The sequence below is a fragment of the Pristis pectinata genome, chromosome 12 (genome assembly GCF_009764475.1).
Source record: "Pristis pectinata isolate sPriPec2 chromosome 12, sPriPec2.1.pri, whole genome shotgun sequence".
Classification (NCBI taxonomy): Eukaryota; Metazoa; Chordata; class Chondrichthyes; order Rhinopristiformes; family Pristidae; genus Pristis; species Pristis pectinata.
Genome location: NC_067416.1, coordinates 44,480,910 through 44,625,088, shown reverse-complemented (window position 1 = coordinate 44,625,088; position 144,179 = coordinate 44,480,910). Strand labels below are relative to the sequence as shown.

The window sequence follows — 144,179 nt, the reverse complement described above, 5'->3', positions numbered from 1 at the left end:
AATGTCGCTACGAGGTCCCCTCTCATCCTTCTGTACTCCAGCGAGTACAGTCCAAGAGCCGACAAACGCTCATCATACTTAAGCCCTTTCATTCCTGGAATCATTCTCGTAAATCTCCTCTGAACCCTCTCCAACGTCAGCACATCCTTCCTAAGATGCGGGGCCCAAAACTGCGCACAGTATTCCAAATGAGGCCTCACTAGCGCCCCGTAGAGCCTCATCAACACTTCCTTACTTTTATACACTATACCTCTCGAGATGAATGCCAACATAGCATTCGCTTTCTTAACCACCGATCCAACCTGGTGGTTAACTTTTAAGGTATCTTGTATGAGTACCCCCAAGTCCCTTTGTACTACCGCACTATCAATCTTCTCTCCTTCTAGATAATAATCTACCCGCTTATTTCTACTTCCAAAGTGTACAACTGCACATTTCTCAACATTGAATCTCATCTGCCATTTCCTTGCCCATTCTCCTAAACTGTCTAGGTCCCTCTGCATTCTTTCTATTTCCTCTATGCTCCCTACTCCTCCACTTATCTTGGTGTCATCCGCAAACTTAGCCACACAACCATTTATTCCATCATCCAAATCATTGATGTACAAGGTAAAAAGGAGAGGCCCCAACACCGACCCTTGCGGCACACCACTAGTAACCGGTAACCAACCAGAACGAGATCCTTTTATTTCCACCCTTTGCTTCCTGCCAACCAGCCAATTCTCCACCCATTTTGCTACCCTGCCCATAATTCCATGACCTCTCATCTTATTAATCAGTCTCTTGTGAGGCACCTTATCGAAGGCCTTTTGAAAGTCTAAATACACAACATCTACCGCCTCTCCCTTATCCACCCTACCTGTGATTTCTTCAAAAAACTCCAATAGGTTGGTCAGACAGGACCTCCCCTTCACAAAACCATGTTGACTAGGTCCTATCTTGCCTTGCGCCTCTAGGTATTCGGTAACCTCCTCCTTGAGGATAGACTCCAATAATTTTCCCACCACTGACGTCAGACTAATAGGTCTGTAATTGCCTTTGTGCTGCCTCCCACCTTTCTTATACAACGGAACTACATTCGCTACCCTCCAGTCCTCCGGAACCATGCCAGAATCTATCGATTCCTGAAAAATAATCGCCAACGCCTCCGCTATCTCCACAGCCACCTCCTTCAGAACCCGGGGATGCACCTCATCCGGTCCGGGAGACTTATCAGCCTTAAGCCCCTTTAGTTTTCCAAGCACCTTCTCCCTATTAATCTCAATTGAACTCAGCTCAATTCGTGAGACTCCTGACTAATGGGCACATTGCTTATGTCCTCCACGGTGAAGACCGATGCAAATATTCATTCAATTCCCTTGCCATCTCACTATCATCCATTATAATACCTCCTGCACCGTTTATCAATTGGTCCTATGTCAACCCGTGTCTCTCTTTTATTCCTTATGTATTTAAAAAAACTCTTAGAATCCTTCCGAATGTTGTCCGCCAGCTTCCTTTCGTAACTCATCTTTGCTTTCCTAATGACCTTCTTAGTTTCTCTCTGCAGATTTTTAAAATCGTTCCAATCTTCTGTTTTCCCACTAATTTTTGCTACTTTGTACGCCGCCCCCTTTTGCTTTTATTTATCCTTCACCTCCCTCGTTATCCACATCTGTGCCTTTTTTCCATTCAAAACCTTCTTTTTTCTTGGAATATATCGTCCTGCATTGTCCTTATTTCCTGTAGAAATTTCTTCCATTTTTCCTCTGCCGTCCCTCCAGCTAACTTACTCCTCCAATCAATTTGGGCCAACTCATCTCTCATACCTTTGTAATTTCCCTTATTCCACTGAAATATCGATACACCAGTTATCAGCTTCTCCTTCTCAAACTTGAAACTAAACTCAATCATATTGTGATCACTTGTTCCCAGTGGTTCCTTTACCTTTAGTTCCCTAATCACCTCGGGTTCACTACACAGCACCCAATCCAAAACAGCCGATCCCCTGGTGGGCTCCTCAATAAGTTGCTCCAGAAAAACATCCCTTAGACATTCCACAAACTCACTCTCCTGAGTACTACCGCCTTGCTGCATTTCCAGTCCACCTTCATGTTAAAATCCCCATAATTATCTTCACATTGTCACTCTGACATGCTTTTTCTATCTCAATCTGCAACTTATGGTCCACTTCCTGACTGCTGTTCGGGGGGCCTATATATGACTGCTATTATTGTTCTTTTACCCTTGCTATTTCTCAGCTCCACCCATAAGGATTCCACCTCCTCTGACCCAATGTCCTTCCTTTCTATTGATTTTATATCGCTACTAACCATCATGGCCCCACCTCCCCCTCTGCCTACTCTCCTATCCTTCCTATATACTGTATACCCCTTGACATTCAGTTCCCAATCACATCCATCATGAAGCCACGACTCAGTGATTGCAACGATGTCATATTTATTAACCTGTAGTTGTGCCACTAGGTCATCTACTTTATTCCTGATGCTACGTGCATTTAAATATAGTATGTTTAGACTGGTATCTGCTATTGATTTTATTGTACCTCTATTGATCAGCAGATTATCCTGACTTTCTACCTGTCCATCCTTCTTACTATCTTCGCTACCTACTATCTTAGACATGTTCGTGTAGACCTCATCCCCTATCCTAACATTCGGTATCCGAACATCCTCATCCCGGATCCTAACATTCTGTATCCTAACATCCGGATTTGTTGTACTTCTATTATTCAGTAAATTATCCTGACTTATCACCTGCCTGTCATTCTTGCCATCCTCAATGGATTCGTTTCTATACACTTTCTCCCTCACCTTAGCATCTTGTAACCTAGCATCCTGGTTACCATACCCTGCCAGATCAGTTTAAACCCTCCCCTACAACTAAATTAAACATTCCCGCCAGGATATTGGACCCTTTGGAGTTTAGATGCAACCCATCCTTAGCAAATAGGTCTTGCCTCCCCCAAAAAAGGTCCCAGGTATCCAAGAATCTGAAGCCCTGCCCCTTGCACCAGTCACTCAGCCACGCATTTAACTGCCAGAGCTTTCTATTCTTCCTGTCATTGATACGCGACACGGGTAGTAGTCCTGAGATTACTACCCTTGAGGTCCTACTTTTCAACCTTCTCCCTAATGCCTTGTATTCCTCCTTCAGGACCTCTTCTCTTTTCCTACCTACATCATTGGTACCTACATGTACCAAGATTTCTGGCTGCTCACCCTCCCCCCTCAGAATATTCTCGACACGGTCTGTGATATCCCGTACCCTGGCACCAGGGAGGCAACACACCATCCGAGACTCATTATCGCTATCGCAGAATCTCCTATCCGTACCCCTTACTATCGAATCCCCAATAACCACTGCATGTCTCTTCCTCTGCTGGACCACAGTATCAGACACGGTGCCAAGGTCCTGGCTGCTGAGGTCTTCCTCTATGAAGTCATCCTCTCCAACCGAATCTAAAATGAGATATCGGTTTTTGAGGGGGACTGCCACTGAGGTGCTGTCTACATAATCTTTATAACTCCTGTCTATCTCCTGCTCGCTCTCCCTAACCAACCGAAGGTCATCCAGCTGCTGCTCCAGACTCTCAATCCGTTCCTTGAGGAGCCGCATCTCGGTGCACTTTGCGCAGATGTAGTTATCAGGGAGTCTGGTCGTCTCCCAGGGGCCCCACATCTGACACTCCAAACACAACACTAATCCCAGATGCATACTGCTGAATATCACTGAGCTCAACACTAAACTAAACTAATAACTCACCCCTCTCTATAATGTCGCCTCTTTCCCGCTCTCGCCGAAGCCCGTTGAGCCAAAGCCGAACCCACTCTGCTCCCTCTCACTCCGCTGCCCGCTCCGACGCTGCCCGCTAGATATGCTAGTCTGCTTGAAGGCGAACCTTCGACTTTTAAATCGCCCGCGCGCTTCCGGGTGACGTCACGCGCCTGCGCAGTCACTCGCCGCTGTCCCGAACGCTAGAAAGAGAAAAAAAAACCTCGTTATTTTCCGGCAATCTCCGCTCTCTCGTCGCTGGAAAGCCTTCGCTGGAAAGCCTTCACATCTTGCCTGTAATGGTGCGAACATAATTGAATGCAATACTCCATATGTGGCCTAAAAAGAGTTTTATTAAGGTGCAACATAACTTCCGGTCACTTGAATTCAATGCTTCGTCTGATAAAGATAAGCATGCCTAAACTTTCTTTAACACTCGGTCAACTTGTGCAGCCATTTTCAGGGATCTATGGCCTTGGACCCCAAGATCCCTTTGCACATCAACCCTGTTAAGTGTCTTGTCATTAACAGCGTATGTCCCTTCGATTTGATCTCCCAAAATGCAACACCTCGCTCTTGTTTCGATTAAACTCCATTTGTCGTTTCTCCGCCCAGATCTGCTCTGTAATTTATTAATTGATTAGTTCTTTCTAGCTGCTTTACAGCTAATTTGTCAATGAATTGTGATCCTGTGCAGAAGAAGGTGCGGCCTTTCCAAGAGCACCGCCTACTATCTGGTGGCCATGGCTGTGACCGACATCTTGGTCATTATCACGGCTGTGATATTAATACCAAATTGTAGTATTTATTTCCCATTCAGTTTTCTTTTCCATTTACTCCAGTCTGCAGCGCCAGTTTTGTTCTAATTTATGGAATCAAAGACTGTTCTGTCTGGGTTACTGTGGTGTTCACCTTTGATAGCTATGTCGCCATTCGTTGCCAGAAGTTGAAAACAAAACGCTGTACCGAGGAAATGGCGGCGGATAGTTATAGGAACTAGTTATGTGCAGTTCTGGTCACCTAACTATAGGAAGGATATTTGTAAGATTGAAAGAGTGCAGAGGATATTACTAGAATGTTGCCGGGTCTTCAGGAGTTGAGTTACAGGGAAAGACTGAACAGGTTAGGACTTTATTCCTTGGAGCGCAGAGGAATGAGGGGATATTTGATAGAGGTTTACAAAATTATGAGGGGTATAGACAGAGTTAATGCGAGTAGGCTCTTTCCACCTAGATTAGGAGAGATAAGTACGAGAGGACATGGCTTTAGGGTGAAAGGGGAAAGTTCAGGGGGGAACATTAGGGGAACTTCTTCACTCAAAGGAGTGATGGGAGTATGGAACGGGATGCCATCTGATCTAGTGAAGGCGGGCTCACTCTTGAGTTTTAAGAATAAATTGGATAGATACATGGACGGGAGAGTTCTGGAGGGTTATGGACTGGGTGCAGGTAAACAGGACTAGCAGAATACCGTTTCGGCACAGACTAGAAGGGCCAAATGGCCTGTTTTCTGTGCTGCAGTGTTCTATGGTTCTTTGGAATAGTTTGCACTGTAAATTGTGTCAGAAAAATTCCATTGTACTTTATATACAAGCCTTCATTTGTAACTAACGATGTACCTTGGCTTTGTGAAGGAAAATTAACATTCACTACCTCACCTGCGTGGGCTGCATTTGATTGGATTCGTCATATTTTAACCCCATGTCTTTCATTCGTCCTGATAGTCCTTTTCAATGTATTGACCGTCACCCATATTTTGACGGCGATTAGAATTCGAAGAAGACTTTTGTTCAACAGAAACGAAGGTAATGTACCGATAATATACCGCTACAGGTTTCCTGGGCGGGGGAGGGCGATGGAACAAATACACCGGAGACCCTGGCCTTCATCCTTTGGGAAGGGGTGGAGGTCTTCCACCCCGTGGGTGAGGGTTCCTTATGGCGGTGATGGGACATTTCCTATCTCAGCAGGTCCCGGAGCTCGGCCCTGAGGGCAGGGGAGACTGCTTCGGGTGGGGGAGGGGCGAGGCAGTATCAGTGCCGGCGGCGGCAGACCACGTGGTCCGGAGATTGTCGGGCTTGTCGGGCTTGGTCTCGGTGTGACTTGGGTCTTCCCCTGACCGAACGTCCCCCCAGCAGAGCTCTTTCCACCGGACATGGACTGCGGAGGTCGGGACACCATCTATGTTGTGGTTGTCCACACCTGCACACAACAGGTACAGGTATACCGTTTGCCGCGTGAGGACGAGGGGTTGTGTCTCAAGGCTTCGTCTCTGCTCTCCGGACCTAGCTGGGCGCCCTCCGCTGCATGTACTCTAGCCCTTCGAGGAGGGTAATGGCGTCCTGTACGGTGTTCCCACTCACCGGTCCCATGAGGGGGTCCAGCTGAGGTAGTTCAAAAGGGCCAATGCCCCGGTGCCAATAAGCACTAATCGATCACCGGAGACCAATGGCCCGAGGCCAGGTACATATGGTGCCTTAAAAGAGGCCAATGGTCAGGTGTGCACTGATGGTTGGGGTGAAGCAAGGTCTTGATTGACGGTGGTGTGTCTTTCCACCAGGTACTGGGCAGTTCGGTCACGTGACATCCCCGGCCCGCCACAATACAACATGGGAGTCAACTCCAAAGTCAAAGTCAGTTTATTGCCCTACGCACAAGTACATGTGTGCAGAGGTAAAATGAAAAACTTACTTGCAGAGGCATCACAGGCACATGATCCATATTTCCTGTAAATTCATGTGCCCGTCCAAAAGTCTCTTAAACACCAGTACCGTATTTCTTTCTTCCACTACACTTAGCCGTGCGAATCAAGCACCTACCACTCTATGTAAAAAAAACTGCCCTGTTCAATGTTTTTGAACTTTGCCCCTCTCAACTTAAATATATGCCCCTCTAACCTTACATGCATGTCTTTCTAATGTTTCTCCGCTGGAAAAAAGTACTGTGATTGCCTCCCCTATCAATGCCTCTCGTAATTTCAAAAACTCCATCAGGTTTCCTCTTAGGTTTCCTCCGATGCCCTGGAGAAAACAATCCATGTTTGTCCAACCACTCTTTACATCTCGTACCCTCTAATCCAGGCAGCATCCTTTTAAACAACTCTATTACAGCGCCAGCGATTGGGGCTGAATTCCCGTCGCTGTCTGTAAGGAGTTTTGTACATTCTCCCTGTTACTGCGTGGGTTGGCACTGGGTGTTCCGGTTTCCTCTCACAGCCCAAAGACGTACGGGTAGGTTAACACGAGTTCAAATGGGTAGCGCCGACTCGTTGGGCCGGAATGGCCTGTTACGTGCTGTATAAAAGTTTTTCAAAAGTTTTATTATCCTTTCCAACGCATCCGCATACCCCTGTAATGGGGCGACCAGAAATACACACAGTACTCCAAGTGCGGCCTAACCAAACTTTCAAATAGCTGCAACATGACATCCTTAATATAATTGTTACGTACCAGCAACAATAAAAAACACACCCAGTCATGTATAAGTGTTAGAAACTATTTTATCAATAACTCCTTGTAATGATAATAAAAGTAAAAATGTTAGATACAAAATATTAACACCAAAACGAAACTCAATGTGTGTTTTGTGTGGCAAATACCCAAACTCCAAGTCCAGGAATAGTTCTCAAAGTTCACTTCAGCAAGTCATAAGGTGAAACGTGAGCAAAGCCTTTCGCAAAACCACCGTTGACTGAAGAGAAAATGTAGAGAGAATATAGACAGAAATTACGAATTCAAATGTTCCACGATGGAACCCATACGTCACCTCAGTCACTGACGATCTCCATTTACTTTGTTCCGAAGCATCTGCCACCCCGAAGGCATTCGATACCTGGCCGTCCACACAAATACCTGTTTCCCTCTACAGGTTAACGACAAAGTGGACTCCACTTGTTTGCTCCAAAATTCCACACATGGATTGCAGTGACAGACACAGTTATTGTTCTTCATCCATTGTTACGGAGACCAGCAGTCAGTGTCTCTCTTTCTCCTCGACTCGCTGACTCACTGAGCAAAAACGTCAGCACGTTGTAAACTTCTTGCTGTTGTGATTATACCACACACACACTACTGTACTGTAGTATTTCTTAAAGGGAAATTCACCAAATGGCAACCTGATTCGTAACACCCCGACCCTAAAAAAAAATTTTGATCTCCCAAGAACAAAATTTTTAACGCGCGCATACTGTTAGTAAAGCAATGCGTTATAATTAACATTCTACACAATTCCAGAAAATCATGTTAGTAAAGATACATTTTTTTCATTGAACATCGGGGAAAAGCAATCAGCAATTATGTTATCTTTGCATTTAATGTGAGTTATCATGAGATCAAACTCTTGAAAAATTAAACTCCAGTTTAACAACCTTCTGTTTTTGTTTTTCACTCGGCCCAGAAATACCAACGGGTTATGTGGTTCCTGATCGGTCCAAAACGTACACATAAAAAATGCTGCAAAGCTAAAACGAAGTGAGAGTAATTCTTTCTCTATGGTGGAATAATTCTTTTGATGCTCATTAAATTTCTTTAAAAAGTAAGCTACAGGCTGGTCAGTATCATTACAGTCACCCTTCTGCAACAACACAGCTCCTGCAGCTTCATCACTGGCATCTACTGCTAATGAAAAATGGCTTTTCAAATTCAGGTGATTTGAGCACAGGATAGTAACATAAAATGGCTTTCAGTTCCTGAAATGCTTTTGGCAAGGATCTGGCCAAACAAAACTTCACTACCTTCTTCAGAAGATTAGTTAAGGGAAGACCAATATCAGCAAAATTTTACATAATTTGCGATAATATCCAAACCATTCCCAGAAACCTTCTAAACAGTTCTCGTACCCGTGGGAATGGGGATCTCAGACATTGCTTGAACTTTTTCCTGAACAGGTGCTAACTTGCCTTGACCTACAACATAACCAAGATACGTCACAATGGCATCGCCATATTCACTGTTAGCCAAGTTATCTGTAAGGTGGGCTTTCGAAAGTCTTTCAAACAACCTTTCTAACGCAGAGATATGATCTTCCCATGTATGATCTTTCCTGTCGCGAAGTCGTCAATGTTGGCATCGGTATGTCTTAACCCATGAATTACAGAATTAATCATTCTTTGAAATGTTGCTGGAGCATTTTTCATTCCAAATGGCAAAACATTGTATTCATACAATCCAGAAGGGGTGAAAAAGGCAGAAATCTCTCTTCCTCTATCTGTCAATGGGACACACCAGTACTCTTTTAATAGGTCAATCTTAGTAAGAACTTTCGTCTTTCCCACTCTGTCTATGCAATCATCTACCCTAGAGAAAGGGTAAGCATCTGACCTTAGTTACAGCGTTCATCTTTCTATGATCAGTGCAAAACCTAACACTCCCATCTGGCTGAGGCACAATAACACAGGGTGAACTCCAATTTGAAGTGGAACGTCTAATAATATCATTCTCTAATATATATTCAACGTCTTTGTCAACAAGTTTACTCTTTTCTACATTCATTCGATATGGGTGTTTGTTTAGATTGGCTTTGCATCCCCAACGTCAACGTCATGATCATTTATAGATGTTCTCTTTGGAACATCCGGTAACAAATTTTGAAATTTTAAAAATAACTGCCAGAACCATAGAACACTACAGCAACATAAAACACGCTATTTGGCCTTCTAGTCTGTGCCGAAACTTTATTCCGCTAGTCTCATTTATCTGCACCCAGTCCATAACCCTCCAGACCTATCCCGTCCATGTATCTGTCCAATTTATTCTTAAAATCAAGAGTGAGCCCACATTTAGTACATCAGATGACAACCCGTTCCACACTTCCATCACTCTCTCAGTGAAGAAGTTCCCCAAATGTTCCCCTAAACCTTTCACCTTAAAACCATGTCCTCTCGTACTTATCTCTCCTAATCTAGGTGGAAAGAGCCTACTCGCATTAACTCCTGTCTATACCCCTCCCAATTTTGTAAACCTCTATCAAATCTTCCCTCATTCTTCTGCGCACCAAGGAATAAAATCCTAACCTGTTCACTCTTTCCTGTAGCTCAGCTCCTGAAGACCCCGGCAACATTCTAGTAAATGTCCTCTGCACTTTTTCAGTCTCACCGATATCTTTCCTATAGTTAGGTGACCATAACTGCACACATTACTCCAAATTTGGCCTCACCAATGTCTTATACAACCTTGCCATAACATCCCAACTCCTATACACAATATTTCGATTTATGAATAACAGGATGCCAAAAGCCTTTTTACAACCCTGTCTACCTGTGATGCCATTTTCAGGGAGTTATGTCTCTGAACTTCCAGATCCCTTTGTTTCCTCGGTCTCCTCAGTTCCCTACCATTTACTGTCTATGTCCTACCTTGATTTGTCCTTCCAAAATGCACACCTCACACTTGTCTGCATTAAATTCCATCTGCCATCTTCTGGCCCATTTTTCCGAGTTGGTTCAAATCCCTCTAGCAAGCTTTGAAAGCCTTCCTCGCTGTCCACTACGCTTCCAAACTTAGTGTCAACAGCAAACTTGCTGATCCAATTTACCACATTATCATCAAGATCATTGATATAGACAACAAACAACAATGGCTCCAGCACAGATCCCTGAGGCACACCACTAGTCACAGGCCTCCAGACTGAGAAACAACCATCCACTACCACTCTCTGTCTTCTCCCACACAGCCAATTTCGAATCCAGTTTAAAACCTTATTATGGACACCTAGTGTCTGAACCTTCTGAACTAACCTGCCACATGGGACCTTGTCAAAGGCCTTACTAAAGTCCATGTATACAACATCCACAGCTACTTTCTTGGTAACCTCCTCGAAAAACTCTATAAGATTCGTTAACCACGATCTACAACGCACAAAATCATGCTACTATCCTTAATCAACCCTTGGTTGTCCAAATACTTGTATATCCGATCTCTCAGGACACCTTCCAATAATTTACCTACTACTGATGTCAGGCTCACTGGTTTACTTTCAGATCCTTTTTTTAAAAAAACGGAACAATATGAGCTACCCTCCAGTCTCCGGGACTGCATCCGTGGCTAAGGACAATTTTAAATATATCTGCCAGGGCCGCTGCAATTTCTACGCTAATCTCTCTCAATGTCCGAAGAAATATTTTATCAGGCCGGGGGGATTTATGAACATTTAGTTGTTGTTTTTGCGAAACATGTAAATGTTCTAACTTTGTATCAATGTTTTCTAGAATATTTTGGTTTCCCAGCTTCGGTGACACAATGTTTGGTCTAAATTGATCTTCACCAGTCTGAACTTCAGATATCCTCGGAACAAGGCGCACATTGTCAACCATGGCCACAGCTGTACTCCTCTCGTAATAACGTTTAAGCATGTTTACATGACAGAGTTGTCTTTCCTTGCGTTGATCAGGTGTCTCGATTAAAAATTTAAATCATTAATCTTAGACTCAATTTTATAGGGCCCATGAAATAGGTCTTAGAGAGGGTGGTTTTCACTAGGGAATATCATTAATACTTTATCTCCCAACGTGAACGTCCTTGAGTGAGCATGTTTATCAAAATATGTTTTCATTTTCGTCTGGCTTGTTTTCAAATTCTCTCTCGCTAACTGGCAAACTCTCTCCAGCCGTTTTTTTTAAATTTTTGAACATAGTTCAATAAATTCAAATGCATCTCCTCGTTAACCCGTGGTTCTATTATCAATTCCAAAGGTCCCCTAAGCTGATATCCAAAAACAAGTTCAAAGGGACTGAACACGAAGGGTTCTTGCACTGACTCTCTTAATGCAAACAAAGGCAAATAGAAACATAGAAAAACTACAGCACAATTCAGGTCCTTCCGCCCACAAAGCTGTGCCAAACATGTCCCTACCCTAGTAATTACTAGGCTTATCCAAAGCCCTCTATTTCTTTCAAGATACTGTTGGATAGGTACATTAACCATGTACCTATCCAACAGTCTCTTAAAAGACCCTATCGTATCCGCCTCCACCACCGATGCCGGCAGCCCATTCCACACACTCACCACTCTCGGAGTAAACAAACTTACCCATTACATCTCCCCTATACCTACTCCCCAGCACCTTAAACCTATGTCCTCTTGTGGCCAACATTTCAGCCCTGGGCAAAAGCATCTGACAATCTACCTGATCAATACCTCTCATCATCTTATATACCTTATCAGGTCCCCCTCATCCTGCGTCTCTCCAAGGAGAAAAGACCGAGTTCTCTCAACCTTCTTTCATAAGGCATGCTCCACATACCAAGCAGCTACCTTGTAAATCTCCTCTGCACCCTTTCTATGGCTTCCACGCCCTTCCTGTAGTGCGGCGACCACAACTAAGCACAGTACTCCAAGTGGGATATGACCAGGGACCTATATAGCTGCAACAATACCTCTAGGCTCCTAAATTCAATTCCCTGATTAATGAGGGACAATGCACCATATGCTTTCTTAACCACAGAGTCAACCTGCGCAGCAGCTTTGAGCGTCCTATGGACTCGGACCCCAAGATACCTCTGATCCTTAACACTGTCAAGAGTCCTACCATTAAGACTATATTCTTCCATCATATTTGACCTACCAAAATGAACCACTTCACACTTATATGGGTTGAACTGCATCTGACACTTCTCAGTCCAACTTTGCATTCTATCTGTGTCCCTCTGTAACATCTGACAGTCCTCCATACTATCTAAACCCCCCCCCCCCAACCTTTATGTTATCTGCAAACTTACTAACCCACCCCTCTACTTCCTCATCCAGGTCGTTTATAAAAATCACAAAGAGCAAGGGTCTCGGTACAGATCCCTGAGGTACACCACAGGTCACATACCTCCACTCAGAATACGACCTTTCAACAACCACTCTTTGCCTTCTGTGGGCCAGCCAATTCTGAATCCACACTGCAATGGCCCCTTGGATCCCATGCCTCCTTACTTTTTCTATAAGCCTTGCATGGGGTACCTTATCAAACGCTTTGATAAAATCTATATACACTACATCTACTACTCTCCCTTCATCGACGTGTTTAGTCACATCCTCAAAAAATTCAATCAGGCTCGTAAGCCAGGACCTGACCTTGACAAAGCCATGCTGACTATTCCTAATCATATTATATCTTTCCAAATAGTCATAAATCCAGCCTTACAAGATCTTTTCCATTAGCTTACCAACCACTGAGGTGAGACTCATTGGTCTATAATTCCCTGGGCCAGCCCTACTCCCTTTCTTGAATATGGGAACAACATCCACAATCTTCCAGAACCTCTACCGTCTCCATCGACGATACAAAAATCATCATCAGAGGCTCCGAAATCGCTTCCCTCGCCTTCCACAGCAGCCTGGGGTACATCTCATCTGGTCCCGGTGACTTATCCAACTTGATGCTTTCCAAAATTTTCAGCACCTCCTCTTTCCTAATATCTACATGCTCAAACTTTTCAGCCTGCTGTAGGTCCTCACTACAATCCCCCAGATCTTTTCCCGTAGTGAATAATGACGTAAAGTATTCATTAAGTATATGAATATGCCATTTCTTCTGGATCCATACACACTTTCTCACTACTGCACTTGATAGGCCCTATTCTTTCGCATCTTGTCCTCATGCTCTTCACATACCTGTAGAATGCCCCGGGTTTTCCTTAATCCTGCCCGCCAAGGCCTTCTCATGCACCCTTCTGGATTTCCTAATCTCCTTCTTAAGTTCCTTCCTATTAGCCTTATACTCTTCCATATCTCTAACAGTACCTAGCTCTCTGTACGTTTTGTAAACTTTTATTTTTCTTTTGACTAGATTTATTATGGCCTTTGCACACCACGGTTCTTGTATCCTCTCGTGACTCCACCGTCTCATTGGAACATGCCTATGCAGAACGCCACACAAATATCCCATGAATATTTACGACATTTCTTCCATACTTTTCCCTGAGAACATCTGTTCCCAATCTAATCTTACAATTTCCTGCCTGAGAGCCTCATAATTTCCTTTACTCCAAGTAAGCGCCTTTCTAGTCTGTCTGTTCCTGTCTCTCTCGAATGCTAATGTAAAGGAGATAGAATTATGATCACTATCACCAAAATATTCATCCACTGAGAGATCTGACACCTGACCAGATTCATTTCCCAATACCAAATCAAGCACAGCCTCTCCTCTTGTAGGCCTATCTACATATTGTGTCAAGAATCGTTCCTGAACACACTTAACAAACTCCTCCCCATCTAAACCCTTCACTGTCTGGAGATGCCAATCGATGTTTGGGAAATACCCCATCACAACAACTCTGGGATCTGCTTATCTTACTGCTCCTCAATATCTGTTATTATTGGGAGGCCTATAAATAACACCCAGTTAAGTAATTGATCCTTTCATACTCCTAACCGACACTCACAGAGACTCCGTAGACAGTCCCTCCACGACGTCTACCTTTTCTGCAGCAGTGCCACTATCCCTGATTAACAGTGCCATTCCCCACCTCTTTTACCTCCCTCGCTGTCCTTCCTGAAACATCTAAAACCGGGCACTTGAAGCAACCATTCCAGTCCCTGAGCTATCCAAGTCTCCGTAATGGCCACCACATCATAGCTGCAAGTATTGATCCAAGCTTTAAGCTCATATGCCTTGTTCACAATACTCCTTGCGTTAAAATAGACACATCTCAAACCTGTCTGAGCACGTCCCTTCTCTATCACCTACCTATCATACCTACTATTAGCTTTCCCTATTTGAGAGCCAAACACCTCTTCTCTTGTCTCTCCAGTTCGGATCCCACAAATGAACTCCTTCATCCCAATCTTTTGTGTTTTCAAATCAAAAAAGTCTTCAGCATGTTTTTGAGAGTCGACTGAAATCTCTCCAAAGCTCCCTGAGATTCTGGATGATACGCAGATGATACGATCTGCTTGACTCCCAGCTGATAGACTAATTATGGAAATAAACCTGACACAAAATTACTCCCCTGGTCAGACTGGATTTCTTTTGGCAAACCAACCAAAGTTAAAAATTTTAAAAGAGCTTTTGACACTGTCTTGGCCTGAATATTTCTAAGTGGTATTGTCTCTGGTAATCTAGAAGTTGCGCACATGATGGTTAACAAATACTAATTCCCAGTTTTAGACTTCGGAAAGGGTTCACGAAAAGCAGGAATAGGCTGCAAAGGAGTTACAGGGGGACTTTGATTCGGTTTACCTACCATCTGACATGTGTTACAAATTCTACAAAACATCACAACATGCTTCCTCAAACCAGGCCAAAAGAGTTGTTTCAAAATCTTTCTTACAGTTTGATTCACAGCAAAATGACCACCTAAAGGCATACTATCTGCCAGGTTTAAAATTTCATTCCTGTAAACTTTAGGAACCACAACCTGGTGAATAACTTCCCATTCCTCACTAGCAGGGACATTAGGAGGTCTCCATTTCCTCATTAACACTCCATTTTTGACATAATATCCAGTTGGCACCTTCTCAATCTTATCACTTGAGAGTGTTTTTTCATTCAGTTCAGTAATCTCGGGATCTTTAGTCTGCTCCACTATAATTATTTTCCTGGATCTTTATATTCAGGCCCAATACAAGGATTTTGATCCTCCAGTGAAGACAGAAGTCTCTGCCAAATCATCATAAATTACATCCTGTTTAGGGCTGTCGCATGGAGCAACATCAGGCTGCACAGGATTATCGGCCTTGGATAATTCTTTGGCCCTACCTCGAGTCACTGCACAGGATGGGTAAACATCTGAATCGTTCTTGGACTCATCAATAATTGGTTTGGTCGTTAACTGTACCACAGGGACAATTTTTCCACCTGCAAGGTCATTCCCTAATAACAAAGAAAGACCTTCCACTGGTAAACTAGGTTGTATCCCTATCTTAACAGGTCCTTCTACGAACTTTTACTTTAAAATTACCTGGTGTAAAGGTACAAACACAGTGTTACCTGTAATGCCTCGCACTAGATTTACCTCACCAGTATCAGTTTCTTCACAAAAATTTAAAACACTGTCCAAGAAAATGGATTGGGAAGCCCCATTGTCTCTAAGGATTTTCACTGGTACTTGGGATGACCCAACATTCAGTGAGACAAAACCCTCTGATAATTAAGAACGGAATTCTTCCCTAACCTAATCCAACACTTCAGTATTTACCTCTGAGAAGGACTGATCTTTAACAACATGTCTTTAAACCCTTCTGATTTTTGGTTTCAATTACTTGCAAACAAGCATTGGGCACGGCCTCCTTTTCTTTCTTTTTCTTCAAGAGGGTAAAGTTAGCTATCACATGACCAAGTTTCTTACAATAATAACAAGTAGGCTCAGCAGTTTTCTCCAGCACTGGCTTCCGATCATCCTTTCCCTTTTGATGACTCCCTTACGTAGTCTCCGGTTTACCTGGATTGTCCTTATAACTCTTTTGAAAGGTCTTAGTTTGTCCCCATTTGGATTTCTGGGTTAAAGCATACTCAACTGCAAACCCAGCAGTTTCTTGAAAAATTTCCATCTCCTATTCATTTAGATATGTTGTTATTTCAACTGGAACACACTTTTTAAAGTCTTCCACTAAAACAAATTCTCTCAATCTATCATAATCCCCATCTATATTTTTAGACGTGAACCATCGTTCAAAATGTATTCTCTCTCCATTGGCAAATTCCTACGGACTTCTTCAGATCTCTAAATTTCTGTCTGTAAGCTTCATGTACTTATTCATAAGCTTTAAGCACAGCTTGTTTTACCTTTGTTTAATCAGCTGCATCCGCAACAGAATAAGCTTGTTGAGATTTACCTTTAGTCACACTCTGTAACATAAGACCCCACCTATCCCGTGGCCACTTTGAACTCTCAGCAACTTTTTCAAAATGTTGAAAATAACAATCAACCTGATCTTCCCCAAAAGGAGGGACTGATCGAACCTCCCTACTGGCTAAAATCAGATTCAGATTCTAAACTCCTTCGCTTCATTGCTAACTCATGTTGTCTCTGTCTCTCCTTTTCTTCAAACTCCAACCTCTTTTGTTCCAACTCTAATTTCCTTTGTCCCACCTCAAACTTCATTCGCGTTTGTTCTATCTCTATCTTTGCTAACTGCACCTGGGCATCAGAAATCTCTGATTCACTCCCAAGAATCTCTTCTAACCCTTCCTCCTCAAACACGGATAAACTCCACTGGTTTAGAAGTCATATCACAAATCATTGGTTTAATCTCAGGCAACTCTGCTAACTCACTCACCTCAAACACCTCCAAATCCAAATAATAGTCAACTATCATTTTATGAATAATTTCTCTTTTCATAGACAGCTTTACTGCTGTAAGCTTTAGCTTTGTACCAATGCTCAACAACTCTTCCTTTTTCGCCACCTCAAGGTTTGGTGAATCCAAAAATGCATCAATATCCATTGCTGCTGGTTTTCACACACACACAAGACAATCAAACAGAAATTTATCAGACCGACCAACAATCATTCGTCCAATAATCCCTAATTTGTTCAAACCCAGACCTCTAGTATCAGTGCTGAGTTCTATTTCGGAAACACTCTCGTCAATATCCCGGACAAGCCCCCAATTTTGTTACGTACCAGCAACAATAGAAACACACCGAGTCAAGTAAGAGTGTTAGAAATTATTTTATTAATACCTACTTATGATAATAAAAAAGTAAAAATGTTAGATATTGAAAATTAACTCCAAAACTAAACTTGAAGTGCGTCTGTGGCAAATTCCCAAACTCCAAGTCCAGGAATAGTTCTCAAAGATCAGTTCAGCGAGCCATAAGGTGAAACGTGAGCAAAGGCTTTGCAAAACCACCGTTGACTGAAGAGAAAATGTAGAGAGAATATAGACAGAAATTACGAAATTCAAATGTTCCACGATGGAACCCATACGATACCTCAGTCACTAATAATCTCCATTTACTTTGTTCCGAAGTATCTGCCACCACGAAGGCATTCGATACGTGGCCGTCCACACAAATACCTGTTTCCCTCTGCAGGTTAAAGACAAAGTGGACTCCACTTGTTTGCTCCAAAATTCCACACATAGATTGCAGTGAAAGACACAGTTATTGTTCTTCATCCATTGTTACGGAGACCAGCAATCAGTCAGTCAGTCTCTCTCTCTCTCTCTCTCTCTCTCTTTCTCCTCGACTCACTGACTCACTGAGCAAAAACGTCAGCACGTTGTAATGTTCTTTCCTACGGTGATTCACGAGGGTTTAAACTAGATTGCGAGCGGGAAGGGTACCGGAGGAGTAGGTCAGAGGAAGAAGGGGATGGGCAAAAGTCAGATCTTTCAGGTAGAGAGGCTTTGTTTAAGGAGAAGCAGAGTACAGGCCATACGAGTAGTAAGGTGGATGGGCTAAAATGCATTTACTTGAATGCAAGAAGCATCAGGAATAAGGGAGATGAACTGTGAGCTTGGATAAGTACATGGGACTACGATATTGTGGCTATTACAGAGACATTGGAGACATCAGGGCAGGAATTAATATTGCATATTACTGGTTTTCAATGGTGATACTGGTCGGGGGACACTGTTACAGCTGCAAAAAGGGTAGATAATGTAGAAGGATCCTCTCTAGAGTCAATATAGGTGGAAGTTAGGAACGCGAAAGGAGCAGTTACCATCCTGGGAGTATTCTATAGGCCCCCTAGTAGCAGTTGGGATACTGAGGAGAAGATTGGGAGGCAGTTTTTGGAAAGATGCGAAAATAACAGGGTTATTATAATGGGAGAATTCAACTTTACAAATATTGATTGGCACCTACTTAGTGTCAAAGGTTTAGACAGGGAGGAGTTTGTTAAGTGTGTCCAGGACGGATTCCTGACACATTGTTGACAGGCCGACTAGAGGGAATGCCATATTAGATCTAGTTTTAGGTAATGAACTGGGACAGGTGACAGATCTATCGGTGGATGAGCATTTGGGGAGAGTGACCATTGCTCCCATAACCTTCAGAATGGCCATGGACAGGGATAGGAGCAAAGAGGACGGGAAGATATTTAATTGGGGAAAGGCAAATTATGGGGCTATAAGGCGAGAACTTGGGAGTGTAAATTAGGATGACATATTTGAAGGGAAATGTACTAGGTATATATGGTTGATGTTCAGGGATCTTTTGCAGGATGTTAGGGATAAATTTAACCCGGTGAGGCAGAGAAGGAATGACAGGGTCAAGGAACCGTGGGTGACGAGAGAGGTGGAACAACTAGTTAGGAAGAAGAAGGAGCATACATAAGGTGTAGGCAGCAAGGATCAGACAGGGCTCGTGAGGAATATATAGTAGCAAGAAAGGAACTTAAGTAAGGTCTGAGGAGAGCCAGAAGTGGACATGAAAAGGCTTTGGTGAGTAGGGTTAAGGAGAATCCCAAGGCTCTTTGCTCGTACGTGAAGAGCAGAAGGATGGCTAGAGTAAAAGTAGGTCCGATTAAAGACAAAGGTGGGAGGATGTGCCTGGAAGCTGTGGAAGTTGGTGAGGTTCTCAATGAATACTTCTCTTCAGGATTTACCAAGGAGAAGGGTCTTGATGATGCTGAGGACAGTGTTGGTAAGGGTAATGTTCGAGAGTATGTAGATATCAAGAGAGAGTATGTGTTGGAGTTGTTAGAAAATATTAGGACAGATAACACTCCGCGGCATGACGGAATATTCTCCAGGCTGCTTCATGAGGCGAGGGAGGAAATTTCTGAACCGTTGGTTAGGATCTTTGAGTCCTCGTTGTTTCACAGGAATTGTACCGGAGGATTGGAGGGTGCTCGAATGTTGTTCCCTTATTCAAAAAAGGGTAGTAGGGATAGTCCAGGGATTTACAGACCAGTGAGCCTTACGTCTGTGGTGGATAAGCTGTTAGAAAGGATTCTAAGAGAAAGGATCTGTGAGCATTTAGAGAATCGTGGACTGATTAGGGACAGCTAGCATGGCTTTGTGGAGGGAAGATCATGCCTCACAAGCCTGATAGGGTTCTTTCAGGAGATGACCAGGAAGATTGATCAGGGTGGTGAAGTGGATGTGGTCTACATGGATTTTAGTAAGGCATTTGATAAGGTTCCGCATGGCAGAAGAAGAAGGGTGTAGGAAGATAGGGTGATGATGGCCAGTGGATCAGGAGGAGAGAGAAAAGACAACGAGGGAAAGAAAAAAAAGAGAGACATATGTGAGCAATTACCGGATGTTTTGAGACTTCGATTTTCGTTCCGCCAGATTGGAGGACTGCCTGGGCGGAATATGAGACATCGTTCCTTTAATTTCGTTTAGCCGTCATCTCGCAGTGGAGGAGCCAATGGGCAGATATGTCGGTGTGGGAATGGTCGTGGAATTGAAATGGCTGCCCAGCAGGAGATCCCGGCTGGCCATGTCGCAGGAGTGAAGGTGATCGACGAAGAGGTCCCCCAATCTGCTTCCGGTCTCATCGATGTGGAGAAGCCCGCAACGAGAACATCGGATGCAATAAATAACACCTCTGGACTCGCATCTGAAAGACTGTCTCACCTGGAAGGGCTGTTTAGGACCCTGGATGGTGGTGAGGGAAGAGGTGTAGGGGTAGGTGCAACACTTTGCGTGGTTTCAGGGGCGAGTGCCTGCGGAGGGGAGGGGGTCTGTTGGGAGGAATGGGTGGACAAGTGAGTCTCGGAGACAGTGGTCCCTGCGGAAAAAATTGGGGAGCGGTGTCAGGGTAGGTTTGGAATCTGGATTGCTCAACGTTTTAAACGTTTGGTTTGCAGAAAGTGGGAGGAGCCCAATGAGAAGTTATTGAGGGTAAGTTGTTGGGTAAGACATGCTCCCGCTCTATAAAACTTTTGTCCAGGCCAGATGCTGTGTGCAGTTATGCACGCTACTCTATAGGATGGATGTGGAGACCTTAGGGAGTGTGCAGAAGAGCTTCACAAAGATGTTGCCCGGCTTGGAGAGTATCAGATAAAAGGAGATTTTGGACAAACTTATGATCGTTTCCTCTGGAATGTTGAAGTTGATATAATTATTTCCAATTATGAGAGACATAGATAGGGTAGAAGTCAGTGTCATTTTTCCACAGTGGAAACACCAAACGCTGAAGGGTAGAGGTTTAAGGTGAAAAGCGGAAGTGTAAGTGAGATGTCCAAGGCGTTCCTTTTATAAAAAGAGTGGCAGGTATCTGGAACACATTGCCGGAGGAGGAAGTAGAACTAGATATGATAGCACCGTTTAAGAGGCATTCAGACGTGAATTAACAGGGATATAGACCAAGTGCAGGCAGATGGGATCTATTTAGACTCGAATCATTGTCACCGCAGACATAGTGGGCAGAGCAGTCTGTTCCTGTGCTGCACTGTTCAATATTCTATGTAACCGCCCTACCCTTACCGACGAAGTTCACACCCCCTAACTATTGCATTCGGTAAGAACTGACGAAGTGTTACTCCTTTGTGTTGGAGGGAAAACCATGGTATTACCATGCGGCAATAACCAACTCACAGAAGCTGACTTCCACCAAAGTCTCTGAAATTGTTACCTCTTTACAACCTTGGTCCAAAAATGAACAGATTTAAAATCAGAGTAACTGTCCTTGACATCAACGCAACATTTGATCGAGTATGGCTAAACTGGAGTAAATGGTAATCCAGGGGAAACCCTCCGCTGGTTGGCTTCATACCTTTCTCAGATGAAGGTGGTCGTGGCGATTTGAGGTCATTCATCTTACCCACAAGACATCTTTACAGTTGTTCATCGTGGTAGTGTCCTTGGTCCATCCATCTTCGTCTGCTTCATCAGTGATTTTCCTTTGATCATAAGGTCAGAAGTAGATATGTTGGCTGATGATTACACAATGTATAGCGCCATATGTAACTCATCAGGTAATGAACCAGTCCACAACAGAATGCAGAAAGACTGGAGAATGTCCAGGCTTTGACTGAAACTTGGCAAGCAATATCCACACTTCAAGAGTGCTACGAAAGGAAATTACCAACGAGAGAGAATCTAGCTGTCATCCTCTGACATTCAGTGACATTACCTTCACTGAATCACCCACTGTCAATATCCTGAGGATTACCATTGACCAGAAACTGAACCGGAGTAGCACGTGGAGACGAATCTTAGGGACAACATTTACTCGGTTTGGAAATGCATGGTTTAGGAAAGTCAGCCGAGCTTTGTGTCGGGCAGGGGTGCTGTCTTACAATTTTATTGATTTTTTAAAGGAAGTGATGAACGTGATTAACTTGGATCGGGCAGTGGATGATGTCTACTTTGAATTCAGTAAAGCATTTGATGAGGTCCCTTATAGTATGCTGGTTCAGGAAAATAAATCATATCGTAAGTTGGTAATTTGGATTTTCAATTGTTTTGACCGTGGTAGGGAAGAGAAGTGGTTGGTAGTGTTTTTATGACTGGGTGTCTGTGGCCAGTGGTGTTCCAGAAGGATAAGTGTTGGAACTTTTGCTATTTGTAATAATATATAAACACTCTGTAATAATAAATAATATATTAATTATATATATATTATAATTATATATTAGATAGATAGATAGATAGATAGATAGATAGATAGATAGATAGATAGATAGATAGATAGATAGATAGATAGATAGATAGATAGATAGATAGATAGATAGATAGATAGATAGATAGATAGATAGATAGATAGATAGATAGATAGATAGATATAGCTGGTCTGATTACTAAGTTTGTAGCCGACAAGAAAATTGGCGGAATTTTGGATAGCAAGGGAAGTTGTCAAAACATACAGCAGAATATAGATCAGTTGGAAATGTGGTCGGAGAAATAGCAGATTGGGTTTAATTCTGACAGGTGTGCGATTATGCATTTTAGAAGGTCAAATTCAAGAGAAAATATACAGTGGATGGCTGAACCCTGAGGAACATAGGTGTAGAGCGGGATCTTTGGATGGAAGACCATAAGTCCATGAAAGTAGCAACGCTGCTGGATAGGGTAGTAAAGAAGGCGGACAACAATCTTGCCTTCATGTCGTGGCATTCAGTATAAAAGTTGATAGGTGATGTTGCCGCTGTTTAAAACTTTGGCTTAGCCACATATGGAGTATTCTGTGCAGTTCTGAACGCTACATCACAGGAAGGTTGCGGAGGTCTTGGACACTGTACAAAATGGGTTCACGAACATGTTCCCAGGATAGAGAGTTTTCGTATAAAGTAGAGTTTGGACAAATTTTGATTATTTACTCTGCAATGTCGGAGGTTGAGGGGCAACCCGATAGAAGTATATAAAATTATGAGAGGCATGGGTAAGGTAGATAGTCAAAGTCATTTTCCCAAGGCTGAAATGCCAAATGCTAGAGGGCAGAGATTTAGAGTGAAAGTGGTAAAGATTAAAGGAGATGTGGGAGGCATTTCCTTTACACGGATAGTACCAGGTGCCTGGAACACGCTGACAGTGGAAGTGGTAGAAGCAGATATGAGACCACCGCTTAAGAGGAATTCAGACAGGAACATTAACGGCAGTGAATTGAGGGATACGAATCATGTGCAGGCAGGTGGGAGCAATTCAGACTGGCATCATGGTCAGTGAGTATATGGTGGGCCCGCTCCGGTGCGGTACTCTTATAAGTTCTATGTAAACACCCCGTCCCTTACCTACTAGGGTTCTCACCCTGTAACTACAATATTCGGTCGAACTACAAAAGCGTTACCTCTTTGTTCAGGTCAATGTTTTTCCTCAAGCAGCACCACAAAATTGATCAGAGAGCATAGGCTTAAGGTGAGTGAGGGAAAGTTTAAAGATTTGCGAAAGATGTTTTTAACACAATGAGTGGTAGATTCCTGGAACGAACTTCCAGCGGTAGTGGGAGAAGCAGAGGAGACAGTAACGTTTAAGAGTCAACTAGGCAGATACATGAAAAGTAGGTAATAGCAGAATACCGGCCATATGCAGGCAGATGGAATTAGTTTAATTTAGCATCATGGTCGATCCAGCGTGGTGCGCCGAACTGCTTGTTCCTGTGCTGTACTCTGCTCTGTGTGTGCATACACTGGCATACAGAGCAGGTCAGAGGCTAGGAATCTTCAGACGAGTAACTCACCTCCAAACTCCTCAAAGCCTGTTCACCATCAACAAGTCTTCCAATCGTGAGTGTAATGGAATATTCTTCACTTGCTTGGATGAGTGCATCTTCAACTACACTGAAGAAGCTAAACACCATATATGACATAGCAGTCGTCTGATAGGCATTCTATCCACAAACATGCACTCACTCCACCATCGCTGTACAATTGCAACAATTGTACCTTGTACAGGATGCACCTAGACGCCATCAACTGGAAGTGCTCTCTGAGCAACGCAACATCCTGACTTGGAAATGTTGGAAGTATATCACTGTTCCTTCACTGTCGTTGGGTCAAAATCCTGGAACATCCACCCGAGCCGTGTTGTAGTCTTTCCCACACCTCAGGAACTTCAATAGTTCAAGAGGGCAGCTCATTACCATCTATTCAAGGGTAGTTATGGATGAGAAATGAAATGCTGGCTCAGGTTACGAAACCTCATCCCGCTAATGAATGAAAACAAAATGAGTCATCTAGTCACAGAAATGGGTTATTCGGCGCACCACGTCCATGCCGAGCTTCTTGCCCGCCTACATTAATCCCATTTTCCTGCATTGGGACCGTACCCATCTTAGTCTTGCCTATTAAGAGTCTGCCTAGATGACTTTTAAATATAATCTGTATCTGATTCCACCAATTTCTCTTCCACTCCATATTTACTTCTGAGAGAAAAAAACGGTTATCTCTCAGACGGCCCAATAACCTCCTTCTCAGCTTAAACCTATGCCCTCTGGATTTTGATGTGCCTACCATGGAACAAAGATTTTGACCACCTATGCTATGTATATCAATTATATGTATTTTGTTTCCAATTGGCTCGTACACACTGGGTCCCATGTAAATCTTAACTTCTGGAGCAGTATACCATGCGGTTCCATGTCAAAGCCTTGCTAAAGTCCACGTAGACAACGGCCACACCACCACCACACCACCACCACCACCACACCCCACCCCCCCCCCCCCCCCCCCCCCCCCCCCCCCGCCATCGTCAATCTGCTTGGTAACCTCTTCAAGTAACTCAGTCAAATTCGAGAGAATTGACTTCCGACACGGCATGCCATGCTGACTATCCCCAATTATTCTTTACATTTTCAAATTCAGATTGTCTCTCAGTAATTTCCCTACTACCGATGTGAGGGTCGCCGACCTGTTGTTCCTTGGCTTGTCCTTGAAGCCCTTCTTAAATATAGGTACGTCATTATTCACCTTCCAGTCCTCCGTTACCTCATCTGTGAATAAAGAAGATTTAAAATCTCTTCCAGAACACCGGGAAATCGGGAAATTTCTTCCCTTGCTACCCCAACGTCCTAAATTATACTTACTCACACCCTAGGAATTTATCTACCTCTATGCAACTCAAGGCCTCCAGCACCTCCTCGTTCATTATATCAATATGTGTTAGGACGTCACCGTTCCCTTCCTTGAACTCTCTAGACTCCGTAACCTTCCCCTTTGTAAAAGGAGACTGGAAGTATTCATTTAATATCTCGCCCAGCTCCTGTGGCTCCATAGCTAGACGACCTCACTGAGCCTTAAGGGACCTATTATATCCTTTTGCTGTTAATATGGAATCTCTTAAGATTCTTCTTCATCTTATCTGCCAAGAATAGCTCAAGTCTCTTTTTACCCGCATGATTTCCTCCTACGTGTCCTCCTTTATCACTTATACTTCTCAAGGGATTCGCTGATCATCACAGCCACCATTTGAGGAAAAAGAAATAAATCTAAACTTTCAGATGACGTTGGATCGGAACTGTTCTGATGCTCCCTGGTTTAGATCTAGCAGTCCCAATCTCAAAGGAATGTATCGGTAATTTAACAGCTGGGAAAAACATATTTCTTCAATTAGAAGGTAGAGAATCTTTGGAATTCTCTTCCCAACCGGGTTGTGTCGATACAGTTTCCGAGTACATTCGAAACAGAGGCTGATAGTGTTTAGATTTTTAAGGGAATCACGGGAGCTGGAGTTAGTACGGTTGAGGGAAAAGATCAACAATGATTTTATCGAATGGGAGAACAAGCGCGTGGAGCCGAATTTGCTGGTCCTGTTTATTAACGTGCGCACATTCAGCTTGAACTTGTAGTACAGATCCTAGTTCCATAGTGTACCTGTCATGAATTGAGTATAAACCAATTGAATTAAACCAGTGTACAATGAAAATAACCGATTTGAAGTTCACACTTACACACCAAAGAAGCAGTGTAGAACTGGACATACAAGAGATTCTACGGATGCTGGAATTAGGAGTAACACACCCAAAATGCTGGAGGTACACAGCAGGTCAAGCAGCATCAATGGAGGGAAATAAACTGTCGACCTTTCGGGCCGAGACCCTTCATCGGTGTGTGTGAGTGTAGTGTGTCCGTTCTTAACTATGTCTGATTACTCTAAAAGATGCCCTTCGTCGTTGGTACACACTGTAACTCGTGTTGATTCTGTCCGTAAACTCCGAATGCAAATGAATTGACTTGGATCCACCCACCTTTGTCATACCTGGATTGAACCAGAACAGCGCAGGCCGAAACTAATTGTGGACAATTAGACAGCTCCATCATATGTAAACTGTACCTTTCTGCATAAACTCAAGCTGTGCTGACCTTTGTGGCCTCAGTTTACCTTTGCTGAACTAGAAATAGAAAAATAAAAATGCATGTGCATTGTTGAGGTCCAGACTTGTGATCAAAGAAATTAATCGTTTTTAAGAGGCCTCAAATAATGAACTCTCTAAATTGTTAGCTCCAGTTTGTGTGCATAATCTAGATGGATCCCTGTGCGTTGTTTGTAGCTAGGCACCGGCATTGTTTTTCCATTTAGAATGCACAGTTAACTGAATTAAACTGATTGTGGGTTTAAAACTGATTTGTGGATAGATAGTAACAACAGGGCTGATTCTCCCTTCAGAGCAAGAATGCCTGGCTGATTACACAATACCCAGGGCTTGCTCAAAATCACTAAACTGTTTTACTGAGTAGTTGTCCTCACTAAAAACCTTTTTCCAACTCTGTGTTAAATTCTCATGGATTCAAACAGCATTGAAAAATTCCATTCTGCCCGCCATGTCCATCCGTATTAATCCATCTTCCATTACTTGATGCATGGTCTTCTATATCAGGGCGATTCAAGTCCTCGTCCAAATGCTTTTTAAATGCAGTCACCGATTCTGCTTCCACCACTCTCAAAGTCTGTGTCTTCCTGGTAGTCAACATTCACTGAGTGAACAAGATCTGAAAGATTACCCTAAATGTCCTCTAGTTTTATCTACCTCTGATATGTGGAAATGTTTCCTTTGGTCTGAATTATGTATTCTCGTTATAATGTTATATATCTCAATCATATACACTTCTAAACGTCCTCTGCTCCAGGGTAAACGGACCTAACCACTGCAACATCTCCTCATCATTGAAACGTTCCATCTCAGGAAATACGCTCGTGAATCGCTTTCAACGTTTTATGGAAAAAATATCGCTGCGACAACAGAGTAGACTGTGGGATTTTTAATTTTGGTGCTACGCCCTTTAAATCACTCAATTCTAAACAGCATCAAGACGATGCCGTGAGCGGTTGCAGTTTACTGGTTCAATTCGTAAATTTAAAGTAAGCATTAAACTGTCTAACTATTCCCTGGAGCTTGATGTGAAGTATAAATATAGCAACATCTGACTGTAGCGCAGGAGGTGGTGAAATATTTTCTCTTGAAATGCACGGATTACCAAAAGGGTTGTTGTTTGCCGTTTACTATCCTGTTGTTGCAGCTATCGGGGTTCCAGGTAAATTACAATTAGTTATAATTTATCCAGTTCGATTGGAAGTTGTGTACTGCAATAAAGGCACGCTTTCTCCACAAACATACTTTTATATTTTCGATTGGTCAAATGCGCAGCCTGATCCCATCCTCGTTCTTTAAGCATCGGCGAATGAAGGACGCTTGATTGATGACAGGTGATTTACCTACTATGGCAAAAATAACATGTAGATTATCTATGGAACGAAACAGTGTACTGAGGAAATGTTGCACTGTAGGAGACCCCTTTAGCAGTTAGAAACGAAAGTTCATGTACAGACGTTCGGTCTGTACTTGCAGATGCTGTCACGCATGATGAGAGTTAGCGGCAATGTCTGTTCTCCCCTTCTTTCTAACATGCACGTATTTACTGATCTCTTCTACAGCCAATTTGGCCGTGATTGCAATCCTGTCCCGAGGAAGGTGCGGACTCTCCAAATGTATCACTTACTATCTCGTTGCTATGGCAGTGACGGATCTCCTGGTCATTATCACGGCTGTGATATTAAACCGCGTTGTAGGAATGTATTTTCCATTCAGTTTCCTTTCAATCACTCCCGTCTGCAGTATTAGTTTTGCGGTAATTTACGGAGTCAGAGACTGTTCCGTGTGGGTAACTGTGGTGTTCACCTTTGATCGGTATGTCGCCATTTGTTGTCAGAAGCTGAGAACCAAGTATTGCACCGAGAAAACGGCAGCTGCTGTTATCGGAACAGTTTGTACTGTGAGCTGTGTCAGAAATATTCCGTGGTATCTCATATACGAACCTTCATTCAAAATCAACGATGTACCTTGGAAATGTAGCATAAAGCTAATGTTTTATACATGGCCTGCATGGGCTGCATTTGACTGGATTCACCGGATTTTAACTCCGTGTCTTCCTTTCATTATAATATTGCTGTTTAATGCATTAACCATCAGACACATTCTTGTGGCCATCAGAATCCGAAGGCGATTGCTGAGCAACAGGAACGAAGAGAATCAGAGTGACCAGGAGATAGAAAGCAGGAGAAAATCCGTCGTTTTACTCTTCTGTATCTCTGGTAGCTTTCTTCTGTCATGGTTGTTATTTCTTACCACTTTCCTAAATGTCAGAATTGCGAATGTAACTTATTACTCAGGTTCCAATTTCAACAAATCGAATTTTATTCTGGAGGAAAGCGGATTTATGCTTCAGCTTTTTAGTTCCTGTATAAATCCTTTCATTTATACAGGCACCCAGAATAAGTTCAGGGAGGAGATAATGAATGGGGTATTATATCCACTAAGACTTATTGTTGGATTATTTAAATGATTATATTTGAGTGAATTTATTCAATACTTCCATTATGTCTCGTTCCACCTGAGTCAGATGCCCCTTTGCAGTATCTCGGAGCATCACCCAACGTGAATACCTGGCGTTTTGAGGAAGATGGGAACATTGACGCACACGTGGAGATGGTAAATGAGCTCGGAATTCTATAGGCCGTCTTTAATTGTCTAATGATGGATTTCAACAAATGCATACCGAATTTTCACAAAAAATATCAGTAAATCTTCTTTCATCAACTGCTATAACGGTCTTTTTCGTGCGTCTGCACAAATTCAGTCAGGGCTGCTGGGCATGACATTGGTGACAAAATATTGCAGATGCTGGAACTTTGAGATAAAGCAAAAAATGCAGGAAATGTGAAAGAGCAACGACCTGAGATGTTAGCTCTGTTTCTCTGTCCACAGATATTGCCTTTGCTGTTGATTATTTTCAACCAGTTTTATATTCATAATACGTGCTGCTTAGTTGATTTTTTAAGTTATTCTCTCACACATTTGGAGATGCCAGTAATTTTTCAAGAACAAATATTTGGGCCACAGGTTTAAAATTCTTTGGTTGCCGTATCTAAGCTTTAGGATACTGCATAATGATTTAAGCAATTTTCTTGTCTGCTTGAACTGTATCTGAAGAGAAACCGCCTTAGAAGTCTATTATTAGACCATCTGTGACGACTCACCGTCTAGTCGGGCGAACCGGCTCGGCAGTCGGATCGCGCGGCGTCGGAGCGACGAGGCCCAAGATGGCGGCGGGCCTCGTCTTTCCGAGCGACGGGGAGAACCCGCGCGCGGGAAAGTCCTGATGACGTAGGACTTACGTCATTGCCGGTTTTTTGGGCGGGAGTTTTTCTCCCTTAAAGGGCCCGCACAAGGCGGGAAAATAAACCAGTTCTGTTTGGCAATCCTCCGAGTAGAGTCTTGTTTTAATCCGCGGTAGCAACCGCTACACATCCAATATTCTTCCACTTACTTTTCTCAATATCTTGTCTGGGATTTATCAATTTACGACGGAATTCACTCTCCAAATATCAGCGACACTGGTTAAAGCAGTTAATGTGAAGAAATTTCATTGAAACATGTAAGATGTTTAAAGGGTTTGTCAGGTTAAATGAAGGAGGTACGTTTCCACTGACGGAGGAGTTCGGGTAAAGGGGTACCATTTGAGAACGTGGAGAAGGCCTATTAGGAGAGGGAGATGGAGCCTGATAAACCTCTGGAATTCGCTATCCCAGAGGGCTGTGGAGGCTCAGTTGTTGCGTTTATTCAGAACAAAAATCCATAGACTTAGGGACTTTAAGGGAATCAATGAATATGGTGACGGTTCTGTAAAATTTTAGAAGTTAGAGTTAAAAGATGAGTCATGATCATGATGAATGGCGGACAGGACTCGAATAGCCGTGTAACCTGCTTCTGTTATTTGTTCCGATTCCTAATGGTCAATGAAAGGGCTGGTAAATCGACTTATTGAATCTATGGAGTCCACTGGTGAACGTACGGGAGAAATGGCTTATACTTGGACCAAATGCTTTCGTATTTTTAGATACTTAGAAAGTTTTGCCAAATCAGTTCATAAGTCACTCATCACTCTGACTGACCAAAGTAACCGAGGTATTTTTAAAACAAGTGCCATTAATTTTTTGCTGACAGCCACTTCTCAGCAATTCTTCCTGACAGCAGAGATGGACACCTATACATGAGACATTGTAATAGAACCCACCACTCTGCAGTCATCAGATAGCATTCAATCTTATCATGATGCAAATATAATTGAAGAAACATTCAAATGTGTTTGGACTTGGAACACTTCTTCGGGAAATCTTCATTCCTCACCTATTTCCAGGTTTGTGTTTGGCATGCTGTTCAGTGTGAAGAGACATCACAGTGTTTGAGTCTGGAAAATTTACATAAAGCTTCCTCAGAAGCTGAGGAATCCTTGCGAAAGCTGACATAACAGTGCCAATTGGGAAATCTTCCCATAATTCTTGCACTTTGCAGGTTTAGCTCATAGAAATTCGTAATCAAATTGATCATTCCGTAAGGTTCAATTTATCCCCATTCAAACATTTCTCTCCAAGGTGGTGTTGTGGATAGTGTGGAGGACTGTCGAAGATTGCAGGGGAACATTAATAGGATGCAGAGCTGGGCTGAAAAGTGGCCGATGGAGTTCAATCCGGAGAAGTGTGAGGTGGCACACTTTGGAAGGACGAACTCCAAGGCAGAATACAAAGTTAATGGCAGGATTCTGGGTAGTGTGGAGGAGAAGAGGGATCCTGGGTTTCATATCCACAGATCCCTCAAAGTTGCCTCACAGATGGATAGGGTAGTTAAGAAAGTTTATGAAGGTTAGCATTCATAAATCCTGGGATTGACTTTAAGAGCCACGAGGTAATAATGCAGCTCTACAAAACTCTGGTTAGACCACACTTAGAGTACTGTGTCCAGTTCTGGTCGCTTCATTATAGGAAGGATGTGGAAGTGTTGGAAAGGGTGCAGATGAGATTTATCAGGATGCTGCCTGGTTTGGAGAGTATGCATTATGAGGAGAGACCAAGGGAGCTAGGGCTTTACTCTTTGGAGAGAAGGAGGATGAGATGAGACATGATAGAGGATTAGAAAATGTTAAGACGAATTGATAGAGTAGTCAGCCAGCGCCTCTCTCCCAGGGCAGCAATGCTCAATACAAGAGGGCATGGCTTTAAAGTAATGGGGGGATAGTTCAAGGGAGATATCAGAGGAAGGAATTTTTTTCCCAGAGAGTGGTTGGGGCATGGAATGCGCTGCCCGGGGCGGTGGTGGAGGCAGGTACATTGGTGAAATTCAAGAGATTGCTAGATAAGCAAATGGAGGAAGTTAAAATGGAGGGATATGTTGGGGGGGGGGAGGGTTTAAATTGTTTTTAGGCGAGGTTTAAAGGTCGGCACGACATTTTGGGCCGAAGGGCCTGTATCGTGCTGTAATTTCTATGAATCCATGATTCTATGAAAAAGAGGTGAGGGGAAAGAAGGCGTGATTCGTCAACCATATTGTCAATGGTGTGACCGTTTTGGATAATAAAAGGGGAACATTCAGGTGAAACTTTTGGAAACTTGCAAAGGAACTGTGGACGGAATTAATAAGTTGTCATGTTATAATCGAAGGGCCTAATGTTGAAAATTTAAAAAGTAGTGTGTAGGTGTATAGTGCCTGAAGTTGAAGAGAAAAGCGCATAAAGTAGATTATGTGGTACTTAATACATAGTAGTCTAGTTAAAGCGTACTTGAATCGTACTACTTACTGAGTTTTGAGCAGTTTTACCAGATCTGAGCAGATTTCGATCGAATTCAAGATTTTTGATATCGAGGTTACCTGCACCTCATCTTCAACAGCTGTGTGAATTTAATCCATTGGACGAGCGAAAACTATTCAACCTTTGACATCTCTATTCAGAATCAATATTAAACCAACCTCGAGCACTAACTTACAGCGAGAAAATGATATGTGGAGGTTTAACTAAAATGGGAATGGATTTATAAATGGAAAAAAACGACTTCTCTATTAGAGTATTTTCAGGATGTAACTCCTTGAATAGATAAGGTGGAATAAGCAGAAGTACTGCATTTGGATTTTTAGAAGTCTTTCAGCAACGTCCCTTACAGGAGGTTATAGAACATAGAATATTACAGCGCAGTACAGGCCCTTCGACCCACAATGTTGTGCCGACATTTTATCCTGCTCTTGTTGGTCATCAAGATTAGGCCTCACAAAATTAAGAGTAATACACTGATGTGGATACGTATTGATTTGTGGGGGAGGGGGCGTGTGAGTAGAAAGGAAAACAAAACCTTACTCGGTATGCAGGGTACTCCAGGCAAAATGGCCCATATCTGCCTGAAAGTGACAACATGTGCATAGGTGGTAAAGAAGGCGTACGGCATCTTTGTCTTCATTGATCAGGGCATTAATTACAAAAGTTTGGAATTTATGTTAGTGCTGCAGAAAGCTTTGGTAGGCTACATATGCATTTTTGTGTGCAGTTATTGTCGCCAAACTACCTTAAGAACGTGGAGACTTTGGAAAGGGTCAGATTTGCCTGGATTGGGGATTATTAGATACGTGAGGTTGGACAAATTTGGATTGTTTTCTCTGGAGCGTCGGAGGCTGAGAAGCGATTTCTATATTTTGATTGATTAATAGTGTATTTTATATTTGAATAGAATTTAGTTTGAGAAGTTTAAATAATTTTGAAGATTTTCCATTTTTCATCGGTGCTTTTTGTTGCTGCTTAATATTAGAGTCAAGCATTCGAGAGGCTCCATAGGTTTGACAGCCAACCTGTAGTTCTTCCTTCTCCTGCAAATGATTTGTCCAACCGTCGCCGTTTTACAACGGGTTGGTTGACGGAGAATAATCTGGTCCTCGGAGATATTTTGCTAACAGCAGAGTCGTTGATCTGCCCAGCAGGTCTGGCTGTACTAATGGAACAATAAACTGAGCCAATATCACAGAAGGATGACTAACAGCAGAAATGGCCCGTTCTAATACAGGCAGAGAAAGCAAGTTGCTCATAATGGAGAATTTGATATTGAATATGGAAAGCCATAACGTGCCCTTGGGGAAGATGAGGAACTGTTCCACAAACTTCCATTTTGCCTCAAAGTGGGAGTGGTACAGAGTACAAAAGTGGCAGGCAGTGGGATGTAACTCCATTTTTGAATATGGGAGTAACATCTACATCTCTTTCCAAATTCAGCGAGTTCTATGTGTTTGCTCTTTCTTTGCTCCTCGTGGGAATGAAGAACAACAGTGTCTGAATCAACTCTTCCTTAAAGTCAGTTCATTGTTCTGCAATTGTTTTAGGAGATATAACAGAGAACAGTACAGCATAACATAAACCCTTCGGCCCGTGAAGACGACGTCCTGGACAAAATAAACTCATGACGAATAATTAAACTAATCCCGTCTGCCTGCACCTGGTACATATCCCTCCATTCTCTGCATATTCATATCCCTATATGAGAACCTCATAAATGCTTCTATCGGACCTGCCTCAACTATGACCCGGACAGCGTATTCCAGCACCCACGACGGTCTGTGCAGAAGACTTACCTCGCACATCCCCCTTAAACTTTACCGCCTCACCTTCAATGCATGCCCTCTAGTAATACACATTTCTACACTGGGAAAAAAGATACTGGCTGCCAACGTGTCATTAGTCCATATTGGTACCAATGACAAAGACAGGAGCAGGAATAAGTTCCTGCAGAGTGATTTTAGTGAGAAAGACGGAAAGTTACAAGGCAGGGCTTCCAGGGTTGTAACCTCAGGATTACTACCCCTGCCATGTACTAGTCAGGTGAGAAATAGATACATAGTACAGTTCAATACGTGGTGCTGTTGCAAGGGGGATGGGTTCACATTTCTGTATCATTGGGCTCTCTTCAAGGGTGGGTGGGACCTATATAAACAAGACAGTTTGGATCTCAACTGTCTTGTTTATCCTCACTGGGAGGTTTGCCGGTGATACTCGTGAGGGTTCAAACTAGAGTGGGCTGGGAGATAGGAATCACAGCAGCAGGGTAACAGGCAGGAGGGTTGAGGGCAAAACGATGGTATTAGAAGTAAGACCGAAAAGAAGGACAACAAGCGTCAGGCAAATAAACATGGTGGCAAATAAACAGCCTGAAATGTGTTTAGTTCAACACACCGATTATTATGAGTAAGGAGGATAAACTTAGAACCTGCTTCAGTACTTGAAATTACAATTCTGTTGCCATTACAGAGATCTGGCTGTGTGAGGGACAGAACGGGCAGCAGTGTCAGATGTCGGAGTCCCCGGAGTCTCCCTGCCTCCGGGAGGGCTACATCTGCACCCGGTGTGTCGAGCTGCAGCTCTTGAAGGACCGTGTTTAGGAACTGGAGATGCAGCTCGATGACCTTCGTCTGGTCAGGGAGAGTGAGGAGGTGATAGAGAGGAGTTATAGGCAGGTGGTCACGCCGGGACCATCGGAATCGGGCAATTGGGTCACAGTCAGGAGAGGGAAGGGAAAGGGGAAGGGAAAGAGTCAGGTACTACAGAGTACCCCTGTGGCTGTACCCCTTGACAATAAGTACTCCTGCTTGAGTACTGTTGGGGGAGACAGCCTACCTGGGGGAAGCAACAGTGGCAGTATCTCTGGCACAGAGCCCGGCCCTGTGGCTCAGATAAGTAGGGAAGGAGTGAGGTGGGCAGTAGGGGTAGGGGACACTATAGTTAGGTGGGCAGACAAGCGATTCTGTGGACGCAGAAAAGAAACTCGGAAGGTAGTTTTCCTCCCAGGTGCCAGGGTCCGGGATGTTTCTGATCGCGTCCAAGATATCCTGAAGAGGGAGGGATAACAGTCAGAGGTCGTGGTACATATTGGTACCAACGACATAGGTAGGGAAAGGAATGATGTCCTGTAAAGAGAATTAAGAAGGAAGTTGAGAAGCAGGATCTCAAATGTAGCAATTTCCGGATCACTGCCTGTGTGAAGCGACAGTGGGTATAGGAACAGAATGAGGAGGGGGTTAAATGCGTGGTTGAGGGATTGGAGTAAGGAGCAGGGATTCAGTTTTCTGGATCATTGGCGCCTCTTTTGGGGCAGGTATGACCTGTTCAAAGAGGACGGGTTGCACATGAATCCCAGGGGGACCAACATACTGGCGGGCAGGTTTGCTAAGGCTACTGGAGACAGGTTAAACTAGAATTGTTGGGGGGTGGGATCCGTACTGGAGAGACTGGGGAGGAGGTGTTTGGCTCTTGAGTGGAGGAGGCTAGGAGTGGGTGCCGTGGGCAGGTGATAGAGAAGGGAAATGTTCAAACAGGCTTGAGATGTGTCTGTTTTAACGCAAGGAGTATTGTGAACAAGGCGGATGAGCTTAGAGCTTGGATCGATACTTGAGTTATGATGTGATGGCCATTACAGAGACTTGGGTGGCTCCGGGGCTGGAATGGTTGATTCAAGTTCCGGGGTTTAGATGTTTCAGGAAGGACAGGGATGGAGGCAAGAGTGGTGGGAGAGTGGCACTGTTGATCACAGATAGTGTCACGGCTGCGGAAAAGGTGGACGTTGTGGAGGGATTGTCTACGTACTCTCTGTGGGTGGAGGTTAGGAACAAGAAGGGGTCGATAACTGTGCTGGGTGTTTTTGGAGGCCGCCCACTAGTTACGAGGTTATTGAGGAGCAGATAGGGAAGCAGATCCTAGAAAGGTGTGAGAATAACAGAGTTGCTGTGATGGGGGATTTTAATTTCCCAAACATCGATTGACATCCTCCAGACAGTGAGGGGTTTAGAAAGGGTGGAGTTTGTTAGGTGTGTTCAGAAAGGGTTCTTGAGAAAGTATGTAGATAGACCTACAAGAGGAGAGGCTGTGCTTGATTTGATATTGGGAAATGAACCTTGTCAGGTGTCAGATCTCTCAGTGGGTGAACATTTTGGTGATAGTGATCATAATTCTATCTCCTTTACGTTAGCACTGGACAGAGATAGGAACAGACAGACTAGAAAGGCGTTTACTTGGAGTAAAGGGAATTATGAGGCTCTCAGGCAGGAAATTGTAAGATTAAATTGGGAACAGATGTTCTCTGGGAAAAGTACGGAAGATATGTCGCAAACATTCAGTGGATATTTGTATGGAGCTCTGAACAATCATGTTCCGATGAGACAGGGGAGCCATGATAGGATACAGGAACTGTGGTGTACGAAGGCTATAATAAATATAGTCAAAAGGAACAGAGAGCTAGAAATGTACAAGAAGTGCACAGAGCTAGGTAATGTTAGAGATCTGGAGGAGTACAAGGCTAAAAGGAAGGAAGTTAAGAAAGAGATTAGGAGAGCCAGAAGAGGACGTGAGAAGGCCTTGGCGGGCAGGATCAAGGAAAACCCCATGGCGTTCTACAAGTATGTGAAGAGTAGGAGGAAGAAATGTGAAAGGATCGGGCCTATCAAGTGCAGCAGTGGGAAAGTGTGTATGGATCCGGAAGAAATAGCAGAGGTACTTAATGAATACTTTATGTCAGTATTCACCACATTAAAGATCTGGGGCATTGTAGTGGGGACTTGCAGTGGCCTGAAAAACGAGCATGTAGATATTATAAAAGAGGTCGTGCTGAAACTTTTGGAAAGCATTAAGTTAGATAAGCCGCCGGGACCGGATGAGATGTACCCCAGGTTGCTGTGGGACACGAGGGAGGAGATTGCGGAACCTCTGACGATGATCTTTGTGTCGTCCATGGAGAAAGGAGAGGTTCTGGAGGATTGGAGGATTGAGGATGTTGTTCCCTTATCCAAGAAGGGAAGTAGCGATAGCCCAGGGAATTATAGACCGGTGAGTCTTACCTCAGTGGTTGGTAAGCTGCTGGAGAAGATCACGAGAGGCAGGATTTTTGAACATTTGGAGAGGTATAATATGATTACGAATGGTCAGCATGGCTTTGTTAAGGGCAGGTCCTGCCTTACGAGCCTGATTGAATTTTTTGAGGATGTGACTAAGCACATCGATGAAGGGAGAGCAGTAGATGTAGTGTATATGGATTTCAACAAGGCGTTTGATAAGGTTCCCATGCGAAGCTTATGGAGAAGCTGAGGAGACATGGGATCCAAGGGGCCATTGCCATGTGGATCCAGAACTGGCTGGCCCACAGAAGGCAAAGAGTGGTTGTTGAAGGGTCGTATTCTGAGTAGAGGTCGTTGATCAGGGGTGCACCTCAGGGATCTGTACTGCGACCCTTACTATTTGTGATTTTTATAAATGACCTGGATGAGGAAATGGAGGGGTGGGTTAGTAAGTTTGCAGATGACACGAAGGTTGGGGGTGTTGTGGATAGTTTGGAGGGCTGTCAGAGGTTAGAGAGAGCTATAGATGGGATGCAGAGTTGGGCTGAGGACTGGCAGATGCAGTTCAACGCAGATAAGTGTGAAGTGGTTCATTTAGGTAGGTCAAATATGTTGGCAGAATATAGTCTTAATGGTAGGACTCTTGGCAGTGTGGAGGATCAGAGGGATCTTGGGGTCCGAGTCCATGGGACGCTCAAAGTGGCTCCGCAGGTTGACTCTGTGGTTAAGAAGGCATATGGTGTATTGTCCTTCATCAATCGTGGAATTGAATTTGGGAGCCGTGTTGCAGCTGTATAGGTCCCTGGTCAGACTCCACTTGGAGTATTGTGCTCATTTCTGGTCGTCTCACTACAGGAAAGATGTGGAAGCCATAGAGAGTGTGTAGAGGAGATTTACAAGGATTCTGTCTGGAATGCAGAGCATGCCTTTTGAAAGCAGGTTGAGGGAACTTGGCCTTTTCTCCTTGGAGAGACGGGGGATGAGGGGGGACCTGATTGAGGTGTATAAGATGATGAGAGGTAATGATAAGGTGGATAGTCAGAGGCTTTTCCCCAGGGCTGAATTGGTGGCCACAAGAGGACATAGGTTTAAGGTGTTGGGGAGTAGATATAGAGAAGATGTCAGGGGTAAGTTTTTTACTCAGAGATTGGTGAGTGCGTGGAATGGGCTGCCGGAAGCGGTGGTGGAGGCGGATACGATAGGGTCTTTCAAAAGACTGTTTGATAGGTAAATGGAGCTGAGTAAAATAGAGGGCTATGGGTAAGCCTAGTAATTTCTAGGGTACGGACATGTTCGGCACAACTCTGTGGGCCGAAGGGCCTGAATTGTGCTGTAATTGTTCTATGTTCTATGTTGTATGTCAAAAGTGTCTGCAAAGGTGTACTCGATTTCTACATCAGCTTCTCATAAACCCGAGAATGCACTTGGTTAGGGCCTGGGGATTTATCCACCTTAATGCGCTTCGAGGCTGCAAATATCTCCTCCCTGGAAATACGAGTGACCTCCATATGATCTCTACTATTTTCCCTTATCTCTTGAATTTCTCCTGAGTACACACCGAGGAGAAGTATTTGTTAAAAACCCCACACATATCCTGCTGCTCAAGACATAGGCGGTCCTGCTGATCTCTAAGTGGACCTACTCTTTCCCTGGTCAACCTTTTTACTCTTATATAGAACTTCTGGAATTTCCTTTAAAATACTTGCCAGATCCACCTCTTTGCCCTTCTTATTTTCGTCTTGAGTATCCTTTTATACTAATCAAGGATTCTCTGATCCCCTAGTCTCGGTTAATTTATTTTTCTTGATGAGAGGCTCAATATCTTTCGTCAGCTAAGGTCCCCTTAAACTGGCCAGGTTTGCCCTTCATCCTAACATGCTGCACTGGACTTTTGACATCACACTCTTAAAAGCCTCCCATTTGCCATACGTTCCTTCCCCTTCAAACAGGCTGATCTAATTGAGACACAGGAGATTCTGCAGAAGCTGCAATCTGGAGCAACGCACACAAAATGCTGGAGAAACTCAGCAAGTCAGGCAGCATCTATGAAGAGAAATAAAGAGTCAACGTTTCGGGTCGAGTCCCTTCATCAGGACTGGGAAGGAAGACGACTGAAGCCGTCATAAGAAGGTGCGGGGAGGGGGAGGAGTACATGCAGGCAGGTGATAGGTGAGTCCAGGTGAGCGGGTGAAGGTAGGAGGGTGAGGTGGGTGAGGAGGGATAAGTAAGAATCTGAGAGCTGATACGTAGAAGAGGCAAAGGGCTGAAGAAGAAGGAATCTGGTAGGAGAGGTGAATGGACCATGGAATAAAGGGAAGGAGGTGAGGAATAGATAGGCAGATCATGAGGGCGGGGGAAGGAATGGTTAGGTAATGGGGAAGGGAAAAGAGAAGGGGAAGAGGGCCACAGGAATGAGGGAAGACAAAGGAGGAATAAAAAGAGGGGGAGATGAGGGGAGGGTTGCCGGAAGTTAGGGAAATCGATGTTGATGCCGTCAGGTTGGAGTCTACCAAGGCGGAATACGAGGTGTTGTTCCTCCAACCTGTGTCTGGCCTCAACGTGGCAGGAGAGGAGGCCGTGGATAGACATGTCGGTATGGCAGTGGGATGTGAAATTGAAGCGGGTGGCCACCGAGGAATCCATGCTTTTGTGGCGGAGGGAATGAAGGTGCACGATGAAGCGGTCACCCAATCTGCGTCGGGTCTCACAGACATAGAGGAGACCGCACCGGGAGGTTTCACTTGTGAATCTGAGGGTGTCATTTATTGCATCTGCAGCTCTTTGCTTATTCTACTTTTCACCTCTCCGCTTCCTACTTCTCCCCCCTCCCTCCCCACCCTACCTCAACATCCAACCTTCCCCTCTCACCTGGACTCACCTATTACATGAACTCAGTTATCACCTGCCTGCATGTACTCCTTCCCCTCCCCTACCGTCTTATTCTGGCTTCTGCCCTCTTCCTTTCCAGTCCTGATGAAGGGTCTCAGCCTGAAACGTCGACTGCTTATTGCTCTCCACAGATGCTGCCTGACCTGCTGAGGTGAGTCACCCAATAGACCTCTATTAGATCCTGCTCAATTCCTCCAAAATTATCCCTTCTCCAGTCCAGAACCCTAACCTGTCGACCTGTCCTGTCCTTTTCCATCACTAAGTTGCCCCTGAGGTGCTTTTTAAATCATGTAACAAACATTTACATGTGACAATAATAAAACGATTTACTAATTTACCAAATCTTTCCCTCTCACCTTAACCCATGCCCTCTAGTTTGAGACACCCCAACCCTGGAAAAAGGACAGAGACCATCCACCTTATCAATTCCCCTCATAATATTATATACCCGCTCACAATTCTGGCACTTCCTACTTACTTGGATTTCGAACATAATTCCACCCACCGCTTATTGAGGTTTAAGAATATGACTCAACAGCACCTTCCAGTAAAATAGAGATTGAAATGACGTGTTGGTTTTGTTTTTGATAGACTAAATAATACCACATCCTTCTTCAGTGTAATGGCCAGAACTGATCATGCGCTGGATCTTGGTATGGTATGTTTTATAGACACGTTTGCGAGTGAGCCACGCTCAGAGCTCACTTCTCTCTTGTGTACGTTTTCCTCGACTCCTTTTCAAAGCTGGCTTGGTTGTGATAGACCAGTGAGTAAAATACCAACTCTTCAAGTTAAAACTTGTGAAATCATCCTCCAGGTAAGGTCTAAAGTATATTTTTGTTTCTCATTTTGAGATTTTGTACCATTTACGCATTTTCCGCTCTTACCTCCTTTGGCGTAAACTCCCCAGTTCGTGAGTCGGTTCGTGAGGCTTACGACCACATGTGTGTTGTCTATGTCGTTCAGAACTCATACGGCTCAGGAAATCGCTCTGTGGATGGCATCCAGAGCGCATTCTATGTATTTTCTCTCTCCGTTGCTACCTATAAATGGATTTACACTGATGCGGAACATTCAAGAGAGGGTGTTTGGTGGCAAACAACAGGAAAATATCTTAGTTCACAATTGTAGATTTTATGAGTTGCCGTGAATCTGAGTCTCAGATCTGGTAGTCCTGAGTCTATAACAGTATATCTGCTCACGGATATGGTGAGGCAGGGCAAACAGAAAAATGGTAATGGTGAAGCGTCAGATCGAGACTAAAAGTGACGACTCGATGTCGTATGTCAGACAATTCATGCATTGACGATGACACGTCTCCATACTTTGGGTCGAGCTCCTGAATTTCCACGGTCGGCGGTTGCCTTGTTTCCAGGTTCACTGTCCAGAATGTAGCCTGGTGTCACATCCTGCACGATCCCATTGTTGCTTTCCGGTTGTTGAATGTAATTAGCTTCGTTACTTGGTTGTTTCAGAGGGCAGTCAAATGGCAAACACAGATGTGAGATTAAAATCACATATCCGCTTCTGGCGCGGTTTGTATACTTTCGTCCTGAAGGGACATAAGTTTTTTTTCGATGTAGTTTACGATATTCATGCTGAACGCAAAAAATTTGAAACGCGTTATATTAATTTGTTTGTTTTAATACGGGAACTAATGTAAATTGTGATGAGCTGTAACTGAAAATAATGATGATGTTTGTGCCTCTGGAGATATAACTGCAGCTATAATAAGCAAATGTTGAACAGACTGCTGGCAGAGTAACAGAAAATGCACTCTCCACCCCGAGGCCTGGTGTATGCAATTTACTACACTGCCCTTGCTGCTGTCGCTGTACCAGGTAAAGTATAGTCGTAAGTTTTCATCGTCTAATTACTTGTTAGCTTTTATCAAAGGTTCTGGTCAGACATCATCTGAAATACTTTATTCACTTCAAATTTAGTCGTCTTTAGGTGGGGCACATATCTTTCGGAATGATGCTGGATTTTAGATTAAATAATGAGGAAGTTGCGGGAAAGTGCTTGGAAGATAAGAGAAGATCAAATTAATTTACTGGTGAAGAATAGGAATAAATGGTGTTACGATAAGTATCAGTCCTCAGCAATTCCAGCACAGGGACGAGATTCTTAAACCCAGTAACTGTTCTTATGATCTTGAACTGTTCGGCGGCAACAGAAAAAGTGCTAAACTCCGTTGTGTGAAATATTGCGTTGGACAACTGTCCACCGGTTTGAAAGAAATCTCAACTTTAAATCGAAGACCATTCCTCTGCGTCCCCAAATAATGTGAGTGGAAAATAGCGATGCAAGCCTGCCTTGTTTGTTGTCTCGGAATCTAATACAGCATGAAAAACAACTTATCTTAAAATTGAAGACAAAAATAAAGTAATTCTGCTAGCCACGAGGGTACCCCACCAGTCTGATCTAACAAAAGGAAATGAGTATTTCTGATAAAAAAAATATTTTGAGGTAAAATATATAGTAAGATCGCAGATATCTGCAATTCCTGGTTGAATTTCTCGCTCCTCGCCTTCTGGCTCCCATCCCAAGATTGTTTTCTCCCAAGATTCTCTGACTCCCAAGATTATTTTTTTGTTCAGATTCTTCCACTGCAAACTTCTGCTTCAACTAATGGTCAAACTGCAAATTCCAATAAACACTTCCGACATTTACTATCTCCGAAGCATTGAACAAGAACATGGAAGATAAAATACAATATGGATAAATCTGAAATTGGTGCAGCAAACGGAAAAACAAAGCGTGTATTTTTTTTAAGTTTGCTGTTCAGGAAAACCTAGTTATCCTAGTACCCAAGCCATAATGCAGATCCAGCAAGCAACTGGGGAGACAACTGGTGTTTTATTATTCATCACCAGAGGGTTTGAGTGCAGGAGTAGCGGTGATTTGCTGAAATTATGTGGAGCCTTGGTGAGACCTTATCTGGACTGTTGTGGATAGTTTTCGATTCCCTGCCTGAAAAAGGAGTACCTGCCATAGAGTTAGCGCCACAAAAGGGTAACAGGTTTACTGGATGCAGTGTGAGGTGAAATTAGATAGGTTAGGTCTGTATTCTCTAGAGTTTAGATGAGCGTAAAATGCTTATTGGATTCGGCGAGGCATGTCCGAGACTGACGAGACTCGAAACAAAGGCCGCAGTATCAAAATAAACAGGAGGCCATTTATGACTAAGGTGAATAGAATGATGCGGAGGCAATTCAGAGGACCTTGGAGGCTAAATCATTGAGTTGTTCGAAACATATCGATGGATTTCTGTATATTAAGAAAATGGAGGGATTCACGAAAATGGCACTAATGGAGAGAATATTGGCATTCAGATTGGAAAAGGTTCTTCCACAAATTATCTCTGAAGACCAGACAGGGTTTATTCAGAGTCGTTACTTACATTTTAATATTAGGAGATTAATGAATAGTATATATACCTCTTCATCCCAAATTCCAGAATGTGTTGTTTCACTAGATGCTGAAAGGGCGTTTGACAGAGTCGAATGGGAATATCTAGTCATTAAACTTCAAATATTTAATTTTAGCCCTAAATTTATATCTGCGATTAAACTGATTTACTATACACCTATGGCTTCAATACTTACAAATAATCAAAGATCTCCTTTGTGTAGGCTTTTCCTGGTACTAGGCAAGGTTGCCGTTAAGCCCTTTATTATTTGCTATTGCTTTAGAACACATGGCTATTGCATTCCGGGTCTCTTCAAATATATGTGGCATTACTCGCAGACAGAAGATTCATTGATATCTCTCTACGTAGATGACCTGTTACTTTATATTTCTCATCTGGAGGAATCTATCCCCGCAGTATTATCACTACTAGATCAGTTTAGTTGTTTTTCTGGCTATAGATTAAATCTTAATAAGAGCGAACTTTGTCATTAAATATGCAAACCGCAATTTATAGGCAATTACCTTTTAGATTGGTAACTGACTATTTTATGTATTTAGGTGTTAAAATTACCAAGAAACATAAGGTCTTATTTAAGGCTAATCTATTGCCTTTAATTGACCATGTTAAACAACTATTTACTAAATGGTCCCCTCTGTCTTAATCATTTGTAGGCCAAATTAATGCGGTTAAGATGCATATTTTACCAAAATTTTTAAATTTATTTCAAGCGATTCCAACTTTCGTCCGGAAATCTTTTTTTTTGACACTATTGATTCTAAAATTCTTTCATATATTTGGCAGAATAAAAAAACCCAAGGTAAAGTAAGAAATATTTACAAAAACTAAAAAAAAGGGTGGTGGCATGGCTTTGCCTGACTTTAGATTATATTATTGGGCAATTAATATCAGATTTTTTTTTGGATACAAGATTTAGATGTAATTCAATGCCCCAAATGGGTAAACCTTGAGCATCAATCAGTTCTTGAATTTTCATTAGTTTCTATTTTAGGAGCTTCACTCCCTTTTGCACTTACCAAATTAAGTAAACATATGATTAACCCAATTGTTAAACATACAATACGAATATGATTTGTTTATATTTTATTCTTTATGATTATCTATGCCATGATTGTTCTCCTGATCTCTTTGTATTGTATGTACAAACATTGATGTTACATATTCATCTGTATTAATTTAAAAACTACTAAAAAGATTAAAAAAGAAAGATTTTGATTGAACGGGCGCGAAGGTTCAGATTGCTTGTACTCCTTACGAGATCATTATTTTATGCACCCGCGACGTCTATCCTATCTTATTTAAACCTGTGCATTTTTTCTAATATTCTTATCTCATCAAGTGTCAGAGTTATAAAATACATGTATTTCTTGTCTGTGTATTGCTGCTGCCGGAAGTCTATTCCATTACCTTTCGTGCCTTCTTTTCTATTTCTTGCAGCTAATTTACTGGCGATTGTGATCCTGTCCCAAGGAAGGTGTGGCCTCTCCGGATGTGTAACTCGCTACCTGGTCTCCATGGCAGTGACGGATCTTCTCCTCATTATTACCGCTGTGATTATAAACCGCATCAGTGGCATTTACTATCCAGGTAGTTTCTTCTCCATCACCCCGGTGTGTAGTGTCATCATCGCGCTAACTTATGCAGCCAGGGTCAGTTCCGTTTGGTTAACGGTCGCTTTCACCTTTGACCGTTTTGTGGTTATTTGTTGCCAAAAGCTGAAGACGAAATATTGCACCGACAAATCGGCAGCTGTGGTCATAGGAACTGTCTGTGGACTTGGTTGTTTCATCAATGTTCCCTGGTACTTCATTCATGAACCCATCTATACAACTAATAATGTACCGTGGTATTGCAAACTGAAGGATATCCGCTTTACTTCTCCCCTGTGGACGGCTTATGATTGGTTTGATCATCTTTTAACCCCTTGCCTCCCTTTCCTTTTGATTATTTTGCTCAATGTTCTCACCGTCAGACACATTTTAAAAGCCAGTAGAGCCCGGAAGCGACTCCAGATCCAGAGCAGTGGAATCAATCAGAGTGACCCAGAGATGGAGAGCCGGAAGAAGTCCATCGTTTTACTCTTCGCCGTCTCGGGTAGTTTCATACTGTTGTGGATGACCTATTTTGTACAGTTCCTATATGAGCGAATTACCACTGACTATCAAGTCAACAGTTACAGCGATCCTAAATTTATTTTCATCGAAATTGCCAACATGCTCCAGCTGTTGAGTTGCTGTACAAACACATTTATTTATGCAGTGACTCAGAGCAAATTCAGGGAGCAGCTAAGAACCGCGGTGAAATATCCGTTAAACCTAATAGGTAAATTAAAATAATGGAAGAACCAAATTGAACCACGAGTGTGCATCACGTCATATCCTACATTTGTTTTAAATTGAATTTGTCTTGTTGGGTTAAATGTGAATCGAAGCCATTCTCTGTCACAAACCCCACTTCTGCAAATATAACGAAAATGCACTAGAATGAAATTGTTGCAGAATCTACCAGTTGATGTACATCTACTGGTTTCCAAAATGTACAGCAGAGCTTCCTGCATCAATTCCAGAAAGCCTAGAAGTGATTAACAACGTGGTCATGACAGAGACTTGACTGAGATAAGGAGAGGACTCAATGCCTAATGTTCCAGGGTTTTGATGCTTTAGATAAGATACAGAGGGAGGTAAAAGGAGGGAGAGTTGCACTGTTAATCAGATACACTATCACAGCAGCACTCAGCGGGGACATAATGGACGTTCCCAGACAATATATTCACCCTGGTTCTGTCTGAAGTAATTCACTGTAATAACCTTTCATTTCTTTCTCTGTTCGTCTTCTCCATCTTCTTCATCATCCAATGTGCTCTGCTTTCTTGGGGATACATGTAGCCTGTATCTGAAGCTTCTGCTTCTGAAGGTTTAATGAATATTCAATGATTTCTATGAATATTTGGTTCCACTTTAGCCTGATCATCTTCTTTCTCGTTCCAGTGAAGTCAGCTCCCCTCCGTATTAGAAGCTGTGTTGTAGATTTCTCCATGCCTTTCTCCGTTCTTGTGACTTTATGGTCCAAAGATCACTGGTCACCGAGTTTACTCCTATTGACATGTAATTTATCGACCGAAATACCACAATCAGATCCTTTCTTTCGCATTGACATGTAATTGATCCACTAAAATGCCAGAACCAGATCCTGTCACTCTAACATTGTCCCATCCATTATTGGGATAAATGGACCCTACTGTTATTGCATATTTCTGCAATTTCTCTTCAGATTTGCTCCTCTGTGTCCCTTTTAATTTGCCTCATCTATAGAAAACCTCCTGTGCATGAGGGCTACGTTCTTGAATCTTAAATCTTTCAAACGGGATTCCGTTTTGAAACTCGCAAATGCATGGTCCCTTTCTCTCTATCTCTCTCGTCCCTCAATTAGAGCCACCACCACACTATTTATTTCTATTCTTATCATTTCTTAACATCTTGTATCCGAGACTATTAAGTGCTCAAGTACTCTTCTTGAACCATGTTCCCGTTATTGCACCTGTGTCATAATTCCATACGGCCATTCGTTCTCGTAGCTCACCAAAGGTATTCAGTTTATTTTGTCCTTTCTAAAATAGATTATATTGCTTACAGTTTATTTATATCTACAACTGTAATATCTCTTCCGACATTACGAACTAACAATCCTTTTCGCATCCGATTCATATTTTCTATTACTATATGCTGTTGCCAACCCACTGCCAATTTAATATGTTACAGTAAAACAGTTTTGGTTGACTTGTACAAGATCACAATGCATTTAGATAGAACAAATTCAGAGAAGCTTGATGTTTCGAGGATCAATGGTCAAAGACTCAAGGAGATGGGCAAATGGCCTAGTGGTCTTCTTCCTACCCTGATTATCCTTCATCTTCTATTCTTTAAAGTGATAATCACTCGTCCATTCCTATCAATTTAATGGGAGTAAGTCTTTCCTTTAATTATTTCATTCATCGGGTTACGACAAAGGTAACGCTGCTCTAAGCTATATGGATGGCCATCTTTCAGCTTCTCTGTCAAAAAAAGATTAAGCAAGAATCTTCCTTATAGTTGGTCCCTGGGAGTAATTGGTGGAATGGTGAGGCAGTGGGGCACGGGGAGGGTGGGGTGGGGGGATGGTATGATTTTGGTGGGGTGGGAGAGAAATCTTATAATGTTAGCCAGTAGGAATGAAGAAAGGAGTTAATATTTCTGGTCAATGATCTTTCATTTGAACTTGTCTCCATAAGCATGCTTATCAACAGTCTCCACAATGTTAAAACGCAGTTTCTTTTTATTTATACTGATTTGTGCTATTAACACAATCCAATGCGCTCTGGCAATTAACAAGACTGTTTCTATATTTCTCTATGATGAGTCTCCACTGATTTTTTCGATATTTGCGGATTAGAATTTTTTAAAAAGCTACTATACCCTCTTTTCCAACACCTCACAAAACTGAAATTACGGAAAAAATAATTCGGTTTTAATCCTCGTCAGAAGGGCTTGATAGCAATAATCTATGATCGAATTATGAAAATTCGTTCTGAACCACTGGACAAAATTAAGAATGAATGGGAAAGTGAACTCCAGACATCTTTACCTACAGAGACTTGGAAGAAAATTCTTCATTTAGTTAATATATATTCAATGTGTGCCAGACATTCTTTGATATAGTTTAAGGTAGTTCACAGGACCCATATGTCAAAAGATAAGCTAGCTCGTTTTTATCAACATATAGATCCTATATGTGACAGATGTAAATCGAATGTGGCTTCTTTGACACATATGTTTTGGTCCTGTCCTCTTTTGGAAAAATATTGGAAAGATATTTTTAACATTATTTCAAATGTATTGAAGATTGATTTACAACCTCATCCTATCGCTGCAGTTTTTGGATTACCAAGGATAGAGTCTGGCCATCTGTCTGCCTCCGCTGACCGTATGATTGTCTTTGTTACCTTAATGGCCAAACGATCCATTTTGCTTAAGTGGAAGGCTCCAATACCCCCTACTACATTTCAATGGTTCTCTCAAACTATATCATGTTTAAACTTGGAAAAAATTAGGAGTGGTACTGTTGATCCTTCGCTTAAATTTGAGGAAGTTTGGAGTTCATTTATTCAATATTTTCACATGATATAGATCCCTTTGTAATAACCTTTCAACTTAGAGGAATGGAGTTGATGACATAATATTGCTCTGTTTCTACTGAGAAATCTTAGTCCAGTTTTTTTTTTCTGTTTGTTTGTGTTCTTTTAATTTTTTTCCTTAGCTTAGTTTGGTTTGATATACTGTTTATAAATTTTCTTATTGTTTTGGGGATTTTTTTTCTATCTTTTATATTTTATAATAAATCTTTTTTCTTTCCTTTCTTTTGTATTATTTTCATTCACTGAGAGATCATTTGATCGACAGCTTTTTTATACTTTATTGTTCTTTATGATTATCCATGCCATGATTTTTCTCCCGATCTCTTTGTATTACAGGTACAAACATTGATGTTATATATTAATCTGTATTAAGTTGAAAACTAATAAAAAGATTGAAAAAGAAAGAGTCTCCACTGATAACACCTAAAACATAAACTCATTCGGAATCGTTCTCTGTAACGTAGCCTTTGATGATTCTTCCGATGTAAAGAAATAAATGCAATTTTCCTGTATCCATTCCTGTACCAGATGCAATTTTTGAGTTTGAAACTGGGTTCACTTGTTGGCGTATTAAGACACGCTCAGGTTTTGACATAATTACGCTTCCTTCTTGCTTTACAAACCGAACGTCACAGTCCAGATCATTAATAAAGATCGTGAAGTGCAGTTGACGGAAGACTGATCACCAGGGAAATTATCAATAACAAAAATATCGTAAACTTTATTATACTTTAATCACTATTTACTCCCATGTATAATTCGGTGTTTCTTCTCGTTCATTTCCCATCACCACGTCTGGAAGTTGTACCTCCTACGTTGGGGCTTCTTACCTCTCGGGTCAGAATGGATTCTTCGGAGTCCAGACTCCATCCATTAATTCATGACCCAATATCTCTGCGACAATTCATGTGAGGGTAGCTGAAAAACTGAACAAAACATACCTTCATTGATTCTCAACTCTGCCATGTGTATTGCCATTCCAAACATTTGGCTAGCCACAGTCCCTCAGACAATATGCATTCTCGTTTCGAATTACCATCTCTATTTCGCATTTTCCTGATGTTCTTCAATCCTTATACATCCAAAGGCAAAATGTTCTTTTTTGCAACACTTTATTAGGTATTTAATTATTTCGTCCTATAAATACTTCTATTCCGTCATTAATTATCGACGTTATTACTCATTACTTATTCCTCATGACTCATATTCCGTCATTACTTATTACTTATAAATATATTTTCTCCTCCAAACTCAACCTCGTCTCTTCTCCATTATTTCAGCCGAACCCGCTTCCTCTGCTGCCCACTTTCGTCCTACAGCCTTCTCTATCGTCTCTGTTAAGACCCTGCCCTCAATGCAGTTCTGGTGCAGCCTAACCCAGAGGAATATGCGTTTTATTAGGATTATTTGGGGTGGGGTCCAGGAAAACATTGATTTTTCTAGTAGATTTTTGTGAAATTGGCATGAAAAAGACGGTTGCTGATGTCACAATAATCGGACATGTGGTTAACAACGAGGAATAAAGTTCGAGTCTGCAGGAAGATATATATGGCGAAGGCAGAGTCAAATGAAATTTGACACAGAAAAGTGTGAGAAAATAAATTTGTAACGGTGAGAATGTGTAGGGATAATAAACGTATGAATATCTAGGAGTGTGCGGCCATAGAATGATCTTGCAATGGATGTTGACAGGTAATCCCATGTGCAGGCAGATGTGATTAGATTAAATTGACATTATGGTCGACACAGATATCGGAGGCCGAAGGGCCTGTTGCGGTGCTGTACTGTTCTACGTTCTAATTAAATTCAATATAGTGGTTTAAAGGGGATTGATGCTGTTTTGTTTCATTATTAGACGCTGCATACTATACAGAAGTGGGGTGGCAATGCCAGAACAATATGCATTAATAGGCCTCAACTCCAGTATCATAGAATCATGGAATCAAGTATCAAGAATCAAGAAGAAAGTACAGCACAATACAGGCCCTTCGGCCCACAATGTTGTTCCAACCTTTAAACCTCGCCTAAGACTATCTAACCCCTTCCTCCCATATATCCTTCTATTCTAAATTCCTCCATTTGCTTATCTAGCAATCTCTTGAATTTGACCAATGTACCTGCCTCCACCACCACCCCAGGCAGTGCATTCCATGCCCCAACCACACTCTGGGTAAAAAACCTCCCTCTGATATCTCCCTTGAAATTCCCACCCATTACTTTAAAGCCATGCCCTCTTGTATTGAGCATTGGTGCCCTGGTAAGAGGCACTGATTCTACCTATTCTTCTTAATATTTTGTGTACCTCTATCATGTATCGTCTCATCCTCCTTCTCTCCAAAGAATAAAGCCCTGGCTCCCTCAGTCTCTCCTAATAATGCATTCTCTCTAAACCAGTCAGCATCCTGGTAAATCTCCTCTACACCCTTTCCAACGCTTCCATATCCTTCCCATAATGAGGCGACCAGAACTAGATACAGTAATCTAAATGTGGTCTAACCAGAGTTTTGTAGAGCTGCATCATTACCTCGCGGCACTTAAACTCGATCCCACGACTTATGAATGCTAACATCCCATAAGCTTTCTTAACTATCCAATCCACATGTGAGACTACTTTCATGGATCTGTGGATATGAACCCTCAAATCCCTCTGCTCCTATACGCTACCCAGAATCCTGCCATTAACTTTGTACTCCGCCTTGGAGTTTGTCCTCCACACTATCCACAACACCACCAACCTTTGTGTCGTCTGCAAATCTGCCAACCCACCCTTCTACACCCTCATACAAGTCATTAACAAAAACACGAAAATTAGAGGTCCCAGAAACGACCCTTGCGGGACACGGCTAGTCACAGCCCTCCAATCTGAATGCACTCTCTCCACCACAACCCTCTGCTTTCTACAGGCAAGCCAATTTTGAATGCACACTGCCAAGCCTCCCTGGATCCCGTGCCCTGTGACCTTCTGAAGAAGCCTACCATGTGTAATCTTGTCAAATGCCTTACTAAAATCCATGCAGACCACATCTACTGCACTACACTCATCAATCTTCCTGGTCAACTCCTCAAAATATACTATCAGGCTTGTGAGACATGATTTGCCCTTCACAAAGCCATGCTAGCTGTCCTTGATCGGACAATGATTCTCTGAATGCCCATAGATCCTACCTCTAAAAATCTTTTCAAACAGCTTGCCCACCACAGACGTAAGGCTCACTGGTCTATAGTTCCCTGGACCATCCGTAATTCCTTTTTAGAATATGGGGACAAAATTTGCCACCCTACGATCCTCTGGGACCATTCCCGTGGACAACAAGGACTCAAAGATCCTAGCCAACGGTTCAGCAATCTCCTCCCTCGCCTCTTGGAGCAGACTGGAGAATATTCCGTCAGACCCCGGGGACTTATCTGTCCCAATATTTTCTTACAGCTCCAACACATCCTCCCTCTTGATGTCTACATGCTCCAGAACATTAACCTTAACAACACTGCCCTAAGCGTCATCAAGGTCCCTTTCCTTGGTAAATACTGAAGAGAAATATTCATTGAGGACCTCACCCACTTCCACAGTTTCCAGACACATCTCCCACCTTTGTCTCTAATCGGTCCTACCTTCACTCTCGTCATCCTTCTGCTCTTCACATAAGTGAAAAAAGCATTGGGATTTTCCTTAACCCTACTCGCCAAGGCCTTTTCATATCCCACTCTTGCTCTCCTTAGCCCCTTCTTAAGTTCCTTCCTTGCTGCCCTATATTCCTCAAGAGCCTATTCTGATCCTTGCTTCCTAAACCTTATGTATGCAGCCTTCTTCTTCCTAACTAGTTGTTCCACCTAACTTATCATCCATGGTTCCTTCACCCTGCCATTCCTTCTCTGCCTTACAGGGATAAATTTATCCCTAACGTCCTGTAAGAGATCCCTCAGCAACAACTACATCTCCAAAGTACATTTCCCTTCAAAAATGTCATCCCAATTCACACTCGCAAGTTCTAGCCTTATAGCCTCATAATTTGCCGTTCTCCAATTAAATACTATCTTCCTGTCCTCTTTGCTCCTATCCTTGTTCATGACAATGCTAAAGGTTATGGAGCGGTTGTCACTGTCTCCCAAATACTTACCCACTGAGACATCTGTCACCTGACCCGGTTCATTACCTAATACTATATCTAATATGGCATTCCCTCTAGTCGGCCTGTCAACGTGCTGTGACAGGAATCCATCCTGAACACACTTTACAAACTCTGCCCCATCTAAACCTTTGGTACTAAGCTGATGCTAATCAATGTTTGGGAAGTTGAAGTCTCCCATGATAACAACCTTGTTATTTTTGCACTTTCCAAAACCTGCCTCCTAATCTGCTCCTCATTATCATTGATGCTACCAGGGAGCCTATAGAATACTCCCAGGAGAGTAACTGCTGTTTTCGTTTTCCTAACTTCCACCCATACTGACTCTAGAGACGATCCTTCTTCATTACCCACCCTTTCTGCAGCTGTAATAGTATGCCTGACCGGTAATGCCACCCCTCCTCCTCTTCTCCCCCCTCCCTATCCCTTTCAAAGCACTGAAATCCAGGAATATTCAGTATCCATTCCTGCCCTGGTGACAGCCAAATCTCTGCAAGAGCTACAACACCGTAGTTCCACGTATTTATCCAAACTCTCAGTTGATCTCCCTTATTCCTGATGCTTCTTGAATTTAAGTAAATCCACTTTAGCCCATCCACCTTTCTACTTTTACACCCTATACTCTGATTCTCCTTCCTCAAATCTTCTCTATATGTTAGATACGACTTTACTTCTTCCACTGACCTACCCCTCCGGTTCCCTTCCCCCTCACAAACTAGATTAAACCCTCCCGCACCACATTAGCAAACCTGCCTGCAAGGATATTTGTCCCCATCGAGTTCAGATGTAACCCATCCATTGCGTACAGGTCCCACCTTCCCCAGAAAAGATCCCAATGATGGAAAAATCTAAAACCTTGCCCCCTGCACCAACTCCTCAGCCATGCATTCATCTGCCCAAAGTACCAGACATCCCATCAAAGGAAAGATGTGGTTGCATTATTGATGGCCTGGATTTACAAGGTGTGGTAGAGATTTAGATCTTACTGCCTGAAACCTGCAGAAGGTGGGGGTTAGCCTGGAGAATTTTGTTTTGTTACAATGGGCTGAATGACTTATTCGATAGTTGTATGAATTCTGTGATTCAGGTTCAGTAATTTAAATTGTTCACTACCTCCAGTTAATTCAAAGAAATTAACAAACAAACATAAGCGAACAACAGAAAGTATTCACGACCGAAATATACCCGGCATACAATGAAAATGGAAGAGGTGCATAAAAGCTAGAGCTTGTAGTCAAATCGTGAAATGAAGAAATGTCACTGCCTAAACTCATATTTGGTTTCATTTTTCATGGTGTCCACTCCACAGTCGCACCTACTTCCAAAGAATCATTAACACACTGAAAGTCCATGTCATTATGCTTTTCTCTGATTAACTTACTCCCTCTGAGCTCTTCTCTCTCCATACATGTCTATCTCCCATCTGGACTATTCCTCTCTGTGTGCATGTGGTCGGAGAACTGGTTGACAAGCAGTTAATAAAGAGTAGGAATAAACAATATTTTTCCAAGTGGCAGGCCGTGACCAGTGGGGTACCAAAGGGATCAGTATTCCAAGCATTCACGATATATAGTAATGATTAAGATCAGATAATTAAATGCAACATCTCCTGTTTTGCTCAGGACACAAAACTGTGCAGTAGTGTGGGCTATGGGGAGGATGTTGATATGCTCCAGTGTGATCTGGACAGGTTGAGTGAATGGCAAATACATGGAAGATACGGTGCAATGTGGATCAATGTGAAGTTATCCCCTTTGGTGGCAATAATACAATGGCAGGTTGTTAAACAGCGAAAGATTCAGAAATGAAAGGTGCAACAGGATCCGGATATTTTTGTGCACTAGGTTCAGGGGGATATGAGTCAATCGCGGGCAAACTGGACTAGCATAGATGGGAATCTTAGTCGGCATGAACCGAAGGACCCATTTCTGTGCTTTATGACTCTATGACCCTAGACAATGAAAATGGGCATACAGCTGCAGAAGTTGATTAGGAAGGAACATGGTAAATAAGCCTAAATAACTAGAGAACATGAGTGCAGATGTAGGGATGAGGGCCTCCATGAGATCACAACTTTAGTATCGTGTGCACTGCAGGTCTCCCTCTCTGAGGAAGATGCTCTTGCTTTAGATAGAGTAGAGTAAAGATTCACCATATTCCCAGGCTGACAAGACTGACGTCTGACGTCTGACCAGAGATTGGTGTGATTAGGCATATATTCGCTAAAGAACGAGAGCGGGATCTCGTTTCATAGAATCATAGAATATTATAGAAGGGCCCTTCCGGTCACCTCGTCCATGCCGAACGTGATGACTATCTACCCTGATCCCATTTGCCTGCATGAGGTCAATATCCCTCGACACTTTTCCTGTCTAAGTACCTGTCCAAATGCCTTTTAAATGCTGTGATTGTTTCCTCTTCCAAGCTCATTCCAGATAACCATTACCCTCTGTGTGAAAAACCTGCCCATCGGATCTCCTCTCGCCCTGAACCTGCACAGTCTAGTCTGGACTTTGCTGCCTGGAATAAGACTCTGACCATCTATCCTAACTATGCCCCTCATAATTTTATGAACGTCTGTCAGGTCAGACCCTCATCCTTCTGCGATCCAGCGAGAATAAAGCCAGCATATCCAATCTCTCACTATAACTACAACCTTCTGTTCCAGGCAACATCCTGGTGGATCTTTTCTACACCCTCTCTAATGCCACCACATCCTTCCGAGAGTGTGGCGAACAGAACTGTGCACAGCACTCCATATGCGGTGCAACAAATGTTTGTACAGCTGTAACATAACGTAGCATCTCTTGTACTCAATGCCTCAGCCTACCAAGGCAAGCATACCAAACGCCTTCTTCGCTACATATACAATTGCAATGGTTAAAGGGTATTTGGACAGTACTTAGACAGGTAAGGCGTAGAGTGATACAGGCCTAATGCGTAGATAGTATCGTGGTTGGCATAAATGAGGTGGGCTGAAAGGGCTTGTTTCTATGTTGTACGTTTCTATGATTCTAATTATTCTACCTGTGCTGCCAGTTTCAGAGAGCTATGGATTTGCACCTCAGGGTCTCTCCGTACATCAACACTTCACACTTGTCTGGATTCCTTCTTTGTCTGACCTTTGCTCTCTTTATTCCGTCAATTTTCACGTCAGCTGCAAACTTACCAATCAGATCACCATCTTTCTCAACCAAGTCATTTGTATGCATTACAAACAACAAAAGTCCCAGCACCAACCTCCTTGTTACAGACTTCCAGTCAGAAAAGCACCCATTCGCCACTATCCTCACCCTCCTCTCACCAAGACAAATTTGGATCGAGTTTGCCAACACGCCTTGTATCCTTTGTGCCTTTACCTTCTGGACCAGCTTACCATCTGGAACCCTGTTTAAAACCTAACTAAAGTCCATGTAAACGACAACAGCACTGCCGTCATTAATTTTCTAAGTTACCTCCTCAAAAAAAGACATTCATATTTGTGAAACATGATCACCACTGCACAAAACCATGCAGATCCTCCTAACCAGACCCCACCTTTCCGAGGGAACATAAATCCTATCCCTCAGTATCTTCTCCAACAACATCCCTGCTACTGATATAAGATTCACTCGCCTGTAGTTTCCAGACTTACCTTACTCACCTTTTTGAACAAGACGGCGCCATTAGCCGTCGTCCAGTCTTATGGTAGATCAGCTGTGGCTATTGAAGATGCAAACATCTACATCAAAGCCCCACCAGTCTCCTCCACTGTTGCCTCATAGCACCAGAGACCTGGGCTCAATCCTGAACTCCTTTGTTGTCTGTGTGGAGTTCGCAGGTTCTACCTGTGCCTGCGTGGGTTTCCACTGGGTGCTCAAGTTTCCTCTTACATCCCAAAGACTTGCGATTTGGTAGTGACTTGGCCGCTGCAAATTTGGGTTGGATCCCGTCCAGCCCTGGGGATTTATCCATCCTAATATGCCCCAGTATTTCTAATACTTCCTCCTTCCTGATACAGACATGCACCAGAATATCAGCATAACTCTCCAGCCTTCATATCCTTCTATCTGGTGAATACCAATGATGTGTATTCATTTAGGACCTCGCATATATCCCCTGGCTCCACACATAGTTTATCCCTTTGGTCCCTGGTGGGTCTACCTTTTCCTCAGCTGTGCGCTTGCTTCTAATATACTTAGAAAAGGTTTCTCCTAGATCCCGTTTCTTATGAAATTCAGCGAAGTCCAACAAGACTGGACAGGGTAGAGACAGGAAAGATATTCCCTGTAGCAGGAGAGTCCAGGATCAGGGATCACAGTTTATCGGTAAAGAGTAATCCATGTACAACTGAGATGAGGATCAATTTCTTCGCCCAGGAAGTGGTAAAACTCAGGACTATCTACCACAGAAGACAATTGAAAATATATCATTAAATACATTCAACAAGGAATTCGATATAACCCTTTGAACTAAAGGAATCGCAACATATGGGGAGAAAACAGGAGCAGGATATTGAATTTGATTAGAGTCAGAGTTATGGAAAGATACAACACAGATGCACGCCCTTCAGCCCACCGAGTCTTCGCTGACCATCAACCATCCATTTATACTAATCCGACATTAATCCCATGCTTGTTCTCCCCACATTCTCATCCAGATTCTACCACTCACCTGAACTCTGGGGGAAATTTGCAGCGGAAAGTCACCTACCAAATCGCAAGTTTTTGGGATGTAAGAGGAAACTTGAGTACCCAGTGGAAACCCACGCAAGCACAGGTAGAACCTGCGAACTCCACACAGACAACAACGGAGTTCAGGATTGAGCCCAGGTCTCTGGCGCTATGAGGCAACAGTTCTACTATCTGCGTCATCGTACTGCCCAACATGGTCAGCCATGATCATATTGAATGGTGGAGCAGACTCGACGTGCCGAATAAACGCCTGCTCCGGTGTTTCAGTATACATGTCCATTATATATGTGTGGAATTATTTGCATTTTAAATTCCAAATTATATCAAGCCCAAAGTTCACACATCGAATGAGTATTTTACACTAATTTTACACTAATACAACGTCCCCATTTTGCAATGCTTTTATTGAATTGTGTCTGTGCAGCAATACACCACAATATTCTAGCGTCACCCCCATCCCTGCATTCCTCGAGCTGCTCAGTCAAATAGCTCGTTGAAATGCAAATACTTTGCCTACCACCAACAATAGTATCACACGAGTCATTTGTCGTTTGAGGCATCATTTCTTCCCTGCTCTCCGATGGACGTTTTTTGTTAAAAGCCAAGGTTACGTTTTGTTCATTTGTAGAAAAGTTTGGTTGAACAGCACGTAATATGCCCATTTTCTCTATTTCAGTTATTATTCGTATCATTTTAAGACGTAGGATACAACCTAAATAGCATGCGATGGTAAGAATTTAATTCATCTGCCATAAGGTTTTTTTTCTCTCAATCTATCTATGCCCTTTAGTAATTCACCTTTTGAATGCTGTTGTGCTCCCCAGTATAGTGTTGCCTTCAAACAGAGTATGCGATTTCTTCACCCAAGTCATCGGCATATGAAGAACGGTAGTAACCCTGCGGAACACCACTTGCCAAGTACATTTCTCCTTGTGCCCTGCCTCCAACCCATGACACAATGTTGCCTCTGATTCTATATTTCTGTTTCTTTTCCGATAGACCTTGAGTTATGAGGTGAAATGGGGCGGCAAGGTGGTGTAGCGGTTAGTGTATCGCTATTACAACGCCAACGACCCGGGTTCAATTCCCGCCGCTTTCTGTAAGGAGTTTGTACGTTTTAACCGTGTCTGCGTGGGTTTCCTCTGGGTGCTCCGGTTTCCTCCCACATTCCAAAAAGACGTACAGGTTAGGAGTTGTGGACATGCTATGTTGGCGCCCGCAGAGTGACGACACTTGTGGGCTGCCCCCAGCACATTCGTAGTAATGCGAAAAGACGCATTTCACTGTGTGATTCGATGTACATGTGGCTAATAAATAAATATCTAATGCTTCCTGGAGGTCTGGTTAGACATCATGCATATACACTCTCCTATTCACCTTGAGTGTGGTTACACCTTTACAAGGCATTATCGTGAGGTAAAGCACGGATACATCACCTTTCTACCCATAGTAGTGATGACGTCAAATGGGCCGCAATTTAAGGGCATCGGATCACGAGCATTGATATTAATCTAAATCGATTTTTTCAACTGCCATGGACACAATATACTGTACCATACCATTTTCTACCATAACTTCTATAATTCTCAAAGCCATGGCAGCATTGTTTCCTCTGCTCTTGCTTTATGAAGTGCTAATTTCCACTGTCCTTAAGGACAGATTGCAGCAGCTTCCAATAATTGATATGAAACGGACAGATCCGTTCTTATATAATAAAATGATGATCGTATTTTACTAATTCAATTGGCCTTGCGAGCAGGGATACAGAGCGCATTTGCAGTGCGCAGTATGTGATAGAGAGAAATGAATGAAATAGAATGTTACAAACACAGAGACTCTGAGGAGCAACAACGAGACTGGTGAAGCGAAAAGATATGGGATAGAAAACATAAAATATTAGCGCCACAACCATCAATTCTAGTTATGCAAGAACTTCCAAATCAATTGGAGCGGATATTTCATCGCCTTCTTTATCTCCTCTCTAAATTTCCTCTGGGTCCCTGCATAGATGCACGTGTTAGTGCAACAGCTCCACAGCTGAAGCATATATCCACTTTCTTGCAGAATGAACCTAGGGTTGCTGAAATCGGATCCTGCAAAATAGCTACTGTTTGTAAATCGCACATACAATAAATTTATAACATATGTCATCCATAATAGTATAAAACTCCCCGATATGGACAAAAGTAAAACGATGGACTTTCTCCGGTTCTCTATTTCCGGGTCATTCTGATTGTCTCCCTTGTTGCGCACTTGGAGTCTTCTCCTAGCTCTATTGGCCACTAGGATATGCCTGACTGTCAGAGCATTGAGCGCCAAGATCAAAACGAAGGGTACGCATGGGGTTAAAATACGATCAAGCCAGTCAAAGGTTGCCCACCCAACTGAAGTGTAAAACACGGATCTTATGCTGCAAAACCACGGCACATTGTTTACTACATACAATGGTTCATACATAAAGTAACAGGGAACGTTTCTAACTGAACTCAAAACACAGACGGTACCTATAACCACAGCCGATGTTTTCTGGTTGCAATATTTTGTTTTCAGTTTTGGGCAACAAATTGCTAAGTATCGATCAAAGGTGAAAGCGACAGTTAACCAGACGGAGCTGTCTCTGGCTGCATATGTTACGACGGCAGTAACACTGCAACCTGGAGTATGGGTCAGAAAACTCAGTGGGAAATAAATACCACGGATTCGATTTAATATCACTGCAGTGATTACAACCAGTAGATCCGTCACCGCCATGGACACCAGGTACTGAGTAATGCATCTGGACAGATTGCACCTTCCTCGTGAGAGGATCAAAATCGTCACTAAATTAGCTGCAAGGCAGAGAAAACACGGTTAGTACAGTAATAATACATGAAGGTGAATCCTTGCTGCTATAACTGATACATCCCGCAGCACTTCACATTTAAAAAATGATTTAAAACCTAAACTGCCTTCCGCAATAAATCATTACTCTACCTGGAACCGCAAAAGCGGCGAAGATGGGATAGTATATTGCAAATACAGGACCGGTGACTGGGTTGTGCATTTCAAGAGATGCAGGGACGAGGAGCCCACTTACGGTTTAGCAGACTTTCAAAGGATCCGAGAAACTTTATATATTACTCCGATAACTCCAGTGAGACAATTAGGTTACATGATCGTCACATGGAGCTGAGTAAACAAATTAAGGCAGTCATTTTCACGGTTATCTAACATTATCATAATATGCTTTACATAATTATAAAGCAGTACTTAAAATCCGAATTGCCACAGTTTGTACGCATTCATTGCAACATAATTTCAGAGTGCAGCCTTCATGCAAATTCAACAAATATATCTGTAAAAATTGTGTTTAGTTCTAAATAAACTGTTCTGTGCCAGCACGGACAAACTGAGGGATGCAACTGAGGATATTTGATGTCGGGTACAGGAATTGTGGTTATTTTCTACGGAGAATATACATGTTTTACATGTTCTGATAATTTCAGTTTTTGGCAGAGGAGTACTCAGGAGGAGACAACGTAATTTCAGAGTCGGGAAGTTATGTTGTAGCTTCAGAAACTCGGGTTAGGCCGCTGCTGGAGTATTGCATTTTAGGAAGGATGTGGAGGCTTTGGAGAAGGTGCAGAAGAGGTTCACCAAGATGCTGACTGGATTGGAAGGCAAATGCAATCGGGAGAGGTTGGACAAACTTGGGTTGTTTTCTCTGGAGCGGCAGAGGCTGAGGAGAGGTTCATAAGATTATGAAAGGCATGGATAGAATAGACAGCCGGTATTGTTTTCCCAGGGTCGAAATGTCTAATACTGGAGGTCATGCGTTTAAGGTGAGTTCAAGGGAGATGTATGGGAGTGGTTTACACAGTGAGTGGTGGGTGCCTGGAATGCGCTGCCAGGGTGGTGGCAAATACAATAGAAGCATTCAAAAGCTCTTAGATAGGCACATAAATGTGTGAACTTTCATTCTCTGGGATGAATTTGCCTGGACTGAAATCCAATCCTGTGTCTGTTACTTCCTGCCTATGTCCAATATTCGGGGATATGTTCCCTAGTCATATCAAAACAATGTAGGCTGATATTACAGAGAATGAAATAACTTTTTTCTCTCTGCTGGCATGCCTATTTTGTCTGATACTCACCTCGTATTCAACTGTGACATCAAATATTTGCACATCTTTCAGTTTTTCACATCTACTTTAAGAATGCTAATATGGTGACTCATCAATGCTCAATTGAATTAATTCGCCATTATCCCATCATGGGATATTCCCAAGTACTGGGAGATGTGATTAGTATGGATTGGTGTCCACTAGTCGACGTGGATGTGGTGGGCCGAATGGCACGTTTCCGTGCTGTATTATTCTATGACTCTATGATGTCAGTTGCACTGGAACCAATGTTACACCGAAGATGAATACTCATCCCATTGAAATGATTCATAACTGACGTCCAGAGGGAAGATGAGAGTGACTGCCCTTGATAACAAGGCAGTATTTGACTGAATATTGCATCAAGGAGCCCGAGTAAAACTGAAGTCTCTGTGCATCAAGGGGGAAATATTCCAACGTTTGGATATGTGCCTCACACAGGAAGATGATTGTGATTATTCGAGGTAATCATCTCAGTCCTGAGACATCACAGTAGGAGTTCTCTATGACAGAATCCAATGCTCAACCATTTTCAGTGTTTCATTAATAGAACTTCAACTTTACCAGCCACATAAATACTGTGGTTACAAGAACCGGGCAGATGATCTGATGACTGACACACCAAAGTCTTTCCATCATCTGAAAAATGCAACATAAGATTGTGGTAGAATTCTCTGCACGCCCCTGTATCAGCTCCAAGGAACTTACCACTCACGAAGGTTGATCCCATGCAGTACGAAGCAGTCCACTTGATTTGTACCCTCTCCACCACCTCAAACTTTCATTCCATCCACTATTGTTGCACAGTTAACCAATTTGCAAAGAATATCCTGTGTTTATTTGCCTAGGTTGCTCTAACAACATCCCACAAACTTGCGACCTCTACCATCAATTAGGACGAGGGTAACAGGTACATTGGAACACCGTCTGCAGCTTTTCTTCCAAGTTGGACACCTTTCTTAACTGGAAATATGCCATTACCCTCTTGTCATTGAAATGCTCCATTCCTATGAACCCTTGAAAATCTATGGCTGTTGGGATGCATTTAGTGTCTTCTATTATGAAATTATTTACTCTCTCTGCCAATCCTCCAACTCAATAACTCCTCTATACTATACACACATCCAGAGCAAGAAAATAAACAGGGAGAGGGTAGAGCCACTCAAAGGTAAAAGTGGGAACATGTGCTTGGATGCAGAGGATGTGGGTGAGCTCCTAAATGAGTACTCTGTGTCAGTATTTTCCAAGAAGAAGGATGTGGAGGACAGTAGGATCAGTGTGGAGTGTGCTAATATGCTAGGGTATATTGAGATAAAGAAAGAGGTAGTGTTAGTTCTCTTGAAAAACATAAAGGTGGATGTCTCCAGGACCTGATGGGATATACCCAGGTTATTGATAGAGGCAAGAGATGGGATTGCTAGTGCATTGACCAAGATCTTTGTGTCCTCTCCAGCTATAGAAGAAGTCCCAGAGGGCTGGTGAGTAGCTAAAGTTGTTCCATTATTCAAAAAGGGAAATAAGGATAATCCTGGAAAGTAAAGACCAGTGAGTCTCACGTCAGTGGGAGGGAAGATATTGTAGAATGTTCTTAGGGATAGGATTGATGTGCATTTGAAAAATAATGGCCTAATTAAGGATACTCAGCATGATGATGTGCAGGGCAAGTCGTTTCTTAATAATTTGATTGAGTCTTTCAAGGAGGTGACAAAGATGATTAATGAAGGTAGAGTCGTGACTGTTGTCCACGTAGATTTTAGTAAGGTGTTTGACAAGGTCACTCGTGGGAGGCTCATTCAGAAGGTTGAGATTCATGGGATCCACAGTGACTTGGCCATTTGGATTCAGAATTGGCTTGCTCATAGAAGACAGAGGATAGTGGTTGATGGGACTTATTCTGGCTGGAGGTCTGTGACTAGTGGTGTTCCGCAGAGATCTGTACTGGGACCTCTGCTGTTTGTGATATATATAAATGACCTGTATGAAAATGTAGATGGGTGGGTTCATGCATTTGCTGATGATAAAAAAATTGGTGATGTCAAAGGATACAGCAGGATGTAGATCAATTGCAGATATGGGTGCAGAAATGGCAGATGGAGTTTAATCTGGCCAAATGTGAGGTGTTGCACTTTGAGAGATCAAATGTAAAGGGACAGTACACTGTACATGGCAAGATCCTTAACAGAGGGATCTTAGGGTCCAAGTCCATAGCTCCCTGAAAGTAGCAGCACAGGTTGACAGAATGGTAAAGAAGGCATATGGTGTGCTTGCCCTTTTTAGTCGCAGCATTAAGTTCAAGAGTCGAGAAGTTATGTTGTTACTTTATAAAACTCTAGTTAGGCCACATCTGGAGTATTGTATTCAGTTCTAGTCACCTCATTATAGGAAGGACATGGAAGCTTTGGATAGAGTGCAGAAGAGCTTTGCCAGGATGTTGCCTGGATCAGAGGGCATGTACTATAAGAAGAAAATGGACAAACTTGGGTTGTTTTCTCTGGAGTGGCAGGGGCTGAGGAGAGACCTGAAAGAGATTTATAAATTATAAGAGTCATAGATAGAAAAGACAGCCGATATCTTTTTCCCAGCGTTGAAATGTGCAACCATGGAGAAGTGCGGGGCAAGATATTCCACACAGAGAGTGGTAGGTGCCTGGAATGCCAGGGGTGGTAGTGGAGGCAAATATGAAAGATGCGTTTAAGAATCTCTTAAATAGGCACACAATTGTGCAGAGAATGAAGGGATATGGATATTGTGTAGGCAGAAGGGATTAGTTTAGTTAGGCATTTAATTATTAGTTTAATTTGTTCGGCTCAACATCGTGGATTCTTAAAATGTTGCAGTCTTCTGACTGCTATTAATTTTTGCTACATTACATGTCATTTCTTTCAATTTGATACTACCCATCACTTCCTCGATTCGCCAAGTTTGGTGCACTCTTCTGATAGATATTTTCTTTCTAAAAGGAATATACCTCTGCTCATATTTATGAAATGTCCACTTAAATTTTGCCATTGCAGATGTGCTGTCTTGCCCTTTAGTATATATTTCCCATTCGACTTTAGCCAACTTTGTCCTCATTCTGTCATAAGTGCTTTATTTAAATTTAGGACACTAATTTCAAACCCAAGTTTCTCATCCTTCAACTGATTTTAAAATTCTACCATACCATGATCCTATGATCACCTATTCCTCTGAGATCCTTTACGATGAGATCATTAATTAATCCTGTCTCATTACACAATAGCAGATCTAAAATACCCTGCTTACTGCTGGGTTTCTCAATGTATTGTTCCAAGAAACTATCCAAATAACACTCTATGAACCCCAAACAATTTGATTTCTTTTATGTGATGATTAAAATCACTGATTATTATACTACCTTTCCTTTAAGCCCTCAGTATTATTTTTCATTCCTACTCTGTTGTATAATATATCTAGTGAAAGATAGTGTCAAAGTGAAAGACAGTGTATACAGTGCTGTAAAAACTAACGGTTGGTCAGAGTCATAAAGTCAGAGTGTCATAGAGTTGTAGAGCACAGAAGCAGGCTCTTCGGCCCAAACTAGAATTGTTGAGGGGTTGGATCCGTACTGGAGAGACTGGGGAAGAGGTGTTTGGCTCTCAAATAGAGGAAGCTAGGAGTAAGTACCATAGGCAGGTGATTGAGAAGGGAAGTGTTCAGACAGGCTTGAGATGTGTCTATTTTAACGCACGGAGTATTGTGAACAAGGTGGATGAGCTTAGAGCTTGAATCAATACTTGAGCTATGATGTGGTGGCCATTATGGAGACTTGGATGGCTCCAGTGCTGGAATGGTTGATTCAAGTGCCGGGTTTTAGATGTTTCAGGAAGGACAGGAAGGGAGGCAAAAGAGGTGGGGGAGCAGCACTGTTGATCAGAGATAGTGTCAAGGCTGCGGAAAAGGTGGACGTTGTGGAGGGATTGTCTACGGAGTCTCTGTGGGTGGAGGTTAGGAACAGGAAGGGGTCGATAACGGTGCTGGGTGTTTTTTATAGGCCGCCCAATAGTGACTGAGTTATTGAGGAGCAGATAGGAAAGCAGATCCTAGAAAGGTGTGAGAATAACAGAGTAGCTGTGATGAAGGATTTTAATTTCCCAAACATCGACTGGCATCTCCAGACAGTGAGGGGTTAGATGGGGTGGAGTTTGTTAGGTGTGTTCAGAAATGGTTCTTGACACAATATGTAGATAGACCTACAAGAGGAGAGGCTGTGCTTGATTTGATATTGGGAAATGAACCTTGTCAGGTGTCAGATCTCTCAGTGGGTGAACATTTTGGTGATAGTGATCATAATTCTATCTCCTTTACGTTAGCACTGGAGAGAGATAGGAACAGACAGACTAGAAAGGCATTTACTTGGAGTAAAGGGAATTATGAGGCTCTCAGGCAGGATATTGTAAGATTAAATTGGGAACAGACGTTCTCTGGGAAAAGTACGGAAGATATGTGGCAAATATTCAGGGGGTATTTGTGTGGAGTTCTGCATGAACATGTTCCGATGAGACAGGGGAGTCACGAGAGGATACAGGAACCATGGTGTATGAAGACTATAATAAATCTAGTCAAAAGGAAAAGAAAAGCATACAAAAGGTACAGAGAGCTAGGTAATGTTAGAGATCTGGAAGAGTACAAGGCTAAAAGGAAGGAACTTAAGAAAGAGATTAGGAGAGCCAGAAGGGGACAAGAGAAGTCTTTGGCGGACAGGATTAAGGAAAACCTCAAGGCGTTCTGCAAGTATGTGAAGAGTAAGAAGATGTGATGCGAAAGGATAGGGCCTATCAAGTCCAGCAGTGGGAAAGTGTGTATGGATCCGGAAGAAATAGCGGAGGTATTTAATCAATACTTTACGTCAGTATTGACTACAGGAAAGGGTCTAGGGTATTGTAGTGGGGACATGCAGTGGCCTGAAAAGCTTGAGCATGTAGATGTTAGAAAAGAAGTAGTGCTGAAACTTTTGGAAAGCATCAAGTTAGATAAGTCGCCGGGACCGGTGGGATGTACCCCAAGTTGCTGTCGGAGGCGAGGGAAGAGATTGCGGAGCCTCTGACGATGATCTTTGAGTCATCGATGGAGACTGGAGAGGTTCTGGAAGATTGGAGTGTTGCAGATATTGTTTCCTTATTCAAGAAGGGGAGTAGGGATAGCCCAGGGAATTATAGACCAGTGAGTCTTACCTCAGTGGTTGGTAAGCTAATGGAGAAGATCCTGAGAGGCAGGATTTATGAACATTTGGAGAGGTATAATATGATTAGGAATAGTCAGCATGGCTTGGTCAAGGGCAGGTCCTGCCTAATGAGACTGATTGAATTTTTTTGAGGTTGTGACTAAACACATCGATGAAGGGAGAGCAGTAGATGCAGTGTATATGGATTTCAGCAAGGCGTTTGATAAGGTATCCCATACAAGGCTTATGGAGAAGGTGAGGAGACATGGTATCCAAGGGGACATTGCAGTGTAGATCCAGAACTGGCTGGCCCACAGAAGGCAAAGTGTGGTTGTTGAAGGGTCGTATTCTGAGTGGAGGTTGGTGACAAGTGGTTTACCTCAGGGGTCTGTACTGGGACCCTTACCCTTTGTGATTTTAATAAATGACCTGGATGAGGAAGTGGAGGAGAGAACTCGGCCTTTTCTCCTTGGAGAGATGGAGGATGAGGTGGACCTGATAGAGGTGTATAAGATGATGAGAGGTATTGATAGGGTAGATAGTCAGTGGCTTCTCCCCAGGGCTGAAATGGTGGCTACAAGAGGACATAGGTTTAAGGTGCTGGGAAGTAGATATAGAGGAGATGTCAGGGGTAAGTTTTTTACTCAGAGAGTGGTGAGTGCATGAAATGGGCTGCCAGAAATGGTGGTGGAGGCGGATACGATAGGGTCTTTCAAGAGACTGTTAGATAGCTACGTGGAGCTGAATAAAATAGAGGGCTTTGGGTAAGCCTAGTAATTTCTAGGGTAGGGACATGTTCGGCACAGCTTTGTGGGCCAAAGGGCCTGAATTGTGCTGTAGTTTTTCTATGTTTCTCTGTCCATGCTGACCTTTTTGCCCATCAACAGAAATCCCATTTGTCTGCTTTCGGATCGTATCCTTCTATGCCTTTTCACCTTAAGTGTATGTCTAAAGGCCTCTTAAGCACAGTAACTGTATCTGATTCCACCAGCATATCTGGCAGCATGTTCCAGATATCCACGACTCTCTGTCTAAAAATCTTAACCCTGAGACCCCCTTTAAAACCCTTCCTCTCATCTTAAACCTATGCCCTCTTGCTTTTGATACCCATACTATGGGGAAAAGATTTAGACCATCTACCCCTTCTATGTCTCTCATAGATATCTAGCCAACATATTTGACCTACCAGAATGAATCACTTCACACTTATCTATGCTACTACAGCGCCAGCAATCGGGGTTCAATTCCCGTCGCTCTCTGTAAGGAGTTTGTACCTTCTCCCGTGTCTGCGTGGGTTTCCTCTGGGTGCTCCCGTTTCCCCCCACATTCCAAAGACGTATGGGTATGTTAATTTGGGTTTAAGATGGGCGGCGCGGACTCGCTGGGCCAGAAGGGCCTGTTACTATGCTGTAAATAAAAATTAAAAAAAAATAATAGTCTTCTGTACTTCTATCAAGTCATCGCTCAGTCTCCTTCACTCCAGGGAAATTAAGCCTACCTAGCTAATTTCTCCCCATGTCTGCACGGGTTTCCTTCAGGTGCTCCAGTTTCCTTCCACATTCCAAAGAAGTACAGGTTAGGAAGTTGTGGTCATGCTATGTTGACGCCAGAAGGGTGCCGACGCTTGTGGGCTTCCCCCAGAACATTCTACGCAAAAGATGCATTTCACTGTGTGTTTCAATGTACGTGTGACTAATAAAAATATCTTATTTTAACTAAAGTCGACCAATTCCAGACAACATACTGGTGAATCTCCTCTGCACTCTCTCCATCACTATCACATCCTCCCAAAGTGTGGTGACCAAAACTGCACACAATACTGCAAGTGTGGCCTAACCAGTGTTCTGTAAAATTGCAACATAACGTTCCAACATTTATATTTCAATGCCTTGACCCTGAAGGCAAGCATGCCACATGCCTTCTTCAACACTTTATTGATCCTTCAGGAAACTACAGACTTGGACCCTTTGGTCACTCTGTTCATCTTCATTACTTAGTGCCCTACCATTTACTGTATTTATCCTACTCCCTACTTGACTTCCCAAGATGCACCATCTCGCACTTGCTGGGATTACGTTCCACCTGCCAATATTCTTCCCACATTTCCATCTGATCCATATCCTACTATAGCCTTAGCCAATCTTCCTCAGTATCTACACCACCACAATTTTTTGTGTCATTCACAGACTTACTAATCATACTTCCTGCATTCACATCCAATTTGATAATATATAACACACACTGCAAATTCACAGCACTGATCCTTGTGGTACACCACTAGTCACAAACTTCCAGTCAAAAGAACATTCATCCACCTCCTGCCTCCACCAAGCAAGTTTTGGATCGAATGTGCAGATTACCTTGAATCCCATGTGCCTTAACATTCTGAACCACCTACATGCAGGACCTTGTCAAGTGCTTTACTGAAGTCCATATGAACAACATCTATGGAGGACTGGGAGTTTTTTAGAAAACAACAAAGGGTGACTTAACCTGTTATAATGCAATTCCACATGTATTGGAGTAAACTAATGACTAATATAAAGACAGATAGTAAGAGCTTCTGCAGTGATGTTAAAAGTAAGAGAGCAAATAAAGTAAACTTTAGTTTCTTAGAGGATGAGACTCGTGAATTAGTAATGAGACATACAGAAATAGCAAAGATTGTAAATTATTAGTTTGGATCAATATTCATAATTAAAAACACTAAAAGCAGAGGACCTGACTTGTGACTTCTTGCCCTTATTATTTCATAACTCCACCAAAACTCTTCATACATCCAGAGCTTCTGTGTCAGTAGCCTGTGGCAGGGCCCTGGGAAGTGTTATTGAACAGCAAGGCCCAGGGGTACAATTGAAAGTGGGGACATGGGTATTCAGAATAGCGAAGGAGACATATGGTATGCATACTGGCTGAGGCATTGAGTACAGGAGTTGGGACATCATGTTACAGCTTAGAAATTGGTGGTTAGGCTGCACTTGGAAAATTGTGTGCAGTTCTGGTTGCCATGCTATAGGAAGGATGTGGTTAAGCTAAAGAGGGTGTGAAAAGCTTTACAGGAATGTATCCTGAACTGGAGAACTTGAGGTATGAGCAGAGGTTAGATAGGCTGGCACTGTTTTCCCTAAAGTGAATGAGGCTAAGGAGTGACCTAATAGAGGTTTATAAAATTCTGAGGGGCATAAACAGGGAGATAGTCACAGTCCTTTTCCCTGGGTGGGGAAGTCTAAAAGTAGAAGGCATAGGATTAAGATGAGAGGGGAAAGGTGTAAAGTGAATCTGAGAGGCAACTTTTTCCACACAGAGGGTGGTGGGTATGTGGAACGAGTTGCCAGAGGAGCTGGTGAAGTGGGTACAGCCGAAGAGATTGTTGCGGCATTAGTAGTGATCTTTCAAGAATCACTGGAGTCAGGGAGGGTCTCAGAGGACAGGAAAATTGCAAATGTGACATCACTGTTTAAGGAAGGAGGGAGGTAAAAGACGGGAAATTATTGGCCGGTTAGCCTGACCTCAGTGGTTAGTAAGATTTTAGAGTTATTAGGAATGAAATTTTGTAGTACTTGGAAGTACATGATAAAATATGGTGAAGTCAGCAGGGTTTCATCAAGGGGAGATCTTGCCTGACTAATCTGTTAGAATTCTTTGAGGAGATAACAAGCAGGTTAGACAAAGGAGAGTCAATCAATTTTACTTGCTTGGATTTTCAGAAGGTCTTTGTCAAGGTGCCACATACGAGGCTGATAAACAAGATAAGAGCCCATGGTGTTAGAGGCAAGGTACAAGCATGGATAGAAGACTGGCTGACTGGCAGAAGGCAGAGAATGGGGATAAAAGGATCCTTTTCAGGATGGCTGATAGTGATGAGTAGAGTTCCACAGGGGTCAGTGTTGGGACCACATCTTTGTACTTCATACATTAATGATCTGGATGAAGGAACTGATGGTGTTGTGGCCAAGTTTGCAGATGATACAAAGACAGGTGGAGGGTAAAGTTGTGCTGCGGAGGCAGGGAGTCTGCAGAAGGAATCAGACAGGTTGGGGGAGTAGTCAAAGTGGCAGATGGAATACAGTGTAGGGAAGTGTGGGTTTATGCACTTTGGTAGGAAGAATAAAGGTGTAGACTATTTTCTAAATAGGGAGAGAAATCAGAAATTGGAGGTGCAAAGGGACTTAGGAGTCCCAGTTTGAGTCTGCAGTAAGGAAGGCAAATAAAAAAAAAGCATGGAAACAGGCCCTTCGGCCCACCGTCCGTGCTGACCACCAAGCACACTAATCCCATTTTATTCTCCCTGCACTCCCATCAGATTCTATCACTAACCGACACACGAGGGGTAATGTACAGCAGCCAAATAACCTATCCACCCGCACATCTTTGGGAGGTGGGAGGAAACTGGAGCACCCGGGGAAACCCATGTGTTCACAGGGGGAACGTGCAAACTCCCTGCAGACAGCACCCGTGGTCAGGATCGAACCCAGGTCTCTGGCACTGAGAGATAGCAGCTCTACCAGGTGAGCTCTACCAGGCTCTACCAAATGCAATGGTAAAGTGGTAAATTGGTTTATGTTGAGAGGACTAGAATATAAAAGAAAGGATATACTGCTAAGGATTTATAAGGCGTTAGTCAGACTGCATTTGGAATATTGTGAGCAATTTTGGGTCCAGTATCTAAGGAAAGATTTGCTGACCCTGGAGAGGGTACAGAGGAGGTTCACAAGAATGATCCCAGGAATGAAAGGCTTCACATATGAAGAGTGTTTGATGGCTCTGGGCCTGTACTTAATGGAGTTCAGAAGGACGCAGGAGATCTCATTGAAACCTACAAAATATTGAAAGGCCAGGATAGAGTGGACATGTAGAGGATGTTTCCATTAGGAAGAGATTCCAAGATCCAAGGGCACGGCCTCAGAATAAAGAGAGGCCCCTTTAAAACTGAGATGAGGAGGAATTTATTCAGCCAAAGGTGGTGGAACTATGGAATTCGTTGCCACAATCATTGGTGGAGGCCAAGTTATTGGGTGTATTTAAAGCAGAGATTAATAGGTTCTTGATTGGTAAAGGGGTTAAGGGTTAAGGCAAGAGAATGGGTTTGAAAGAAGTCAGTCATGATTGAAAAAGAGAGCAGACTCAATGGGCCAAATGGCCGAATTCTGCTCCTATATCTTATGGTTTTATAGTCTACAATTATAACATTTAAATATATATTTAGACATGTATATGGATAAGAAAGGTTTAGAGGGATAGAGTTGTCAAAGGTTACAATGAAGTCTAGGTTAACTGGGTTAGTGAGCAAAGGCATAGCAGATGGAATTTAACTCAGACAAGTGTGAGGTGATGCATTTTGGGAAGTTAAACCAGTGCAGGACTTACACAGTAAACAACAGGGCTATGGGAAATGTTGTGCAACAGTGAGACTTGGGGGTACATGAACATAGTTCCCTGAAAGTGGCAACACAGGTAGACAAAGTGGTGAAGAAGGCATATGACATTCTTGCCTTCATTGAACTGGGCAGTGAGTAGAAGAGTTGGGATGTCATGCAACAGCTATAGAAGACTCGTGAAACCACACAGGGACTATTGCGTGCAGTTCTGGTTGTCATACCATAGAAAAGTCGTGATTAAGCTAGTGATGGTGCAGAAAAGATTCACAAGGATGTTGCCCAGACTAGATAGGCTGGGACTGTTTTCTATGGAGCGAAGGAAGCTGAGGGTTGACCTTATAAAATCATGAGAGGCATAGATAAGTTGGATGGTCACAGGCTTTTTTGCAGAGCAGGAAACTCTATTTTTCGAGGTTTAAGGTGAGAGGGGAAATACTTAAGGGGAGGGGGCAATTCTTTCATATAGAGGGTGGTGGTTTTGTGCAACAAGCTGCCAGAGGAAGTGGTAGAGCTAGGTATAATTACAGTTAAAGACATTTTGACAAAGGAAAAGTTTAGAGGGATATGGGCCAAACACAGGGAAATAGGACTAGCTCAAGAAGGCAATTTGGTCAGCATGAATGAATTTTGTCAAAAGGGCTTGTTTCTGTTTCTGCATTTGTTCCACACCTTGCAGCTCTTGTAAAGAATAAAATGTGTCATTAAACCTAAAATAAAACAAACTAAGCTTGAAGTATTTGATAGGATTACATTGAATAAAAGGCACACAACATGCCATTTGGTCTCTGATACTAAGGACACAAGACATCTGTGGCAGGGCATCCAGGCCATCATGCACCTGCAACAATGACAACCCCCTCCCAGATGTGCTGAACGACTTCTATGCTCGGTTTGATGCACTTAACAATAAGCCTGCGAGCAAGACACCTCCACCACTCAATGACCAGGTACTCTGTCTGTCCTCAGCCAGTGTGAGGAAGATATTATCCAGGGTGAACCCTCGGAAATCAGCGGGACCTGATAACATACCTGGTCGTGTGCTCAGAGACTGCGCAGACCAGATGTACCGACCGATATCTTCAACATCTCTCTGAGCCAAGCAGTTGTTCCCACATCTTTCAAATCCACCACCATCATACCAGTGCCTAAAAAGTTGCCCGTAACCTGTCTAAATGACTACCGCCCCATGGCACTGACACCAATCATCATGAAGTGCTTCGAGAGGCTAGTCCTGCAACACATCAAATCCATTCTCCCCTCCCCACCTCACCAGACTCCTTCTAGTTTTCATATCGCCCCAATTGGTCAACCTCACCAGACTCCTTCCAGTTTGCATATCGCCCCAATTGGTCAACCCTCCACCTGGCCCGGTCTCACCTAGATCAAAAGACACTTACGTCATGATGCTCTTCATTGACTTCAGCTCTGCCTTCAACACTATTGTCCTACAGAACCTCATAAGGAAGGTACATCTGCTGGGCCTTAGCACCTCCACCTACAACTGGATTCTTGACTTCCTCTCTGAAAGGCCACAGTCAGTTCATTGCTGTTCACGCTGCTGACCCATGACTGCTCTGTCAAATCAAGCTCCAACCATATCATCAAGTTTGCTGATGATACAACAGTGGTGGGTCTCATCAGTAGGAACGATGAAACAGCTTACAGAGAGGAGGTGGAGAGGCTGGTGGATTGGTGCTCAGTCAACAATCTCTCCTTGAATGTGGACAAAACAAGGGAGATGATTGTGGATTTTAGAAAGGCCCAAGCTGACCATTCACCCCTGTGCATCAATGGCACCATTGTACAGAGAGTCAGCTGCTATAAGTTCTTGGGAATACAGATAGAAGATGACCTGTCCTGGTCAACCAACACCTTCTCCCTTGCCAAGAAGGCAGAGCAGGATCTCCACTTCTTACAGCGGCTGAAGAGAGCAAACCTGCCCTCCCTCACCCTCACCACATTCTACAGGGGTACCGTTGAGAGAGTCCTGACCAGCTGCATCTCTGCCTGGTATGGTAACTGTAACACCCCAGACCACAAGACCCTGCAGAGAATTGTGAGCACAGCTGGAAAGATCATTGGAGTACCTCTTCCCTCCATCCTGGATATTTACAACACATGATGCATCTACAAGGCCTGCAGAATCATAGATGACCCCTCTCATCCCTCCCATGACCTATTTGTCCCACTGCTGTCTGGAAAGTGGTACTGGAGCATCTGGGCCAGAACTACTAGATTGTTAAACAGTTTTTTCCCTCAGGCTGTCAGGATCCTGAATACCCTGGAGGCAGTCTCAGACAATGCCACGTCAAAGTCCTGGTTTGCACAATGGCGCATAAGAACTTTGGCTGCTGCTGAACATGTCTATACACTTAGTGCAATACACTGAGTTCTGTATTTTCTTTGTCCAATTCGGTTTTGCCCTAACCTTGCACTAATTTTGTATCCTGTATATACAATTTTTTTGCATTATTTGTGTTTGCACAATTTTTCTGTCGGCGTTTATTGAATGTTCTCTGTTCTATGTATGTCCTCTGTTGTGTGAGTCTGGGGGATATGACATTTTGTTCCTCCATGTGTTTTACAGCATGTGGGTGAGTGACAATAAAGTATAACTTGAACTTGAACTTGAAACTAATCATAGAATGTAGAACAGTACAGCACAGGAACAGGCCCTTTGGCCCACCATGTCTGTGCTGACCATGATGCCAATTGAAACTAATCCCATCTGCATATCGCCCATATCCCTCCATTCCCTGCCTGTTCATCTGTCTGTGTAAACGGCTCTGAAACATTGCGATGATATCTTCTTCTATCACCTCCCCTGACAAAATATTTCATGCACCTAACACTCACTGTATAAAATATACTTGCCTCACTAATGTCCTTTTAACTCTTCCTCTCTCACCTTAAATCTGTGCTCTCTCACATTTGACATTTCCACCCTGGGAAAGAGACTCTGACTAGCTACCCTATCTATGTCTCTCATAATTTAATGTACTCTCTCAGGTCACTGCTCAGCCTCTGAGCAGTGACCTGAGAGAGAAAGTAATCCAAGTTTGTTCAGACACTCCTTAGAGTTAATACACTCTAATCCAGGCAACATCCTAGTGAACCCCTTCTGCACCCTCTCAAATGCCTCCACATCCTCCTGTAGTGTGCCAAAAAGAACTGCATACAATATAACAAATGTGGCCTAACCAAAGTTTTATACAGATGTAACATGACTTCACAACTTTTATACTCAATACACTGACCAATGAAAGCAAGCATGTTGGACACCTTCACCTTCAAAGACTTTGTATGTGAACCTCCACATCTCTGTTTCTCTCACTTTGTTATAATATAAACCATTAAGTAGATTGTTTTCCTCATTTTCCTTGCACCATTATCCCTATCCAACCATTGCCACTATGCTGACCCATGGTAAAATCTACTTGCTGTTTTTCTGCTCATTCTATGACCCTGCTGATGTTCCTAATGAAGTCCTTTGCTGGTATACCATTTTCAGTTTCTTCAGCTTTAAAGATGCTATATCAGCATTTTAACTTTGTTTCGAGAGGCTCCCTGGTTCAGTGAGACTCCCAACACTTTCCCTCTGTTGCAGAACTTCTGGGACACTGCTTTATGTCCCTGTTTGAATAGGCCGAGGAAATGACTTTTGTTGCTTCAGATTGAGTCCATTGAATTTATTCTCCACTATACTAAAAGTGCATTTCAGACAAAATAGTCACAATTTTGTACTATGTACAATGAAATCATGTTTTACATTAGAGTCCTGAGCACAATGTTTATTGTTTTACACTGGAAGCCTGGAGAAATTGTTCACTGCTGTAATTCTGAGATCTGACAGATAATGTTCATTGTGTTAAAACTGAGCTATAAGATAGGATGTTTACTGAATTAGAGAAACAAAGGACCGCAGATGCTGGAATCTAGCTGAAAAACACGATGATGCTGGACGAACTCAGCAGGCCAGGCAGCATCCGTGGAGAAAAGCAAGCATTCAACGTTTCAGGTCAGGACACTTCTTCAAGATAGGAAGAGGGGAAGCCCAATATATAGGAGGGAAAAGCAGAGCAGTAATAGATGGACAAAGGAGGGGAGGCGGGTTGGGCACAGGGCTGTGATAGGTAGATGCAGGTAAGAGATAGTGATAGGCCGGTGCGGGAAGGAGGGGAGAGCAGATCCACCGGGGGATGGGTAAAAGTTAAGAGAGAGGGAAAGGCTAGGAAAGGAAAGAAAAGATAAATTACTATAAATTACTGAATTATATTGGGATCTGGGGAAGAACCATTTCTGGTTTATATAGGGTCCATCTACATAATATTCACTGTTTTATACTGGTGTCACGGGATAAAGTTCGTTGCTCTATATTCAGACCTGGGACACAATGCTCATACATTGAAATTGGCGACTCAGAGATTTGATCAACTACTTTACATTACAGTCTGAAGAATGCCGTTATTTAGAGAGAGCGCTTTATGTGTTCTTCCAGATTCCAGTATCTGCAGTCTCTTGTGTCTCAAGATTCAGGTCAGAGATTCAGTTTAGAACAGACTTGTGGTGCCTGCAACTACCCAGAATGCAATACGGGCCAGAAAGCTGCCTATCTGCATCAGAGGAGGGGGTGGGGAGGGTTTTTTTCGTGCGCGGCCCGCCTGCTGCTGCGCAGGTGCAAAGTTGTGTGGCCGCCGCGACAGACCGTGGTGGAGTGAGCAGCGCCAGAGTCGGTAGGAGATTGTTGGCACAGGGGAGGCGCTGGATGTGGGCAGGCGGGGAGGGAGGCTTCATGGGTGCTTCAGGACGAGAACAGGTTCTCTCAGAGCCCGAGTTTCTCGTGCGGGGACGGGTAAAACCGATGATCCCGGGGGTGTGCGGCTGCGCCATCTTTGGTAAATCTTACCCAGTCTTTGCCAAGGAGAGCGGTCCTCGCCTCCCATCTATCCCAGGAACCATTCTCATACCCGGGAACAGGCGCTACGGCCCATGAGGTTTTGCCGAACTAAATTAAACTAATGATGCTTAATTACACTAATCCCTTCTGCCTACACAATGTCCATATCCCTCCGTCCTCTGCATATTCATGTGCTCATCTCAGAGCTTCTTAAACACCTCTATCGTAGCAACACCCCTGACAGTGCAATTTAGACACCCACCACTCTCTGTAAAAAAAAGACTTGCCCCTTTCCTCTCCTTTCAACTTTCCCTCTCACCTTAAATCCATACCCTCTAAGTGTTAGACATTTCGACCCTGGGAAAAAGATGCCAGCTGTCGACTCTTAATATCGACTCATAATCTTATGAACTTCTATCAGGTCTTTGCCTTAGCCTTCGCTACTCCAGAAACAAAACAACCCAAGTTTCTCCAAACTCTCCTTGCAGCATCTGCCTGCTAATCCAGGCAGCATCCTGGTAAACCTCTTCTGCACCCTCAACAAAGCCTCCACATCCTTCCTATAATGGGGCTAGCAGAATTGAATATAATACTCCAGATATGGCTGAACCAGAATTTTATAAAGCTGCAAAATAACTTCCTGACTCTTGAACTCAATGCCTTGACTAATAAAGGCAAGTATGCCATGTGCCTTCTTTACCGCCCTATCAACTTGTGCAGCCACTTTCAGCAAGATATGAACTTGAACCCATGATCCCTCTGTTCCTCAATGCTGTTAAGGCTCCTGCAACACCTTACAAATGTTCTTATAAACATTTTATGAACCTACTCTGAGACACAAGAGATTCTGCAGATAATGGAATCTGGAGCAACACACAAAAATGCTGGAGGAACTCAGCAGGTCAGGCACCATCTATGGAGGGAGATAAACAGTCGATGTTTTGGGTCGAGACTCTTCATCAGGATTATGAAGCGCTTTCCCTTTTTTCAGTGATTATTACATTTATTTCTGCAACAATGTGTTTCGTTGTTCCTTTTGGTTTTGTCATTTTTTTAGTAGAGGTTGGAGGATTTGGAGGTGCAGTTGGCTTAGCTTAGTTGAGAAATTACCAAGTGTCTACTGTGACTACAGGGTGCCATCGAGGAGGAGAGTGAAAGGCAGTGGGTGGTGGATAGATTGCCAATGAAGCAAATTAATTTTGGCCTGGATGGTGCCAACTGCACCAGATGCAGCAAGATCTGGACAATATACAGGCCAGGGCTGATAGGTGGCAAGTAACATTTATGCCACACAAGTGCCAGGCAATGACGATATCCAACAAGAGGAAATACATCTATCTTCTCCTGACATTCAATGGTATTACCATCACTGAATCCCCCACTAGCAATATCCAGGGGGTTAACATTGAGCAGTAACTGTGTTACACTTTGGGAGGTAGAATGTAAGGGAAAAGTGTGCAGTAAATGGCAGGATCCTTAGCATTGATGTACAGAGGGATCTTGCATGCAAGTGTATTGTTCCCTGAGAGTGGCAACACAAGTAGATAGAATGGTAAAGAGGGCATACTTGCATTCATCGGTTGGGTTGTTTAGTATAAAAGTTGAGAAGTCATATTGCAGCTGTGTAAAACTTTGGTCAGGCCAGCGAGGGCCAGCTTAATGTCAGTAGTGGAAAGTTACTGGAGGGGATTCTGAGAGAAAGTATTAAACTGCATTTGGAAAGGTAAGGACTGATTTGGGATAGCTTGGGTTTAGAACATACAACAGTATAACAAAAGAACAGGCCCTTCAGACCACGATGTTGTGCAGATATAATTAAACTAGTAGTTAAGTGCCTAATCCCTTCTACCTACAGAAGGTCCATATCTCTCCATTCTCTGCACATTCATGTGCTTTTTTTAAGAGCTTTTTGAATGCCTCTATCGTTTTTGCCTCCACTGCCACCCTGGCAGCGCATTCCAGGCACCCCCACTCTCTGTGGAAGAAAAGAACTTAGCCTGCACATCTTCTTTGAACTTCCCCTCTCACCTTAAATGCATGCCCTGGTTTGGTTCCTGGGGAAATCATGTCACAGGAATTTGGCTGAATTTTTTGAAGAGGTGACCAAGAGATCTGACAAGGGCAGGACAGTGGATGTTGTCTCCATGGACTTCAGCAAGGCCTTTGACAAGGTTCCACATGGTAGGCTGGTCTAGAAGGTTAGATCACATGGAGATGCAGGGTGAACTATCAATTTGCTACAAATTAGCTTGTTGGTGGGAGTCAGAGGATTGTTTTTTTTAGATTGGAGGCCTGTGACCATGGGCATCATTGTCCACCATTGTTTGTCATCTATATTAATGATTTGGATGAGAATTTAGTTGGCACAGTGAGTTTGCAGGTGGTAGTTTGCAGGACCGAAGGGCTTGAGTAACAAGAAGAGACTGGATAGACTGGGGCTTTTTCCCTGGAGCGTAGGAGGCTGAAGGGTGACCTTATAGCGGTGTAGAAAATCATGAGGGGCATCGATAGAGTGAAAGGCCATAGTCTTTTTCTGAGGGTAGGGAAGTCTAAAACTAGAGGGCATAGATTTAAGGTGAGGGGGGAAAATTTTAAAGGGATGTGAAGGACAGCTTTTTCACACAGTGGGTGGTGGGGATGTGGAATGAGGTCAGAGGAAGTGGTAAAGGTTGGTATAATTACAACATTTGAAAGGGATTTATAGTTAGTATGAAAGGTCATAGTCATAGAGTCATACAGCACGGAAACAGGTCCTCTGGCCCAACTGATCCATGCGAACCAAGATTCTCACCCAAGCTAGTCCCATTTGCCCGTGTTTATCTCATATCTCTCAAAACCTTTTCTATCCAAGTACATTTTAAATGTTGTTAATGTACCTGCAGCATCCACTTCCTCTGACAGCTCATTCCATATACTTACCACCCTCTGGGTGAAAAAGTTGTCCCTTAGGTTCCTATTAAATTTCTCTCCTCTCACCTTAAACCTATGCTCTCTAGAACAGTACAGCACAGGAACTAATTAAATGTCCAACTAAATTAATCCCTTCTGCCTACACAATGTCCACAGCCCTCCATTGTCTGCACATTCATGTGCCTATCTCAGAGCCTCTTAAACGCCTCTATCGTATTTGCCTCAACTACCACCCCTTGCAGCACATTCCAGGCATCTACTGCTTTCTGTGTTAAAAAAACTTGCCCACACATCTCCTTTGAACTTATCCCCTCAATTTAAATGCATGCCCTCTGGTATTAGACATTTTGACCCTGGGAAAAAGATACTGACTGTCTATTCTGTCTATGCCTCTTATAAAGTTGCATCAGCCTCTGACGTTCCAGAGAAAACAGCCCTAGTTTGTCCAACCTCTCCTTATAGAACATGTCCTCTAATCCAGGCAGCATCCTGGTAAACCTCTTCTGCACCCTCTCCAAAGCCTCCACATCCTTCTTATAATGGGGCAACAAGAATTGAATGTAATACTCCAGATGCGGCCTAACCAGAGTTTTATAAAGCTGCAATGTAGCTTCCTCAATGTAGCATGCCATATGCCGCCTTTACCGCCTGATCATCCTGTGTAGCTTCTTTCAGGAACCTATGCATTTGGACCCCAAGATCCCTCTGTACATCAACACTGTTTAGGTTTAGAGGGATATGGGCCAAACTCCGGCAGACAGAGCCACAAGAGACCGCAGATTTGTAATCTGGAGCAACAAACAATCAGCGAGAAGAATTCAGTGGATCGAGTTGCGTCTGTGGTGGGTGGTGGGGGGGAAGGAAACTCCCCCCCCATTGGGTTAAACCACGCTTGAGGTCCTGATTATTTGTTGCTGCAGGCAAATGGGACTAGTTCAGTTAGGCAACTTGGTCGCCATGGACAAGTTGGGCCGAAGGTCCTGTTTTCATGCTGAGTAATTCTATGACTCTAAGTACTTATATGACCGGGTGCAGTTAAATTTCTGGTCAGTAGTAATTCCCAGGTTGTTGATGAGCCGCTGATTGATGCTAATGCCATGAATTTCGCAAGTGACTAGTCAGGCTTTATCTTGGATATGGTCAATGCTTGGCACTTGGCGTGATTATTGCTTGTTGCTGCCTGAATGTTAACTAGCCTTGCTGCCTGCAGGCATCGGCTGCTTCATTATGCAAAGAGGTGCAAAAGGAATAGAATATCGGTGAACATTGTCATTGTTGGCTTTATAACTAGAGCGCCTTGGCTGGAGCTACAGCAGGTCCTCAGGTGCAAGTCTTCAGCACTGAAATTAGGATATTGACTGGCCTTTACTGTATCCATCCGGGCTGGCGGTGTAACAGATAAGAGAGGGTCAAGTGAATGGTTGTTTTATGGGCTTGTCGGCAGGTGAAAAGTGATGAATCCCATGCGGTCGTGGAGAGAATATGCAAACTCAGCAAAACATGTAGGGTTAGGGTCAACGTAAGGTCCCTTGAGCTGAGGCAGCAGCATTAACTGTAAATTAGAAATAAACAAAAATCTAGGTGAAAATATCCAAGCTGAAATCTAGCATCAAGTGAGTCTTCAAAGCAGAATGTGCTTGGGTACATAAGAAAAGACGGCATCCATAGTGGAGTTCTATGGATAACAAAGAGGTTAAGATAAAACAGTATGAGATTTGTATGACAAATTGTATACAAGTTTCTATCCACAGTGACTGGGTAGATTGGATTCATAACTGGCTTAGCCAGAGAAGACGGGTGGAGGGGTGTTTCTCTGACTGGAGGTCTGTGATTAATGGTCATAGATTAATGTGCTGATTAATACAGCACTGAAATGGGCCCTTTAGCCCAACTGGTCTATGCTGACCAAGATTGCCATCTAAGATACTCCCATTTGCCCCTTTTTGGCCCATATCACTCTAAACCTTTCTTATCCATGTACCTTCCTGAGTACCTTTTAAATGTTGTTAATGTACCTGCCTCAACCACTTCCTCTTGCAGCTCATTCCATAACACTTTAAACCTGTGCTCTCCAGTTCTTGTTTCCCCAACTGTGTAAGAAAGATTGTGCACATTCACCCTGTCTATGCCCCTCACAATTTTATATACTCGTGTAGTAATAGTGAGGAAGGTTGTCAAAAGATACGGCAGGATATAGATCAGTTGGAAATATGGGCGGAGAAATAGCAAACAAATGGATTTTAATCTGGTCATGAATGAGGTGTTGTGCTTTGGGAGATCAAATGTAAGGGTAAAGTATATAATTAATGGCAGGATCGGAGGGATCTTGGGATGCAAGCCCATAGCTCCCAGAAAGTGGCAACAAAGGGTGTAAACAGGGCATTTGGCATGTTTGCCTTCATTGGTCAGGGCATTGAGTACAAAAGTTGGAAAGTCATGTTGCAGCTGTTTAAAACCACATTAGGCCACATGTGGAGTGTTGTGTGCAGTTTAGGTCACATGTTTAGGCCACATGTGGAGTGTTGTGTGCAGTTCTCTTCACCACATTACAGGAAAGATGTGGAGGCTTCGGGGAAGGTGCACGGTAGCATAGTGGTTAGCGCGACGCTATTACAGCGCCAGCGATTGGGGTTCGATTCCCGTCACTGTCTGTAAGGAGTTTGTACGTTCTCCTGTGTCTGTGTGGGTTTCCTCTGGGTGCTCCGGTTTCCTCCCACATTCCAAAGACATACGGGTAGGTTAATATGGGTTTAAAATGGGTGGCGTGGACTTGTTGGGCCGGAAGGGCCCGTTACCACGCTGTAAATAAAATTTTAAAAAAATATTCACCAGACATTGCCTAGATTGGAGATTACAAGGACAGGTTGGACAAACTTGTTTTCTCTGGAATGCAGGAGGCTGAGAGGCAACCTGATGGACATATATAAAATTATGAGAGACATAGGATAGATAGTCAGAATCTTTTTCCCAGGCATAGCTTTAAGGTGAGGAGGAAGTTTAAAGGAGATTTACAAGGCAAGTTTCTTTTTATTCAAGAGATTTGGAGATGCCTCGGACTCATTACCAGGGGAAGTGGTGGAAGCAGATACAATAGCAATGCTTAAGTGGTATTTAGATGCGTGAACAGGCAGGGAATGGAGGGATTGTGACCATGTTGAGGCAGATGGGACTAAATTAATTTTCATCATGGTTGGCGCAGATGTTGATAGCCAAGCCGTCTGTGCTATGTTCATCTTGTGCAACCTGAAGGCTTAACTTGGGTATGTATACTTGTTAGGTTGTCTTTTTCTAAAGAGAATGTTGTTAATATTTTACAGTATTATTGGGGAGTGAAAATATTGAATGAAATAAAAATAAATAGAAAGCAAGTAGTGACTACTTGGCATCTCACAAAATTGAAGTCTCCCTGCCAGATGGGATGCTTCCAAGTTACTGGGGGAAACAAAAATGGAGATGGTTGTCTGGATGTGGGGTGCCATCAGAGTGAAGTTTGCAAGTGTTCCAACCCTATTCAGTAAAGCGGTGAGAGTAAAAGCTGATAACTGCGGACCAGTCAATCAGGCAGCAAGGATTTGTGAAAGACAATTCATGTTGTCTGAATTGAGTTTGGTCAGGCAGCAGCCAGTAAGTTAATGAAGGTGTGTCGTACAGTACATATTATACATATGAACTTTCAAAAGGCATTTTGTTCAGGTATCACACAATAGACATTTGGGAAATAGAAATGGGTGGGATTAATGGGAGAGTTGTAGTTTCTCATGGAATGGTTGTGACACAGAGGGAAACCATTTGGCCCATTGAATCACCACTGTTACAGAAGGCAAAATAGGATTTGATGAAGGTGTTTAAAATGAATCATTTCAACAAAATCAAAGAAGGGAATCTGTTTTCAGTGACGTTAATGTGCGAAGGGCACAAACTTAGATTAATTGGCACAAGAACCAAAGACAACATTTTCCACAAAATCTTATAGGATTTGAAATGTACTCTCTGATAGGACAGTGGATACAAATTTTACAGCACCTCATTTCTGAGAGAAATGCTAGATAGTCAGAAAGACAAGTGAAAAAATTATGTAATGAGATCACTTGGCATTTTGTTTGAGGGAATTTACATTATTATTCATAAAGAACTGGATTGCTACAGGAAGAACAATTTTGGAGTTTGCAGATGATGTGAAAGTTAGCAATATAGTAAATAAGGAGCAGGATGGTATGGAAGTTAATAAAAGGAACATTTATTTGGCAATGTAATTTAACACAGGCAAGTGTGAAGTCATGGACTTTGGGAGATAACCTGGACCAGTTTAACCCAACTGTTGAAAGCCAGAAAAAAAACTGCAGATGCGAAAATAAAAGCAGAAAATGGTATTGGTATTGGTTTATTATTGTCACTTGTACCGAGGTACAGTAAAAACCTTGTCTTGCATACCATTTGTACAGATCAATTCATTACACAGTGCATTGACGTAGTACAGGGTAAAAACAATAACGGAATACAGAGTAAAGTGTCACAGCTACAGGGAAGTGCATTGCAAGTAGACTATAAAGTGCAAGGTCAAACAAGGTAGATTGTGAGGGCAAGAGTCCATCTCATTGTATAAGGGAACTGTTCAATGGTCTTATCACAGTGGGATATAAGCTGTCCTTGAGCCTGGTGGTATGTGCCCTCAGGCTCTTGTATCTTCTACCCGATGGAAGAGGAGAGAAGAGAGAATGACCTGGGTGGGTGGGGTCTTTGATTATGCTGGCTGCTTCACTGAGGTAGCAAGAGGTGTAGACAGAGTCCAAGGAGGGGAGGCTGGTTTCCGTGATGGGCTGGGCTATGTCCACAACTCTCTGCAGTTTCTTGCAGTCCTGGGCAGAGCAGTTGCCATACCAAGCTATGATGCATCCAGATATGATGCTTTCTATGGTGCATCGATAAAAATTGGTGAATGTCAAAGGGGACATGCCAAATTTCTTTAGCCTCCTGAGGAAGTAGAGGCACTGGTGAGCTTTCTTCACAAGATCACAAGACAAAGGAGCAGAAGTAGGCCATTCAGCCCATTGAGTCTGCTCTGCCACTTCACCATGAGCTAAACTATTCTCCCATCTAGCCCCAATTCCTGGCCTTTTCCCTATATCCCTTGATACCCTGACCTATTAATCTCCTCCTTAAACACCCCCAATGATTGGGCCTCTACAGCTGTATATGGCAACAGATTCCGTAAATTCACGACCCTCTGGCTAAAGAAATTTCTCCACATCTCTGTTCTAAATGGGTACACTCTAATTCTAAGGCTGTGCCGCCTTGTCCTGGACTCACCCACCAAGGGAAACAACTTAGCCACATCTACTCTGTCCAGTCCTTTCAACATTCTAAATGTTTCTATGAGGTCCCCTCTCATTCTTCTGTACTCCAATGAATACAGTCCAAGAGCCGACAAACAGTCCTCGTATGTAAGCCCTTTCATTCTGGGCATCGTCTTCGTAAATCTTCTCTGAATCCCCTACAACATCAGTACATCCTTTCTAAGATAAGGGGCCCAAAACTGCACACAGTATTCCAAGTGAGGTCTCACCACTGCCCCATAGCACCTCATCAACATATCCTTTTATACGCTATTCCTCTTGAAATGAATGCCAACATAGCATTCGCTTTCTTTACTGCCGATCCAACCTGGAGGTTAACTTTTAGGGTATCCTGCATGAGGACCCCCAAGTCCCTTTGCACTTCCGAATTTTGAATTTTCTCCCCATCTAGTTAATAATCTGCCCATTTATTTCTTCTTCCAAAGTGTACAACTGCATGTTTCTCAACACTGTATCTCATCTGCCCCTTTCCTGAAGTCATAGACCAGCTCTTTTGCTTTGCTGACATTGAGGGAAGGGTTGTTGTCATGACACCGTGTCACTGAGCTCTTTCTCCTTCCTGTACTACGACTCATTATTTGAGCTATGGCCTACTACGTTGGTATCATCTGCAAACTTGTAGATGGAGTTGGAGCAGAATCTAGCCACGCAGTCATGAGTGTATAGGGAGTTGAGGGCTGAGACACAGCCTTGTGGGGCACCAGTGTTTAGAATAATCATGCTGGAGTGTTGCTGCCTATCCTCACTGATTGTGGCCTGTTGGTCAGAAAGACAAGGATCCTGTTGCAGAGAGAGGTGTTGAGTCCCAGGTCTCGGAGTTTGGTGATGAATTTGCTTGGAATTATAGTATTGAAGGCGGAGCTGTAGTCAATAAACAATAGTCCAACGTAGGTATCTTTACTGTCCAGATGCTCCAGAGATGAGTGTAGGGCCAGGGAGATGGTGTCCAATGCATGCCATGACCAGCCTCTTGAAGAATTTCATGATGGTGGATGTCAGAGCCACTGGTCAGTGGTCATCAAGGCATGTTACCTTGTTTTTCTTAGGTACCAGGATGATAGTGGTCTTAAAACAGGTGGGAACCTCAGACTGAAGCAGGGAGAGGTCAAATATGTCTGCAAATACCCCCACCAGCTGATCAGCACAAGATCTGAGAACTTGGCCAGGGACACCATCCGGGCCAGATGCTTTCCTCGGGTTCACTCTCCGGAAGACTGATCTTACGTCTTCAGTAGTGACCACAGGTTCAGTTGCATTGGAGGCTGTCAGGGTGCGTGGTGACAATCACTTCTCTTCTGTTCAAAACATGCATTAAATGCATTAAGCTCATCATGAAGGGATGCGCTGTTGTTAACTATGCTGCCTGACTTCGTTTTTTAGCCCGTTATAGCATGTAAGCCCTGCCACAACTGATGGCTGGTCTGGGACTCTATTTTAAACAGGTATTGTCTCTTGGCATTCCTGATAGCTTTCCGGAGTTCATATCTCAATTTCTTTTTAGTATCAGGGTCACCAGATTTGAATGCAGCAGTCCTCAACTTCAGTAAGGAGTGGATTTCCCAGTTCATCCATTTTATCCTCTTTGGGAACATCCATTTTGTCCTCTTTGGGAACATCCATATTGTCCTGGTACACAGTCCTCAACACACTTGCTGTTAAAGTCTGTGATGGTGGTGACATACTCATCAAGGCTGGCAGCTGAGTCTTTGAACGTGGACCAGTCCACTGACTCAAAGCAGTCACGTAGAAGCTAATCTATTTCCTCAGACCAGCACTGCATGACTCTCTGTACTGGATCCTCCTGTTTCAGTTTCTGTTTGTATGCAGAGAGAAGGAGCACAGCCTGGTGGTCTGATTTATCAAAGTGAGGGCAAGGGGTGGCTCAGAAGGCATCTTTGGTTGTATAGCAATGGTCAAGGGTGTTAGGGTCCCTAGTGGGACAGGAGACGTGCTGGTAGTACTTTAGTAACACACACTTGAGGTTGGCCTGGTTGAAGTCACCTGCAATAATGAAGAGGGCCTCTGGGTATCCTGTCTCAAGGTTGTTGACCGTGGAGTATAGTTCATTAAGTGCAGGCTTCATGTCCGTCTGGGGTGCGATGTATACTGCCATCAGGATAGCTGAAGTAAACTCCCATAGCAGGTAGTATGTTCAACACTTCACTGTTAGATATTCCAGGCTGGGTGAGCAGGAGCTCGCCAGGATCAACACGTCTGAGCACCAAGAAGCATAATTAAGAAGCAGACCCCTCTGTCTGTTATGCTGGAAATATGCAGCAGGGCAGGCCGCATCTGTGGGAATAGAAACAAAATTAACATTTCAGGTTGAAAGCCCTTGATCAGAAATGGGAAGGAGAGAAAAGATGCTTGTTAAACTGTGGGGAAGGTGGGGGAGAACCAAAGTGACCATGGTGATAAGCTGTAAACAAGGTTATTTAGTCAATGGGTGAATGGGATCAGTTCTGACATCCACCACCATGAAGTGCTTTGAGAGGCTGGTCATGGCATGCATCAACTCTAGCCTACCAGACAACCTGGACCCATTGCAATTCGCCTATCACCAAAACAGGTCTACAGTGGATGCCATCTCCCTGGCCCTACACAGCTCTGGAGCATCTGGACAGGTAAATACACCTACATTAGACTATTGTTTATTGACTACAGCTCTGCCTTCAATACGATAATCCCAAGTAAGCTTGTCACCAAACTCCGAGACCTAGGACTCAACACCTCCCTCTGTAACTGGATCCTTGACTGTCTAACAAACAGACCGCAATCAGTGAGGATAGGCAGCAGTACCTCCGGCACGATTATTCTCAACACTGGTGCCCCACAAGGCTGCGTCCTCAGCCCTCTACTCTACTCCCTATACTGTTTGGCCAGATTCTGCTCGAATTCCATCTGCAAGTTTGCAGATGATACCACCATTGCAGGCCGTATCTCAAACAGCAATGAGTCGGAGTACAGGAAGGAGATAGAGAGCTTAGTGGAATGGTGTCATGACAACAACCTTTCCCTCAATGTCAACAAAACAAAAGAGCTGGTCATTGACTTCAGGAAAGGGGGCGGTGTACATGCACCTGTCTACATCAATGGTGCTGAGGTTGAGAGCTTCAAGTTCCTGGGAGTGTACATCACCAACAGCCTGTCCTGGTCAAATCACGAAGAAGCCACTGCCAAGAAAGCTCACCAGTGCCTCTTCTTCCTCAGGAGGCTAAAGAAATTTGGTTTGTCCACTTTGACTCTCACCAACTTTTACAGATACACCATAGAAAGCATCCTATCTGAATGTATCATGGCTTGGTACAGCAACTGCTCTTCCTAGGACCGCAAGAAACTGCAGAGAGTTGTGGACACTGTCCAGTGCATTACGGACACCAACCTCCCCTCCTTGGACTCTGTCTTTACCTCTTGCTGTCTTGGTAAAGCAGCCAGCATAATCAAAGACTCCACTCACCCGAGATATTCTCTCTTCTCTCCTCTTCCATCGGGTAGAAGATACAGGAGCCTGAAGGCACGTACCACCAGACTTAAGGACAGCTTCTACCCCACTGTGATAAGACTATTGAACAGTTCCCTTATACATTGAGATGGACTCTTGACCTCACGATCTACCTTGTTGTGACCTTGCACCTTATTGCACTGCACTTTCTCTGTAGCTGTGACACTTTACTCTGTACTGTTATTGTTTTTACCTGTACAACCTCAATGCACTCTGTACTGACTCAATGTAACTGCACTGTGTAATGAATTGACCTGTACGATTGGTTTGTAAGACAAGCTTTTCACTGTACCTTGGTACAAGTGACAATAATAAACCAATATCAAGAGAGACAGAATGTAGGTAAATGAGAGAAACAGAATGTAAGCCAACTATGTCAACCTGCCAACCTCAAAATCATCTGCTTATTGCCACTGTTTTCTGTCTTCTACCCAATCATATCTGCATTCTAATACAGTGCCTAATCCTCTGATGCCTTGTTTCATATAAGAATCTTTTGTTTGGTGTCTTTTGAAAATGCAGATGTTCATTGCTTCTCCTTTATTTATACTGCTATTTAATTTCTCAGAAACTTACACTTGTCGAAGCCTGTTTCTTTTCCATACATTAACATTGACTCTGTCCATTACAGAATCCTGAATAATGGACATTTTTCCAACTACTGACATTAACAGGCTTGTGATTTCCCCATTTCTCCCTTCTTTCTTGAACAGGCTTCTTATATTTCCTACTTTACATTCTGGAGGAACTTTGTTGAACCTCGTACTTCATGAATGTCTGTTCAAGTTAAGAGTATTATATACAATTCTAGACACTGCATATTAATAAGTAAGTCAGTTCCTTGGACTGTGTTTTGAGCAGGTTTAGCTTAATGATACAAAGGATGAAATCAATTGCTTGGAGATATTGGAAAACCTGAGTTTGGAGCAGAGGGGTTTGCAGGGTTGTGGGAAGGATAGGAGGGTGGGGATTAAGTATGGGAAGGATGGAGATATATTTGAAGTGTTGAAGGCAATGAGGAATGTGGATTAAGAAGTCATGAAGTTCCCAATGGCAGGCAAGTCATTACCAAATTGATTGGTAAAGGAATTAGAGAAATTTGTGGAGAAATGGATTGTTATGATCTGGAGCATATAACAAAGGTGATGGAAACAGATTCAGTGTTAGCTTTGAAAGTGGTAATTTGACTAAATATTTCAAAACAAACATTTTCCAGGGCTGAAGGGAGAGAGCTGAATGTGTGACTTGTAGAGAACTTGGCAGATACAATGAACCAAATGTTCTCAATTTGATTTGATGAGCAGGTCAGAGGAGAAATGGAGAGTATTCAAATGAGAACAGATCAAAAGAAACTGGAAGGATTACAGGACAGGGGAAGAAGGTGTATTCCCCAGCGAGTGACAGTACCTTCAGGAGAGAAAGTGGAACCAATGTGCAGAACTGAACCCAGCTAAAATCAACCTGTTACAGGAGGAGGCAGACAGGAACTAGTTTGTGCAAAATTGAACCCAGTCAGCTAGCACCTTCAGCAAAGAGAAAAGGAAACCAAAACAAAAATCGTTGGCTTGGGGCACAAGGTTTGAGTTTTGCGACAAGGAGGATTGTTGCGTGGGGCACGGATTAACAGCTTTGAGAAATGGGAGTGGACAAAAAACGTTGACAAAAATCAGAATTGTCTGAAATAAATTTCGATGTTGAAATAAATTTACAACACTGACTTTTGTAAACTCCTTTTACAGGATGTCAGAAGATGAGGCCTTACGTTTAGGAAATTCAGGCTAAACATTACGTAAACATCTGACAATAACTGGATTAATCAGAATCTGATTACTATTGGTACTGAATATGAAAGAAAAAACGTTTGCTTTGTCAGTGAGAAAAGGTTTCAAACATCATTGTGACTAGAACAGCATCAAGACAGAAACTCAAATGGTCAGTTGACTGACTATGCAAAAAACTTCAACCTGTCACACAGTCTGAAATACACTTGGAGAAGTAGAGTATGTTCTGTGTGTGAACAAGGCTTCAATCCGGAAAGAGGAGTGTGTGCATCTATGGAAAAACCATGTATTTGTCGCGACTGTGGCAAGGGATTCAATTATCCATCCCAGTTGGAAAATCATCGACGTAGTCACACTGGGGAGAAACCATTCACCTGCACCATGTGTGGGAAGGGATTCACACAGTCATTTTGCCTCCAGTCACATCAACGAGTTCACACTGATGAGAGACCATTTAGTTGCTCTCATTGTGAGAAGAGGTTCAGGTGTTCATCCAACCTTATCCAACACCTGCGAGTTCACACCGGAGAGAAGCCATTCACTTGTTCTGTATGTTCGAAGGGGTTCAGTCAATCGTCCACTCTGCTGACGCACCAGAGAGTTCACACTGGGGAGAGGCCATTTACCTGTTCCATGTGCGAGAAGGGGTTCACCAATACATCCCACCTTCTGAAACATTTGCGAGTTCATACAGGAGAAAAACCGTTCACCTGCTCTGTGTGTGGAAAGGGATTTGCTCAGTCATCCACCCTGCTGAGACACCAGCGAGTTCATAAATGACTGTGATTCTGTTATTAGTACTACTATTAATCACATTTGGGACTAAATTACATTCATTCTGCCAATCAGAGATTTCTTTTCCCCATATAACGGGCTGGCTTTTGACACTTTGTATATATAGCTCATTGACTTGTTGAGACTGCAATAACCTTGAAGGATCACTTCCTGGGACATTTCTTAACTTAAGGATTCTCAACAGAAATTTAATTGCAATAAAATTGTGAGCTTTTACTTCATGACTAAAATTTCATCAACTTAAAATTGTAGATTTTCTTCTAAAGATCAACTTGAAGGTCCTAAAGATCAAAATCTCCAATCAAAAATTGTCAATTAATCCTTGTTGACAGTTCTTACTGAGGACATTACATAGATGATCAACCTCAGAATCCACCAGAAAGAAGGATAATGTGAATTGCTGATTTTGGGGTCTCCAAATATGCTTCTCTCATTTGTTGAAGGATTCTTCTTTGCAAAGGTTGAGGTTGATCATTCTGACCCTGGAGGGTAGGCTTATATCGGGCAGGAAGAGATTGGTTATGCAGGTAGCCTCATGATTTAAGTCAGAATCAGGTAGCAGGTATCAGGTGCAGGCTTGCTCTAGACAGAGTAAGTGTTGAGGCTATCACTCTGACCAGTCGAAGGTTAGAAGCAGTGTTCCACAGAGATTTGTGCTGTGACCACTCATTCAATATTTAACAATCAGATAATACAAAGTCAAAATTTGGCTTGCCTCCAAATTGGGACATAGTTAACAATGAGGAAGGCTACAATTGCATTCAGTTGTATTCATGTTGGAATGCAAGAAACAAAAGTAGCAGGCCTATTCTGCCATTCTGTTGGGTGATGGCTAGTCTTTTACCTTGTATGACTTTCCAGTACTGACTGCATATCTGTTGATTTCTTTTAATGACTAAAAGTTTGTGTATCTCTATCTTAAATATGCTCATCAAGTGAGCCTTCATACCTCTGCAGGGAAGGGGATGACAAAGACTCACTATCGTCTTGGTGAAGAAGTTTCTTCTCAACTCAGTCCTGAATGGTGATCTCTTATTATGATACTGTAAACCAAACCCCACCCCTCCACTTTCCCCTACCTCGGTTTTGGACACTCTAGCCAGAGGAAACATCATCCCTGCATCTTCCATTCTAAAGTCCATAAGAATTTTATGTATTCATTTTTCATTCTTCTAAACTCCAGAGAGTTGGGACCCATTCTGCTTAATCTCTCCTCACTGGACAATTTCCTTCCATCAACCTCCCTGTGCCGCTTCCTCAAAGGCACTAACAAAGCTGGTGAACCTTCATTGCAACTCCATTCTTCCCTTAGGCAGTGAGAAGTCACCTGTGCATATCCCAGGAGTGCTATCTCAAGCATTATGTAATTGCAATAATACATCTTTATCCTTGAACTCAAACCTTCTTGCAATAAGGACCTTCCATATTGCTCGTTGCAACTGTATGTTAATTTTAGTTCATTTGTGTACAAGGACAACTAGAGCCCTCTGAATACCAACACCTTGCCACCTCTCACCATTTAAAACATAACCTGCCTTACTATTCTTTCTACCAAAGCGGATGAATTCACAGTTTTCCACTTAATAATTTCATCTGCCATCTTCACCAAGCTTATTTTTATCCCCTTAAAGCCTCTCTGCTTCTTTTACTCTAATCTCACAGCTATCTAGCTTTGCATTGTCATGCATTAAGTAAATAACAGCAGTAATTTTTAATTTACTTTGAATGTATAGAACAATATGAACAGCAAAACTTATTAACATCTGCCTATTTAAGAAGTGGCAGATTCTTGTAAGAGATGTGGGTGAGATATTAGTACTGTTGTCCAATTCTTCAACCATAGTGACATTGAATTCAGCAACTTCACAGCCAATCCTTGTTATTATTTAACAAATTGATGTGAGGGAACTTTTGTGAATTATAGGAGTCATCGTCTTGGTATACTCAATTCTTTTTCTAAGTGTGCCAAACAGAAGAAATATTATGTTCTTTTGATTTCTGTTTCTGACAACAGGAAACAAGAAAAGATGAAGCAGAGAAAGGGAACCAAGGATGAATGCAAGATTAATAACGCAAGAGAGTCAGGATACGGAAAGAATAGAGAAGAGGTAAAAATGAAGGGAAAAGGGAGAGTACAAAAATAGATCAGCAGCTAACATAAGATGGGGGCATAGTTAGGAGAGCTGCTGCCTCACAGCTCCTGCGACCTTGGTTCAATCCTGACCTCCTGTCTGTATTAAGTTTGTACTTTATGTTCTCCTTACATTTCCTCCAGGTGCTCCTGTTTCCTCTTACATTTGAAAGATGTGCTGTTTGATGGGTTAATTGGCAACTGTAAATTGCCCCTAGTGAGTGGTAGAGTTTGGGGGAATTGATGGGAATGTATGGAAAATAAAATGGCATCAGAATAGGATTGGTGTAAATGGGTGCTTAAAGGCTGGCACTGACTGAGTGGGCTGGGCGGTCTGTTTCTGAGCTTGAAATAACAATAAAAAATGCCTCGAATAGACATACAACTGATAAACACAGTGTGAAGAGGGGTAGGGACCAAAAATGATATTCCCCCCTATAGAGGCTGAGGATATGGTAGAGTTTTTCCCACTTGACTTTGTCAAGGAAGATGTCAAGGATGCAGCCATATTCAATAAGAGGTAGTTGAGATAGTACCAGACTGATGACATATGTTAGGGAGGTAATGGATTGGCATGCTGTATTCAAGGTCGAGATGGAATACATTTTAAGTTGAAGAGGAAGCAAAGATTGAAATCATGAAGGTAGGAGCTGTGATTTTTTTTTAAATCTGCCTTGGGCACAGGGTGGTACCAGGATGATTCCATACATTACATCCTTGTTCCAAACAGAATGTAAATGTAAATCCAGTAACTGCAGGTCAATCACGCAAACTTGGATGCAAGGGATATTGCTAGAAAGCAATAATTGAAGACAAAATTAATATTCATTTGACGAGCAGAAAAGGCATCGCAGATTTGATCAAGACAAATCATGCTGGACTGATTGTGTTTCACTTAGAGGCAAAGAGTCATTGAGTTGTACAGCACAGAAATGGGCCCTTCAGCCCACCACATCCATGCTGACCTTTTTGCCCATTTACACTACACCCTTTGCCTACACTAGGTCTGAATCCTTTGGTGCCTTGCTCATTTAAGTGCCTGCCTGAATGTCTCTTAAGCATAGTGATTCTACTTGACTCCACCACCACCACCTCTCACAGCAAGTTTCAGATATCAACCACTCTGTATAAAAGCAAAAGTGAAATAGCAGAGGGTTGCTGAGGGCAGTACAGTATAGGTGAGTATATGGACTTCCCAAAAGCATTTGATAAGGTTTTGTAGTTCATGGAATAAGAGGAGTAATAAGAACTTGGTGACAAATTAGCAGAGTGCAGGCTTTGGTAAGTGAGTGAGTAAGGCTGAGTTGATATTATTTCATTAAGTTTATCCTAAATGTATAATCAAATTTAGTAACTTATCCAGTTAAATCATTGCAGGCTGTTTTTTTTTAACCTGAAGTTTGTCATTTTCAGGTGAGCAGATGAACAATCTTGAGTGGAGATTTCCCTGTGTAATTGAAAGGAAGGACAGGCAGAGGGACAGGTTAATATACATGGTGCAAATGATAGGCTGAAGTGTGTTTTTTAATGCAAGGAGGATTATGAGTAAGGCAGATGAACTTAGAGCCTAGTTCAGTACATGGTATTATGATGTTGTGGCCATTACGGAGATTTGGTTGCAAGACAGACAGGACTGGCATTTCAACATCAATGTTTTAGACAAGATAGAAAGGGAGCTAAAAGAGGATGTGTTACTGATCAGGGAGAATGTCACAGTTACACTCAGAGAGGACATACTGGAGGGCTCATCCACTGAGGCAATATGGGTAGAGCGCAAAAATAAGAAGGGTGCAATCACTCTGATGGGATTATACTAAAGGCCTCCCAATAGTCACCAGGAGAGAGGAACAGATATGTAGACAGATTATGGAAAGATGTAAAGGCAACAGGGTTGTCATGGTGGGTGACTTTAACTTCCTAAATATTGTCTGGTACTTCCTTAGTGCTAGAGGCTTAGATGGGGCAGAATTTCTTAGATGCATCCAAGAAGCTTTCCTGAAACAACACATGGATAGTCCAACTAGAGTGACACACTGGACCTTGTTTTGGGCAATGGGCCTGGTCAGATGACTGACCTTTCAATAGGAGAGCATTTGGGGAATAGTGATCCCAGCTCCTTAAGTTTTAAGATAGTTAAGAATATGGATTAGTCTGGACTTTGCAGGAAAGTACTAAATTAGGGGAGGGCAAATTATGACACCATTTGACATGAGCTATTGAGAGCAGCTGTTATTGGGTAAGTCCACATCTGTCATGTGGGAGTTGTTTAAAGACCAGCTGATCAGAGTTCAGGACCAGCAGGTTCCAGTAAGGAGGAAGGACAAGGTCAGCAAGTTGAGGGAAACTTGGATGATGAAAGAAGATGTGAATTTAGTCAGAAAGAAAAAGGAAGCATATGTAAGATTCAGGAAGCTAAAATCGGACAGAGTCCTTGAAGATAAAGAAAGCAGGAAAGAACTCAAGCAGGGGATTAGGAGAGCTAAAAGGGGCCATGAATTGTTGTTGGCAAGAAGGATTAAAGAGAATTGAAAAGCATTTAATACGTTAAAAACAAGAGGAGAACTAGGGAGAGGGTAGGACCATTCTAGTGATTCTCTAGGGAGAGAATTAATGCTTGGAGTCAGAGGATGTGTAGGAGGTGCTAAAATAGTACTTTGCATCGGTATTCGCCAGGGGAACGACACGGAGGATAGAGTGAGAGCAGTGTGGGGCATGCTAATGTGCTAGGGCATTTTGAGATCAAGAAGGAGATGGTACTAGAAGAGCATCAAGGTGGATAAGTCCCCAGGGCCTCATGAGATCTATCCCAGGTTATTGAGAGAGACAGCAGAGGAGATTGCTGGGCCTTTGACAAAGGTCTTTGTATCCTCACTAGCAACAGGTGAGGTCCAAGAGGACTGGAGAGTAGCCAGTGTTGTTCCTTTGTTCAAGAAGGAAAATGGGGATAATCTGGGAAATTATAGGCTGGTGAGCCTCACATCAGTGGTGGGAAGCTATTGGAGAGGATTCTTTGGGATAGGATTTGCATGCATTAGGAAAAGCATAGCCTGATTAGGGACAGTCAGCACAGCTTTATGCGCGGCAGATCATGTCTTACAAACCTGACTTTGTTGAGGAGGTGACAAAGGTGATTGAGGGCAGGGCAGTGGATGTTGTCCACATGTAAGGCATTTGACAAAGTCGCTCATGGTTGGCTGATCCAGAAGATTAAGATGAATTAAGATGGACTTGGTAATTTGGATTCAGAATTGGCTTGCCCATAGAAGACAGAGGGTAGTGTTGGAAGGGTGTTAACAGACCTCTGTTGTTCATGATATATATAAATGACTTGGATGTAAATGTAGATGGGTCGGTTGGTGAATTTCAGGACAACACAAAGATTGGCAGAGTTGTGGTCAATGAATCTCCATCCAGGGACTCAAACAGTCCTATCAGGTGAGACAGACATTCACCTGAACCTCCCTTAATATCATCTACTGCATTCAGTGCTTCAAGTGTGGCCTCCTCTACATGGGTGAGACCAAACACAGAATAGGTGACCATTTCACAGAACACTCTGTCCATAACCGCAATCAGCATTTCCCCGTTGCCAGTCACTTCAACTACCCCTCCCACACTATCACTGATATGTCAGTCCTCGGCCTCCTTCACTGCCAGAATTCCAAGCGCAAACTGGAGGAACAGCACCTCATTTTCCAGCTTGGAACTTTGCAGCCTAACGGCATGAACATTGAATTCTCCCACTTTAAATAATCCCCACCCCACTTCCCCACAACCGCCCCCCCCACACCATGCTTCTTCTCTTCCCTTTCCTAGCTTATCTCTCTTTTTTTCTACCCCTTTCAGATCCCTGTGGATCTGCTCTCCCTTCCTCCCCCGCACCTGCCTATCTCTTACCTGCATCTACCTATCACTGCCCTGTGCCCACCCCGCCTCCCCTCCTCTGTCCACAAATTACTGCTCTGCTTTTCCCTCCTATATATTGGGCTTCCCCTTTTCCTATCTTTAGTCCTGAAGAAGGATCCTGACCCGAAATGTTGACCACCTGCTTTTCTCCATGGATGCTGCCTGGCCTGCTGAGCTCCCCCAGCATCATAGATTGGGAGTACCTACTTGCAATAAGTCTACATTTGCACAGTGGAAGCATTCACAGGAGAAATAGTAGGAGTTCAAGGACAACAGATTTAAAGGGGACCAGAGGGGCAAAGTTTTCCACATAGAGGGTGATGGGTATGTGGAATGAGCTGCCAGAGGAAGGGGTAGAGATGGGTACAATTACAACATTTAGAAGACATTTGGACAGGTAGATGGATAGGAAAGGTTTAGAGGGATATGAGCCAAATGTCTTCTAATTGTTGTAATTGTACCCATCTCTACATCTTCCTCTGGTCGGCATGGATGAGTTGGGCCAAAAGGTGTGCTTCCAGGCTAGGTGAAATGTATAGGTAAGCATAGATGTGGAAGGATATTGCGGGTGAGCTAAAGAGAGAAAAGGAAGTATATGACAAGTATAGGGAACTAATCACAGGGGAAGCCCATCAAGAGTACAAAAAATATAGGGAGAAGCTTAAAAAGGAAATTAGGAAGGGTAAAAGGCATCACAAAAAAAATCACTGGCACTCGGTTAAAAAGGCATTTTTAATTATTATTAAGAGTAAAATTAATATTAAGGGTAAAACAATAACCAGGGAAAAAGTAGGGCCCAATGGGGACAACATACGTAATCTGTGCAATGGAGCCAAAAGGTACAGGTGAGGCTCTAAATTGAATACTTTTTATTAGTATTCACAAAGGAGACAGACTTTGTAGTTGGAAAATTCAGTGAAAGGGTAAATGAAAGTCTTGTGTAAATGTGCACAAGTCGAGGATACACTGGGTGCCTCAGTGAGTGTAAAAGTGGACACATCCCCAGGACGAGATATGATTAATCCAAGGCAAGGGAGGAGATTGCTGGGGTTGTGGCTGAGATTTTTAAATCTTCGCTGGACATAAGTGAGGTATCAGATGACTGGACAGCAAACATGGTCTCCCCTTTCAAGAAAGGCTGTAGGGAAAAGTCTGGTGACTGTGGACCTGTGAGTCTAACAACATTGATATAGAAGATACTGGAAAATATTCTGAGAGAGTGAATTAATGGTCACTTGGAAAGATGGGGACTAACCTCGCACTCAATATCAGTAAGACCTCACGATCTACCTTGTGACCTTGCACCTTATTGCACTGCACTTTCTCTGTAGCTGTGACACTTTACTCTGTACTGTTACCGTTTTTACCTGTACTACATCAATGCACTTTGTACTGACTCAATATAACTGCACTGTGTAATGAATTGACTGTACAATCAGTTTGTAAGACAAGCTTTTCACTGTACCTCAGTACAAGTGACAATAATAAACCAGTACCAATACCAAATTGATCGTGGACTTCAGGAAGGGGAAGTCTGTAGAACACACACCAGTCCTCATTGAGGAATCCGTGGTGGAAGGGGTGAACTGTTTCAAGTTCCTGGGTGTCAACATCTCAGAGGATGTATCCTGGGCCCAACACATTGATGCAATCACAAAGAAGGTGAGCCAGCTTCATTGTGAGTTTCAAGAGATTTGGTATGTCACCAAAGACTCTTGCAAATTTCTATAGATATACAGTGGAGAGCATTGTGACTGGTTGCATCACTGCCTGGTATGGAGACTCCAATGTGCAGGATTGAAAGAGGCCACAGGAGGTTGTAGACTCAGCCAGCTCCATCATGGTCACAACCCTCACCACTATTGAGGTGCCTCAAGAAGGCGGCATCCATCATTAAGGACCTTCACTATCTAGGACATGCCCTCTTCTCAATACTACCATCAGGGAGGAGGTACGAGAGCCTGAAGACCCACACTCAACATTTCAGGAACAGCTACCTCCCCTCTGCCATCAAATTTCTAAACGGTCCATGAACTCTACCCCGTTATTTTTCTTTTGCACTATTTACTTATTTTTGGTAACATAGTAATTTTTATGTCTTGCACTGCACTGCTGCCGCAAAACAACAAATTTCACAATGTATGTCAATGAAAATAAACCTGATTCTGATTTTGACTAATCAGAATCAGGCTTTGTCTATGGTAGAACAATTTTATTGAATTCTTTAAAGAGGTAACAAAGTATAACAATGAGGGCGGGGCAGTAGATGTGATTTACATGAATTTAGGTAAGGGCTTTGATGAGAGAGAGAGACAACGCAGAAACAGACCCTTCTGCCCACTGAGTCTACACTGCATCTAGTAAAGCATCTATTTTTACACTCATCCTACCCTATTTATTCTCTCCACATTGTCATCAGCTCCCCTCAGATTCTACTGCTGATCTACACTAGGTGCAAATTACAAAGGCCAATGAATCTATCAACCCCGCACATCTTTATGATGTGGGAAGAAGCCGAAACACCCAGGGAAAATCCACACGGTCATCGGGAGAATGCGCAAACTCCACAGTAACTGAGGTCAGGATTGAACCACGAATGCTGGAGCTGTGAGGCAGTAGTTTTACTCGCTGCACCATTGTGTCCTGGTGAAATAAATTGCTGTTACTGCCCTCGCTATCCAATTTTGTGTCATCTGCAAACTTGCTAAACAGACCACCTACAATTTTCACTTAACGTAATGCTATTACAGTGCCAGCAACCTGGGTTCAATTCTGGCTGCTGTCTGTAAGAAGTTTGTATGTTCTCCCTGTGTCTGTGTGGGTTTCCTCTGGGTGCTCCAGTTTCCTCCCACATTCCAAAGATGTGCAGGTTAGGAAGTTGTGGACATGCTGTGTTGGTGCCAGAAGCGTGGCGACACTTACAGGCTGCCCCCAGAACACCCTACACAAAAGATACATTTCACTGTGTGTTTCGATGTACGTGTGACTAATAAAGATATCTTGTATATATTACAAACAACTGAGGTCCTAGCACTGATCCTTGTGGAACACCACTGGCCACAGACCTCCAGTCAGGAAAAACACCCACCTCCCACTACCTTCTCTTTTCTATGACCAATCCAATTTTGGATCCAATTTACCAAATAGAACCATAGAACAATACAGGCCCTTCGGCCCACCATGTTGTGCTGCCCTTCAAACCACACCTAAGACTATCTAACCCCTTCCTCCCACATATCCCTCGAACTTATATTCCTCCATATGCTTACCTAACAATCTCTTGAACTTGTCCAATGTATCAGCCTCCACCACCACCCCAGGCGGCACATTCCATGCACCAACCACTCTCTGGGTGAAAAACCTCCCTCTGACATCACCCTTGAACTTCCCACCCAATACCTTAAAGCCATGTCCTCTTGTTTTGAGCATTGGTGCCCTGGGAGAGAGGCACTGGCTGTCCACTCTATCTATTCCTCTCAATATCTTGTATACCTCTATCATGTCTCCCCTCATCCTCCTTCTCTCCAATGAGAACAGCCCTAGCTCCTTTAATCTCTCCCCATGGATCCATGTGATTTAATCTTCTGGACCAGCCAACTACCAGGGACCTTGTCAAATGTTTTACTCTGTATAGACAATATCCACTACCCTACCCTCATCAATCATCTTTGTCACTTCCTCGAAAAACTCAATTAAATTCACGAGGCAGTACTTCCCTTGCACGAAGCTATGCTGACTATCCTTAGTCCATGTTTTTCCAACTGCGAGTAAATCCGACCCTAAGAATCTTCTCCAATAACTTCCCAAATGGACAATTCAAGAGCTTATTGTTAATTTATGATGTTAGCATTGTACTTGGTTATCGTCACTGCGAGCAAACCTAAAATGGTGTTATAATTCATGCTCGGTGATTCATCTTACATCCTCAACCCCTCTGGCGATAAAGTCTGAAGATTGGACATTGAAGGACTTAAACCTGTAGGCAAACATTAAGAAACTATATTTTGTTGACTTTCCTTTTGGCTCCTTGTCTCCATTAGCAACGCAAAAAGACGTATTTCACCGTGTGTTTCGATGTACATGTGACTAATAAATAAATATCTCAAATATCTAATGCTGTGGTAGGAAACAAATTACTATCGACTTAAATGGCGGGGATTTTACCCAAAGATTCCGTCAAGAGGACAATGCGCCATATCTTCTCCACAGGGCCCAAGCACGCAGGCGCAATGTTGGAGCGGGCGTGGAGCATGCGCCGTGGGAAGCTGGCTTTTCAATGGAGGTGGGGCAGGCGCTTCAGTCGCGGTTGAGGTACGGCAGAGCAGCGGGATCTGGCAGTGGGCGGAGGCACCTGGTGTTGGCCGCCAGTTACAAATAAAATATTGTTGGATAGGCATCCGCACTTGTTGGACTTAACGGGCGAAGAGCATATCCTTGGTAAAGGGGAGGAGAATATTCCACGGTAGCCAGTTCGGTGTGGGGACAGCGGGTGGGCGAGGCCTGGAGAGAGCGTCACGGGCGCTTAGGCGTTCGGCCGGAGACCAAGGGGAAGATGGCGCATGCGCAGACACATTCGGTCCTGTAGGAAGATGTGATACAGGTCGGAGGTATCTCTAGGGCAAAAAACCAATGATCTTAAAAATTATGCGTTCGATATGGGAAATGCAGAGAATAGTTGCACCTATTTTGAGTGCAAGTAGGTTATTTAAAAAAATATATACGTGAAATAAAAGAAATTTATTCACTGGTTGGAAGTGGTTGAGGGAAACTGCTGCTGTTTTGAAAAGGAAGGTGAAAGTGGGAAGCCATGTGGAGTATAACAGCAGCACAGAGTATTTGCACAAACGCCCAGTTTCAATGTTTTATGTTCTCCTCTTAGAAGGTACTGGCATGGGAGGTTTTGCAGATGTGAAGCTTGAACCAAATTTAAATCCACGTTCTGATAAAGCAATGTTGATCTGGACTTGACTATTATTACCTCCAAACGGAACAGGAATTCTATGTTTCAAGTGCGAAAAAAGATGTAAAACATAATTGTGACTGGAAAGTGTCAACTTTCAACCACTTGACAGAAGTTGCCCATGTGGATGGAGCGCTGAGCTTTTATATAGTCTGACAAAATGTTGCATTGTTCCTTGCAGGTAGGAACCATACTGATTTGTGAGTGGACTTCAATTTATTGCTGAAAGTGAGGCAAGGACACCTAAACCATGGAGAAACCGTGGAAATGTGGGGATTGTGGGAAAGGATTCAGTTACCCGTCCAAGCTGGAAACCCATCGACGCTGCCATACTGGGGAGAGGCCATTCATTTGCTCTGCGTGTGGAAGGGGTTTCAGTCTGTCTTCCAACCTCCAGATTCACCAACGCATTCACAGTGGGGAGAGACCATTCACATGCCTTGAATGTGGGAAGGGTTTTACGACTTTATCCAACTTGGTGAAACACCAGCGCATTCACACAGATAAAAGACCCTTCAAATGTTCTGACTGTGAAAAGAGCTTTAAAAGCAGAAATGAACTTCTGACTCACCAACGCACTCACACTGGGGAGAAACCATTCACTTGCACCCTCTGTGAAAAGGGCTTCACGCAGTTATCACACCTCCTACGACACCAGCGAGTTCACTCTGGGGAGAGGCCATTCACCTGCTCCATGTGTGAAAAGGGATTTACTAATTCATCCGAGCTTCTGCGACATCAGCGAATTCACACAGGAGAGAGGCCCTTCACCTGCTCAGTTTGTGGGAAGGGATTTACTCGATCCTTTACCCTCTTGACACACCAACGAGTACATGTTTGACTGCAGATTCTGCTGTTGATTGTATATGAATTTAACTGTTTATTCTTTCAGTTATAAAAGCAAGGGCAGGTCATAATAAGCCTGTTCTGTTTATTGATATCATGGCTGATCTGTGGCTTTTTTAGCTTCATTACTAATGTGATGAACAGAAATTACTGCACTTAAAAGAAAAAATCATAGATCATTGAATCCTACAGCAAAAACAAAAATGGGCCTTTCAGCCCACCTCATCTATGTGGACCACAATGCCTTTCTACACTAATCCCACTTATCTGCATTAGGCGCATATCCTTGCCTGTCCAAATGCCTTTTAAAACAATGTAGTTGTGTCTGCCTCTGCCACTTGTTCTGGCAGCTTGTTCCAGGTAACCACAACCTGAAAGACACCCTCAGATCTCTTTTAAGTTTCTCCCCTCTCATCATAAATCTGTGCCCTCTAGTTCTAGACTCCTCTGCTCTAAGACTGAATACCCATCTCATCTATGCGTCTCATGATTTTAGAAACCTCTAAAAAGTTATCCCCTCAGCCTTCTACATCTCAGTGAGAATAAGCCCAGCCTATCCAATCTCTGCTAATAACTACAGACCTCCTTTCCAGGTAACATCCTTGTGAAGACCGAAGAGACTGCAGATGCTGGAAGAATCCAGTGGGTCAAGCAGCATCTATGTGGGCAGGGTCTCAAGCTGAAGCATCGTCTACACCTTTGCTTGCTTGACCCATTGTGTTCTTCCAAATTCTGGTTTTTGTTTCCTAGCCTAGTGAATCTCTTCTATACTCCCTCTATTCCTACCACAGCTTTCCTGTAATGTGGTGACCAGAAATGTACACAATACTCTGAAGTATGGTCTAACCAATTTTTTGTACAGCGGAAACATGACGTACTCTTATAATCAATGCCTTGGCCAGTGAAGGCAAGTATACCAAATGCTTTCTTCACTGGCCTATGCACCTGTGTCGCTACTTTCAGTGAGCTATGGACTTGAACCATAGGGTCTTTCGGTACATCAATGCTCTGAATTTCCCTACCATTTACTCTATATGAACTCCCAGAATTTGACTTTCCAAAATGCATTGCTTCAAAGTTATACAGCATGGAAATAGGCAATTCTGCCAACGCAGCACGCCAGCCAAGATACCTGCCTGAGTTAATCCCACTTGCCTGCATATGGCCTATATCCCTCTAAACCTTTCCTATCCATGCACATGTCTAAGTATCTTTTAAACACTGTAATTGTACCTGCCTCTACCACTTCCTCTGGTGGCTCGTTCCATATTCTCACCAGTTGAGAAAACTTGTCCCTCAGGTCCACTTTAAACCTTTCCCCTCTCACTTCAAACCTATGCCTTCTAGTTTTAGACTCCCCTACCTGGGAAAAAGACCTTATCTATGCCCCTCAGGATTTTATATACCTCCATAAGGTCACCTCTCAGCCTCTGACACTCCAGGGAAAACAGCCAGAGCCTCTCCTTACAACTCAGTCCTGGAAACATCCTTGTGAATCATTTCTGCACCATTTCCAGCTTAATGACATGTTTCCTATGGCTAGGCAACCAGAACTGCACACAATACATTAAGTGCGGTCTCACCAACATCTTGTACAGCTGTAACATGACATCCCAACTCTTGTATTCAATGCCCTGACCAATGAAGGCAAGCGTGCCACACACCTTCACCACTGTCTACCTGAGTTGCCACTTTCAGAGAACAGTGTTTGTACCTAGAGGTCTGTCTTCTACAACACTCCAGGGCTACATCATTTACTGTTAATGTCCTGTCCTGGTTTAACTTCCTAAAATGCAACACTTTGCATTTGTCCAAGTTAAATTCCATCTGCCATTCCATGGTCCATTTTCCCAGTTGATCTATTTCCTATTGTAATCTTAGATAATCTGTATCCATAGAAAGCCGCCTTTGTTGTCTACAACTCCACTAATATCCATGTCGTCTCCAAACTTGATAGACCAGCTACATTCTCATTCAAGGCACTTATTTTTATAACAAACAACAAATGCGCCTGTACCAATCCATGCGATACACCACTTACTACAGACTTCTAATCAGTAAAACACTCATCCACCACTACCTTCTGCCTCCGATCACCAAGCTAATTTTGGATCCAGTGCCTTTGCCTTCTGGACCAGCCTACCATGTGGAACCTTGTTAAAAGCCTTACTAAAATCCACATAGACCGCATTTACCACACTGCCTATATTGGTTTTCTTAGTTACCTCCTCAGGACCAGCCTACCATGTGGAACCTTGTTAAAAGCCTTACTAAAATCCACATAGACCGCATTTACCACACTGCCTATATTGGTTTTCTTAGTTACCTCCTCAAAAGAACTCAATTAGATTTGTGAGACATGATCTCGCTTGATCAAAGCCATGCTGACTAGGATTGACAAAGATGCAAAATTTTCTGTCAGAACCTTAGCAATTGCTTCCCTTGCTTACCCTAGCATCTTGGGATAGATCCCATCAGACACTTGGAATTTATCCACCTCAAGTTGCGCCAGTATTTCTAACACTTCCTCCTTCCTGATGCAGACAGGCTCCAGAATATCAGTGGACCCGTCTCTTAACTCTGCAGCCTCCACATTTCTTCTCCCTGTTGATGGGAGACTTGTAAATCCTTGGAATTCCCTTTCTCAGAAAGTCGTGGATGCTCATGGCTGAACATGTTAAAGGCAGAGCAATAGATATTTGAACATTCAAAGGAACAGTGTTTATGGTGATGGGGAGAGAAAATGGATTTGTGGCAGTATGAGCTCAAAGAGTCAACTCTCGCTGCTAACGTACTATATTCTTTCCCATCTTTGCCATCAGTTGGTTGAACCCTATGGTTATTGGATCTGCAGTCCTCAAATGGTATCCACAGATTTTCAAGCCAAGCTGTGGCTGCATGAATAGCCTGATGGATGTTTGTTTAGGAAATGGCTGTCAACCATCCACTATGGGTAGTGGTTTACAGTGTGGTCCATGATCAGATTTCACCCTTGGCTGCTGGGTGGATTTTTTTTTAAGCAGTGGAGTGGGTAACTGCTTTCCCAAAAGTAGTCATTATCAGTAAATGCTGCTCGTGTTTTCTGTAGTAGGTGCAATTCCTTTGGCATTTATGGGATGGCTGATGAACTCTTAGAAATAGGCATGGAAATAGGCCCTTTGGTCCACTGAGTACATACCAACCGTTGTCTCCATTTGTGGGGTACAGTGTCAGTAAGGCCCAGTGGAAGAAACAAGTATTTGTGAAGTTAATTTAATCCCATGTGTTTTCTTGGTTTAAACCATGTTGGGTTATTGCAAGATCTATGATTTTCACAAACCCAATTCACAATAGTACAGCACTGAAGCAGGTCATTTGGCCCACTAGGTTCATACCAGCTCTATACAAGAACAATTTCACTTGACCCATTCCTCTCTCTTCTCCTCTCCCTTCTCCCTCTTTTCAAATACTTTTACAAGTCCCCTGCGAACACTATACATTTCATACACCCCACAACATGCTGATTCATTAAAGTGCTCTTTGTTCTGGAGTCCAAATGCATGCGGGTACACACCAACTTTACTGTAAAAAGTCATCTGCCTGGGCTGTGCCGGGAGCCTGGTATGAAAACCTGACCTCTGCTGGCTTGAGTGATCTCATCACCACTGAGCCAATATGCCACTGTCTGCTGAGCTGGGGCTGGATGGGCTGAGGTGAGCAGTGCAATTGCTCAGCGCTGAGATGCAGGACTCGGGCCAAGGTGGTGGGTGTCACAGTGAGTGCAGGTCATTGCTGGAGACTGGCACCAGTTGCTCCATGTACTTGCAGACCACATGGGTCCTATGGTCTCTTTCATCACCACCTGTTGGATTCGATGGAAGCTGTCGTCTCCCCGTGTCTTTGCTTGGCTGCACAGCTCTCCCAAGCATGGAGATTGCAGCATGGGAATAAGCTCAATGGTGATGGCTACACCTTGTCTCCTTGTTTCGCTACACACCAAGCCAAGCGGCAATTAGATCAATTTAACTGTTTCACTGCTGTGGGAGCTCCAGCGGTGGATCGAGCCCTCAAGCAGGTTCCCAGCATAGCAGCACAGTCAGTAATGCAATTGTACCTATGGATCTATACCTATGTCAGTATTTGCCAAGGAGAAGGACGTGGAGGACAGTGAGATTAATGTGGAGCGTGCGAATATCCAGGGCATTTTGAGATAAAGAAAGAGGTAGCGTTGGGTCTCTTGAAAAACATTAAGCTTGATATCCCCAGATCTTGATGGGATATACCCCAGCACATTGAGAGAGGCAAGAGATGAGATTGCTGAGGCCTTGACCAAGATTTTTGTGTCCTGTCTAGCTAAAGACAATGTTCCAGAGGACTGGCGAGTAACTAATGTTGGTCCATTGTTTAAGAAGGGAAATAGGGTTAATCCTGGTAACTATAGACCAGTGAGTCTCACATCAGTGGGAGGGAAGTTATTGTAGAGCATTCTTAGGGATAAGATTTATGAGCATTTGAAGAGCCATGGCTTAATTAGGGACACTCAGCATGGCTTTGTGGGGGCAAGTCGTGTCTTACTAACGATTAACTTTTTGAGGAGGTTACAAAGGGGATTGATGAGGGTAGAGCTGTGGATGTTGTCTACATGAATTTTAATAAGGAGTTTGACAAGGTCCATCATGGGAGACTAATCCAGAAGATGAAGATGCATGGTGACTTGGCTGTTGGATTCAAGATTGGCTTGCCCATAGAAAACAGAAGGTAGTGGTTGATGGGACTTATTCTGGCTGGAGGACCATGACTAGTGGTGTTTTACGTAGATGGGTGGATTAGTAAGTTGCAGACAATACGAAGATTGGTGACATTGTTGATAGTGTAGAGGATTGCCAGCGGAAACAGCGGAATGTAGATCAGTTGTAAACATGGGCGGAGAAATAGCATATGGTGTTTAATCCGGCCAAGTGTGAAGTGTGAGGAGTACTGTGTCCAGTTCTGGTCGCCTCATTATTGGAAGGATGTGGAAGCGTTGGAAAGGGTGCAGGGGAGATTTACCAGGATGCCACCTGGTTTGGAGAGTATGGATTATAAGGAGAGACTAAGGGAGCTAGGGCTTTACTCTTTGGAGAGGAGGAGGATGAGGGGAGACATGATAGAGGTTTTCAAAATATTAGGAGGAATAGATAGAGTAGACAGCCAGCGCCTCTTTCCCAGGACACCAGTGCTCAATAACAAGAGGGCATGGCTTTAAAGTAATGGGTGGAAAGTTCAAGGGAGATATCAGAGGGAGGTTTTTTACCCAGTGAGTGGTTGGTGTCACAAACCAGCAACAAAAGAAACACACTGAGCATGATTTAGTGTTAAAAACTATTTTATTAATCACTACTTATGATAATACGTAAAATAAAAGTTAAAAAAAAACTGTTAGTGTGTTAGAATTCAAGAATGTTAAACCTCGAACGTTAACCCCAAAACTAAACTCTTCGTGTGTGTGTGTGACAAAGTCCAAAACTCCCAGTTCCTGAATGGTTCTTAAAGTTCAGTTCCGCAAGCCATAAGGTGAAACATGAGCAAGGGCTTCTTCAACAACCACCGTTGTCTGAAGATAAGATGTAGATGTAGAAAAACATAGGGAGAGTAAATACGAAATCCAAATGTTCCACGATGGAACCCAAAAGACACTCCAGTGTTTACTCGGTAGTGACTTCCTCACCCCGAAAAGCATCCGAACCGTGGTCGTCCACACACAAATACCTGTTTCCTTCTACAGGTCAGCAACAAAGTGAACTCCACCGGATTACTTCCAACTTCCATACATGGATTTCAGTGGCAAACACAGTTATTGTTTCTCATCCATCGATAGAGAAAACAAGCAGGCTGGTGTCTCTCTCCCTTCTCCCTCTCTCCTTCTTCTTCTTCTTCTTACTTCTTCAACAACGTCATTACGTCCTTTATCTTCTATTGACGTAAGCACGCCCCACACACACATACACACACACTCTCTATCTTAAAGGGACTTTCACTGAGTCCGTAACATTGGGGCATGGAATGCACTGCCTGGGGTGGTGGTGGAGGCAGGTACGTTGGTCAAATTCAAGAGATTGTTAGATAAGCATATGGAGGAATTTAAAATAGGGGGATATGTGGGAGGAAGGGGTTAGATAGTCTTAGGTGTGATTTAAAGGTCGGCACAACATGGTGGGCTGAAGGGCCTGTATTGTGCTGTACTGTTCTATGGTTCTATGGTGTTGCACTTTGGGAGGTCAAATGTAAAGGCACAGTACACAGTTAATAACAGGGCCCTCCGCAGTATTGATGTATAAAGGGATCTTGGAGTCCAACTCCATAGCTCCCTGAAAGTGGCTGCACAAGTTGATAATGCAGTAGAGAAAGAATATGCATGCTTACCTTTATTAGTTCAAGAGCCAGGAAGTTACATATGTTGCAGCTTTATGAAACTGTGTTAGGCCACATATGGAGTATTGCATTGAATTCTGGTGACCCCATTATAGGAAGGATGTGGAGGCTTTGGAGAGGATGTAGAAGAAGTTTACCAGGGTGCTACCTGGATAAGGAGAGGATGGACAAATTTAGGTCACTTTGTCTGGAACAGCAGAGGCTGAGGGGAGACCTGATAGAAGTTTATAAGATTATGAAGAGCATGGATAGGCAGCCAGTATATTTTTCGCAGGGTCACAATGTCTAATACTAGATGGCATGCATTTGAGGTGAGAGGGGGTAAATTCAAAGGAGATGTGCGGGGCAGGTTTTTTCTTACAGACAGTGGTGGGAGCCTGGAACGCACTGCCAGGGTTGGTATTGGAGGCAAAAACAATAGAGGCATTTAAGAGGCTCTTAGGCAGGCACATGAATATGCAGAGAATGGAGGGATATGGATTTGTGTAGGCAGACAGGACTAGTTTAGTAGGCTTTTAATTATTAGTTTAATTAGTTCAGCACAACCTAGTCAGCCGAAAGGTCTGTTCATGTGCTGTTCTGTGTTCTATAATTTTGCATTCTTCTGCAATGAAAGTATTCTATACATATCTACCCATTCAACCCAGCCAAATTTTTAAAGATCTCTATCAGATCTTTTCTAAGTATTCCCTTGACTTAAAGAAAAATCACAGTGTGTTCAATTTTTCCTTGGAAGAAGTAATCTACCACCCTGGTAAATCTTCTGTGCTCTAATGTTAGAATGTGAAAACAATATTAAACAATATATGTTGGCTTTAACTCTCAGCTTCGTGTTATCTGTGAATGGTGTTACATATTCCTTCGTCTAAATTGTCAATGCCACTTGCTAATTTCTACATTCTCTTCTATTTTTTAACCAACTTTATAACTATGCAGCAGTTTCCTTCCGAGCTGCACATGCCTTCATCTTTTGCCATGAGTCTATCGATGTTAGCTTTCATAAATTTTGGGATTGAGTTTAAGAGCCGCAAGGTAATGATGCAAAGGTAATGCCTACCTACAAAACTCTGGTTAGACCACACTTGGAGTACTGTGTCCAGTTCTGGTCACCCCATTATAGGAAGGATGTGGAGGCGTTGGAAAGGGTGCAGAGGAGATTTACCAGGATGCTGCCTGGTTTGGAGAGTATGGATTATGAGGAGAGACTAAGGGAGCTAGGGCTTTACCCTTTGGAGAGGAGGAGGATGAGGGGAGACATGATAGAGGTATACAAAATATTAAGAGGAATAGATGGAGTAGACAGCCAGCGCCTCTTTCCCAGGGCACCAGTGCTCAATACAAGAAGGCATGGCTTTAAAGTAATGGGTGGGAAGTTCAAGGGAGATATCAGAGGGAAGTTTTTTACCCAGAGAGTGGTTGGGGCATGGAATGCGCTGCCTGGGGTGGTGGTGGAGTCAAGTTCAAGAGATTGTTAGCTAAGCATATGGAGGAATTTAAAATAGGGGGATATGTGGGAGGAAGGGGTTAGATAGTCTTAGGCATGGTTTAAAGTTCGGCACAACATGGTGGGGCCGAAGGGCCTGTATTGTGCTGTACTCTTCTATGGTTCTAAGGGTGATACATTATCCAAGAGGATTTGAGATCAAGGTATGATTCCATTCACTACCCGGTACTTCTACTTGTTGTGTTAGTTAAACGTTCATTGATTTGAACTGACTACTTTTACCTATTATTACATTTTCTGTCTCAAGGTAACATTTTGAATACTTTTTGTACAGATTTCAGCATACATTTAAACACATTTTTAATTATTTCTTTATTGGATGTGCGAGTCACTGAGAAGAGAGTATTTATGGCCCACCCCTCATAGTCCTTGAATGGTGGTCAGATACCAGAACTAATCAAAGTAGCCAGTAGTTCCCTGTGGCTCAGAAGGGTAGGGAAGGAGAGAGGAGGGCAGTAGTGACAGGGGACTCTATAGTTAGGTGGGCAGACAGGCGATTCTGTGGACGCAGGAAAGAAACTCGGAAGGTAGTTTGCCTCCCAGGTGCCAGGGTCCGGGATGTTTCAGATCGCGTCGAACATATCCTGCAGAGGGAGGGAGAACAGCCAGAGGTCGTGGTACATATTGCTACCAATGACATAGGTAGGAGAAAGGATCAGGTCCTGAAAAAAGACTTTAGGGAGTCAGGAAGGAAGTTGAGAAGCAGGACCTCAAAGGTAGTAATTTCAGGATTAATGCCTGTGCCACATGACAGTGTGTATAGGAATAGAATGAGGTGGAGATTAAATGCGTGGTTGAGGGATTGGAGTAAGGAGCAGGGATTCAGATTTCTGAATCATTGGGGCCTCTTTTGGGGCAGGTACAAAGATGATGGGTTGCACTTGAATCCCAGGGGGACCAACATCCTGGTGGGGAGGTTTGCCAAGGCTACTGGGGGGAACTTAAACTAGAATTGTTGGGGAGTGGGATCCAAACTGGAGAGACCGACGAAGAGGTGTTTGGCTCTCAAATAGAGAAAGCTAGTAGTAGGTACGAGAGGGAGGATAGGCAGGTGACAGAGAAGGGATGTGCTCAGACCAGTTCGAGATGTGTCTATTTTAATGCAAGGAGTATTGTGAACAAGGCAGATGAGCTTAGAGCTTGGATAAATACTTGCTACGATGTGGTGGCCTTTACAGAGACTTGGATGGCTCAGGGACTGGAATGGTTGCTTCAAGTGCTGGGTTTTAGATGTTTTAGAAAAGACAGGGAGGGAGGCAAAAGAGGTGGGAGAATGGCACTGTTGATCAGAGGTAGTGTCATGGCTGTGGAAAAGGTGGACATTGTGGAGGGATTGTCTACGGAGTCTCTGTGGGGAGACTCTGTGGTGGAGGTTAAGAACAGGAAGGGGTCAATAATTTTACTGGGTGTTTTCATAGGCCACCCAATAGTAACAGGGATATCGAGGAGCAGATAGAGAAGCAGATCCTTGAAAGGTGTGAAAATAACAGAGTTGTTGTGATGGGAGATTTTAATTTCCCAAACATCGATTGGCATCTCCATACAGTGAGGGGTTTAGGTGGGGTGGAGTTTGTTAAGTGTGTTCAAGAAGGATTCTTGACACAAAATGTAGATAAGCCTACAAGAGGAGAGGCTGTGCTTGATTTGGTATTGGAAAATGAACCTGGTCAGGTGTCAGATCTCTCAGTGGGTGAACATTTTGGTGATAGTGATCATAATTCTATCTCCCATACGTTAGCACTGGAGAGGGATAGGAACAGATAGGCTAGAAAGGTGATTACTTGGAGTAAAGGGAATTATGAGGCTCTCAGGCAGGAAATTGGGAGATTAAATTGGGAACAGATGCTCTCGGGAAAGTACGGAAGAAATGTGGCAAATATTCAGGGGATATTTGTGTGGAGGTCTGCATAGGCATGTTCCAATGAGACAGGGGAGTCACAAGAGGATACAGGAACTGTGGTGTACAAAGGCTGTAATAAATCTAGTCAAAAGGAAAAGAAAAGCTTACAAAAGGTACAGAGAGCTAGGTAATGTTAGAGATCTGGAAGAGTATAAGGCTAACAGGAAGGAGCTTAAGAAGGAAATTAGGAGAGCCAGAAGGGGACACGAGAAGGCCTTGGCGGGCAGGATTAAGGAAAACCCCAAGGCATTCTACAAGTATGTGAAGAGCAAGAGGATAAGATGCGAGAGAATAAGGCCTATCAAGTGAAGCAGTGGGAAAGTATAGATGGATCTGGAAGAAATAGCGGAGGTACTTAATGAATACTTCACATCAGTATTCACTATGGTAAAAGATCTGGGGAATTGTAGTGAGGACTTGCAGCAGGCTGAAAAGCTCGAGCATGTAGATATTAAGAAAGAGGAGGTGCTGAAACTTTTGGAAAGCATCAAATTGGATAAGTCGCCAGGACCGAATGAGATGTACCCCAGGCTGCTGTGAGAGGCAAGGGAGGAGATTAAGGATCCTCTGACGATGATCTTTGCATCATCGATGGAGATGGGAGAGGTTCCAGAAGATTGGAGGATTGCGCATGTTGTTCCCTTATTCAGGAAAGGGAGTAGAGATAGCCCAGGGAATTATCGACCAGTGAGTCTTACCTCAGTGATTGGTAGGTTGATGGAGAAGATCATGAGAGGCAGGATTTATGAACATTTGGAGAGGTATAATATGATTAGGAATAGTCAGCATGGCTTTGTCAAGAACGGGTCCTGCCTTACGAGCCTGATAAAATTTTTTGAGGTTGTGACTAAACACATCCATGAAGGGAGAGCAGTATGTGGATTTCAGCAAGGCTTATTGAGAAAGTAAGGAGGCATGGGATCCACGGGGACTTTGCAGTGTGGATCCAGAACTGGCTGGCCCACAGAAGGCAAAGAGTAGTTGTTGAAGGTTCGTATTTTGCATGGAGGTCGGTGACCAGTGGTGTACCTCAGGGATCTGTTCTGGGATCCTTACTCTTTGTGATTTTTATAAATGACCTGGATGAGGAAGTGGAAGGATGTATTAGTAAGTTTGCGGATGACACAAAGGTTGGAGGTGTTGTGGATAGTACAGAGGACTGTCAGAGGTTACAGCAGGACATAGATAGAATGCAAAGTTGGGCTGAGAAGTGGCAAATGCAGTTCAACCCAGATAAGTGTGAAGTGGTTCATTTTGGTAGGTCAAATACGATGGCAGAATATAGTATTAATGGTAGGACTCTTGGCAGTGTGGAGGATCAGAGGGATCTTGGGGTCCCAGTCCATAGGATGCTCAAAGCAGCTGCACAGGTTGACTCTGTGGTTAAGAAGGCATATGGTGTATTGTCCTTCATCAATCGTGGAATTGAATTTAGGAGCCGAGAGGTATTGTTGCAGCTATATTGGACCCTGGTCAGACCTTACTTGGAGTACTGTGCTCAGTTCTGGTCGCCTCACTAGAGGAAGGATGTGGAAGCCATAGAAAGGGTGCAGAGGAGATTTACAAGGATGCTGCCTGGAATTCAGAGCATGCCTTATGAAAGCAGGTTGAGGGAACTCGGCCTTTTCTCCTTGGAGCGACGGAGGATGAGGGGCGACCTGATAGAAGGATATAAGATGATGAGAGGCATTGATCAGGTAGATAGTCAGAGGCTTTTCTCCAGGGTTGAAATGGTGGCCACAAGGGGACATAGGTTTAAGGTGCTGGGGAGGAGGTATAGAGGGGATGTGAGGGGTAAGTTTTTTACTCAGAGAGTGATGAGTGCGTGGAATGGGCTACCGGCAACAGTGATGGAAGCGGATACAATAGGGTCTTCTAAGAGACTTTTGGATAGGTACATGGAGCTGGGAAAAATAGAGGGCTATGGGTAAGCCTAGTAATTTCTAAGGTAGGGACATGTTCGGCACAGCTTTGTGGGCCAAAGGGCCTGAATTGTGCTGTAAGTTTTCTATGTTTCTATGTTTCTAGTTATTTGGTTTCGGAGTGAGAGTTTAGGAAAAGGATGGAGGGACGGAGGGAGGAGGGTATCCCTCCCTCTTTTAAAGAATAGTACAAGGTTAGCATTCCTCTAGCACTACTCCCATAGCCAGAGAGAACTGAAAGAGAGTGGTCAGAGCCTCTCAAATATCCCCTCTCACTTTCTTTGATAGCCTGGGATTTATTTCATCTGTGCCTGTGACTTAACTACCTTCAAAGATACTAAACCCCTAAAGTACTTAGTTTTACCATGGTATCCCTAATCTTATTTTACTGGGTTTTAAAATGGGTGGGAGAGAGAGTTTCAAAAGAGAATCCCAAAGCATTCACAGCATGGGGAAGCAAAAAATAAGATGTATGCATGGACTGTTCAGTAAGATGTTTCAACCAATTGTCTAACCTACTGAGAGACAAGGGCACTCACACCTCGGAGGAAATGGAGAGACTGTGACAAGACATACAGTAGAGAGTAAACTGCACCCCTGAAATGGAAGTTCATCAATGCTGTGTGTTTGGAAAGAGATTTACAAAGTTATCCCACCAAACTAAACAACTCTATCACTGATAATGGAACTCCACACTGATAACGAACATTATAATGTTCCAGCTGTTGAGATAATTTGAAAACAAAAAGCGTAATCTGAAAAGCCAGAATATTCAGGTTGAATTCTCCTGTTGGTGTCATTACTAATTGTATCTAGGACCGAAACATGTTCAGTCTGATAGTTCAGTTTATTTCTACTGATATCTAAGCTGCAGTTTAATACTCTACATAGCAAATAAATCAACTTTATAAAAGCAATATTCTGGGGTTTAGGATTTTTGGCTGGAGGTCAGAAAGTGGAACCTTTGGAATGCGCTGCCTGGGGTGGTGGTGGAGGCAGGTACATTGGTCAAATTCAAGAGGTTGCTAGATAAGCATATGGAGGAATTTAAAATAGAGGGATATGTGGGGGGAAGGGGTTAGATAGTCTTAGGTGAGGTTCAAAGGTCAGCACAACATTGTGGGCTGAAGGGCCTGTATTGTGCTGTACTGTTCTATGATTCTATGATTGGGGAGAATCATATGGCAGGAACAAAGCTTCAGCTTAGACCACAATCTCTTGGGAACATACTGAGAGAATCAGCACTTTGGTCTTTTCTGTCATTAAACAGAGATGAAGTTGTTGCTCTTATTCCTGACATATGTAATAAATGTATACCAGCTGCTCTCTTCCAGGGCTCTTGGAATGGAAGAGAATGTTCCTTTCCCGTCGCTGTCTGTAAGGAGTTTGTACGTTCTCCCGTGTCTGCGTGGGTTTCCTCCGGGTGCTTTGGTTTCCTCCCACGTTGCAAAGACGTATGGGTAGGTTAATTTGGGTTTAAAATGGGCAGCGCGGACTCGTTGGGCCGGAAGGTCCTGATACCACGCTGTAAATAATTTTTTTTTAAATTCTAAAAATTTTAAAAATTTTAAAATTTACAATGTGTTTTGAGTCAGGAAGAACAATGGAAGTTGCTGTAAATGTTCTGTTTGATCAGAAATTGATGTTAGGCTGTGATCTGCTCCTGTTTGAAAATGAAGCTGCTGAATGATTCTGAAAAGTTGTGACATTTGTATGACAGTCCTAATCTGCCATTCTAACACTGGCATTAACCGAGTTGAAACAAACCACCACTTGTAGTACTGTGTGCAGTTCTGGTTGTCAGATTATAAAAAGGATGCAGAAACACTGGAGTGGTTGCAAAAAAAAACATGGTTGATGTGAGAACAGCAAAGGTAAAAACTTCAGAAAGCTGGACCTGTTTTCACTTTAAAAGAGAAGTCTGTGGGTTGACTTAATATGGAGAGCTTCTCAAGTATATAATTGGAATGTAGCCCGGTCACTACCAATACCTGAGTCCAGATATTCACAAATATAATTTACAAAATTTTCTGTGAATATAAACATCTCTTGATTTGCTATAAAAATGGAGAATGTTGGGAATACTCAGCAGCACTTGTGAAGAGAGTGAAGATAACATTTTGGGTCAATGATGTTTGTGTCTTATTGTCTGAACTCAACATTCGACTTTTTGTTATCTTCTGTTCAACTCCCATTTCCTGTTCTCCACTATGGGCAGAGATGTCTTCAATTGCTCAGATCCTGAGATCTCTGACCAAGCTTTTACTTGCTTTATATAATGGCTCTTTTTTTTTAGCTCAGAGTTAGTTTTGTTTAACTACATTCCTAATGTACAATTTGACTACAGTAAAAGTGCTCTGTAAATGTCTTTTTACACCATTTCCTTGGGATTGAGGATGATTTGCTTCCCTTCCAGTTTTATGGAGTGGAAGAGACATTTTGTTTAATGTGGGGTGACCATTACATACGAGCTATGACATGAACTTGACTGAACAAAATCTTGGTCCAGTGTCAGCTAGGTCCAAGATGATTGGAGGCCAGGCTCTGCTGCGTATCAATAAACATGAATGCATACACACTGATGAATTCTGGGTACATACATATCTGGATATAATGTTGCTTGTACTGTCTTCCTGACCCACACATGCACATACGCACTGATGTACTCAGTGACTGGGTCTCCACATCCCTCTTGGCTAGGAAATTCCAAAAATTTACCATCTTCCTTGTGAAGAAGTTGCTTTCTATCCCAGACTTGAATTGTTGATGCATATGTGTCTCTGCAGTTTAATGCAAGAACTAAGTGTTCTGTTGGACCATTGGAAGGTAGTTGAAAGTTGACCTTCATTGGGTGGCTTCTCCAGTTTAAGAAGTATACTCAGCAGTGAATATTTACCCAGCTTTCCAGGTGGGGATCCCAGAGGTCTTTTACAAGATTATGATTGACCTCCACTGAACCACCCCTCAGGCTCTCAGTCTGTAAGAAGTGATCCCTATTTATCCTGATGACTGCTCTGGAAATATGATTCTTTGGGCCATTTTTACCTGTAATTATTCCAGAGAATCACCATCAGTGGATTGTCTTCCAAGCTGCACACCATCCTGACTTAGAAATCTATTGTCTTCCTCATGATCATTGAGTCTAAAGTCTGGGACTCCCTACCCAACAGTGTTGTGGGAGATCCTTTACCAGAAGGAATTCAATGGTACCTTGTTACCACTTTCTCAAAGGCAAATAGGGATAGGCAACAAAAGCTGGTTCTGCAATTGACATCCAGATCCTGGAAAAGACAAATAAGTAAATGTAAAGTTTTTGCTGGTGTATGGCTGCTGGCCTCAGCGTTGCCAAGTGGATCAAAACCATGATCAAAGTGATGGCAGTTTAATGTATGGGCTGCCAATCCAGAAGGCAAACAGCAGCTGAGACAAAACCCCACATGGTTTCATACAGCTGAGGCAAATGCTGCATTTTACAAATTATTTGACTTTAAGATTGAGAAAGACCAGTAGCATGTTTCCAGGAATTCTCCATTTTATTGAAGTGTGCATGTTCGACTTGTGGGCAACAGAAAATATACAACCTGGGACATCAAGTCCTGGTAGCTCATCCCTCAGTGAGAAACTCCACAACTGACCCTGCTTCAGGCTGGAAGTTTGGCATGGCTGAAGTATCATAAAATTGGAGGATTGCATCGTTTAAGAGGCTGTTCAATAAACACACGAATATGCAGGGAATGTAGGGATATGGATCACGTACAGGCAGAAGAGATTTTGTTTCATTTGGTATTGTGTTCCGTGCAGACATTGTGGGCCAAAGGGCCTGTTCCTCTGCTGTACTGTTGTATGTTCTAAAGTTGTCCCCTTCTTCAAAAATGTCAGTAGGGTTGAGCCTGCAAACTACAATCCAGTGATCCTTACATCAGTAGTCGGGAAGATACTGAAGGACAGGATTTATGTTCACTTGGAATGGCAGGGACTCATTAAGAGGAGTCAGCGTGGTTTAATGCAGGAGCGATCATGTCTCACAAATCTGATGCAGTGTTTTGAGGAAGTAACTAAGAAAATTGATGAAGGCAGCACAGCAGTCATGGCTGATGTGGATGTAAGGGTTTTGACAAGGATCCATGTAGTAGACTTCTCCAGAAGGTTAAGGCACTGGGGATCTGAGGCATGTTGGCAAACTGGATCCAAAATTGGCTTGGTGATAGGAGCAGAGGGTGTTTTTCTGACTAAGTCTGTAACCAGTGGTCTACATTAGGGATCAGTGCTGGGACCTTTTTTCTCTGTAATATATATGTATATAAATGGCTTGGATGAGATTGTAGGTGGTATGATTACTAAGTTTGCAGCTAACATGAAAATTGGTGGAGACATAGATAACACGAAGAAGGTCGTCTAAGGACACAGTGGGACATAGGCCAGCTGGAAAGGTGGGCAGACTGGTAGCAGATGGAGTTTAATCCAGTGTGAGGTAATGCACTTTGGGAAGTCAAATTCATTAAATGGCAGGGACCTTAGGAACATTGATGTACATAAAGACTTTGGCTGCAAGTCCATAGCTTACTGAATGTGGTGGCACAGGTGATGAGGTAAAAAAGGCATTTGGTATTCTTTGGCATCAACCAAATCATTGAGGAAAAGAGTTGGGATGTCATGTTGTAGCTGTGTACAATATTAGTTAGACCACACTTTTGTGTATTGTCTACAGTTCTGGTCACCAATCTGCAGGAGGGATATGGTAGCAGTAGAGAGAGTGCAGAAGAAATTCACCAAGATGTTGCCTAGAATGGAGGACTGTAGTTATAGGGAGAGAATGAAAAGGCTGTTTTTTTTTTCCTCACTGGAACATGGAGGACTGAGGGGTGATTATAGTGGTTTATGAGGGGGATAGATAGGCAAAATCTTTTTTCCCAGGGCAGGGCAGTCTAGGACTAGAGAGGATAGGTTTAATGAGAGGAGAGAAATGTAAAGGAGATCTAAGGGGTAGGTTTTTTCCACACAGGGTGCTGAATATCTTAAACAGCTTGTCAGAGGAGATGGTAGAGGCAGAAATTATTATAACGTCTAAAAGGTGTTTGCACTGGCATTTGCGGAGGAAAGGTGTAGAGTGATACAGACCTTATGCAGGCAAATGGGGTTATTGTAGATCGGCATCATGGTCAGCATGAACGAGGTGGGCCAGAAGGGCCCCTTTACGTGCTGTATGATTCTATGAAATTACTGGCTGCAAAAGAAAAATATTTCAGTATCCTAACAAAGAGCTTCTCGGCCTATTCGCTAAATAGCTACCTTTTTAAGACAAATATTAATTCATTCAAAATCAACCCCATTAATGACAGAACCTATAAACCACTAGTCCAAATACACATACAGTCATTTGATCTCTCGGCAGAGTCTGCAGTGTGCCTCTTGAATTCCCTACTTTTTTGAAGATTGTTTGTTGCATGTTTAAAAGGTATCAGGAGATGTACATGGATAGGAAAGGTTTAGAGGGATAGGGGCCAAATTCAGGCAAATGGGACTAGCTCAGGTCGACAGCTTGGACAGCCTATACAAATTGGGCCAAAGGGCCTGTTTCTGCACTGCAAAACTCTAACATTGTGCAATCACCAGTGACCATCCCTATTTCTGACCTTATGATTGAAGGAAGGTTATTGATGAAGCAGCTGAAGATGGTTGGGCCTTGGACACTACCCTGAGGAACTCCTGCAGAGATGTCCTGTAGGTGATATGGTTGACCTCCCATCACTATAATCATATTCCTTTGCACTAGGTATGATTCCAACCAGTGCTGGGTTTTCTCTGATTCCCATCAACTCCAGTTTAGTCAGGGCTCCTTGATACCATACTCAATCAAATGCTGCCTTGATGTCAAGGGCAGTCATTTCAACTCTTTTGTTTCAAGTCCAGCTCTTTTGTCCATGTTTGGACCAAGGATGTAATGAGGTCAGGAGCTGAATGGCTTTGGTGGAACCCACACTAAACTTCTGCAAGCAGGTTGTTGCTTAGCAAGTGCCAATTGACAGCACCATCGATTATCCCTTCCATCGCCTTGCTAATAGGGCGGTATTTGGCTCGATTGGATTTTTCCTGCTTCATGTAGACAGGAAGGAGCTGGGCAATTTTTCACATTGTCCAGTACTTGCCAGTGTTGTTGCTGTACTGGAACAGCTTGGTCAAGGGTGCAATTATTTCTGGAGCAGAAGTCTTCAGTACTATTGCCAGAATGTTGTCAGGGCCCAGAGCCTTCACTCTATCCAATGCCTTTAGCTGTTTCTTGATAGGAAAAATCTTTTTCCCATGGAGGGTGTGTCTAAGACTAAAGAGCATAGATTTAAGCTTAAAGGTATGAGGTTTAGAGGAGATAAGAGGGGGAATTTTTTCAAACAGAGGGTGATTGATATCTGGAATGTGCTGTCTGAAGAAGTTAACATAGAACATAGAACAATACAGCACAGGAACAGGCCCTTTGGCCCATGATGCCTGTGCCACTCATGCCAATTTTAACTCATCCCATCTGCCTGCAGTTGCTTGATGTCCCTCCATTTCCTGCCTGTTCATGTGCCTGTCTAAGTGCCTCTTAAATGTTACTATCATATCTGCTTCCACCACTTCCCCATTAGTGTGTTCCAGTCATCTACCACTCTGCTTCGTGCATCTCCTTCAAACTTTCCCTCTCTCACCTTACACCTATGCCTTCTAGTATTTAACATTTGTACCCTGGGAAGAAGACATTATCTACCCTTTGTATGCCTCTCATATTTTTATATACTTTTATCAGGTCGCCCCTCAGCCTCTGACATTCCAGAGAAAATAATCCAAGTTTGTCCAATCTCTCCTTACAGCTAATAATCTCTAATCCAGGCAACATCCCAGTGAACTTCTTTTGCACCTTCTCCAAAGCCACAACATCCTTTCTGTTGTGTGGTAACCAGAACTGCACACAATACTCCAAATGTGGCTTAACTAAAGCTTTAAACAGATGCAACGTGAGCTCCTGGCTTTTACACTCAACACCCTGCCCAGTGAAGGTAAGTATACCACGTGCCTTCTTCACCACCCTACCTACCTATTTTGCCACATTCAGAGAACTATGGACTTGCACCCCAAGATCCCTCTGTAAGGGTCCTACCATTTACTGTATACTTTCCTCTTACATTTGACCTCCCAACAACATCTCACACTTGTCCAGATTAAGCTCACTGGCCATTTCTCCTCCCACATTTCCAACAGGTCTACATCCTGCTGAATCCCTTGACAACCTTCTTCACTATCCACAACTCTGCGAATTTTTGTGTTGTCTGCAAACTTACTAATCAGCCCACCTGCACTTACGTCCAAATCATTTATATATGATCACAAAGAACAGAGATCCTAGCACTGATCCCTGCAGAACACCACTGGTCATAGGCTCCAATCAAAATAACATCCCTCCACCACTATCCTCTGTTTTCTATGCTAAGCCAATTTTGAATTCAATCTACCAGATCTCCATGGATCCCATGTGCCTTAATCTTCTGGATCAGCCTACCTTGTCAAAAGCTTTACTAATGTCCTTGCATGCAATATCCACTGCCCTACCCTCATCAATCATCTTTGTCACCTCCTCAAAAAACTCAATCAAGTTTGGTGGTGGAGACATCCACTTATGACATTTAAGAAGCATCTAGACAAGCACTTGAATCGCCAAGGCACAGAAGGCTATGGACTTTTTGCAGGTAAAGGGATTAGTTAGGTAGTTAGTGTAGTTGGGTATAATGAGAAGCATGGACATGGTGAGCAAATGGGCTGGTGTCTGTGCTGAATTACTTTGACTATGCTCATCTATGCCCCACCACAATAGATGGCAACTGAATCCCTTCCCACATACACAGCAGACAAATGGCTTTCCCCAGTCCCAGTGTGAATGCTGGCCTGCCAGTATAATGGATGACAATTAAATTCTCTCCTGCAGATAGAATGGTTTATCAGATAGAACAGAGACAGTCAATATTGTTAAGAGGTGGGTATAATCTGACTAACTTGATTGAGTTCTTTGAGGAGTACGGAAAGAGGACTTATGAGAGTAATGCATTTGATGTCATTTGCATTGATCTTAACAAGACACTTGACAAGGCATCCTTCTTTGCCTTTAGTGATTTCAAGTGTTCATGTAGATATTTCTTAAAAGTTTTGTTAGACTTTGCCTCCACCACCACTTCAGGCAGTATGTACCAGTTCCAACCACCCTCTGCATGAAAAGATTTTTCCTCAGAACCCTTCTAAACTTCCAACTGCTTACCTTAAACCCACACCCTCTGGTTTTGGATACCTCTACTATGGGGAAAGGTTTCTTAACCTCTACCTTATCCATTCCCATCATAATTTTGTTTACCTCAGTTAGATTCTCCCCTCAACCTCCTGCATTCCAAGGAAAACAAACCAAACCTGTCCGGTCTTTCCTCATAACTTAAGTACTCCATCCCAGGCAAAGCCTTGATAAATCTCCTCTGTGCCGTCTCCAGTGCAGTCACATCCTTCACATAGTATGGCAAGCAGAGCCACACACACTACTCCAAGCGGGGCCTAACCAGTGCTTTATAAAGTTGTAGCGTTGCCTCCTGGTCTTATATTATATACCCCGGTTAATGAATACAAGTATTCTGAATGCCTTCTTAAACAACCATCGCAGGTTGTAGAGTTTTTTTTAGGGCAGGCACGGTTGTGTAGCGGTTTGCTTAACACTATTACAGCACCAGCGACCCAGGTTCAATTCTGGCCACTATCTGTAAAGAGTTTGTATGTTCTCCCTGTGTCTGCATGGGTTTCCTCTGGGTGATCCAGTTTCCTCCCACATTCCAGAGGCGTATGGGTTAGGAAGTTGTGAGCATGCTATGCTGGCGCTGGTAGCGTGGCGAAACGTGGGCTTTCCCCAGAACATTCTGTGCAAAAAGATGCATTTCACTGTGTGTTTCGATGTACATGTCAGTAATAAAGATATCTTATATTTTATTTGTGCCGACATCCTCAAAGATACTTGAACTTTAACAGCAAGGACCCACTGTTCCTCAATCCCTCATAAGGCCCCACCATTCACTGTGCATGCCCTAGGCTTACTAGTTCTCTCAAAATGCATCTCCTGGCACATCAGGATTAAATTCAATCCGCTATTGCTCTGCCCATCTACAAACTCATCGGTCTCATCCTGTAGACCTAAATCTACCCTCCTCATTATCATTACCACCAACTTTCATGTCATCTGCAAACTTAAAAATTATCCTCTTACATTCACATCTAAATTGTTATGACAAAGAGTAAGGGTCCTGGCAACAGTCCCTGTGGTAGACCACTGTGTGCTTAGGCTCCCAATCACAGAAGCAATCCTTCATCATCACCCTCTGCCTCCTATTACCAAGTCAAATTTGAATCCAATTTGCCAACTTGTCCTGGATCCCATGAGCTTTAACTTTCTGGATCGATCTCCCACGTGAGATGTTGTCACAGGCCTAAATGTAGACTGCATCAGCTGCACTGCCCTCATCAATACACTTTGTTACCTCTTCGAAAAATTCAATCAAATTGGTAAGATGGGATCTCCCCAAAACAAAGCCATGTTGATGATCTTTTATTGTAACCTGGCTCAGTGGCAGGAAACAAAGTATAATCATTGGCAAGTGTTTTGTGACTGCAAGATTTTATAGTGTTCCATTGAGTATATACATAAAGACATGTTTAGGAAGTTTGTGGGTGATGCTAAAATAAGCAGTGTGATAATAACAAAGAATGTTCTGGACTGCAGGAATTCATTGTTTATATGGTTCAAAGTAAAAAAAAATGGAAGTCAATCCAGAGAAATATCAAGTGATGTATATTTCTTGACATATGCTAACAAGATGAGGAAATACATGAATAATAGGATAGAAATTGTGTTTGCAAACTGAGATCTTGGAGTGCTCGTCCAAGAATCTATACACTTTTGAGAATGCTACTTTCATTTTAAATTTCATTGCAGAAATCAATCCCAATATGTTCTTAATTTCAATACCAGACCTTTATGGCCTTATCACTTTGTGTTGCTAACCATAGCAATTTTGGTGTTTCTATTCCCAAATCATTTTGTGTCCACGCAGAAATTAGGTCTCACACATTTTGAGCAATAACTGACCAGAATGTAATGTGCATGTCCATGGTTTCCTCAGGGTGGCAGGTAGATAGATAAGGTCTTTATGAAGACTTTCATGATGCTTGCCTTTATTGGCCAGGCCACAGATTGGAAGTGCATGCTATTAGATCATGCTAGGACAGTATAAGACATAAGTTAGGTCATTTCTGGATATATGCATAACACTGCAGGAAGGTTATGACAATATGAGGGAAAGCAAGGGAGGTTTACAAGACTGTTGTCAGAATTGGAAAAAGTTAGTTACGGAATTATTTTTTGAACAATGGAGGCTAATTTTATAAAGGTGTGTGAAACTTTGATGAGAATACAGTTCATAGAAGTTGTTCTGAAGTCATGCAAATTACTACACCTCGGCACTGTGAGCTGTTTTGAGTACCAAGGTACATGGATTTGGAAGAAGTGAAATGTAGATTTGCAAGATTAGTGACTACATTTCAAGGTTTAAGTTGCAAGGAGAGATTGCATAACTATTGCTGTATTCCTGAAATTTGAAAGCTAAAGTCCAGTAGACAGAGCAAATTGAGAAAGGTGAGGAAGCATGAGAGGGCTTCTAGGTTTAACTGCATTTACTTTAATGCAGGGAGGCTCACAGATACGATGGGTGAGCTGAGAGCATGGATCAGCACATTAGATTATGATATTGTTGCAATCACAGAAAAATTGCTGAGGGAAGGGCAGGACTGGCAGTTCAATGTTCCAGGGTATAGAAGTTTCAGGTGTGACAGAGGGGGGTGCGAAAGGGCAAGGGGAGGGGTGTGGGAGGGGGCGGGGGAGGTTCGCATTGCTGATCATGGTGCGAATTACGGCAGTAGTCATGGAGAATATCTAGGAGGGATCGGCCAATGAGGCTATATGGGTAGAACTTAGAAATAAAAAAGGGGCAAACACTTTGGGTTTATACTATAGGCCTTCCCTGATAGCAGGAATTAGAACAGATATTGTGGTAGGGTATAAAAACAATAGGGCTGTAGTAGTGGGGAATTTTAACTGGATTGACTGGGATTGCCTTTAGTATAAGGGGCCTAGATGGAATTTGTGAAATGCATTCAAGAGTTTTTAAAGCAGTATGCAAGTCCTACTCGGGGAGGGGCTGTGCTCAACCTTAATTAATAGAATGAGGATGGACAAGTGGTGGAAGGGTCAGTGGTGAACCCTTTGGAAACAGCAACTGCATCTCGGTGGGTTTCAAGGTGGTCATGAAAAGAGATAAGGTTGGTCCCAGCATTAAGGCCTTAAAGTGGGGGAGGGCAGATTTCAACAGCGTGAGGCAGGACCTGGCAAAAGTAGATTGGGAGCAGCTGCAAGAGAGAAAAACAACATCCATTGCAGTGTTTCAATATTACAGTGATCCAAACAACATTGCAATGTTTAAAAGACATTTAGACAGGTACAGGGATAGGAAAGGTTTTGAGGGATATGGGACGAACACAGGCAAATGGGACTAGATCAAGTAGGCCCCTTGGTCAGCATGGATGAGTTGGGCTGAAGGGCCTCTTTCCCTGCTGTATGGCTCTATGCAATAAGTGTCATTGAACCATAGAGTCATAGAGCAATACAGCATGGATTCTGGCCCTTCAGCCCAACCAGTCCATGCTGACCATGTTGTCCACCCAGCTAGTCCCAATTTCCTGCATTCAGCCCATTTCCCTTTAAACCCCACCATGTACCTCTCCAAGGGCTTCTTAAATGATACTGTTGTACTGCCTCAACCACTTCCTCTGGCAGTTCATTCCATATATTTACCATCCTGTGCATGAAAAAGTTGACTTTCAGATCCCTTTTAAATCTTTCCCCTCTCACCCTAAACCTATGCTCCCTAGTTTTGGACTTCCCTACCCTTGGGAATCCACTTTATCTGTGCCTCTCATAATCTTAAAGACTTTCATAAGGTTGCCCCTCATTCTCCTACATTCCAAGGAATAAAGACCTAGCCCAGCCAACCTCTCCCTATAACTCGGGCTCTCTAGTCCTTGCAACATCCTCATAAATCTTTTCTGTACTTTTCCAAGTTTAACCACGTCTTTCCTATAACAGGGTAACCAAAAGAGTACTGCAAGTGTGGCCTCACTAACGACTTATACAAATGCAAAATAATGCCCCAACTCATATACTCAATGCCCTTACTGATGAAAGCCAGCGTGCTGAACACCTTTTTTCATCACCCTGTCTACCTGTGATGCCATTTTCAACAAACTAGGCACTTGTACACCTAGATTCCTTTGTTCCACTACACTCTCTAGTGCCCTTCTATTCATAGTACAAGTGCAGCGCTGGTTTGACTTTCCAAAATGCATCACCTCACACTTATCTGTATTGAAATCCTTTTGGCACTCATCAGCCCACTTCCCTAACTGATCAAGATCCCCCTGTAATCTACAACAACCTTCTTCACTATCAACAACACCTCCTAATTTCACGTCATCCACAAATTTACTGATCAAACCTTGTGCAAGGGTCAAATAACAAATAACAAGGGTCCCAACACCGACCCCGGCAGCACACAACTAGTCACCACCCTCCATTCTGAGAAACAACCTTCAACCACCACCCTCTGCTTCCTACCTCCGAGCCAATTTTGAATCCACCTAACTAGCTCTCCCTAGATTCCATAGGACCTAACCTTTCAGACTAGCCTGCCATGCAGGACCTTGTTGAAGGCCTTGCTAAAATCCAAATAGATAACATCCACTGCCCTGCCCTCATCTACCCTTTTGGTTACCTCTTCAAAAAACTCTAAAAGATTCGTCAAACATGACTTCCCATGCACAAAGCCATGCTGACTCCTCCTTATCAGACTCTGTCTATCCAAATACTGGTAGACCCTGTCCCTCAGAATTCCCTCCTATAACTTCCCTACCACTGATGTCAGGCTGACTGGCCTGTAGTTCCCTGGCTTGTTCTTGTCCCCCTTTTTAAACAAAGGAATGACATTAGCCACCTTCCAGTCTTTGGGAGCTTCACCAGTGGCTACCGATGAAGCAAATATCTCCAGAAGGGCCTCTGGAATTTCTTGTCTAGCCTTCCACAAAGTCCGAGGAAGCACTCAGTCAAGCCCTGATGATTTATCCACCTTAATGCACTATAAGGCTGCAAATACCTCCTCCCTGATTATGTGAATGTTCTCCAAAACATCTCCACTTGTTTCCCTTACCTCTTGAGCAATCATGATTTTCTCCTCAGTAAACACCAAAGAGAATTATTCATTAAAAATCCCACCCATCTCCTGTGGCTCAAGACATAGGCAGCCCTGCTCATCTCTAAGGGGACCTACTCTCTTCCTAGCCACCCTTTCACTCTTAATATAGAACCTCTTGGGATTTTCCTTAACCTTGTCTGCCAGATCCACCTCATGCCCTCTCTTTGCCCTCCTGATTTCCCTCATAATTTTATTCTTAATCTTTATATAGTCATCTAGGGATTCACTCGTCCCCGACTTCCTAAACCCAATGTATGCCAAATGGGAGGCGTTTAAAGGCGAGATAGTAAGAACTCAGAATCAGCATGTCCCTGTAAGAGTAAGCAAAGGTGGTAAGGTTAGGGAACCTTGGTTAACAAAGAAAATTGAAGGTTTGATCAGAAATGAGAAGGAAGTGTATTTCAGGTATAGGAGTCGCAAGAGACTGTAGACACTGGAATCTGGAAGGGAAAAACAAACTGCTGGAGGAAGCACGTCAGGCAATATCTGTGGAGGAAAATGGACAGTTGATATTTTGAGTTGTGACCCTTCATCTGGATTGCCAAATGATCCTCTTATCGTCACTACACTTTCTTATAATTTTGTATACCTCAATCAGGTTCCTCCTCAGTCTCCTCTGCTCAATAGAAAACAGACACAGCCTCTCTTGTTGCATAAATGAAACATTCCATCCCAGGCAAATCCAGGTGAATTTCCTCTGCACCTTCTCCAGTGCAATCATGTCCTTCCTACCGTGTGATGGATTTGATTTTTCTCTCCACAGATGCTGCCTGACTTGAGTACCTCCTGTGTTCTGTTTTAATTTCAGAAGGTTTGGGATCCAAGAAGGACATTGTGGGTACAGAGGGTGGGCTGGGGGCCTCAGACCCTAAATCGAAGTCCACCTGCGGGGTGTTTACAATGTCATGCCAGTCCTGAATGTCCTGGTGAGTAGAATGATTCATAGAGTCATAGAATCAGACAGCATGACCTTCGGCCAACTCTGCTAATCCAAATTTCCTGCATTTGGCTCATATCCCTCTATTCCTTCACTATCCATGTACCTTTCCAAATGCTTCTTAAATACTGTGATTGTACCTGCCTCTCCCACCTCCTCTGGCAGCTTGTTCCATGTACCCACCATCCTCTGAAAAACTTGCCCCTCAGATGTCCTTTAAATGTTTCTCCTCTCACCTTAAACCTATGTCCTCTAGCTTTAGATACCTCTACTCTTGGAAAAAGACTGCGAATATCTACCATATGTCCTTCATAATTTTATGAACCTCTACATCATCACCCCTTGGCCTCCTGCACTCCAGTGAGAACAATCGCAGCCTATCCAATCTGTCCTTGTAACTAAAGCCCTCTGTTTCAGACAACATCCTGGTGAGTCTCTTCTGCACTCTTTCTTGCGCTACCACGTCCTTTCTATGGTGGGGTCGCTACAACTGCATACAGTATTCCAAAAGTGCCTAGTCAATGTTTTAATACAGCTGCAACATGATGTCCAAACTCTTATACTCAATACCCCTGCAAGGCAAGCAAGCTAAACACCTTCTTCACTATATCCAACTGTGTTGCCATTTTCAGGGAGCTATGAACATGCACTCCAAGGGCCCTCTATACATCAAAGGTCCCTGCACATCTGAACATCTGAAATCTATACATCAAAGGCCCTCTAAGATCCCTGCCATTTGTGTATATATGTCCAGCCAGTATTAGATAATTCAAAATGCATTGCCTCACATTTACCTGGATTAAATCGCATCTGCCACCATTCTGCCCAACTTTCCAGCTTCCTCTGCATCCTTAGGCAACCATCCTTGCTATCTACACTCCAACAACTTCCGTGTCAAAAGTAAACTTACTTATCAGACCACATACATTCTCATCCAAGTCTATCTGACAATATATATGACAAATAACAAAGGTCCCAGCACTGATCCCTGCAATACACCACTGGTTCCAGTCAAAGAAACTACCCTCCACCACTATCCTCTGCTTCCTATCATTAAGCCAATTTTGAATCGTGTCTGCCATTTATCAGAGGAACAGTGAGCAGCAGGGCATGCGTACCCTTTCACATGCCACCATTCAACCTGTTTTCATCTCATTTGCAGACAGATTCTAACAAGTTGCTGAATAAAACCCTGTTGCCATTTATCCCCTGTGGCATTTTACCAATTACTGTATTTGAACCAATCTGCTTATTGTTAAAGTGATTCTCTCAGTGGCTCCAAACGTACATTTAAACCAGGTTATCGCAAGTCTGGAAGGTGAAAGTGATTTTCTGACCATGTTTTGTGGTTTATGACACCAGTGTTACACTGAAAAGGCTTAGAAGTCATTAATCTGTGACAATAACTGTTTCTCTCTCCACTGACAGTGCCTGATCCGCTAAGTCTTTCCAGCACTTTGTTTTATTATAGGTTTCCAACATCTGCAGTATTGTGCTTGTAGACCAGTGTTATCCTTATTGTGGCATGGCTGGCAGGGAAATGGGAATCTGGCTGAGTTCAGCTATGATCATTTTGAATGATGGAACAGCCCAGGGAGCAAGTGTTCTCTCAATTACCTATCCCAGGTGCTCCCAAGCTCGAGGGGCAGAATGAACATCACACTCATTCTGGAGTGGAGCTACATTCCTTTGTGGGACTGAACAATTGAGTGATGTCAGAACACAACCAATAGGTGATGCCTCAGCAGTTCGATAACCTCACACCAGTCATTTTCTTTGATGGAAAGTAGGCACTGAAGTTGCCTTGGAGCCTGGGGACCCAGGAATAGAAGAGTGGTGAGTCAAATCAATGACCCCATTATCTGTCCTAATTACTGCAATCCTGAAGCCCCATCCACTTTGTTCTTCACCAACATACTGAGGTGGTTAGGCCTGCACCCTGGAACAAAAAAATGGGACCTGTGGAAATTTATTCAATGCTTGAGGAATATGTAAATTATTTATCAGCCATCACAGCATACTATGGGTCTAATTCCTCCCTTTGCTCCAACAGTGGGTCTTAATGACTTGCACTGAACATGCTCAGAATGGTGAGCCCAATAACACAGAACAGTACAGCACAGGAACAGGCCCTTCGGCCCACAATTTTGTGCTGAACTAATGAAGCCAGTGATTAAATGTCTAACCAAAGTAATCCCTTCTGCCTAGGCAATTCCATATCCCTCTATTCTCTGCATATTCATGTCCCTACCGAAGAGCTTTTTAAATGCGTTTATTGTATTTACCTCCACTAACGCCCCTGGCAGCTCATTCCAGGTACTGACCAGTCTCCGTATAAAAAACTTGCCCTGCACATCTCCTTTGAACTTACCACCTCTCACTTTAATGCCCTCTAATATTAGTCATTGCAACCCTGGGAGAAAGATATCAACTGTCTATTCTGTCTCTGCCTCTTATAAAGTTCTGTCAGGTCTCCACTCTGCCTCTGCCGCTCCAGAGAACACCACCCAAGTTTGTCCAACCTCTCCTTATAGCCCATGCCCCCTGGATCCATGCAGCACCCTGATAAATCTCTTCTGCACCCTCTCCAAGGCCTCCACATCCTTACTGTAATGGGGTGATCAGAATTGAATGCCATACCCCAGATGCGGCCTGACCAGGGTTTTATAAAGCTGCAACATAGCATCCTGACTCTTGAACTCAATGCCTCAACTATTAAAGGCAAGGTTGGAAGAACACCACCTCATATTCCACCTTGGGAGTCTCCAACCTAACGGCCTCAACATCAATTTCTCTAACCTGGTTACCCCACCCCTTCATTTTCATCCCCCCACCCCCACTCCTTTGTCTTTCCTTATTCCTGTGGCTCCCTTTGAGGAAGTAAAGGGTTAAGAAATTGTGACCGTACATATAATACATATAACTAATGAAAAAATACTACGCATGCAAGCCCCTGACTCAAGACCAGGTGGTTTGTCTTAAAACAATGAGTGTGATGGTTGTCTTTTTAACCTTAGGCTTCCCAATTGAAATTGCTGTAGCCGCATTGTTTAAGTGTGTGACAAGGACTGTATAAATTGATGTCTGCCCCTCTGTATTGTGGAGACCTCCGATAAAGATTGTACATGAGAGTTTGAGGAGAATTCTCCCGCAGTATACTGCTAATAAATGCGTTTTAACAGAATTAATCCGTGGCACTGTGTGATTTTTGCAGCAGGCAGGAGTAGGAACTTAAATTGGGATAACACCTTCCCCCACCTTGATGACCTGCCCATCTCCTCTCCTCCCCTCCTCCATCTTTTATTCCATGGTCCACTGCCCTCTCCTCCTGGATTCCTCCTTCCTCAGCTCTTTGCCTCTTCTACCTATCACCTGTCAGCTTATTACTTCTCCCCCTCCACCACCCACCTACCATCCCCCTCTCACCTGCACTCGTCTATCATCTGAACTCACCTATCCCCTACCTGTGTGTGCTCCTCCCTCTCCTCCCACCTTCTTTTTCTGGCTTCTGTCCTCTTCCTTTCCAGTCCTGATGAAGGGTCTTGGCCCAAAATGTCAACTGTTTATTTCCCTCCATGGATGCTGCCTGACCTGCTGAGTTCCACTTTCTGTGTATTAAGCCTGCTGTATGCCTTCTTTACCATCCTGTCAGCTGGGGCAGCCAATTTCAGGGAGATATTGATTTAAACATAGAATATTACAGCACAGTACAGGCCCTTTGGCCCACGATGTTGTGCCGACATTTTATCCTGCTCTAAGATCTACCTAACCCTTCCCTCCCACATAGCCCTCCATTTTTCTATCATTCATGTGCCTATCTAAGAGTCTCTTAAATGTCCCTAATGTATCTGCCTCCACCACCTTTGCAGGCAGTGCGATCCACCACTCTCTGTGTAAAAAACTTACCTCTGACATCCCCCTTATACTTTCCTCCAATCACCTTAAAATTATGCCCCCTCGTGTTAGCTATTTTCGCCCTGGGAAAACATCTCTGACTGTCCACTCAATCTCTGCCTCTTATCATCTTGTACACCTCTATCAAGTCACCTCTCATCCTCCTTCTCATTTGACCCCAAGATCCCTCTGTACACCAACACTATTAAGGTCCTGCCATTAACTGTGTACTATCCCTTTACATTTGATCTTCCAAAGTGCAACACCTCAACCTTGACTGGATTAAGCTCCATCTGCTATTTCTCTGCCCATATCTGCAACTGTATCCCTTGGCAATCCTCTACACTATCCATAATGCCACCAATCTTTGTATCATCTGCGTTACTAACCCACCCATCCAGGTTTTCATCCATGTCATTTATATACATTACAAACAGCAGAGATCTCAGTACAGATCCCTGTTGCACACCACTAGTCATGAACCTCCAGCCAGAACAAGTCCCATCGACTACTACCCTCTGTCTTCAATTGGCAAGTCAATTCTGAATCCAAATGGCCAAGTCACCATGGATCCCATGCATCTTAGTCTTCTGGATGAGCTTCCCATGAGGGACCTTGTCAAATGCCTTACTAAAATCCATGTAGACAACACCCACAGGTCTACTTTCATCAATCAGCTTTGTCACCTCCTCGAAAAACTTAATCGTTAGTAGGACACAACTTGCCCCGCACAAATCCATGCTGTCTTTAAATAGGCCATAGTTTTCCAAATGCTCATAATTCCCATCCCAAAGAATCCTCTCCAATAGATTCCCTACCACTAACATCAGACTCTCTAGTCTATAGGTTCGAGGATGATCCTGATCTCACTTCTTGAACAATGGAAGAACACAGCAAGCAGCTTGCACCACCAAGCTATTCGCCAGTCCACCAGGACCTCACCTGAGGCTCAAGGGGATACAAAGATCTTGGTCAAGGCCCCAGCAATCTCATCTCTTGCCTTTCTCAATAAATAATGGTATATCCCATTAGGCCCTGAGGACTTATCCACCTTAATGTTCTTCAAGAGACCCAACACTACCTCCTTCTTCATTTCAAAATGCCCTCGCATATTAGCACACTCCACACTGATCTCACGATACTACACATTCTTCTCCTTGGTGAATATCAATGCAATCATTTAGGACCTTGCCCACATCCTCCACCTCCAAGCACATGTTCCCTCATTTATCCTTGAGAGGTCCTGCCCTCTCCCTAGTTATCCTCTTGCTCGATGTATGTGTAGAACACCTTGGGATTCTCTTTAATTCGACTTGCCAAGGACTTTTCATGGCCCTTCCTGCCTCTCCTCATTCCCTTCTTGAGTTCTTTTCTCACTTCTTTATAATCCTAAAGGGCTTTGTTTGATTTTAGCTTACTAACTTTCTTTTTCTTCTTGACTAAATTCACCACCTCTCTCATAATCCAAGGTTCCCTTATCTTGCCATCCTTGTCCTTCCTTCCCACTGGAACATACCTGCACTCTATGCAGTTGGTCTTTAAACACCCTCTACATATCAGATGTGGACTTGCCCAAAAACAGCTGTTCCCAATTAATTCTCCCTAGTTCCTGCCAAAAACTTCCATAATTTTCCCTGCCCCAATTTAATACTCTCCCGCAAGGTTCATACCGATCCTTAGCCATAGCTATCTTAACACTTAAGGAGTTGTGATCACTGCTTCCTAAATGTTCTCCCACTGAAAGGTCAGTAACATAGCCAGGCATATTTCCCAATAGAATGTCCAGTACGGCCCCTCCTCTCATTGGACCATCTACGTACTGACCCTCCAGGATGCACCTAAAAAATTCTGCCCCGTCTAAACCTCTTGCACAAAGGAGGTCACAGTCTATACTGGGGAAGTTGAAGTCACCCATGACAATGCTGTTGGTTTTGCTCTTTTCCCTAATCTACCTGCATATCTGTTCCTCAATGTCCTGGTGGCTACTGGGGAGTCTGTAGTATAATCCCATCAGAGTGATTGCACCTTTCTTATTATTGAGTTCCACCCACATAGACTCAGTGGATGAGTCATCCATTATGTCCCCTCTGAATAAGGGTTGAGCTCTTTCAACAACAGAGCATGCTGCACTAACACAGGCAGTTTTGGGTAGATGCACCACTATTGTAGTGTTTTTTTGTGACATAAAAACAAACTGCTGGCAATTCTCAACAATGTCAGTATCATTTGTAGAGTGACAAACAGAGCTAATTTTTCAGGTCCGTGACCCTTCCACCCCATGGAATGAGAGAAATTTATGGCACATTAGGAAACTATTCAGTCCATCGTGTCTTTCTAAGCAGATCATTCCACCAATTCAAAGAGATTACGGCAAAACCTGATGAAATCCCAGTGCTACTGGTGTAGAACTCAGCAATGGTAACATCGATGAATGTCAAGAAAAGGTGGTAATCCTCACTGTCAGAAATAGCTTTTTGCCTGACAGTTGTGTGGTACAAATGTTACTTAACACGTATCAGCCCATGCCCAAAGTCTGTGGATGTGGAAGTGTTGGAAAGGGTGCAGAGGAGATTTACCAGGATGTTGCCTGGTTTGGAGAGTATGGATTATGAGGAGAAACTAAGGGAGCTAGGGCTTTACCCTTTGGAGAGAAGGAGGGTGAGGAGAGACATGATAGAGGTATACAAAATACTAAGAGGAATAGATAGAGTAGACAGCCAGTGCCTCTTTCCCAGGGCACCAATGCTCAATACAAGAGGACATGGCTTTAAAGTAATGGGTGGGAAATTCAAGGGAGATATCAAAGGGAGATTTTTTACCCAGAGAGTGGTTGGGGCATGGAATGCGCTGTCTAGGGTGGTGGTGGAGGCAGGCATATTGGTCAAATTCAAGAGATTGTTAGATAAGCATATGGAGGAATTTTAAATAGGGGGATATGTGGGAGGAAGGGTTTAGATAGTCTTAGGCGTGGTTTAAAGGTCAGCACAACATGGTGGGCCGAAGGGCCTGTATTGTGCTGTACTGTTCTATGGTTCTATGGTTGTCTGTCTTTGTTTAGCTGAGGAGAGGCAGAGGGGACTGGCTATCATGTGATCATTGTAAAACATCCCCAGAACCACAAGCAACTTCCAGCCCATTGGGAGGTTTCCATTCAATTGCCCTTAGCTTCTCTGTTTAAAAAAAACTGCACTTGGCAAATTCTGCTTTGGTGTCGAGGACAGTCATTCTTATTTAGTCTCTTGTTCGCATTTTGAACCAAAACTATAATGAGGTCTGGAGCTGATTAGTTCTCGTGAAATCCAAACTAAGTACTGGTGACCAGATTATTGGTAAGTGCCACTTAATATCATGGCCCGTGGCACCTTTTATACTTTGCTGATGATTAACGGTAGACTGATAGGACCATAATTAGATGTACTGGTTTTGCCCTGCTTATTGACAGCACATACCAGGGCAAATTTACACATTCAGTAAATGCCATTGTTTTAATTATACTGTTACTTGGCTGGAGCTGCAGCTGGTTCTGGTGTAAAAGTACTACAGCTAGGGTATTATCTGGTTCCATTGTCTTCACTGAATCCGATGTAATCAGTAGCATATATCATGAAGTAAATCAAAATGTAAAAACAATTCACAAGGATGTTTGCCGGGACCAGAGGGATTGTGTTATCAGGACAGGATAGGCCGGGGCTTTTTTCCCTGGAACGGAGGAGACTGAGGCGGTGACGTTATAAAGGTATATAAAAATATGGGGGACATAGATAAGGTTAATAGTCAGTCTTTTTCCCAGGGTAGGGGTTACTAAAACTAGACGGCACAGGTTTGAGGTCAGAGTGGAAAGATAAATAGGGGAGCTGAGGGGCAAGTTTTTCGTACAGAGTGGTGGGTATATGGAACAAACTACCAGAGGAAGTGGTAGAGGCAGGTACAATTACAATGTTTTAAAGACATTTGGACAGCTACATGGATAGGAAAGGGTCAGAGGGATATGGGCCAAGCACAGGCAAATGGGACCAGCTGAGATAGGTGCTTGTGCTGAAGGATCTGTTTCTGTCTTTGAATTTTGTTGAATCTACCATCTACAACTCCTCCAATCCAGAAGGATAGAGATCAGTTGGAAATTTGGCTGGAGAAATGGCAGATGAAGTTAAATCTGGACAAGTGTGAGATGTTGCACTTTGGGAGGTCAAATGCAAGAGTAAAGAGTAAATGGCAGGATCCTTAGGAGCACTGGTGAAAAAAGGGATCTTGGGGTGCCTTCATTAATTAGGATACTAGGTACAAAATTTGGGAAGTCGTGTTGCAGCTGCATAAAACATTAGTTAGGCCACATTTGGAATACTGTGTGCCTTTATGGTTGCCACGCTATAGGAGCCCACACTGTCTGGAGGTTTTGGATAGGATGCATAGATTTACAAGGATGTTGTCAGAATTGGAGTGAATTAGCTATGAGGAGGAGTTTGTCAAACTTTGATCATTTTCTCTGGAGCACTGGAGGCTGAACCGTGACCTGACAGAAGTATATAAGATATCTTTATTAGTCACATGTACATTGAAACACACAGAGACATGCATCTTTTGCGTGGAGTGTTCTGGGGGCAGCCCGCAAGTGTCACTACACTTCTGGTGCCAATTTAGCATGCCCACAACTTCCTAACCCGTATGTCTTTGGAGTGTGGGAGGAAACCGGAGCATCCGGAGGAAACCCATGCAGACACAAGGAGAATGTACAAACTCCTTACAGACAGCAGCAGGAATGGAACCCAAGTTGCTGGTGCTGTAATAGCAAGAGGCAAAGATAGCACAGATATGTGGTGACCCACTTTTGACGCAGGCAAACCGGCTCGGAAAATGGCGCGCGTGTCGGCAGAGAGGCCAGCCACAAAATGGCGCTGGGCCTTCACCAGCAAGGGGAGAAAGCCCGCACGTGGGAACAGGTTTTCGTGATGCACCTCTGATGTCATTGCCGCCCGGAGAGGGCGGGAACTGGACTGCTTAAAGCCAGCGCAGCAAAGTTCTGAATAAACCAGTCTCGAGTGCAACCTACAGATTGCGTGTCATTATTTCTAGCTCAGTGCGTAGCCCATCACTACATTGGTGACCCCGACGGTCCAAACGGGATTTGGACCAAAGATGATCGACTCTTTGTCTGTTCACGCAGTTTTACTAAAACTGCCAACCTTCTGGACACTGCAACCACACCAGTGGTTTGACCAAGCAGAGGCCCAGTTCCAGATTCGGCAGATATCTTCTGATTCCACGCGTTACTATTATGTGGTGAGCTCCCTTGACCAGGAGACAGCCGTCCAGGTTGCGGATTTCATACAGTCGCCCCCGGAGGAAGGCAAATATGCAGCATTCAAAGCGCTGCTCATAAAGACCTGCAGAACTGTAAATTTGTATTTGTACGAAGGGGCGCACACCGGGCACCACTACAGCGGCTGTACAAGGAGCCGTTCAAGGTGCTCAGGAACAATGGGTCCACGTACGTTCTGGACATTGGGGGGAAAGAGGAGGTTTTCATGGTGGACTGGCTCAAACTGGCCCATGTGGACTTGGCGCAGCCGGTCGAGGTTCAGGCTCCGCGGCGCAGAGGCAGACCGCCCAAACAGCGGCTGATCCAGACTGTGGACATTGGGAGGTGTATCACCAGTTCTGGGGCGGGGTTGTGTGGCGACCCACTTTCGACGCAGGCGAACCGGCTCGGAAAACGGCACACGCGTCAGCAGAGAGGCCAGCCACAAAATGGCGCTGGGCTTTCTTCTTCACCAGTGAGAGGAGAAAGCCCATGCGCAGGAAGAGGTTTTTGTGATGCACCTCTGATGTCATTGCCGCCCGGAGAGGGCGGGAACTGGACTGCTTAAAGCCAGCGCGGCAAAGTTCTGAATAAACCAATCCCGAGTGCAACCTACAGGATGCGTGTCATTATTTTTAGCTCAGTGCATAGCCCATCATTACAGATAGTCTATTTCCTGGGGTGGAAATGTCAAATACTAGAGAGCATAGGTTTAAGGTGAGAGGGGGAAAGTTTAAAGGAGATGTGGGAGGCAATCATTTATTTTTAAACACAGATTGGTAATGTGCCTGCCAAGGAGGTGGTAGAACAGACAAGATCACAATGGCATTCAGACATACACATGAACAGAGAGGAATAGAGGGATATGGACCATTTTCAGACACATGGGATTAGTTTAGATTGGCATCATGATCAGCAAAGAAATGGTGGGGTGAAAAGCCCACTCCCGATCTGTACTGTTCTGTTGTTCCAACATAGCCATATGTACACCTCACTGAACCACGCTGGATCCCCTGTTTTGTATGTAATGCCACAATCAGGTTACAGTCAGTGCAGGAACACAATTCCTGCTGCTAATTGCATCCTTGAGGCACTGTGGGCCCAGTTTTGAGCTGCCAGATCTGTTTTGCATCCATCCCATTTTGTAAAACAACAGTGCCACACAATATGACGGAGTTTATTTCCACAATGATGGTGTGGTTGTCACTCCTAAAGCGCTGTCATTGGACGGACATGTATAACAGCGCGACTGATGAAGGTAATCTCAAATAGGTTTATCCCTCAGTTTGGTTTGTTTATTGTTACGCCAGATTGAAACTGTCCTTTGGTATCCAGTCAGAGTCATGTTGCTGAGCCATTCTTGGCAGTTGAAATCCCTGTGCCCTATTTTCAGTGCTTCTTCCAAGTTCATTTCAACATCGAGTCACAGAGCATGGAAACAGGTTCTTTGGCCCAACTTGTCCATGCTGACTGTTTTGCCCAGCAAGTCCCATCTGTCCACATTTGGCTCATAGCCCCCTAAACCTCTCCTATCCATGCACTTATCTAGATGGCTTTTAAATGTTGCTAATGTGCCTGCCTCAACCACTATTTCTGGCAGCTCATTCCAAATACGCACCAGCCTTTGCGTGAAGAAGTTGCCCCAGATGTCCCTTTTAAATCTCTCACCTGATCTTAAACCTATGCCCTCTTGTTTTTAGCATCCCCTCCCTGGGAAAAAATTATGTGCTTTTCCTCTGTCTATGCTCCTCATATCTCTGTCAGGTCACCCCGCAATCTCCTACGTTCCAGGGAATAAAGTCCTAGTTTCTGCAACCTCTCCTTGTAACTCAGGTCCCCAAATCCAGGAAACTTGCTGGTAAATCTTTTCTGTACTCTTTCTCACTTAATAACGTCTTTCCTCTAACAGGGTGACCAAAACCGTACACAGTACTCCAAGTGCGGCCTCAGCAATGTCTTATGTAACTTCTGAACTCCTATATTCATTGCCCTGGCCGAAGAAGGCTAAATACCTTCTTCACCACCCTACTTACAGTACCTGTGATGCCATGTTCAGCAAACTATGCATTTGCAGTCCTAAGTCCCTCTGGTCCATAACACTCCCCAGGGCCCTACCATTCACTGTGTAAGTCCTACCCTGGTTTGATCTCCCAAATTGCAATACCTCACATTTATCTGGATTGAAAGTCATTTGCCGGTCCTCAGCCCACACACCTAGCTGATCAAGATCCCCCTGTCGTTTTTCATAATCTTCTTCATTGTCTATAACACCACCTATTTCAGTATAATCTGCATATTTACTGACCATGTCACCTCCAAGTCATTTATATAAATTTCAAAAAACTAAGTCCCAGCACCGACCCCTGTGGCACACCACTAGACACAGACCTCCAGTCCGAGAAACAAGCGTCTGGTCAACAAGGATATTAATGGTTAGTAACTTGGTGATGGTAATGTCAATGTGGCTCTGGTTATTGGTTGGCACTTGAGTGGCGCCAGTGGTACTTGCTACTTATCATCTCAAGTCTGAGTGTTGTCCAGGACTTGTGGATAGTTAATGTTTTAATTTCAGAGGAACAGTGAAGGCAAACTTACAATCAGTGCCCAGGTTACAGGTGAGTAGAATGTTCTGGTTAATAGAAAAGCTGATGATAGTTCCTGTCATCTTGTTGATAACTGAACAGGGACATGCTATCACCCTGTCTTAGGAAAGATATCATTAAGCTGGAAAGAGTGCAAAGAATACATTACATGGATGTTGCCAGGACTCGAGGGCCTGAATTATAGGGAGAGGTTGGGCAGGCTTGGACTTTATTCCTTGGAACGTAGGAAACTGTGGAGCAGCCTTATAGACGTGCATAAAATTATCAGGGGCATAGAGAGGGTGAATGCACACACTTTTTTCCACAGAAAGTGTACCAAAAATTAGAAAGCATGAGCTTAAGATGGGAAGGGCCTGAGGGGCAACTTCTTCATGCAGAGGGTGGTGTGTATATGCAACAAGCTGCCAGAGAAAGTAGTTGAGGCAGGCACAAATAACAACATCCAAATGCCATTTGGACAAGTACATGGATAGAAGTTCAGAGAGATATGGGCTTAGGTGGGCACCTAAGATATCTTAGGTGGGCACCTTGGTCTGCATGGATGAGTTGGGCCGAAGGGCCTGTTCCCACGCTGCACCACTCCATGACTGCTTGAAAAATATGGGTGTCAATTGCTCAGATCAGATTTCTCCTAAATTTTGTGGACAGAACTAACAGAAATTTCCATGTTTTCAGATTGATGCCAGTGTTTTAGCAGCACTTACAGCTCAACCAAGGTATGGCTAGTTCTGGAGCACCTTTCTCCACAGATGCCACCTGACCTGCAGAGGTCCTCCAGCAGCCTGTTTCTTGCTCTAGGTTTCAGCGTCTGCAGTCTCTTGTGTCTATATTGACCTGAACTGTGGCTGGTGGAATCAGTTAATTCCATCCGAAGCTCATTGATTTTGCTGGTTATCACATGGATAGTTCTGAATTGTAGCTTCATCTTATTTTAAAGTCATGAGTTGGAAAGATACAGCATGGAAACAGGCCCTTCAGCCCACCGAGTCTGTACTAATCATCAACCACCAATTTACATTAATTCTATACTAATCTGACCTTTATTCTCTCCCACATCCTGATCGACATCAACACTCTAGACAATTTCACATGGCCTTTTAACCCACCAACCTGCATGTCTTTGGAATGTAGGAGGAAACCGGAGCACCTGGAGGAAACCCATGTGGTCACTGGGAGAATGTGCAAACTCCACACAGACAGTGCTGGAGGTCAGGATCGAACCCAGGTCTCTGGTGCTGTGAAGCAGCGGCTCCACCAGCTGCACCACTGGCAGGTCGAACATAGAACATAGAACATTACAGAACAGTACAGGCCCTTTGGCCCACATTGTTCTGCTGACATTTCATCCTGCTCTAAGATCTATCTAACTCTTCCCTCCCACATAGACCCCCATTTCTCCATCGCTCATGTGCCTATCTAAAAGAGTCTCTTATGTATCTGCCCCAGCAACCTCTGGTTATTGTGAACATGCTGGTGTCTCATTAGGTTTGAGGACTGACTGAATGCCTTCCTACACACAGAGCAGGCAAACGTCCTCTCCCCAGTGTGAACTCGCTGGTGTGTCTGCAGGTGGGATGCACTGGTGAATCCCTTTGGGCACACTGAGCAGATGAAAGGCCTTTCCCCAGTGTGAACTCGCTGACGTGTCAGCAGGTAGGATGAGCATGTGAATCTTTTCCCACACACAGAGCAGATGAATGGCCTCTCTCCGGTGTGAGTGCGCTGATGCACCAGCAGCTGGGAGGATCCCCTGAATCTCTTCCCACACAGAGAGTGACTGAATGGTGTGTAACTGGTGTGAATGCGTTGGTGCTCTCCAATGCTGCAGGGTGTTTAAATCTCTTCTCACAGCTGCTGCATTTAAACTTTCTCTGGTCAGTGTGAACCTGCTTATGTCTCAGCAGAGCAGAGAAGTGAGTACATCCCTTGCCACAAATGGAACAGGTGAACAAACTCTCCTTGCTGTGAGTTTGCTGGTGTCTCAGTAGGGGAGGGAAACCGGTAAATCCCCTTCCACACAAGGAGCAGATGAATGGCCTTTCTCCAGTGTGACTGCGACAATCAGTTTCCAGCTCAGAGGGGTAATCGAATCCCTTTCCACAGTCCCCACATATGCATGGTTTCTTCCTTGTATGATTGCGTTTGTGTCTTGACAAGCCAGATGTTTGGCAGAAGCTTTGCCCACACACAGAGCACAGATGTGGTTTTGCCCCACTGTGAATGGAGCTTTTTGCTTCCATTTTCAACAGCTAAAAATATTCAGGGCAGGATATATAAAGTAATGTCAAGTCTTGGCCCAATGTGAGAGCTTCCCGTTTGCAAATTCTTGCTTCCTGATTCCTTGTAAAATGAATTTAAAACATGACAAAGTGAATGTGAACAAGAGCCCACAAAGATAACAGGTTGTGAAAATGAGCTTAATGAATCTGCTAATTTGTGGAACCAATGTTAGAAAAATGTGGTGCTGAAAGCTACCAGATTGTCATAAAAACCCAACTAGTCCACTTGCGTTCTCAAAGAAAGGGAACTCATCACCCAGTTTGGACCCACATAAAACTCAAGGTTCTCTGGGAGGAACACAAAGGAAATTAGAGGCAAAGGAAAGAGGCTTTATATATCCCCAGCTCAACAAGAGTTTAGATCACCTAATACACTGTCTTGAAGGACAAGACGAACAAGAACAAATATCTTTACCACCAAGTCACAGAGCTTAAATTTTTAATTTAATCATGAGATGTAGATTTCTCTGACAAGACCAGCAATTATTAGCAAAGATAATCAAGAGTCAGCCTCACTGGTGAGCTTGGAGTCACTTTTCGGCCAAACCAAGTAAGGTGGATGATTTCTTTCCTGCCCTGCAGTATAGACAAGACAATACCCTTGACTTGGAACAATTTTCCATGGTCACAACACAGAGGCCACATCCACCTGTCCGTTGCCAAACCTGCAACTTTGCAAAGTCTACTTCTGTCCCATCTGATCACACACCAGCACCTGCAGTGCTTGCTGCACCAGCATGCTTTTGAGCTTTGCTGCAAGGTCATCATGTTCATGGTGTTAACATTAAAATCTGTTGATAGGT

General features: G+C 43.3%; 1 protein-coding gene across 7 annotated transcripts; it reads left to right on the top strand.

Annotated features, from left to right (window-relative positions):
• Positions 1-76,903: 76,903 nt before the first annotated feature.
• LOC127576533 (zinc finger protein 239-like) lies at positions 76,904-103,340 on the top strand. 7 transcript variants are annotated; one of them, XM_052027033.1, is made up of 5 exons: positions 76,927-76,944; positions 87,942-87,996; positions 90,614-93,558; positions 101,697-101,798; positions 102,629-103,340. In XM_052027033.1, the coding sequence occupies exon 5, from the start codon at positions 102,698-102,700 to the stop codon at positions 103,286-103,288; it is 591 nt and encodes a 196-aa protein (XP_051882993.1). In that variant the 5' UTR covers positions 76,927-76,944; positions 87,942-87,996; positions 90,614-93,558; positions 101,697-101,798; positions 102,629-102,697; the 3' UTR covers positions 103,289-103,340. The 7 variants fall into 7 exon arrangements, with proteins under 7 accessions (XP_051882995.1, XP_051882992.1, XP_051882997.1 ...); XM_052027035.1 differs by lacking the exon at positions 87,942-87,996 and having other exon boundaries at positions 76,904-76,944; positions 101,697-101,769; XM_052027032.1 differs by lacking the exon at positions 87,942-87,996 and having other exon boundaries at positions 76,904-76,944.
• The last annotated feature ends 40,839 nt before the right edge of the window (positions 103,341-144,179 follow it).

Coding starts and splice junctions, on each gene's coding strand:
- LOC127576533 (XM_052027037.1), top strand. CDS start 102,698: ATGGAGAAACCGTGGAAATGTGGGGATTGTGGGAAAGGATTCAGTTAC.